This window comes from Taudactylus pleione, unplaced genomic scaffold (assembly GCF_031769625.1).
Source record: "Taudactylus pleione unplaced genomic scaffold, aTauple2 ptg000198l, whole genome shotgun sequence".
In the NCBI taxonomy this organism is placed as follows: Eukaryota; Metazoa; Chordata; class Amphibia; order Anura; family Myobatrachidae; genus Taudactylus; species Taudactylus pleione.
In genome coordinates, this window is record NW_028284600.1 from 14,432,336 (window position 1) to 14,576,514 (window position 144,179).

Sequence of the window (144,179 nt, forward strand, 5' to 3'; positions counted from 1 at the left end):
AGCCCCGCCCCCTTATTTAAATATGTGCCAAATTGCAGTGAAGGAATGGGACTTAATGCTGCGATCCATCCGGCCCCGCTCCCAACACCTCCCACCTGCTTCACCTCCCCGGGCTTCTTCTCCCGGGTAGGAGAAGTCAAATGTCGGCAAGTATGTTTCAGTGTAGTGCTGCTGTGGCCCGCACCCAGACTTTATTACTGTACAGACTTTATCTGGACTGGAACCGGTAGTAGCAGGATATCGGACAGGAACCGTTGGTAGCAGGATATTGGACTGAAACTGGTGGTAGCAGGATATCGGACTGAGGGCCTGATTCAGAGCCGGACGCTATTTGCGCTCGCTCGTTCAGAAAAAGGGGCCGGCTATTTAAATTGAGCGCTCGTTCTTTGCGGTCTGTTGACGCCTCTATGTCTGAGTGAGCGAACGAAACATGCGCTCGCTATTTTGTAAAAACGCCCCCTGGCTGCTCGCATCCTACGTCATCTCCGCTATTTATTTGATTCATCGAGTACATCGAAAGGCATCTGAACTGCTTGCAGTGCTTGTGGTTGGATTTTCCTACCGCAATCATGCGAACAGTTCAGGCTAAGAAACAACCAAGTGGCGTGGTCGATGACGCTGCTTTGTTAAGTATGCACACCCTTAAAACGCCCGTTTTGACCGATTTAGCACGCCTGCGTTCGGATCACCACTCCCCGTTTTCAAGCACCTTCCCCTGTTACCACCCACAAACGCCTCATCCTGTCACTCAAATTAGCAGGCACTCGCTATTTTGCGAGCGCTCGATTTCCGACCGCAATGACTGGTTGGCGCATGCGCATTACGACTCATACGCATGCGCGGATGTGCGAACATCGCTCGGAGCGAACGAGCGGCCGCTTACGAGCGGCTCTGAATCAGGCCCTGCAACTGGTGTTAGCAGGATATCGGACTGGACCGTTGGGAGCAGGATATTGGACTGGAACCGGTGGTAGCAGGATATTGGACTGGAACTGGTGGTAGCAGGATATCGGACTGGAACTGGTGGTAGCAGGATGTTGGACTGGAATCGGTTGTAGCAGGATGTCGGGCTGGAACCATTGGTAGCAGAATGACGGACTGGAACTAGGGGTTGCAGGATGTCGGTTGGAACCAGTGGTAGCAGGATGTCAGCCTTGAACCGGTGGTAGCAGGATGTCGGACTGGAAATGGTAATAGCAGGATGGTGGACTGGAACCGTTGGTAGCAGGATGTCGGACTGGAATCAGTGGTAGCAGGAAATCAAACTGGAACCGGTGGTAGCGGGATGTCGGGTTGGAATCGGTGGTAGCAGGAAAACAGACTGGAACCGTTGGTAGCAGGATGTCGGTCAGACTTGAACCGGTGGTAGCAGGATGTCAGTCGGACTGGAACCGGTGGTAGCAGGATATCTGGAATGAAACCGGTGGTAGCAGGATATCTGGAATGAAACCGGTGGTAGCAGGGTATCTGGACTGGAACTGGTAGTAGCAGGATATCTGGACTGGAACTGGTAGTAGCAAGATATCAGACTGGAACTGTTGGTAGCAGGATATCATACTGAAACCGGTGGAAGCTGGATATCGGACTGAAACCGGTGGTAGCAGGATATCGGACTGGAACCTGTGGTAGCAGGATGACGGGCTGGAACTGGTGGTAGCAGGATGACGGACTGGAACCGGTGGTAGCAGGGTGTCAGGCAGGAACCGGTGATAGCAGGATGACGGGCTAAAACTGATGGTAGCAGGATGTCAGACTGGAACCGGTGGTAGCAGGATATCTGGACTGGAACTGGTGGTAGCAGAATATCTGGACTGGAACCGCTGGTAGCAGAATATCGGACTGGATCTGCTGGTAGCAGGATATCGGACTGGAACTGGTGGTAGCAGGAGATCTGGACTGGAACCGTTGGTAGCAGGAGATCGGACTGGAACCGGTGGAAGCAGGATATATCGGACTGGAACCGGTGGTAGCAGGATAACTGGACTGGAACCGCTGGTAGCAGAATATCGGACTGGATCTGCTGGTAGCAGGATATCGGACTGGAACTGGTGGTAGCAGGAGATCTGGACTGGAACCGTTGGTAGCAGGAGATCAGACTGGAACCGGTGGAAGCAGGATATATCGGACTGGAACCGGTGGTAGCAGGATATCGAATTGGAACCTGTGGTAGCAGGTTGACGGGCTGGAACCGGTGGTAGCAGGATGACGGACTGGAACCGGTGGTAGCAGGATGACGGACTGGAACCGGTGGTAGCAGGATGACGGGCTAGAACTGATGGTAGCAGGATGTCAGACTGGAACCGGTGGTAGCAGGATATCTGGACTGTAACCGGTGGTAGCAGGATATCTGGACTGGAACCGCTGGTAGCAGAATATCGGACTGGAACCGCTGGTAGCAGGATATCGAACTGGAGTCGGTGGTAGCAGGATATCAGACTGAAACCGGTGGTAGCAGGATATCTGGACTGGAACCGTTGGTAGCAGGATATCTGGACTGGAACCGTTGGTAGCAGGATATCTGACTGGTACCGGTGGTAGCAGGATATCTGGACTGGAATCGTTGGTAGCACGATATCTGGACTGGAACCGGTGGTAGCAGGATATCTGGACTGGAACCGGTGGTAGCAGGATATCAGACTGGGACCGGTGGAAGCAGCATATCCGACTGGAAAGGTGGTAGCAGGATATCAGACTGGAACCATTGGTAGAAGGATATCAGACTGAAACCAGTGGTGGCAGGATATTGGATTGAGGCCCTGATTCAGAGCCGGACGCTCTGACAGAGCGCTCGCTCTGAATCAGGGCATCCCTCCTACCTTTTGGAGCGGCCTCCTGGCCGCTCGCATAGCTGTGGGTGACCACCCATAGCTATAGCGAGCGGCCAAAATGATGGTCGCGATGGTCAAGACCATTGGGCTTGCGACAAGACCCTTGCGGTAGGGTCTCGCTGCCGCAAGCCCTGGAGTGCTTTTGGCTCTATCAGAGCCAAAAGAACTCCCACTGACATCACTAGTGATGTCAGTGGGGCCGGCCCCAGACGGTAGGCGTTCCCATGGGAACGCCTCTGTCTGGGCAGCCACGCCCCTGGCACGCCCACCAAAGGGGGCTTGTTGTCAATCACCATCGACAGCACGCCCCCTTTGGTGCGAGACCCATAACGACGGCTTGGCCGTCGTTATTCGGGTCTCGCGCATGCGCACGACGGAGCCGGCTCCCTCGTGCGCATGCGCACTTGGGCAACATCCACCCGCTTGCAAGCGGGTCTGAATCAGGCCCGGAAACCGGTGGTAGCAGAATATCGGACTGGAACCGCTGGTAGCAGGATATCGAACTAGAACCGGTGGTAGCAGGATTTTAGGCTGAAACTGGTGGTAGCAGCATATTCGACTGGACAGGTAGTAGCAAGATATCACACTGGAAACTGGTGTTAGCAGGATATCAGACTGGACCGTTGGGAGCAGGATATCGGACTGAAACCGGTGGTAGCAGGATGTCGGACTGGAACCGGTGGTAGCAGGATATCGGACTGGAACTGGTGGTAGCAGGATATCAGACTGGAACTGGTGGTAGCAGGATGTTGGACTGGAATCGGTTGTAGCAGGATGTCGGGCTGGAACCATTGGTAGCAGAATGACGGACTGGAACTAGGGGTTGCAGGATGTCGGTTGGAACCGGTGGTAGCAGGATGTCAGCCTGGAACCGGTGGTAGCAGGATGTCGGACTGGAAATGGTAATAGCAGGATGGTGGACTGGAACCGTTGGTAGCAGGATGTCGGACTGGAATCAGTGGTAGCAGGAAATCAAACTGGAACCGGTGGTAGCGGGATGTCGGGTTGGAATCGGTGGTAGCAGGAAAACAGACTGGAACCGTTGGTAGCAGGATGTCGGTCAGACTTGAACCGGTGGTAGCAGGATGTCAGTCGGACTGGAACCGGTGGTAGCAGGATATCTGGAATGAAACCGGTGGTAGCAGGATATCTGGACTGGAACTGGTAGTAGCAAGATATCAGACTGGAACCGTTGGTAGCAGGATATCGTACTGAAACCGGTGGAAGCTGGATATCGGACTGAAACCGGTTGTAGCAGGATATCGGACTGGAACCTGTGGTAGCAGGATGACGGGCTGGAACTGGTGGTAGCAGGATATTGGACTGGACCGTTGGGAGCAGGATATCGGACTGGAACCGGTGGTAGCAGGATATCGGACTGGAACCGGTGGTAGCAGGATATCGGACTGGAACTGGTGGTAGCAGGATATCGGACTGGAACTGGTGGTAGCAGGATGTTGGACTGGAATCGGTTGTAGCAGGATGTCGGGCTGGAACCATTGGTAGCAGAATGACGGACTGGAACTAGGGGTTGCAGGATGTCGGTTGGAACCGGTGGTAGCAGGATGTCAGCCTGGAACCGGTGGTAGCAGGATGTCGGACTGGAAATGGTAATAGCAGGATGGTGGACTGGAACCGTTGGTAGCAGGATGTCGGACTGGAATCAGTGGTAGCAGGAAATCAAACTGGAACCGGTGGTAGCGGGATGCCGGGTTGGAATCGGTGGCAGCAGGAAAACAGACTGGAACCGTTGGTAGCAGGATGTCGGTCAGACTTGAACCGGTGGTAGCAGGATGTCAGTCGGACTGGAACCGGTGGTAGCAGGATATCTGGACTGGAACTGGTAGTAGCACTATATCTGGACTGGAACTGGTAGTAGCAAGATATCAGACTGGAACCGTTGGTAGCAGGATATCGTACTGAAACCGGTGGAAGCTGGATATCGGACTGAAACCGGTGGTAGCAGGATATCGGACTGGAACCTGTGGTAGCAGGATGACGGGCTGGAACTGGTGGTAGCAGGATGACGGACTGGAACCGGTGGTAGCAGGGTGTCAGGCAGGAACCGGTGGTAGCAGGATGACGGGCTAGAACTGATGGTAGCAGGATGTCAGACTGGAACCGGTGGTAGCAGGATATCTGGCCTGGAACTGGTGGTAGCAGGATATCTGGACTGGATCTGCTGGTAGCAGGATATCGGACTGGAACTGGTGGTAGCAGGAGATCTGGACTGGAACCGTTGGTAGCAGGAGATCGGACTGGAACCGCTGGTAGCAGAGTATCGGACTGGAACCGGTGGTAGCAGGATATCTGGACTGGAATCGTTGGTAGCACCCGGCACACCCACCAAAGGGGGCGTGCTGTCACTCACCATCGACAGCATGCCCTCTTTGGTGCGAGACCCGGAGTGACGGAGTGCCCGTCGCTAGCCGGGTCTCGCGCATGCGCACAAGGGCACCATCGACCCGCTTGCGAGCGCTCAGCACTCGCGAACGTTCAGCTCTCGCGAGCGGGTCTGAATCAGGCCCTGAAACCGGTGGTGGCAGGATATTAGACTGAAACCGATGGTAGCAGGATATCGGACTGGAACTGCTGGTAGCAGCATATCGGACTGGAACCGGTGGTAGCAGGATTTTAGACTGGAACCGGTGGTAGCAGAATTTTGGTCTGGAACCAGTGGTAGTAGGATGACACACGGGAACCGTTGGTAGCAGGATGCTGGACTGTAACCGGTAGTAGCAGGATGCCATACTGGAAGCGATGGTAGCAGGATGTCGGACTGGAACCGGTGGTAGCAGGATATCTGGACTGGAACAGGTGGTAGCAGGATATCGGACTGGAACCAATGGTAGCAGGATATCAGACTGGAACCGATGGTAGCAGGATATCGGATTGGAATGGGTTGTAGCAGGATATCGGATTGGAAAGGGTTGTAGCAGGATGTCGGACTGTAACCATTAGTAGCAGGATATCAGACTGGAATTGGTGGTAGCAGGATGTCGGGCTGGAAGTGGTGGTAGCAGGATTAAGGGCTGGAACCGGTGGTAGCAGCATATCCGACTGGACAGTTGGTAACAGGATATCAGACTTGAACCGTTGGTAGCAGGAAATCGGACTGAAACCCATGGTTGGTAGTAGGATATCGGACTGGAATCAGTGGAAGCAGTATGACAGGCTGGATCCGGTGGTAGCAGGATGTCGGTCGGACTGGAACCAGTGGTAGCAGGATATCTGGAATGGAACTGGTGGTAGCAGGTTATCTGGACTGGATATGTGGCAGCAGGATATCGGACTGGAACCAGTTTTAGCAGGATATCGGACTGGAACCGGTGGTAGCAGGATATCGGACTGGAACCGGTGGTAGCAGGATGACGGACTGAAACTGGTGATAGCAGGATGTCGGGCAGGAACCGGTGGTAGCAGGATGTCAGAATGGAGCCGGTGGTAGCAGGATATCGGACTGAGGGCCTGATTCAGACCCGCTCGCGAGCGCTGAGCGCTCGCAATCGGGTCGATGGTGCCCTAATGCGCATGCGCACGACGGAGGGAGTGCGCATGCGCGAGACCCGAATAACGACGGCCAAGCCGTCGTTATACGTCACGCACCAAAGGGGGCGTGCTGTCGATGGAGACTGACAGCACGCCCCCATTGGTGGGCGTGCCGGGGGCGTGGCTGCTAGACGGAGGCGTTCCCATGGGAACGCCTACCGTCTGGGTCCGGCCCCACAGGAAATCGGACTGGAACCGGTGGTAGCAGGAGATCAGACTGGAACCGGTGGTAGCAGGAGATCGGACTGGAACCGGTGGTAGCAGGAGATCGGACTGGAACCATTGGTAGCAGGAGATCGGACTGGAACCGGTGGAAGCAGGATATCGGACTGGAACCAAATAAACAAATACAAAAGTTAGCGCAAGCTAACTTATAATAAAAATAAATATTAAAATCAATCCTAAATGGTGTTACAAAAAATAAAATAAATCAATGTAGTGGTAGATGGAATAAGTAATAATGAATTTAGGCTCTCATTCAGAGCCGGACGCTCTGAGCAGAGCGCTCGCTCTGAATGAGGGCCGTCCTCCATAAAAATGGAGCGTCCTCCTGGACGCTCGTATAGCTGTGGGTCACCACCCACAGCCTATACGAGCGTGCAGGTTGATGGTCGCGATGGTCAAGACCATCGCGACCATCGCCACTGCGAACCGAAGCCTGCGGTTGAGTTTCTCAACCGCAAGGCCCGGAGTGATTTTGGCTCTATCAGAGCCAAAATCACTCCCACTGACATCACTAGTGATGTCAGTGGGCCGGCTTCTGACGGTAGGCGTTCTCTTGGGAACGCCCCCGTCTGGGAGGCACGCCCCCGGCACGCCCACCAAAGGGGGCGTGCTGTCAATCAACATCGATAGCACGCCCCCTTTGATCAGACACAACGAGCGCTCATCGCGCCTCGCGCATGCGCACGACGGAGCTCCCTCCGTCGTGCGCATGCTCAGTGTACACCATCGACCCACTTGCGAGCGGACAGCCGCTCGCGACTGGGTCTGAATCAGGCCCCTAATGTCTAATGTTACATATATATTCACACAATAAAAAAACTTCATAAATATGAATGACAATATAGATGGTTCAAAATAGTCCCAACAAATAGAATATGAATGATTAAGAGTTCAATAAAACCAAATGGTATATGGTGTACATATGCCTTGGAACACTGGGCCTGATTCAGAGCCGCTCGCAAAAAGCGTGCGCTCGCTCTAAATCAGGGCGTTACCACCCACAGCTTATGCGAGCGGCCATGATGATGGTCAAGACCATCGCGACCATCGGGCTTGCGACGAGACCCTTGCGGTAGGGTCTCATTGCCGCAAGGCCCAGTGTACTTCCTGCACTATTAGAGCAGGAAGTCCACCTACTGACATCACTAGTGATGTCAGTAGGGCTCGCTCCGGATCTCCCGCACGTGCGCACTGGGCCACCATTGACCTGCTTGCGAGCGCATAGCGAGCGGGTCTGAATCAGGCCCACTGTTCTAAAATGGCACACTGGAGTATTATTGGGTTGCAACCTAACCTGCAGGTAGGTGAGTGCCGTGATTGATGTCTAATCGGTTGCTCATACGCAGAACGGGTCTGGCACCTGCGTAGATTCCCAAACATCGGGAATCTGTGTTCAGCAATGCATTAGCGTGCACTGCTGAATCAGCCCCATACTGTGGTGTTACAGCTCATTATTTTTCCACCGCTGGGTGGTATACAAACGTAGGCGCAATGCTGGTGGGCAGGGCCGTAACTAGGATGGTGCGACTTGTGCCGTGACACAGGGCACCGCAGGACAGGGGGTGCTGTATGGGGAATTTTCTATTCTTATTAATTTTCACTTGTAGATTCCTCTTATTTTATCCCCAGCATCTTCTGACCTCCACTATCTCTTCCCTGGCCCTTCCCAATGTGGCCATGCCCCTTTTTAGGGTGCGTTATGTCCCTATTTGAAATATAGGGGGGGCACAAATGCTTTCTGGCATAGGGCACCAAAAAGTCTAGTTACGGCTCTGCTGGTGGGACTCTGGACCTCATTCAGAGGCGCTCGCAAAATGCGAGCGCTCGCTCTGAATGAGGGCGGCCGCTTTCATTTTCTGAGCCGGTCTCCTGGCCGCTCGCTAGGCTGTGGGTGGTAAACGAGGGACCAGGCTGATGGTCGCGATTTTCAAGACCATCGCGACCATCGGGGCTTGCGACGAGACCCTTGAGATAGGGTCTCGGCTGCCGCAAGCCCCAGTGAGCTAATAGAGCTGGAAGCTCCCCCACTGACATCACTGGTGATGTCAGTGGGGCCGCCCACAAACAGCAAGCGTTCGCTTGGGAACGCCTCCGTTTGCGAAACCACCCCCCCGCCACGCTACAAATGGGGCGAGCTGTCTATCAACATCGACAGCCGCCCCTTTTGTAGTGAGCCCCGGAGCAAGAGAATTTCTCTCTCGCTCCTGGGCTTGGGTACGCACAGTGCAGCCGCTGCGCGTGCGCACAGCCAAACATCGACCTGCTTGCGAACGTGTCTGAATGAGGTCCTCTATTCCTACATCTACATGCTGAAATCATTCAGTCAGCTTATCACCAATTTATTATCATCCCCATACCAGGTGAGACTATACGCCTGATTCATTAAGGATCGCTATTGTGATTGCAGCTCCTTAATTGCACACAGGACTGCTGTGAAAATATGCTAATGATTGTTATCGCAATGCCGTAGCACTGCCAGCACAGACACGCCCACTGCCTCCCACTACCGCTATCTCACATCTGTAATACCTTGCAGTCCTGCGTATACATCAGTAATATTGAGTACCATCAGCCCCTCACGCAGAATTTCAGCAGCCCTGACCTTATTTAGAAATGACTAACCTAGTTGCATGCAGTGAGCTGCGAATGCCGTCGCAATGGCTAATTTATGCTCGCCCATGTAACGGCGTTCAAACAGATAGGTACGCCTGCATTTCTCCAACCACTCCCGTCACCACCCCCAAACGCTGACTACCTGTCACTCACTCTGCATAATCACAGTGCGATCGCGGTAACCTTCACGCACGTGCACTGCAATGCATGTGCAGTACACAACAATCGGCCAAGGCGTGCGTTGTTGCAGTTGCAATCCTTAAAGACTCAAGCCCTCGTGCGTGTGCACAGACAACAATATCATCACTGGATCTGACCTTTTAACTCTCTGGTTTATTAACCCTTATCTTACAAGGTGACTGTATCCAATCTTAAGGTGCGTACACACGTAGCGATTTTTTGAACGATATCGTTCAGTCGTACAAAAAAATTGTTCAGTTTCTGGCCCAAAACGATGACTGATAACTACCAATGCGCGCTTCCGTTTGCAGTTAGTAGTTGCCGTTCATCGCCCGAACCTCCCGTCCAACCTGACGATAATGTCAGGTTGAACATTTTTGGGGATGAGGGAGGGAGCCCGGCATTGAACTAAATTGTTCTTGATTTCGTTCAGTGTTTGTGCTCAGCGTTGTTAACAACACTGAGGGCCTGATTCAGAGCAAAAAGCGAGCGCTCACTCTGAATCAGGGCGGCCACTTTGCTTTAACTAACCCGGCCTCCTGGCCGCTCGCTAAGCTGTGGGTGACCACAGCCGTTTTTCACCTAAAAAGTGGAGAAAACTTTTCTCCAGCCTAGGGCAGGTGAGAAATTTAGCAAAATCCCTATTTTTGGGGAAAAATGTGGGGATTTCTTACAGAACCCTTTGGACAGCCCCCCTAATGATACTTTAGTGAAAAAAAAATTGTAAGTTGCGTACTTTGGCGAAAAACGGGTGCTGAAATTTCTGTCAATTTTTTTTTTCCCGTGCAAAATGCGTTTAACGTATTGGGTCTAGTAATTCGCAGGGCCATAAGGATGCGCCAAATGTTTTAAACATCGCACGTAGCTGGCGCGGGTGGTTTTTTAAAACCGTTAAAGAAACGCCTGCACCAGCCACTTGCAATGTTTAAAACACTTGGCGCATCTTTATGTCCCTCCAAAATACCAGCCCCAATACATTAAATGCATTTTTCACGAAAAAAAAATATATATTTTTCGCCAAAGTACGCAATTTACGAAAAAAAATTTTGCTAAAGAATCATTAGGGAGGCTGTCCAAAGGGTCCTGTAAAACATCCCCACATTTTTACACAAAAATAGGGATTTTGCACATTTTCCCCCTTTTTTTAAATGGGGAAAAGTTTTCTCCATTTTTACATGAAAAATCGTCGATAAATTATTGCGGGTGCGATAATATCGCCGCTAATTGAATACGGCCCTTAATTTGCCCACAATTCATTTATGTAAATCTGTCTGTGTATCTATCTAAATATGTAATCAGTATGAATGACCGCAGAGCCTATGGCCGGCGGTTCAAATCCCAACGCAGGCAGACCGACAGCAGTGAAAATCCCGACTGGGGATATAGGTAAGTATAACTAACCCTACCCCCCCCTTAGGGGTGACCAACCCTAACCCCCCCTAAGTGCCTAAACCTAACTCCCTGTCCCCGCAGCCTAAACCTAAGTCTCCCGGGGGGGGGAGGCTAACCCTAGCCTCCCCCCAGGGGGTGTCGAACCCTAAACCCCCTTTTCCCTAGCCTAACCCTAACCACCCCAGGGGGGCCTAACCTTAAGTCAGGTGCATAAATATTGGGACATTGACAGAATTTTCATATTTTGGCCTCTATTCACCACCACAATGGCTTTGAAATGAAACAAACAAGATTTAATTTGAGGGTAATTACATCCAAATCAGGTGAACGGTGTAGGAATTTCTATATGTGCCTCCCACTTTTTAAGGGGCCAAAAGTAATGGGACAAACTAAACAATCCTAAATCTAACTTTCACTTTTTAATACTTTGTTGCAAATCCTTCGCAGGCAATTACAACCTGAAGTGTGGAACACATAGACATCACCAGACGCTGGGTTTCATCCCTGGTGATGCTCTGCCAGGCCTCTACTGCAAATGTGTTCAGTTCCTGCTTGTTCTTGGGGCATTTTCCCTTCAGTTTTGTCTTCATCAAGTGAAATGCATGCTCAATCGGATTCAGGTCAGGGGATTGACTTGGCCATTGCATAACATTCCACTTTTTAGCCTTAAAAAACTCTTTGGTTGCTTTTGCAGTATGCTTCCGGTCATTGCCCATCTGCACTGTGAAGCACCGTCCAATGAGTTCTGAAGCATTTGACTGAATATGAGCATATAATATTGCCCGAAACACTTCAGAATTCATTCTGCTGCTTTTGTCAGCAGTCACATCATCAATAAATACAAGGGAACCAGTTCCATTGGCAGCCATACCTGCGCACGCCATGACACTACCACCACCATGCTTCACTGATGAGGTGGTATGTTTTCGATCATGAGCAGTTCCTTTCCTTCTCCATACTCTTCTCTTCCCATCACTCTGGTACAAGTTGATCTTTGTCTCATCTGTCCATAGGGTGTTGTTCCAGAACTGTAATGGCTTTTTTAGATGTTGTTTGGCAAACTGTAATCTGGTCTTCCTGTTTTTGTGGCTCACCAATGGTTTACATCTTGTGGTGAACCCTCTATATTCACTCTTGTGAAGTCTTCTCTTGATTGTTGACTTTGACACATATACCCCTACCTCCTGGAGAGTGTTCTTGATTTGGCCAACTGTTGTGAAGGGGTTTTTCTTCACCAGGGAAATAATTCTTCTGTCATCCACCACAGTTGTTTTCCGTGGTCTTACGGGTCTTTTGGTGTTGCTGAGCTCTCCGGTGCGTTCTTTCTTTTTAAGAATGTTCCAAACAGTTGATTTGGCCACACCTAATGTTTTTGCTATCTCTCTGATGGGTTTGTTTTGATTTTTCAGCCTAATGATGGCTTGCTTCACTGATAGCGACAGCTCTTTGGATCTCATATTGAGAGTTGACAGCAACTGATTCCAAATGCAAATGTCACACCTAGAATCAACTCCAGACCTTTTACCTGCTTAATTGATAATGAAATAACGAGGGAATAGCACACACCTGTCCATGAAATAGCTTTTGAGTTGATAGTCCCATTACTTTTGGCCCCTTATAAAAGTGGGAGGCACATATAGAAACCGTTGTAATTCCTACACCGTTCACCTGATTTAGATGTAATTACCCTCAAATTAAATCTGAAAGTCTGCAGTTAAAGCACATCTTGTTTGGTTCATTTCAAAGCCATTGTGGTGGTGACTAGAGGCCAAAATATGAAAATTCTGTCAATGTCCCAATATTTATGCACCTGACTGTATGTATATATATATATATATATATATATATATATATATATAATCTGTTTATGTGTCTATCTAAACTAACTATGGCCCTCATTCAGAGCCACTCGCTAGCGGCAGTACGCTCGTTCCGAGCGATGTTCGCACATCTGCGCATGCGTACGGATCGTTATACGCATGCGCGAACCAGTCAGTGCGGCTGAAATTCATGTGCTCGCAATATAGCGAATGCCTGCTATTTTGAATGACAGAATGAGGCGTATGTGGGTGGTAACAGGGGAAGGTGCTTGAAAATGGGGAGTGGAGATCCGAACGCAGGCGTGCTTAAAGGTCAAAACGGGCGTTTTATGGGTGTGCATAATTAATACAGCAGCGTCATTGACCACGTCTCTGGGTTATTTTATAGCCAGAACTGCTCGCAAGATTGTGGTAGCAAAAACCAACCACAAGAATAGCGAGCAGTTCATACGCTGGTCGATGTACTCGATTAATCTAATAAATAGCGGACATGACGTATGGTGCGAGCGGCCAGGGGGCGTTTTTAACAAATAAACGAGCGTATGTTTTGCTCGCTCGTTCAGACTTAGAGGTGTGAACAGACTGCAATTTGCGAAGGGATCATTTGAATAGCCACCCCTTGTTTTTGAACGAACGACCGCAAATAGCGAACGGCTCTGAATCAGGCCCTATATATTTTTCTATATATCTACCTATTTCTATTAATCTATCTTATTATTATCAAAAACATTTGTTACAGTAAGCATACCTGAGTCTATGCAAATTCATATTAGCAGATACAGCTGATAACTGACAGATCCCCATACCACGTAGTGGCCGATGTACATTACCAAAGCTGAGTGATATCACATTGCCTGTTTATGGTGTTGGCCAGTCACATAATCAGCCTACTGAAATGATGAAACTTAATCTGACTGAATTTCACCACAGTTATATATTTCTCTATATCTACAGTATCTCTATCTTTCTCTGTATCTGGGGTCTATTCATCATTGAATTTTTTACATAAAAAATACAGAAACTATGATTTCCATATTTTTTATGTAACTCACCTATTCAGCAATGGGATAATGGAGAAGATAACGCAATTATCTTCTCCACTGATTCCCATCTCGCTGAATACCGCACTGTAGGGATCACCCATTGATCTCTACAGTTCTTTAACACTTTTTGCTATTCAGCAAAGCAAAAAGTGTCAAATCACTCGATAAATATTTCCTTTATATAACGCCATTTCAGAATGGCGTTATACGAAGAAAATACTTACATATCCCGAAAACTGCAGGGACAGAGGGAAATTTTCCCATAAGTCCCTGCAGCATCTGGTAAACCCGCCCAGTCTCCGTCCCTGATTCCCGGTGATCTGCAGCAGGTAAGTCACTCTAGAGGCTTTTAAACCCCCCGAAATTGATTGATGTGTATACAGGCTTTATACTAGCCTGTATACATGTATATTTATGTGTGATATTTAACATTTATATATATATGTTAAATATAAAAGAGCGTAAATATACATGTATATACAGGCTAGTATAAAGCCTGTATACACATATCAATTTCGGGAGGCTGGAGCTGTACTTACCTCTCCGCGGTCACCGGGAAGCAGGGACGGAGACTGTTCCTGAGTGCATTACTGAGCATGCGCAGGGAACAAACAGAAGGGATTGTTTCGGAATCCCGTAAACAATCCCTTCTGTGACATCGCAGGGACAGCGTGTTACCGCAACCGCTGTCCATACACAAAATAATGCTGAATAGCAGCCATATTTTATCATAATTGATAAAATATTGTGACGATGTTTCTCGATAATATTCTGGGCAACATCGTCACTGTTGCTGAATAGACCCCTATCTGTCTATCTATATTATTCTTACAAATATTTATGTTAAAATAAGACTACCTTACACTGTGAGATGTTTTATTAGCAGATAAGAGCTGATAACTGGCATATAAATCTCAACCTGCCTGTATTGTACCACTGATATCTATCTATCTATCTCCATCTAACAGTATCATCATAGAACTTCTAGGTTAAAAAAACCTTACCTTGCCCCAGGGGTTCCCCAACTTTTACGAATCATTGTACCCTGGAGTATCAGCATTTTTTCCAAGGCCAAATGATGGCTTGCTTCACTGATAGTGACAGTTGAGAAATTCATCAAAAATGAAATGTAGTAATTGCGCTTATATGTCACCCTTAGGTTCAGTTATGTGGTGGGTGACGGTGATATGCTTCTTTCTGTCCACATATTGTTTGATTGGCAGCCATTAGCACTGGTTTTGCCTATCACACGGACTAAAAATTATTTTATTTGGTACTGGACCACCAACCCGAGGCACCCCTGTAAGTGCCCTGTGGCACCCCAGGGTGCCACATAGGGGTGTACCTCCCAGAGACAATGGAGGCCTCTCCTTCCGGGCGCCAGGCCCTGAAGGGGCTCCTCCATCTATAGCATGTAAAGCAGTACTTGTGTGGTTCACAGAAAAAAAACAAGTGTGACTGCTGATCTACCAATGCAGCTCTGCAGCAGCTAATGTGCAGCATTGTTCAGCTCTGTCCCGGGAGCCCCTCTAAGACCTGCACTAGGGTCCTGGAAGGCACGGACACTCATATACAATTACACCTCATGTGTAAATGATCATACATCTCTAGACCCCATAGAATCATATTAATACACTCTTTTTGTGTGTAATTGCTTGGATATATATATATATACACATACATATTTTATTTATGGGGGGGAGGGGGTGCCAGACTCGACTGGGATGAACTTACGCCTCTAGTGCCACGGCATACAGTTTGGGAACCAAAGCCTTACACTGTGAGATATGATATCAGCAGATATAACAGACAGATCTATATCAAGCAGTGACTCATAATTGCCTAATCTCCCAGAAGTTGCGGGAGGCTCACAAATTTTCGGGGCTTCTCCCTGAGAGGAGTTCATTAAAGTAGATACAGATGTATTAACATTGATTTTATTATATATTGATTAATATTTAAAGAACATAACATCTATCTATCTTTGAGTATATATCTGTCAATCTGGATTCCTCTGATGAAACTGATAGTGCCTGCAGTGGAGAAATGCATTAAGGCAGCTTTTCTCCCAAGCCTACATCCTGGGGGCAAGTTCTGGATTATTTCCAAAGCTGATGCTGCACGAGGAAACACTTTTCCAGCTTCCATTAAAGCGATGGTCACTGCACAGATCAGCCGGCAGTAAGCCATATTGCTCAAACACATGCACTATGGCTACAAATGGATTGGCAACTTGATACTTTGTAGCCACCTTCACAAACTGGTAAACTGACCACGAGTGAGAGAGACTGAGGGCCTGATTCAGACCCGCTCGCGAGCGCTCGCAAGCGGGTCAATGTTGGCCCAGTGCACATGCGCACGACGGGGCCGGCTCCGTCGTGCACATGCGTGAGACCCGTATAGCGACGGGCAAACCATCGCTCCGGGTCTCGTACCAAAGGAACCGTCGCTCCGGGTCTCGTACCAAAGGGGGCATGCTGTCGATGTTGGCTGCCCAGACGGAGGCGTTCCCATGGGAACAAGTGATGTCAGTGGGAGTGCTTTCGGGTGTTTGAGCCGAAAGCACTCTAGGGCTTGCGGCAACGAGACCCTACCACAAGGGTCTCGTCGCAAGCCCGATAGTCTTGACCATCGCGACCATCTTCTTGGCCGCTCGCTATAGCTGAGGGTGGTCACCCACAGCTATACGAGCAGCCAGGAGGCCGCTCTGAAAATCAAGAAGGACGGCCCTGATTCAGAGCGAGCGCTCTGTCAGAGCGTCCGGCTCTGAATCAGGGCCTGAGTACAAGTTACCGGCCACCCCGTATCCTTACATTGGCCCTCATTCAGAGCCGCTCGTTAGCGGCAGTACGCTCGTTCCGAGCGATGTTTGCACATCTGCGCATGCGTACGGTTTTTAGTACGCATGCGCGAACCAGTCAGTGCGGCCGAAAATCGTTTGTACGCTATATAGCGAGTGCCTGCTATTTTGAGTGACAGAATGAGGCGTATGTGGGTGGTAACAGGGGAAGGTGCTTGAAAATGGGGAGTGGAGATCCGAACGCAGGCGTGCTTAAAGGTCAAAACGGGCGTATTATGGGTGTGCATAATTAATACAGCAGCGTCATTGACCACGTCACTGGGTTATTTTATAGCCAGAACTGCTCGCAAATTTGTGGTAGCAAACACCAACCACAAGAATAGCGAGCAGTTCATACGCTGGTCGATGTACTCGATTAATCTAATAAATAGCGGACATGACGTATGGTGCGAGCGGCCAGGGGGCGTTTTTAACAAATAAACGAGCGTATGTTTTGCTCGCTCGTTCAGACTTAGAGGTGTGAACAGACTGCAATTTGCGAAGGGATCATTTGAATAGCCACCCCTTGTTTTTGAACGAACGACCGCAAATAGCGAACGGCTCTGAATGAGGGCCATTGTGCCTTACCTATCAGCCTATGGCCGCTATACACCGGGCTGTAGGACGGCCAGGAAAGAGGGACTAACAAATCTGGTCAGTGTGTTGTTTTTTTTTTTTACAAATGGGACAATTCTACTACGTATTGTGATGGTTTTTACAATTCACATGGATATAACCGATTGAAGTATTGATCAGTATACAGTTTTCTGTAGAGAACTGACAGTATTTTTAGAGGTTCATTTAAGTCAAATGCAATATTGAGACATTGTTATTTTTAAGCTGTGATTGTCAATGTATGTTTGTTTAAATACGAATGCATCCAATGCTACTTGATTGTATAAAGGTGCACATCCACTACCCAACTTGGATGCGCACCTGAAAGACAGTATGACTACAACATTGTAATCGTACAGTCTTTCCTGATCCCCTGAGTGACTACAATGAATGATATGTCATTCAGTGTAGGCACCCTCCATCATCTCTGAACACGCCCAATCTGTCGTTATCGACAGATTGACCGGCATGTACTGGCGATGATTGATGTTGGAAACGACCAGGGGGAGCGCGCATCGCTGGTAGTTTCCAACATTATTGTGTGCAATGAGCGATTGCACAATTACGGTATCGTAATCGTGCCATCGCTCATTAATATCGCGTAGTGGATGTGCCCCATTAGAATATATACTGGTATGTGTTATCAAGAGACTATTCTTTTTATGTGTCGATTTATATATTTTAAAATATTATGCATTAATGCTGAAATATCAACTGCGGTTCATATTACACTGTATGTTCACTAACGCATTCACACTCTTTGTCACTGTGAAAGCAGCACCTATGAACGTTACATCTGAGAGGCGTGTCATAAAACTGTTTTACATCAACATGTAAATGAGCCCCAAAGCAGTTAGTAAGATCTATTTGTTGATGAAAACACACTGATACTTTTCAGAAAATGTATGATCGGGGGGGTTTGGCGGTAAATGAAGCACCCGTCTTATCGGCGCTGCTATCTACAAGATAGCAGCGCCGATAGCCTGGACAATGTATGAATGGTCAGTTCGCCTGACCATTCCGCCCGCTGCCTGTCGCTATCGATAGCTACAGCCTGGTGATGCCCTATCCTCACAGCAGGGACAGTACTGTCCCTGCTGCGGGGGCTGCCGGCTCCAGGGCACCTGCGGGATCTCACGATACTTGCGAGATCCCTCGCATGCTCAGTGGAGACGGCCAGGACAGAGACACAGCGCATTATCACTAGGCTGATGCGCTTTATGCTCTAGCGGAGATCGCCGGTGGGGGGAGTTAACACTCCCCCGCTCCAGCCGATGAGATGTTCTCGTTAGTGCTTCCTGCTTCGCCTCGGTAAAAAAAACTAAAAAATGAAATTAAATTTGGGGTGCCTAAACTAAGTTGTTTTTGGGATAATTTGAGGCCATTTTTTTTTTTACCCCAATAAATGACATGCAATTTTTGGACTAATTAAGCTCATTGGAAACTTCCAAATGCCTAATTAGTCATTAGGGGGGGTGGGTCCAACACAGTGTCTCAACAGTTTAACCTTAAAATAAAGATTTTCCTTTCCATCTCTCACCCTCAGGGTGGTGCGAGTGGAAAGTTGCGAATTCAGAAGCTGATTCAGAGCCGCTTGCTAGATGCGAACACTCGCACGATGTGTATGCAAATTGCGTAGGCAGTGCTACCGCACAGAAATGCATTAGCACGCCCAGTATATCTTAGAGAGCGATCACATAGTGTATGCAGAAGCCCACCAGCCTGTCTTAAGACACCCACTTGTGCACGTCATGTCCAGGAAGTGTATGCAACCATTGGTACATCGAATGCTATCGCAGCACTTGAGGTTGACCATACCCTGCCGCAAGCACTGCGAGCACTTCTGTGTAAAAACAAGCCAGGTGACGTGTACTATGATGCTGTCTTTTATTATGCACACCTCTAATACCCTGTTGAGATGCTCAGGCACGCCTGCGTTTGCACCTCCACTCCCCCGTTTTTAATGGCCAGCCCGTTTCCACCTACAAACGGCTTCCCCTGTCACTCACTCTGCTGTCTATGCGCAGTGAGGGAATGCATTGTGAACTTTCGCTAAGGTATGTGCACTGCGGTGCATGCGCACAATGCATACCACCATCAGCAGCAGCGAGCGTTTGCATCTTATACCCCTTTTCCACCTAAATTCCGGGTCTGACCCGGAGTTGGAACAAAGTTCCTATCCGGATCAGACCCGGAATTTTGCCGGCGTCGACTCGGGATATTCCCGAGTCAGCGCCGCTCACACCGCAGTCGGGTCTGCATAGACCCGGCTTTTGCGGAGTGAAAGTGGTCGCTTGGAGATGACGTCATCTCCAAGCGCCACTGCAGCCGGACCAATCGGCCAGCTAGCAGCGCACTCCAGGTCATTGTGACCCGGAGTGTGCTGTTCTCACAGCAGGGTTTCACGGGCTACGCCCGTTTTAAACCATGCTAGTTACCTGGGTTGGACTGCCGGGTCGCTCGACCCGGCGATCCAACTCTCTCCCCTTTTACACCAGGGAGCTGCCCGAGTTAACTCTTCAAAAACCCGGGTTTTAGCTCCGGTGTAAAAGGGGTATTAGCGAGCGGGTCTGAATGAGCTCCTCAGTCTGACTGATTCAGTGCGAGTTGCTAATTGGATCACAAAATGATTTCGCTATGCGAATTCGAAGTGAAAATAGCAATTCCTACCTAATAGAATTGACCTTTTAGACTCTTCAGGGAGAGTTGTCAAATATACACACACCTATATATTCTTACTACATACAAGTCTTGCTCTGTACAAGGCTACAGATGAGATTGCCCTGCAGGAAGGTCAGTAGGTCCGGGTTACATTTCGGGTACTGTGAGTGACTAAACACCATGCCCGAGTTACAGGACCGGCCCGTCTCCCTTCCCCGTGCTATAAGAGGCACAGGCCTCTCATCTCCGCAGATCCGTCTTTTAGTAACGGCAGCTCATTACCGGAGCAGGTATGGGGAACAGACGCGGCCTTGTCTAGGCCTCACTCATGGGGCTTTCCTTCTGTGCGTTCCCTTTTATCCCCCCGGGCCAGGGTAACTGTCAGGACACACCGGGGATTGGCAGTCTAGCTAAACATTCGGCGCCTGAGGGGAGCCGTCCTCCTCCCGTCCCGTGGTATCTGGAGGAGGCGGGCTGCCGGCTCCATAGGTCATGCACGGGAGGAGGGCCATGCCTTACCCAGGCGGCCATCATGGGCCGCCCCCTCCTCCTCTCCATCTTGCGGTGCCGGGCCGTGCTGCAGGGTTCCCACCGCCGTCTCGCTAACTGTCCAGGGGGGCACCGACCAGTCCTAGCAGGGTAAGAGGGTGGGAGACCACGGGCGGCCCCCGGCACACCCTCCGCCCGCCCCATCTCAGCCATTGTAGCGGTATGTGCCCCATGCATCGCCCCCGGCACTCTACGTGACTCAGCAGCAGCCTGGCTGATAATAATAATGCCCTCTCCATTATAGTGATATTGCATACTCAGCGCCATGCCCTGCAGTGCCACCCTGATCTGTCTCACAGTCACTTACATACATGGGTCATAGCTTGCACGAAGTTATAAACTCAAGTAATAGCACAACAAGTCACATAGCCTGCCTGGTAATAATAACCCTCTGCAATACAGTGATATGAGATACACAGAACCATGCCCCGCACTGCCGCTCTGATCTGTCTGTTACATACACGGGCCATAGTACTTTGTACCAAGTTATACCCACATGTAGCAGCACCACAAGTCACATAGCAGCTTGCCTGATAATAATACCCCTGCCGTACACTTACAGTATACATAGTGATATTATATATACCCAGTACCATGCCCTGCCCTCCAGATCTGTCTGTGTGCTACATACCTAGTCCATAGTGTGCACCAAGTTTTTACCCTCATGTAGCAGCACTATGTCACACAGTAGCCTGCCCAGTAATAATGCCCTCTGCAATACAGTGATATGAGATACATAGATCCATGCCCTGCACTGCCACTCTGACCTGTTTGTTACATACACGGGCCATAGTTTGTACCAAGTTATACCCACATGTAGCAGCACCACAAGTCACACAGCAGCCTGCCTGATGATAATACCCCTGCCGTACACTTACAGTATACATAGTGATATTATATATACCCAGTACCATGCCCTGCCATCCTGATCTGTGTGTGCTACATACATAGTCCATAGTGTGCGCCAAGTTTTTACCCTCATGTAGCAGCACTATGTCACACAGCAGCCTGCCTGATGATAAGAATAATAATGCCCCTTCCATATGCTCACAGTATACATAGTGATATTGTATATACACAGCACCATGCCCTGCCATCGCCCATAGTGTGCACCAAGTTATACCCTCATGTAGCAGCACAATAAGTCACACAGCAGCCTGCCTGATAATAATAATAATAATAATGATGCTCTTCCATTACACTCACAGTGTACAGTGATATTATATACTCAGCGACATGCTCTGGCCTAAAGTGCCAAACTGATCTGTATTATTATTACTCCATGTGATGGCCCAAAGTGTGCACCAAGTTATAGTGACATGTAGCACCACAAGTCACACAGCAGCTGACATAGGAGATATAAGCAAGTTGTGTGTCATTGATCACTTCAGCGTTACACACTCAGCAAGCCTTTACTGGATCATCTATAGCAGGCCTGGCCAACCTGTGGCTCTCCAGCTGTTGTGAAACTACAAGTCCCAGCATGCTTAGCTGATCAGTGGGAGGGTATGCTGGGACTTGTAGTTTCACAACAGCTGGAGAGTCACAGGTTGGCCAGGCCTGCTCTATAGTAATGTACTTTATTCTTCAGGGTCCATAGGGTCCACAGGAACTACCTTGGGGTATGTAGTTGGAGTGATCCAATGAACCAAACAGCTACAGCTTTGGAGCTCCCAGCATGCACTGGTTCTCCTCCCTATATAGCCCGCCCTCAGCCACAGGCATTCAGTTTTTTTGTTTGGTGCGCGGCAAGACCAATCGCACCTGTTATACAGTGTCAGTCCCATGCTTTTTTTATTTTATGATTTACCTTCGTTTTTGAACTTGAGTTTAGCAGTACCAGGCGCCGATAATGACACATGTACTACGTCTCCTACCTCCGCCGACGTTGAAACACCAGTACCGCTATATGCCCTGAGGTTTTCGGCAGGCCTCAGCGTGGCTTAGCAGCTGTTTTTGCTGAGGTCCAGACTGCAGTCGGATCACTGAGATGTCAGGTAGGCTATTCCACACGAGGAATCGTAGGCGGCAGTCCTGGCCTCCGGTGTAGAGACGCATCGGAGGCGGCTGCGGGTGAAGGCCTCGTGTAACGTGTCCTCACTAGGGCGGCCGGGGCTATATCGTCTGTCGTCGGGGATGGGTGGTAAGACGCACTAGAGCACACTAGTCAACGTCTTGCTACTGTGAGTCAGCATACCCGGCCGTCAAAATCGCAGCCTAGGGGAGATAGGCAGTCTCCCGGCCGCTCCTCCCCCCCCAGATGCAAACTTCCGGGTACGGATTCCTGCGTCTGGTTTACTATATCTGAGTACCTCGTGTATTGAGACGCTCGCAGTTTGTGTGTGTACTGCAGAAGCTGTTGGTCTCAGAGGTTTTGGTCTGTCTCTCTGTCTACCTCGTCCTTGGGTCTGGTATATAGCACTCTACATCATACCATTACCCCTCAGGGGCTGGCTAGTTGATTCACAGTCCCATTTGCAATAGCAATTGTGCGTATTTCTGCATTGTATGTGACTGTAATGCTAGCTGCTGTATATATACTGCCTGTTTTTTCAAACTTGTCAGTTTTTTACCTATTACTGTGTTTCTCCCCATCCCTCTGAAGAGGTGTGTAGGGTTTTTTTTATTGATAAAGGTCACATTGCATTTATACTGTACACCTTATACCATTTACACATTTGTCATGTCTAAAGGTAAAGGTGAGTAGAAAAAGGAGGGGGATTGAACCCCCTATTGTTCCGCAGCACACTGAATAGTACTTGCAACAATATATGAAGACTATATGGTATGGTCATAGAAATTCAGCGATATTAGTTGCATGCATTTGCAAATACATGGAAAGCTGCTAGGCCTCGTCACGGCTTCTCTGTCACTAGCAGTCCCTAACACTAAGGGGTTCACATCCGGGGCGCAGTGCACCCCGAAAAACGTCCAGCCCAGGACCCCCCCAGGGCATCACACGAAAAATGGAAAAAGAGTGACAGTGCAGTGTAAAGTAAAGATGTGTAAGACTAATTATTGAGTGTTGGAAAAAGGGGTTAAAATATATGTGAAATATTACATGAAAAAAAATACAAACATAATATATGATGTAAAAAGCAACTATGTGTATTAAGTGGTGATGCCATGAGGGGTGGATGTTTTTTGGAGTGCACTGCGCCCCGGATGTGAACCTCCTAATGTTAGGGACTGCTAGTGACAGAGAAGGTGTGAAGAGGCCTAGCAACTTTCCATGTATTTGCAAATGCATGCAACTAATATCTCTGAATTTCTATGACCGTATAGTCTTCATATATTGTTGCAAGTACTATTCAGTGTGCTGAGGAACAATAGGGGGTTAAATCCCCCTCCTTTTTATACTTAGTATGACCCCCTCCCTTTCATGCACCTGATTAGTGCTGCTAGATTGATTGAGCAGCTGCCATTTTTTTTTTTTTAAAGGTAAAGGTGAGAAGCCTGAACTGCCAGTGCTGAGAACATGTAAGTCCTGTTTTGCAGGCCTGTCTGAGCAGGATGTTATACAGGATGGATTGTGTAGTAACTGTTGTAAACAGCCACCTGGACTATCTGGTACACCTGCACCAGCACTATAGCCACCCTGGGTGGCCATTTTGCCTCAGGTTTTGTCATACTTAGTAGACAAGGCTGCAGAAGCACGGGCTCCTGCTGCGGCGGGTTTACCTCATGCTATGGGGTGTTCACGGCATGTGTATCCTTCTATGTGTATGCTCCCATGAATTCCTGTTGGGTTAATTCTACTGCTCACTCTAGTCAGAGTATGCCGCCGTCTATAGCCTCGACAGGCAGATAGACCTGTAGTGGTAAAGCAGGGGCATAAGAGAGGTTGGAGGCCAACTTCTACAGTTCGCATCAGACGACTACGGATGCCTGGGTTCGAGAGCTGGTCTCATGGCTACGCCATCACATTCCTGAGGCATCCCCCTCAGAGGTTTGTTGGTACAACCTTGCCTTTAGACCCGGTCAGAGCTTCGGCCTACCGGGAGTCTATTGGAGCCCTCCTGAAGTCAGGAGTCATAGTCCCCGTCCCTGTGAATCAACAGGGAAGGGGTTATTATTCAAATTTATTTTTGATTCAAAAACTAAATGGGTCGCATCGCCCTATCCTGATTCTGAAATCTCAACAGATTCATCAGGGTGCCCAAATTCCATATGGAAACCGTACGGTCAATTATGCTGGCGATGGAGCCTTGAGATTTCACGGTCTCCCTGGATATACAAGATGCATATCTGCATGTTCCAATTGCACAATCCCATAAAGGCTTTCGGAGATTGGCGATAGATTAGCAACTTTACCAATTTCAAGCCCTACCCTTCGGTCTATCCACAGCCCCTCGGCTATTTACCAAGATAATGGCAGTCATGACTGCTCGTCTGAGACAGGGAGTCAAGGATACTGCCATATTTGGACAACCTCCTGATATTAGCACAATCTCAGGAGATGTTACAATGTCATCTGCAGATGACTATTGTCTGTTTACAAGAGCACGGCTGGGTAATCAATTGGAAAAAGTCATCTCTATCACCAACTCAGCAGATGGTGCACCTGGGGGCGTTGCTGGACTCCCTGGGACAGAGGATTCTTCTACCAGAAGACAAGATTGTGGCACTACAGTCTCATGTGCGCAGTCTTCCCTGCATGCAAACCGTGTTGGCACACTTGGCAATGCAGGTGCTGGGCTCCATGGTATCCACATTCAACATGGTGGCCTATGCCCAGTTCCACTCCAGGTCCCTGCAACAATGGATCCTGGCTCATTGGGATGGTCAGTATCATCGGATAAAGTCTAAGATAATTCGCATCTCACCAGAGGTTCGGCTCTCCCTCGCTGGCTGGAGAAGACTCATTTAAACAAAGGTCGTCCGTTATGTGTACTGGATTGGGTACTTCTCACCACGGGTGCAAGTCTGCGAGAATGGGAAGCGGTGACAGGTCATCACACCTTTCAGGGAACGTGGACGGTTCAGGAAAGTCACCTACCAATAAATATCTTGGAGCTTCGTCCAGTGCACAGTGCGCTCATACTGGCGCAGGACCTCCTACAGGGCAGGCCTGTCCAGGTTCAGTCCGACAACGCAACAGCAGTGGCCTACATCAATAATCAAGGAGGCACACTAAGTCTGGCTGCCATGAAGGAAGTGGCAGAAATTCTGCTGTGGGCAGAATGCCATCTTCCAGCAATCTTTGCAATATTCATCCCAGGAGTTCTCAACTGGGAAGCGGATGTCCTAAGTAGTCAGGTCATACACGCCGGAGAATGGGCTCTTCATCTGGACGTCTTTCAACTCCTGGTGGACAGGTGGAGACTACCAGATGTAGACCTCATGGCATCACATCACAACCACAAGGTCCCCAGGTATGGGTCCAGAACGAGGGAGCCGCCTTTGTGGACGTTCTGGCTGTGAGGTGGGACTTCAGGGTAGCATACCTGTTTCGTCCAATCTCCCTCCTCCCAAGAGTCGTCAGAAAGTTCTAGCAAGAAGGCGGCAGGATAATGCTAATAGCCCCTGCCTGGCCCAGGAGGCATTGGTTCTCCGATCTGACATGTCTATCCATAGACAGTCCACTTTCACTGCCTCTATGGTAGGATCTACTAGTGCAGGGTCCCTGCCTAGATCAGGATTTACCTCTGCTGGCTTTGACGGCATGGCTCTTGAGTCTTACGTCTTAAAGACCAAGGGGTTTTCTGCCTCTGTGATCCAGACGATGCTGAAGGCAAGGAAGCCTGCTTCCACCCGCATCTATCACAAGATCTGGCATTCATATTTTCTTTGGTGTTCTCACAGAAAATATGATCCAAAGGTTTTCAAGGTCTCAAGAGTACATGCTTTTCTTCAGGCTGGATTAGACTTAGGTCTTCGCCTGACAACCTTGTGAGTCCAGGTTTCTGCATTGTCAGTTTGGTTCCAGTGCAGAATTGCCCCTCTGACGGATTTTCGAACATTCTTACAAGGGGTTCTTCGGCTGCAACCTCCATTTCTCCCTCCGGTGGCACTGTGGGATTTATTGTGGGTTCTCAAGGCACTACAATCTCCTCCCTTTGAACCCTTGGATATGGTGGACTTGCGATGACTGACAGTGAAAACACTTTTTCTACTCGCTATGTCTTCAGCTCGCAGAGTTTCTGACTTGGCAGCACTGTCATGTAATTCTCCATATTTGATTTTTCATCAAAATAGAGCTGTCCTCCGTACTAAAGCGGGTACATTTCCAAAGGTGGTTTCCCGTTTTCATATAAATGAGGAAATTGTACTCCGGGCCTCTCAGTCTTCAGACCTTACTACAGGTGAAGCTTCTCTGGATGTGGTTCGAGACCTTGGTATTTACGTGGATCGTACCAACTCCATCAGGAAATCAGATTCGCTCTTTGTGTTATATGGATTTTACAAACGAGGCTGGCCAGCAAGCAAACAAACTTTGGCATGCTGGCTGCGCATGACTATTTCTCAAGTCTATATACAGGCTGGTCTCCCTGTTCCTAACAAGGTGACGGCATATTCCACTCGGTCTGTGGGACCATCATGGGCGGTTAGACATGGCGCCTTGGCTGAACAGCTGTGCAAGGCAGCCATTTGGTCTTCCGTCCATACTTTTATCAAATTCTATGCATTTGATGGGCGGCGGATTCTCCTCTCTGCGCAGGAGCGTCCCCACCCTTAAGGGAACTGCTTTAGGATGTCCCCAAGGTAGTTCCTGTGGACCCTGAAGAAGAAAATAAGAGTTCTGGTATAACATACCTTTTGTTAACTCTTTTTCTTCGAGGTCCACAGGGCACCCACCCTGACGCACCTGGCCTCAGTTGGGATCTGTTCTTTAGCCTTTTTGTATCACTGATTCCCTCCTCATATGTTGAGTGTTTCTTGTGTACATTGTACTTACTTCTCCACTTTCCGTCTCTTGCCGTTATGGTGCATACACACGGTCAGATTTTTCTTCAGATCTGAACGATAACGATTTTAAAAATCATTCAGCCGTTCATATCTGAAGGAAAATCTGACATGTCTGAACGATGCGCGTTCCCGATGGTCAGATAACAATATCTGACACCTGATGTGTTTGCAGTCAGTTTTGGACGATTTCAGTCATTTTAATGCAGTCAAAAATTGTTCATAGTTCAAATCGTTGGTAAAATCGTTCATCAAATCGTTCATCTGACAAATCTGACTGTGTGTATGCACCATTAGACTTGTTTACAAACTTAATGCCTGTGGCTGAGGACGGGGTATATAGGGAGGACCAGTGCATGCTGGGAGCCGCAAAGCTAGAAGCTGTTTGGTGCATTGGATCGCTCCCAACTACATACCCCAAGGTAGTTCCTGTGGACCCTATGGACCTTGAAGAAAAAGAGTTAACAAAGGTATGTTATACCATAACTCTTATTCCTAAAGCACCAAAACATTTGATATGGTTCTGCAACAATCACATGGTGGCCCTTCATGGGTTCTAAGATCTTCAGTTCCAGCCTCAAGAAGCTGTCTAATAACTTTGTTTTATTGTTGCTACCATATATAGTAAACTATAATTTTATTACTCTTTTTACATGTTGCAAGGATTCAAAGCACTTTATCAGCAGCCTAGTGGTTAGCACCCATTTGTAAAAAAATAAAATAAAATTCTATTTAATTTTTTCATTATCCTAATACCTTATATAATGTACTCCCAAAACTATTGGAATACTGCAAAACTATTGTAACGTGGTCTTATACCTCTGGAAGGTTACATGTAAATGTAACAGAGATATATATATATATTAGGGATGTGCAGGCTCGGATAGGTTCGAGTTTGCACGTGGAGTTCGGATTTTTCCCTCCAAAAAAACGGAACTCAGAACGAGGCAAAACGTCATCTTACATGGACGAACATCATCATTCCTGGTCTTTTGTCCAGGAATGATGATGTTCGTCCATGTAAGATGACGTTTTGCCTCGTTCTGAGTTCCGTTTTTTTGGAGGGAAAAATCCGAACTCCACGTGCAAACTCGAACCTATCCGAGCCTGCACATCCCTAATATAAATATATATATATATATATATATATATATATATATATATATATATATATATATATATATATATTTACTGTGTGTGTGTATATATATTTTCTATAAACAGGAGATTCTACAGGGAATCTTCCCTCTACTAAGCAAACTTTGAATATTTTAAAAGGGACATCTAGAGCTATACAGGTTGAGTCTCCCATATCCAAATATTCCGAAATACGGAATATTGTTATTATGACTGAGATAGTGAAACCTTTGCTTTTTGGTGGTTCAATGTACACAACCTTTATTTTTAATAATCTTGTGCCTTAAACAAAGTATAAAATGACCTATAGGCTGTATAAGATGTATGTGGAACATAAAAGAATTTCATGTATGTACACAAACTTTGTTTGAGCCATAAAAATACCTTCAGGCTGTGTGTATAAGGTGTATATGAATCATAAATGCATTCAGTGTTTAGATTTGGGCCCTATTCCTAAGACATTTCAATATGATATGCAAGTATTCCAAAATATGGAATATTCCGATATCCAAAATATCCTTGGTCCCAAGCATTTTGGGTATGGGAGACTCAACCTGTATATGTTGTATGATTTGTGATCTTGCCTGATTTAATTTAGGTCACTAATAATTATTTGTTATACCTTTTTATGTATTTGATTTATATGCCAGTTATTATACACTTTTCCAGCTACTTGATTAGCATGCACCTTGCTTGCTTCATAAAGTTTTGACTCTTGTATTGTGATTTCTGTTTATCCAGATATCACATGGTAGATCTGTGTTGTCTCTGAATACTTGGTGATTTAACCCATTTGATACTGAAGCTTTTCTGACCCTAGTGTTGAGTATATTTTGTCTCTTTCTGAGCTGGTCACATTCCAACATTATAATCAGTAATGTGCCTATGCACACAATTTATACATCGTTGTTGTTTTTAATTTTTTTGTATTATTGTGGTTTTTTTCGGTAATTTTAGGATGACAGGATTTTCAGAAAATAGCACTGATTTGCTTATTCCTCCTGACACGGCAAATCTTTCCAAAATGTTTTTACTTTTCTCTTAATGAAATTACAGGAAAGTGAACTGAAAACATATGCATGTATTTTGTCATTATTTATTTCCTGTAATAATCACAGCCGAGACATACTTTATGGCTCTTGGTTCAGCATTAGTGCAGGATTCTACACCTAAATTTCCATGGTAAAATCTGCACTTGAAAATTCATACCAGCTTGTAACGTTGACAATCTACTGCATTTATTTATGGGGGAAATCTGGACATTCAAACCCCCCATAGGTGAAATCACTGCAATTGTGCATGTGTTTAGTTACAGAATAATCATTGCCTTTTGTAATAGGCTTTATTAACAACAGAATCAGTTGTTTTACAGTTTCCCTCAATCATTGGTATCATGTGTGTGTGTGTGTGTGTGTGTGTGTATATATATATATATATATATATATATATACATACATACACACACACACACACACACACCAAAACAACCCGTTTGATTAAATATTTTTACAGCGAATTGGTACATGTGTTCGTACCCACTGCATTAAGGTGAAACCACACCCGTCAGCCTGCATGTACCCTGCGTGTTTACTGCACTCTTGGTATTAGGTGATGCTCTGGTGTGGCTTCTGGCAGAGGTGAGCTATGAGCTTGGCCATCTTTCAGCATTCTGTGGAGTTACTATTTGCTCAAGGGAATTGTTGTCTTTTAAAATGACTTGTAATCTTTGTATCCAGACTCCTGAACATGCGCATATCGGTTCCATGGTTTTGGCAGCTCCTGCAATTGAGAATCCGCTTGTTCCAAAACTTTTTCCAGTATTCTAATGTGCATCTTGTTCGATATCACTGTATCATATAGTCAGCTATTAAGCTACATAGATGTGTGTGTGTGTGTGTGTGTGATGTCACTTAATATACTTTTTTTTAATTTTATGTACACTTAAATATCTGTCTCTTACCAGATTACAGACTACAACCTGCAGCAAGATGAATTCCCTTGTGATCAAACGAATTGTAAATGACATTGTTAAGTCTCCCGAAGACAAGCGAGAATATCGGGGTGTTGAGTTTGTAAATGGGATAAAAGCCGTCCTCATCAGTGACCCCACAACTGACAAGTCTTCATCTGCTCTAGATGTCTACATTGGTATGATGTTTGTCAGCCAGCCTTTTTTGCATTGCAAATGATCTGTGTGCTAGTCCAGTCTGCTTATTTCCCTAAGGTTCTTTTTGTATTTATATACTTATTTTTAACAGGTTGATATGGTAACCATCCTAAGCTATACATGCGGAGTGAATATCTGACTTGGGGCGTAATTCAGAGTCACAATTCAGGCCTGTTGCATGCTCGGATATAAATGCGGATCTCCACGTGTATTCAGAGTTGGCCACGCCTATGCAGCGCTCCTTAAAATGCGCTTATCAAATGAGCTGTCATCACTATTGGTACACATTTTCACCAGCCCCAGCATTGATGCAAGGGATCTGCCTGAAATCAGACAGAAATCTGGGTTAGGGATGACCAGTCGGAGGTCCGTATCGATAAAAAGGTGGGGGTGGATATCGATATTTGATACTGCATAGGTGCAGTAGCAGTCTGCACTAGGTCAGATGCTTAGACTGCTGCACTGAGGTTCTCTGAGAAGATGAGAGCGCCTATCAGGAGATACAAAGGCACAGAGGACTTCCTGGTGTCCTCTCCCAGCCCCTCAGAGAATCCCAACATGCTGCTTCCAATGAGCTTAGGTGAGAGCAGGGATGGGGAAAGCAGGTGGCTGGGACTCTAGGGGAATGTTATACCTTTACCCCAGAATTGATTCACGTGATCAATCCTATCAACTAAAATATTGCATTGGGGTGAGCTGAAATCTAGGTGCATCTTCCCAGAATATCACATATCGATGCCCATCTCCTCTCTACGTATACGCAACTCCTAAATAGCCCTCGGAACCCTTATCCTACGTGCTGCGCATACCTCATTGCTGCCCAGTTACACACACAAGGCCCTAAGTGGAGATGCAGATGACTCCGAATCACCAGTATTTATTCAAAGTTGCATCTAGTTGCCCAGGACGCATTTTTGCTTTGCATGTTTGTAGCTGGCAAGTTCAAAACCAGTGTTAGATTGATTAGAAAACTTTTTATTTGTTTGCTAAAATGTTTGCACATTGTGTTCCATTAAATAGACCTTTTTATCAGTGCACAAATGACACTTAGCGGAACCACATTGGTTGACAAAATTGGTAGTTTTAGACAAATTGGTGCTAATATCTTTGTGTGTGGGCGCCTCTGATTGGCACTGATCACATGTGGATTGGGAGTGATGGCAAATTAGTTTGTATGGACTCAAGCAGTTGGTACGTAAAAGCCTTGTGCTGAGTACAAAACACCAGATTTGTCTGATTTTAGCGCCTGTGTGGCCAGATTTGACCTAGGTCTAGTTTCTTTGATGGTTTGAGCAGCTGGATGCATCTCTGTATGGGAAGCGGAAGAGATGCGGTTAGCAGTATGTTATACCCCCCATCTATGTTATACCCGCCATGCAAAGCCTGCTAAGCACAGTGCCATCTAATGTTGATGAGATTCGCATATGTTCTGTCTGATCGCACTTAATGAAAAATACATATTTTCATTGTTTCCTCTGTGGATGTAAATGTGCGCAGGACATATGGGTGATGCCCGGTGGCACATTGCTATAAACTAAATCCCCCCCCCCCAATAGAATTTTAAGGTTTCACAAGATGACATAACATTTGATACATTGTGCCAGGAGTAGTCAACATGCTCCCCTCCAGCTGCTGTGAAACTACACTTCCCAGCATGCTCTGCCACAATTTTAGCATTTCCTAATAGCACATCTGTGGCAGGGCATGCTGGTTACAATACAAATACAAAACTGCAAGTATCTTAATGCAACACATCAGATTTTGGATACTGGAAACATATTTTATTTCATTTGCCATCAATTTGTGTTTTAGCCATTTTACTCTGTTATGAATTGTATATATCTGAAGGACACACACAATGGGGACCACTCAAAAGTGAATTAAACAGAAAAAGATGTTGTAGCGCTCAACCTGTGTGAAATCTAGTATGATACTAGAGTGGTATTCTCAATTTCTCCCTTCATGTAGTATGAGTCCAAATATATAGAACTATAAATGCCTGGTAGTAAAGAAGGTATGCTGGTAACCCACTTCACCTATACTAAATCACATACAAGAATAGAGACAGTATACTGTATGTTATATGGTAGTATGGAAATATGCCAATACAGATAATATAAAAACAGTGGTAATTTATTGAGTCATGCGCTAAACCAAAGCGAGCCAGAAAACATGCACATGCAGGATGGTAACAATGTCACTCAATTCAGGATGTAAAACAAACTGATGGGTGATTAGAATCCGGACTACAATTGTCAATAAACCGGTATATGGTTGGATAAGTACTGTCCAAAAAATGGAGATGGGGGGGAAATAAATAAGTTCGTATGCGGCGTCCCGCTAAGACTGTATCTTTGTGGAGATGGAAAGTTAGAACATAGGTGCCCGGGGTGGTCTTCTTGGGTCAGGTAGTACAGTGTGTACTGTAGGGGAGAGGCTGCCTCGCTACAGCGCGTCAGTCACTCACCGGCACAAGCGCCGGATGGCGCCTGACTGAACAGGCTGCCTCCGGCGGATCGTACCGTGGTGTGCGCTGTGGTCTGAGGAGGAGACAGCACGGCCCCACCGCTCGTTGGAGTAGTGTGCCGCGAGTCTACTACTGTGGATGGGGGACTTACCTCTCTACCCTAGAGGGCACCGCTCCTGTCCTGCTGGCTCTCGTTCGGCTATCGGTGATGCTTGCTTCCTGGGTTGGTCACGTGACTAGAGGGTTTCCAAGTATTGTTGTCCTGATAAACAATGTGGATACTTGACAGTAGTTCCTGTTTCTTGCAATGTGCACGCTGGTCTGAGGTCTTTGGTAGTGGCAAATGCAAATAAAAAAGGAGCTTGTTATGCAGTGATCTCCAATGCGTTTCAGCCTTTAAGGCCTTTTTCAAGGAGGTAATGATTGCAATGATGAGGTCTGAATAAGTAGTCTTAGGGCGGCCTTCACATATGCAAATCCAACTGTGATGATTGGTGAGGCGTGTAGACACTCTGAATTGGAAATAGAACACATAGGGCGGAATTCAATTGATTATTCCCCCCTTCGCACCCGACGGAGCTATTCTATTGTTGCTCCTGTCGGGTGCGATCAGCTGCTAGCGCTCAATTTCAGCTCGCAGCCCCAGAGGGGTGCGGGCTGAAATCGGCGAAAAGTGTCCTGTTTGGGCGCCCAAACGGCACTTTTCGCGATCGCGCCCAGCACTTTGGTCGGGGTTAGCCGTTTTAGCGGGTAAACCCGATCACTTTGGCTGCGATCAGCGTGAAACGCTGGCACAATTGAATAGCGGCCCGCGATCTCCTGTCACTTTAGACAGGAGATGCGGGCCGCGAAATCATTTGAATTCCGCCCATAGAGAGAGACACACTCTTACAGTTTAAGGACAAGGGGAAAATTCAATCAGACAATAAGATCCTTTTCATAACGAGTTTCTCCAAACAAATATAAAGATATACAAAGAATTGTAAAGAAACATTGGCCATTACTATTAGAGGATGAAGCATTAGCAGACCACCTACTTCCCTATCCAAACATCGTATACAGAAAAGCACCGGATGTAAGATCCAAATTGGTACGTAACCATATCGCCCCTACTACCAAACGACAAACTACTATAAGTAATGAAAAACCAAAGAATGGATTCTTTTACTGTGGCGGCTGCCCAGGATGTGTGAATAGTAATAAACAAAGTACGAAATCTACAAACACCTTTAACTCACAATACACAGACACCTCATATGAAATAAGAGATAGACTTACATGTAACAGCAAGAGAGTGATTTACTTACTCGAATGCGGCTGTAAGAAACAATACATAGGCCGCACCATAAGACCATTAAAAATCCGCATTAGTGAACATATACGGAATATAAAGAAAGGCCTAGACGATCACAACCTGTCAAAGGATTTTAAGGAATTTCACAACAGCAACCATAAATCATTAACATTTATAGGGACACAAGAAACAAAACCTAACTGGAGAGGAGGTAATTTTATAAACAAAATAAACAAACAGGAACTCAAGTGGATGCATGAATTGCACCAAGGGGTTTAAACAAAGATAATGAGGTTATGTCAATCATATGTAAATAGTTATGGTAATATCAACTCGTCTATCTTTTTACGCCAGCTTAAAGTTCACTATGCATAAACATATCCAGAATGGTCTATACCGTAATTTACTATGTGGTGAAAAGAAATAAATACATATGGAGTCATATAGGGCCTTTAGTATATCCATTCATTGGTTGTCTCTCTCCGTTACATAGGGGACAACTTCATAGATAGGCACTTAAGTGGTAATAGTTGTATTCTTAAAAGGAAACATAGAAGTAAGCATTCACACACATTGCCACCCTGTCAGAGTGAATGATTGACAGCGGTTTGCACCAATTCAGAGTGTCTACACGCCTCACCAATCATCACAGTTGGATTTGCATATGTGAAGGCCGCCCTAAGACTACTTATTCAGACCTCATCATTGCAATCATTACCTCCTTGAAAAAGGCCTTAAAGGCTGAAACGCATTGGAGATCACTGCATAACAAGCTCCTTTTTTATTTGCATTTGCCACTACCAAAGACCTCAGACCAGCGTGCACATTGCAAGAAACCGGAACTACTGTCAAGTATCCACATTGTTTATCAGGACAACAATACTTGGAAACCCTCTAGTCACGTGACCAACCCAGGAAGCAAGCATCACCGATAGCCGAACGAGAGCCGGCAGGACAGGAGCGGTGCCCTCTAGGGTAGAGAGGTAAGTCCCCCATCCACAGTAGGAGACTCGCGGCACACTACTCCAACGAGCGGTGGGGCCGTGCTGTCTCCTCCTCAGACCACAGCGCACACCCCGGTACGATCCGCCGGAGGCAGCCTGTTCAGTCAGGCGCCATCCGGCGCTTGTGCCGGTGAGTGACTGACGCGCTGTAGCGAGGCAGCCTCTCCCCTACAGTACACACTGTACTACCTGACCCAAGAAGACCACCCCGGGCACCTATGTTCTAACTTTCCATCTCCACAAAGATACAGTCTTAGCGGGAAGCCGCATACGAACTTATTTATTTCCCCCCCATCTCCATTTTTTGGACAGTACTTATCCAACCATATACCGGTTTATTGACAATTGTAGTCCGGATTCTAATCACCCATCAGTTTGTTTTACATCCTGAATTGAGTGACATTGTTACCATCCTGCATGTGCATCTGTTCTGGCTCGCTTTGGTTTAGCGCATGACTTAATAAATTACCACTGTTTTTATATTATCTGTATTGGCATATTTCCATACTACCATATAACATACAGTATACTGTCTCTATCTCTATTCTTGTATGTGATTTAGTATAGGTGAAGTGGGTTACCAGCATACCTTCTTTACTACCAGGCATTTATAGTTCTATATATATGGACTCATACTACATGAAGGGAGAAATTGAGAATACCACTCTATTATCATACTAGGTTGAGCGCCACAACATCTTTTTCTGTTTATGTATACTTTGTAGGTAAGGGTACCTATAAGTTGTTTACCATCGTTAGGCAAGCTCAGTGCGCAGGTCTACTCTGCTATATTACCAAAAGTGAATTAAGAAGAAAAACTTAACGCATTGACAAAACAGTCTGCAGTAATCTTATAATAGCTACTGTAGCTTACACTTGACCTGACGCTATTTTTATCCTGAATATTCACCTTCCGATTTGCTAGAAATTTGTGACATTGCCAAGGCATGAGAGGCAAGTGCCTGTTGTATTATTTCCTGTTACTTTTGTACACTTTCAAAATAATGCAGTTCATAAACTTGTGTGCCTCCATTGTGTGTATGTGATGTGTACACTAAAGACATAACCCCCCTTTTGTCTTTCTCACGAAAGCCGTAAGCAAAAGTGTGCTGCTTGCCAATAGCTGTGTATTCAGACAACGTTCTGTGTCTCCTGACAGGATCCCTCTCTGACCCAGACAACCTTCCTGGGCTAGCCCACTTCTGTGAGCACATGTTGTTCTTGGGCACAAAGAAATACCCCCATGAGAACGAATACAGACAGTTCCTAAGCGAGCACGCAGGGAGCTCCAATGCCTTCACCAGCGGAGAACACACCAACTACTACTTCGATGTGTCTCATGAACACCTGGAGGGAGCACTGGACAGGTAAAGGAGACGTGGAAGCCCTCGCATTGCCAATCCTTTGCTTTGTAAGCAAGCTGGAGATAACATATACTTTTGAATACAAAGGTTTCAGAACGCTATGGGGCCTATTTATCAAATAATAATTGCAGCATATTTTCTGAAAACTCCCATTTCCTGGGCATACCCACAAATATTAAGTATCACCTGTGTGTATGATGGAGGGACCACAGTAGATATCGGAGATGCATTTAATAATAGATGTTATGAGCTGTATATCTTCATCCGTAGATTTATATGGGATGCGGTCAGAATACCATCCATCGGGATGCCAGCGCTTAGAATGCCGGCGCCGGAATCCTGACACCTGTCAGAATCCTGGCGCCAGCATCCCGCCTGCCGGCATCCCAAAAGTAAGTATTGGGGTTAGGGTTAGGCACTAGGGGGAGGGATAGGGTTAGACGGCGGGGGGGGTTAGGTTTAGGCACTATGGGGGGAGGTTAGGTATCTGTTGCGGAGAGGGACAGGAGGAGGGTTAGGATACTGACCGACAGGTGTCTCTATCCTAACCCTGTTGCGATGCCGGCGTCGGGATTCTGACTGCTGGGATCCCGAGCGCCGGCATCCTATACCCAACCCTTTATACAGTATGTTCTGTTACTAGCTCATGTTTTAATGTAAGTTTAGTGTATAATAGTTGTTTCTGCTGCTGCTTCATTTAATAGCCATATTGGTTATTTCCATCAGAATGTCGCTGAGCGCACTTTGCAGGTAATTGTGGGAGACAAAAACCAGTGAGGTTATCCTACTTGCCTGTTATACTAATGCATGTGGCTCCAATGAAACCTGCAACTATGTTTGCCCATACATATGCTACAGTATATGGTCTGAATGTCGACATGATGGACTTAGCGTCGATAAGAAAAAAGTCAAAGAATATTTTTGTTTTATTGATAGGGTTAGAGTTAGGATAAAATGTGTTTTTTTTTTTTTATTAATAAAAACTGTTGACATTTTAACCAAGTCGACATTGCTTGTCCATGTTGACATTCTGAATGTCGACTTTACATGCTACACTATTTCCCCAGTATTTTTTTTGCTATCAGCTTAACACCATAAAGGATATCTATTTGTAAATGGGGTAACTTGTTCCATTAATTTAACAATGCAGCTGGGGCCAAATTATAGAAAGAAAGGTAGAAATCTGTGATGTGTGACACAATTTTTTCTTATTCTCGGTTTCCCCTGTTCTTATTTTGTGTCCATCACTAATAAACAGTGTTCTGTTTTATTTTCCGGTGTTTCAGGTTTGCCCAGTTTTTTCTTGGCCCTCTGTTTGATGAGAGCTGTAAGGACAGGGAGGTGAATGCGGTGGATTCTGAGCATGAGAAGAACTTGATGAACGATGCCTGGCGACTCTTCCAGCTGGAGAAAGCCACAGGAAACCCCAAGCATCCCTTCCATAAATTTGGAACAGGTGGGTAATCTCTCCTTCTTAGGAGCAGTGCTGAGTATGTTAGGTCCCCTGAAGCGCTTCCATTAGTCTTTACCGTGCACTCAGTCTAATTATCGGCAGACTTGAGGACATCCTGGCATTTCTGCAGAACTTGTACATCTTCATTCAATACATATTTACAAAGAATTAAAAATGTATCTGACTTTTTAAAAGTGTAATACATAGCTGCCAAGCAGGCTTACTAATGGTTAGATATGTCTTTCATGGAAGTGTCGAGTAAGGTGTAGTTCAATTTGAATTTGGCTTTAGGATCCTATTTTTGTCTGTATTGAAGAATAACCGCTAAAATATAAGTTCTACCTTCCCACAGCCACTGTAACCATAAGGTTCTATGCCAGGGACCACCACGGGAGAATTCGCCCATATCAGAAATACCACACTACTTTATCACCTCAAAAATGACATGTTGTTATTGGCCAAATGAAGCTCATTTAAATGTTATTTCTACTTCAGGGTCCATAGGGGGTCCACAGGGTTGACCTTGGGGTATAGCTGGATCTGGATCCATGGGCACCACGCAGTTAAAGCTTTAGCTGCTCCCAGGATGCACTTGGGTCCGTCCTCCTCAATACCCCGCCCCCGGCCACAGCACCTCAGTTTGAGTTGGTGCCCGGCCGGAGTCGGGTCACCTGCGCAGGGGGGCTGCAGGAGCAGCCCCCAAAAAGCTTTCTATTTTTATTAAAAAAAAAAAAAAAAGAGCCTGTTAGATTTTTATTTTACAACAGAGGCTCTAGTGTGGCAGCGACGGGCTGTCTATGCAGACGCCCACGCTGCCGCTCTCCTTCCCCGCTGGCGCCGCGACGCCAGTACTGCACTGGGGATCGCGGCGGGAGGCCAGAGTCCGTACTAGCCGGACTCTGGGTTCCTCCCTGGACTGCTGCCGGAGTCGCCGGGGACAAGGTAAGCCGCGAGTCGCCGATTAGCGGCGGCACGCGGGTTTTGCCTGCACATGCAGTCCTTTGCCCCCGGTCCTAGGGGACAGACCGGGGGCCGCTAGCGGTGGCGGCGGGCTCCCCCTCTGAGGAGGAATAACCCGTGGGACCACTAGACCACCAGGGATATATGGCAAGCGGGAAGCCTGCAGCCCTGGGGTTAATATGCTAGCCAGGGGAGGAAGCCTTCCCTGTCAGCGGCTCCTCCCCTCAGCTCAGCGCGCCTTTCAACACGGAGTCTGGCGTCGCTGAGCTGCAGATTCCTTGGCCACTCCTCCTCTGAGGTCTCCAGCGGCCATTTTCTCACAGTGGCAGCGCAGATCTTCAGGGAGCACGCGGACCGGTCCCCCTGTGTACCTCTCCCCTGATTAAGGACAGCGTACACAGCACTATAGCCCTCCCAGACACTGAATCTGGGCAGGTTGATTGTAGTGTAAAGGTGCAGTGAGTATATCTTCCTGCATGGTATGTGACTTTTGCTAGTGCTGCCTGTCTGTGCTTATTTTCTACTTACTGTCAGCTTATACCTATCCCTTTACTTCTCCTACAAGCCCTACAGGTGTGTGGGGGAGGGGCGTTTCTACTGACCTCACTTATATAGATCACGTATTTGTGAGGTCCGTCACATACAGTTGTGTGCTACTCAGTGCCATATTGTGGGCTGTTGTTCAGCACACCGGTGAGTGCGTTTTACTTCTACCCTGGTGCCAGATATATAATATATTCTGTCATGTCAGACGAGGAGGTTGAGCGCTCAGTGGCTCCGGTGTTGGCCTCCTGCGGACGCTGTTCTGCAGGAGTAGATAGGGAGGATTTGTCACAGGATGGCCTGTGTAGTCGATGCCAGGTGGCTCCTGGCCCATCCAGACCTTCTCTGGCGCAGGAACCACCGTGGGCGATGTTTTCTCAAGTGCTGGTGTCTATTGCGGACCGTCTGTCGGTCCCGACTGCTCTCCCTACTAGGGCGTTGCCCCAGCCGACCATCCCCCATTCCCCGGGTGTCCCGCAGTTATTACGGAGTCCTCCTGGGTCTCAGTCGGTGGGTCCCTATGCGGGGTTGCCTATGTATATACAGGCTTCCCCTGTGCCGCAGCAGCCTGTGGTACCTTTTCAGGCCCCTATGGTGACTCCTCCACCCTGGGTGGATGTGCTCTCCAACTCTGTGCAAAATTTGGCGGCCGCTTCCTCCGGCTTTTCAGTCAATGTTGCAGACTGACATGCCTTCTAGGATTTCTAAACGCCCACTCATGACACGGGCTGCTCAGGTATCGGACTCAGAGGGTTCCTCAGATGATGGGGAGGTCCCTGATGACACTGACTCGGACGCCTCGGTCCAGGAAATGGATACCAAGTCGTCCATTAATGTGCGAGCACTAGTTAGGGCGGTGCGAGCTATTCTTCTTATAGAGGATGAGGCACCGCTTCCTAAGTCGAAGTTTCCTAGTTTTAAAAAAAACTAAGGTGGCTTCTGCGGTGTTTCCCCTGTCGGATCAGTTGACGGCTCATATGGCGGTAGCTTGGCAGGCGCCCAGTAAGAGATTCCTTCCTCAGAAGCGGTTGGCTTCTAATTACCCCTTCCCTGAGGCACATTGTAAAAAATGGGAAACTCCACCGGCGGTGGATTCCCAGGTCACCCGTTTAACTCGGGGCGCCACCTTACCATTACCGTCGATATCCTCGCTGAAGGATCCCACGGACAGGAAAGTTGAGACTTGCTTAAAGTCTATTTACTCCCTCTCCGGGGCGGTGGCCCGACCGTCCATGGCCATCTCCTGGGTGGCCAAGGCCATTGAGGGGTGGGCCAATGCATTGGAAGATACCTTCCCGGACGACGCTCCGGATGTCCAGCGGGCGTTGTTGGGACAAATGAGGGACGCTGCTTCTTACATTGGAGAAGCTTCTTTAGATGCTAGTCTGCTGACCTCGTGGGTATCGGCTGCAGCGGTGTCTGCCCGCCGATCCTTATGGTTGCGGTCCTGGAGAGCGGACTCTGATTCAAAGAAAGGTCTGGAGGCCTTACCTTTCAATGGGGAATTACTATTTGGTCCGGTCTTGGACAAAATAGTGGACACCCTGGCTAAATCCAAGTCGGCCTTCCTCCCTTCGGCGGCACTGCCTGCTAAGGTTCGGAGTTCGGCTTTTCGTTCCTTTCGGGTTCAGGGTAAGGCGAAAGGTCAGTCCTTCCCGAGACAGTCTGCGAGTAAGACTGCCTCTAAACCCAAGAAGCAAGCCTGGAGTGCTCGGCGCCCTTCTTCCAAGCAGGAAGATAAACCTGCGGCCTGATGGGACGGGCCTCCCTCTGGGGGACCTCAGAGTGGGAGGCCGACTTCTTCTATTTGCCCAGTGCTGGCACAATACCACCACGGATGCCTGGGTTCGAGAAGTGGTCTCCCAGGGGTACGCCCTGTCTTTTCGGCACAGACCACCACACCAGTTTTTCTGCACAAGTCCTTCTCAGGACAAGACCAAGGCGTTACAGGTTCAGGAGGCTATAGAGTCCTTGCTGAAAGCAGGGGTCATTGTTCCCGTTCCTCTATCACAACGAGGGACGGGGTATTATTCGTCTCTGTTTCTGGTGCAGAAACCCAATGGTTCTCATCGCCCTATCCTCAACTTGAAGTCTCTGAACAAATTCCTCAGAGTTCCCAAGTTCAGGATGGAAACGTTACGTTCCATCATTCTGGCGATGGAACCGGGGGATTACATGGTGTCCCTGGACATCCAGGACGCCTACCTCCATGTTCCGATAGCATCTTCACACCAGCGGTATCTGAGGTTCGCTATCCTTCAACACCACTATCAGTTCCGGGCGCTACCCTTTGGTCTCTCCACGGCACCGAGGGTGTTCACGAAGATTATGGCGGTCATGGCCGCACATCTTCGGAACCAGAATGTACGGCTGCTGCCGTACCTGGACGACCTCCTGTTGCTGGCGAGCTCCCCGGAGGTACTGCTTCAACATCTCCACCTGACGATCGCTTGCCTGCAAGCACACGGGTGGTTGATAAATTGGAAAAAGTCCTCTCTGATTCCATCACAGCGGATGGTTCATTTGGGAGCCCTGCTGGATTCGCGTCAGCAAAGGATCTTCCTGACTCCGGAGAAGGTCGCCTCCCTACAGCTGCGGATACGCAGTTGCCTGAGCCGTTGCCGCCTGTCGGTCCATTCGGCTATGAGAGTTCTGGGGTCCATGGTGTCGACATTCGACATGGTGGAATTTGCCCAGTTCCATTCCCGGCCCCTGCAGGGGCTGATTCTATCAGAATGGAACGGGTTACCTCACCGGATCCGCTCTCAGGTGCTGGTGTTGTCTCCGGACGTTCGGCTATCTTTGGCTTGGTGGCTTCAGACAGCTCATCTGGTCGAGGGGCGCCCATTTTGGATCCCGGACTGGGTGCTGCTCACGACGGATGCCAGTCTCCGAGGTTGGGGGGCAGTGACCGGCTCTTTGTCGCTTCAGGGTCGTTGGTCAGCGGAAGAAGCACTTCTCCCCATCAACATCCTGGAACTGCGGGCAGTATACAAGGCCCTGCTGTCGTCCGGCCCCGCTCTTCACGGAAGGGCGGTACAGGTGCAGTCCGACAACGCCACCACGGTGGCGTATATCAATCACCAAGGCGGAACTCGCAGTCAGGCAGCGATGTCGGAGGTGTCTCGTATCCTGTCTTGGGCGGAGGGTCACATTCCAGCGATCTCGGCGGTCTTCATCCCCGGAGTCCTCAATTGGGAGGCGGACTTCCTCAGCCGTCACGACGTGCATCCCGGGGAATGGTCGCTTCACCCAGAGGTGTTTCAGCTACTCGTGGACAGGTGGGGACTGCCGGAGCTGGACTTGATAGCCTCCCGTCACAATCACAAGTTGCCCGTTTACGGGTCAAGGACAAGAGACGCAGGTGCAAGTCTGGTGGACGCGCTGTCGGTGACATGGACGTTTCACCTGGCGTATCTGTTTCCTCCGATATCCCTGCTTCCTCGGGTTCTGCGGAAATTCAAGCAGGACGGCGGCATGCTCGTGCTGGTAGCTCCGGCGTGGCCCAGACGTCCTTGGTACTCCGATCTCAGGAGCCTCTCCATCGACGCTCCGTACCTTCTTTCTCAACGTCGGGACCTGTTGTCTCAGGGGCCCTGCCTTTACCCGGATCTGGGTCGGCTGTCTTTGACGGCGTGGCTCTTGAGACAGCCGTCTTGAGGTCTCGGGGCTTCTCCAGTTCGGTTATTGGTACCATGCTCAGGGCACGCAAGCCTGCTTCAGCACGGATTTATCACAGAGTGTGGCACACTTACTTTCAGTGGTGTGAGTCCAGACTTTATGATCCTCAGGTGTTCCGAGTTTCTAGGATCTTGGAATTTCTTCAGTCAGGATTGGATCTCTGCTTACGCCTTGCATCTCTGAAGGTTCATGTGTCCGCCTTGTCCGTGTGGTTTCAACGGCGGATTGCAATACTACCAGACGTTCACACCTTTTTCCAAGGTGTTCTCAGGATCCAGCCTCCCTTTGTGCCTCCTGTGGCTCCTTGGGACTTGGCGGTGGTGCTACGGGTCCTGCAGGGTCCTCCGTTTGAGCCTCTTGAGGCGGTGGAGCTCAAGTGGCTGACATTTAAGACGGTTTTTCTCCTGGCAATTGCTTCGGCCAGGAGGGTGTCTGAATTGGGGGCGCTTTCCTGTCGCCCTCCTTTCCTGATTTTTCACCAGGACAGAGCGGTGCTCCGCACTCGTCCTGAGTTTTTGCCCAAAGTGGTCTCGAAGTTCCATATTAATCAGGAACTTGTTGTGCCAGCTTTTCAGTCCCCTGATCTTTCAGCTGGTGAGACTTCCTTAGATGTGGTCCGGGCGCTTAGAATTTATGTAGACCGGACGGCTTCGGTTAGGAAGTTTGATTCCTTGTTTATCCTCTTTGGTTTTCACAAGAGGGGTTGGCCTGCCAACAAACAAACGTTAGCCCGTTGGCTTCGTTCCGTTATTTGTGAGGCTTATGCACAGGAGGGCTTACCTGTGCCAGCCTCTGTTAAGGCTCATTCCACTCGTTCTGTGGGTCCCTCTTGGGCTGCTAGACGTGGCGCTTCTGCTGTTCAGCTGTGTAAGGCGGCCACTTGGTCTTCAATTCAAACGTTTTTGAGGTTCTATGCGTTTGACACCTTTGCCTCTCAGGATGCATCCTTTGGGCGCCGGGTACTCCTTTCAGCACAGGAGCGTCCCCGCCCTTAGTTGTACTGCTTTGGGACATCCCCAAGGTCAACCCTGTGGACCCCCTATGGACCCTGAAGTAGAAAACAAGAGATATGGTAAGAACTTACCTTTGTTATCTCTGTTTCTACGAAGTCCATAGGGTCCACAGGGCGCCCGCCCTGACGCACCTGGCTTCAAATGGGCTGTGTGGCTGGTCACCGGTTTTCCGTCTCCCATTTCTGTGAGTATGGTTTCTTGTGTGTTCCAGTCTTCCTTCTCTCTGTTTAGTCTCCTCCTCCGGCCTTGGCTGCTTACCAACTGAGGTGCTGTGGCCGGGGGCGGGGTATAGAGGAGGACGGACCCAAGTGCATCCTGGGAGCAGCTAAAGCTTTAACTGCGTGGTGCCCATGGATCCAGATCCAGCTATACCCCAAGGTCAACCCTGTGGACCCTATGGACTTCGTAGAAACAGAGATAACAAAGGTAAGTTCTTACCATATCTCTTGTTTTTTGCCAAATTAGTCACTAAGGGGGGTGTCCCAATGGTTCTACACCAAGTCCCAGGGGTTTTGCACAACTTATCACCTACTCAGAGGGTGAAAAGACATTTTCGATAATTTCTATACCACTTTTCGCCTATGTGAAAACCGCAGCTAATAGGATAGCACGATAAACATTTTTGGAGAAAAGTTTTTACCGGTGAAACTTTTCAGAGAAAAATGGGTTATCGCGGCTAGTTGGATACCCCTCTAACGCCCTGATGCAGACTAGGACGTGCATGAATTTGTTTGTCACACGCCCAGAAAGTGGGTGCTCTCTGTGCAGACTAGTGAGATATTGCCACTTACACCTGTCTGCACCTGGAGAGATGTGGCATCATAACATAGGCTGAGTACAGTGGAGGCGTTTACACAGACTCTTGCAGACCTGCAGAAATGCTACATTGAGGTGTAAACACGCTGATCATTATTTGACCTGATGTAATCCAGATACGTGGATGGATCTGAATGGGTGAAGAAATACAGAATAAATTTTTTTTAGAGTAATTTACACCCCCTGTTGACCACCATTCTGCATCAATTTGAAGGGGGATGGGGGATTCAATTAGCCATGTAAATTACCGCAGCTAATTGATCCCCAGAGAGTTATTTGGCCACCTGCCCGGAGGCAGGCAAAACAAAATCCCTGATAAGTGCCGTGTTTTCACGATTGCGAAAACACATGGACAGGTGACCTGGCCACACATTACTGCTAATTTCCAGAAATATTAATGTCATATTGGATAATTTGGGATGTTCAGAACTAGTTGATGAGGAAGAGGAGTATAGCTGCATTTGGGTAGTTCGGAGAATACCTCCGGTCATGTCAGCATCTTAGACATTATTTTGGAATTCCGCTGTACATGGTCCTTCTGGCACTTGTAGCTTAGACTTGCTGTGTGACGTGAGTTTAAGTCCAGGTTTATGGTGTTGCTCAAGCTCCTGCAGACAGGTGGACAGTTAAAATGAATAACTGTATGCATCCATGCTGGGGGAATCCAATCCTCATGGTCTCTGTATACGGAGAGAGGTATGCAAAGCAGACTGAGAGACAACTATATGGGTGAGGAATGGTCCTTCCTTTATGGGATGTGCCCAGAATATTCATCAGATACCTGCAAGTATAACTCTATATTTTGCATAAGAGATTTTTTCTTCTTTCCTTTCTTGGTAACAAAATTTGGTACTAAGAGATATATAGTGAGTTTTTCATTGGCACTTAATATGGGAATGTCTTCAACTCCACAAATTCTGGCTAGACAGAACCGAATGTATCTGAAATACGGGTATCTTTCTCCTTAGTCTACATTTATGCATGCTGAAGGTAAGTACAGTCCTAACCGCCTAGTAATTATTGCACGGTCCTGGTCGGGCTGAGTAATCCGTACCATGGTGCAGGACAGATGTAGAGTCTGCCCATTTAAATGAAAGATCTGCTAGCTTCCAATATGCTCTGGGGGCCTAGATTACCTAGGCCAGAGATTAATCACTCTCCGAAATCTTACCCTAAATTACTGCACCCCAATGTGGGTGTGGTAGGGACGTTACGCTGTAAGCTTCTGTGGTGCAGGTGTGAAGGATTCGCTCTCCGCTGACACAAGCACAGTGTGACATAGCGACGTTTTGTAAATAAACTACAAATACAAGTAAAAATGGAAGGAAAGTTGTGCACGTCTTTTATTCACCCATTTAATTTCCCCAATATCACACCTTCCCCCTCCTGCTGACCTAGATTTCTGCAGATAAAACACTTCAGTTTTATAGTAGGAAATCACTTAATGATTGTTTGTCTCTGCTTTTAGGCAATAAGCTTACTCTGGAAACCAGGCCAACACAAGGAGGAGTAGATGTTCGGCAAGAGTTGCTTAAATTCCACTCTACGTATTATTCGTCTAACCTCATGTGTATTTGTGTGCTCGGAAGAGGTACAAATATATATATTTACACTATACTGAATAATGTGTGTCTGAAAGTGGTCATTTGTATCAATAGAAATTTAACTTTCAAAGAAATAACATGCATCCAGATCAGACCAAGGTTGGGGCAGGCGCTATTCTCTGCAATGTTGGCAGGCTACCATGAGAACTTTATATAACGCAGCAATGTATTCCAAGTTTCTTGAGACCAGTTACATAAAGAGTAACTGTATTCAACCTCAACATTTCATTCTTGGTGGAGTTCAGCATGTACTAGTAATGGAGCGTTGAATACGAACACAGAAGCATTATTAGACTAGGAGCAGAAGAACGCAGCAAACGCTCCTGCGCCCGACCTCTCTATGCAGCAAACACTTGCCTGTTTATTACCACAATCTTATTGTTGCCCCTCCTTTAGGAGCTGCCATTTACGCAAATGGGAAGCTCACTGAGGGGGTCCAAGGAGGATATGCATTCTCTGGTGAATAGACTAAGCCCTTAGGGCGGTGTCACAAGTGCGCTTCAAATGCTGACGTTTCCACGCTGAGATGTGAGCGTTTTCTCTTCGCACCTGCAGCGTAATAGTAGCACATTTCTAGCTGTAAAATCACTTAACGTTCAATATGGCTGTCTGACCCCACACTTCGCAATATAGAGTTTAGCGGCACTAGGTCATTTGAAGCGGTAGAGGACCCGCTAGATTATGTGAAAGCTGCAGTGTCTGTTAGTAATGTACAGTATAAGACACGAAAGTCAGTGACCACTTTTCTTTTCTACACTATGCAGAGACCCTTGATGAACTGACGGAGCTGCTGGTGAAGCTGTTTGCAGAAGTAGAACATAAAAATGTCACACTGCCAGAATTTCCTGAAAATCCCTTCCAAAAGCCTTATCTCCAGGTGAGCGATCATTGTGCCGATAACCTCTGCAAAGACTGATGAGGATGCACACAGCTGCCCAAGCGCAAGTGACCCACTGTGACTCAATTAACCAGGTTAAAGTCAACTGAATGGACCTCTTATTTCATGCCCTGGGTTACAAGACTTAGCTGGCCACAGATATAGCGATGGGCTCACAATCAGCTGATGTGTACGATTTCCCTTGAAACTCTCCCCGGCAGCTCTGCACACTATCTCCATACGATCTGCACACGTTTTGGTGTACAGTCTTCTTACGATCTCTCCTGCATCCAGACTTTCACAGTGCATCGGGTCCTAGATTGTCAGATCTGCCCTACTGCACGGCAGACCTGACGATGCGATGTGCGACCAGCTGGGACGCGCATTGTGATCATGAGTGGAGACTCACTATTTACTCTCAATTTCGGCTATATTCGACACGATCTGTCATTCCAATGTGTCAGAATCGGCCAGATCGGGTAGAATATTGCTATATGTGTGGCCAGCATTAAGCTTCTGCGTGCATCACCAAATGACTACACTAAATTGGCCATGCATCTAGTGGGGTAAATTAAACCTTTATCTGAAGTTCAGTGGTCTGACTGATCCTCAACCTCAGAAATGTCTTTCAATGACTTTACATACGTCTGTAAGGTAATTGGAAGGACTGCAAAGAAATATAGACACCACTAAAGGTGTCTCCTGTCCTGCAGTTCCTGAAGGTAGAGAGGGGCAGGGGGTGAGCAGGAAGATCTCACAAGCTACAATCAAGACACCTATGTAGGCAGTAGTGCAAGTTGTCAGATGACCTTTGCGAGAGGAAAGTGATAATGGAGAAAATAAAAGCCAAAGAATGGGAATAGTACTGAATAGTGAGCTCTGTAAAGAAGAATATTTCTCTTTTTGCCCTATCTGGGGGACACTGCAGCCTGGGTTTAGAGGGGAAACTGAGGAGTAGGCACTAAATAGGTAATCTATTGGAGCTGAAACTCCCACACCTTCTAAGCTCTCCCAGCCTCTCTAGCAAGTCTCCGGAAACCCAGTTTTCTATTTAGTGTGTGAGTAGTGTTCATTGATTATATTAGGTTGCCTGAATCTCCTTCTGGGATCAGGCTTCCTCTGTCTTGCGTTCTGGGGGACACTGGCAGTTATGCTGGGTTGGCTCAGGAGTTCAGTCACTAAAAAGTAAATTGGCTCTGCCCCCTCTATCCCCTCCCACCTCCACCGTACCTCCAGTTTTTTTTTTTTCTTTTAGTGCCTATGGAGTTAGGCATGTTTTTAGGTTAGCTTTTTCTTTTCTTTTCTTTTTTTTTTTTTTTTTTATTTTATTCTTGAGGGCATATCAGTTCCTGTTTACAGGGCTCAGTGCGCTGACCCTGGGGAGAGGGTTAGTCAGAAGAGCACCCTTTCCCCATAGCAGAGTCCCCACTTCTCTGTCTGAGGGTTCGGGGCACTGATTGTTTTTCCGCGGTGATGTCAGACGCCACTTGCTAGGACAATCTCTAGAGTGCTGCGAAGTTGCACCCACTGGTCTGTTTTATTTTTGTTCTGCACTCTGCTGAGAGAACCTCATTTTGTCAAAACCTTATACGACAGTGAGGTCTATGCTTAGACACCAGGTTCAGATCTGGTGGAGGTAGTAGCATCCAGCGTCATACAGAGCTCATGATACTCTTTTTCCTCTTTGAGGATGTAGGCATTCATTTTGTGCTGGATTCTGTCCATCACTGTTTGTTTGTTTCTGACATATAATGCAATCTTCTAATATTCAGGACTGTCTCTAACTAATCATTTACTTTTTTTTTCTATGTAGGTATGAATTATCCACTACCTACATACATCCAGATGGCCAGAAGTACACTGTTACCTGATTACTGGGCTTTCTAGGCCTGACACAACAGTGGTCACTCAGAGGAGAACATACCCAGGCAGTCTGTGGGGTCTCCCTTATTAGTGGATAATGGCTTTAGATTCAGAAGGGGTGGGCCAGTATGATGGGACCCTGTTCAGGTCACATTTTGGAACTCAGCCCAAGTGGTGCAGCCACCACACTTCAGGTGATCAGCTGGTTTGGCCGCATTTTTGAGATATATATGCTGCACACTAGCCATGGGGCCCCCCTACTTTTGCGTTTCTTTGGCCAGTCTTGCTTCTCCTACAGTGTTGGTCTCATGGCAGGCAGGGATAGCGTGTAGTCATTCCCAGGCATAGAGTTTGAGTTGCAAAGGGGTGTCTACCCTCACTTTTTCAGTGTCCCTGGATAAGACTCATAGCACCTGTCTGGGTTTTGAACTTAACAAAGTTGCGGTTCCATCCAGGATGAGCAGTGGCTGGTCCTCGTTGTGTCTGTTGGGTACAGGGCTCTTGCATCTAGCCCTGCGCTAATAACCAATGGTTACGGTTTCTGGTCTTTTGGGCACTGCCTCAGTACCTAGCCGACCAGTTAAGCCATATCTTTATCCACTGGCATGCAGCCTGAGGTGGTAATTTTCCAACCTTACAGGGCCATTATTCCTATACTTTTAATGGTTAGTTTCTTTCTCCATGTCTTGAAAATCCTACCTGGTTTGTCCCTATCCGCACCTTAGGTTGGAGAGCTTTTCCTCCCCTTTTTGGAGGGTGCCTCAAGAATTCTGTCTTGTACTACCTGAAGTGGTCTTGAGTCCTCTGAGGGAGATCAGGGTATCTCTTTGAACTTGCTGTTATTGTCTGTCTGTCTTTACCATGGGCCCTGATTGTTAGCCAGAATTGCCTATGCAGGGCTATCCTTCCTATTCGGTACCTGATTCTCGGGAAGGTGTAGGTTTGATTGTACACTTCTTGGGAGATGCTGGTCAGTCTTGATGGACATCTGATTATGGTAGGTGGTTTGAATGTGCTCCAGTGGTTGCACTCCTGGGTGCAGGTTATATTTGAAATGGTTGGGGACGTTCTTCCATTTGCGATGTCCAGGATGCTGACACTTCTGTTTAGCTTCTGGAGCACTTGTGCACTCCTCAGATTTGTGAGTTATTCCATTTTCCTTTCTGTAGCTTCCCTTCAGGGATTCTAGATTGCAAATTTGCAGTATAGTGTTCATGGCATCAAGGTCCGTTTCCTTTTGAACGTGCTTCTTAGTTGGGCCATGTTGACGCCATCCTTCATGTGGCTCCGGGGTTTGCTTCCGGTTGGTGGGCTTCTGATGTTTGAAAGAGGAATGGAGCTGAAAGTGTATAACCTCAAAGGATGGTTTTCCTTGGGGCTTTTTATTACCTCCCTGGGCTTGTTAGCTTTGCTTCATGTGTGCTTTTCTGAGGCTGTTCTGTTGTGGACTGAGATTGTCGCTTAGCTTGGTGGGCCGTTAGTGTTAGACCCATGCTGCTCTGCAATTTCAGTTTCTAGTTCAGTGTGGGAATCTCTGCTACATTTCTGTTGTCCCTTTCTTCTTTTTGCGAGTTGGGCTGACTCGGGGTCTCTGACTTTATTTTTGGCAAGGTTAAGTTTCTCCCTTGTCTGTCCTGTTTCAGGAGTGTTTGGCCTGGATTCTGGAATTGCAGGCGTTTATGGAGGGGGGTGCTGCATGTACAGCCTCCTTCTGTTCTGCCAGTACCGTCTTGGGACCTCAATTTAGTCTTGGTGGCGCTTCCTCAGGCTCCTCTAGAACTCGGGACTCTGTGGCTTACTTGGCAGCTGGCTTATCTATTGGGCATTGCTTCTGCTAAAAGGGGCTATGAGCTGCCAGCTTCTTCTGCTAGTTCTCCTCTTCTGCTTTGTTTTTACTCTGATGGGCGGTCCTCCACAGTAGGCCGTCTTTCCAAACCAAAGTGGTTTTCCAGTTTCACCAGACCTGGGAGATCGTGTTACTGGCATTTTGTTCTTCGGATCCTTGAGGCTCTCGGGCGGGGCAGGCTGCCTCTGCGTAGTCTGTGGCTCCCTTCTGCTTTTCAAGTAAGGCTTTTGTCTCTCTTGGTCAACCATTGCCTCACCCCATCTGGGGGCATTCTACTTGGGCCATGAGTGCTTTTTGGGCAACGAGACGGGTTGCCTCGGTTGGGAAGCTATGCAGTGAGATTCCTTGGTCCTTTGTGCACATCTTCATGCACTTTTCTTGTCTCCACGCGTTTGTATCCCCGATTGTACACACACACACACACACACACACACACACACACACACACACACACACTACCTTTCACCTCCTCTTGAGGCTTGCTTTGTGAAGTTCCACAGTCTGCAGTGTCCCCAGATAGGATGAAAGTAAAAATAAGCAAATTTTCACTCACTGTAAAGTCAATTTCTCTGGGTACATCTTGGGGACACTGCGTCCCTCCCTTGTTGCATATTTTGTTGTTGCACAGCGAGTTCTTCTTTCTACTTTGTTAGATAACGGAGTTGCTTGAAAAAGTGGAAGGGCTTAGAGGGGGTGTGTTTCAGCTCCAATTGGTTTAGTGCCTACTCCTCAGCCTCCTCACTAAACCTACAGTCTGCACTGTCCCCCAGATTGACTCTAAGGAATTAAATTTTACGGTGATTTAAAAAAAAGAAATATATATTTTTTTACGTTCATCTGTAAATGCGGAAAGTAGAGAAACGCAAAGAGAAACTTTTAAAAATGATTAGTTCAGTATCTTCTTATTATTAAATATATAGCGACCACTCTACAACCATTTGTGAGTGATGGCTCACATATGTTTGCAGTTTGTCACCTGAGTGTATGGCTGGGTCTTTTCAATAGAGGTCACTAATTTATTTGACCGATTTTAAGAGTTGAATGAAATTAGGACTAAATGTAAAATGACTTGTGGGTTTTTTTCTTTGTAGAAAATGTACAAGATTGTACCTGTTAAGGACATCCGGAATCTCTACGTCACCTTTCCAATTCCAGACCTGCAGAAATACTATAAGTCTAACCCAGGCCATTACCTCGGACATCTCATTGGTCATGAAGGCCCTGGAAGTCTCCTTTCTGAACTTAAAGCTAAAGGTAACACTGACGTATCACCTCCAATTGTCAGTGCTTTTACTTTGTTACTTAAAGAGGAACAGTCACCTAAACACAGTTGAAGCATCAGTTTTTGTGGGCTGAACAAGTATGCAGTCTCTCTTCAATATCACTGAGGAACTGATTAATTATTCATGATGCCTTACTTATATGGATGACGTATTGGTTCCTAGTGAATTGATGGTCTACGTTCTCAGCCAGTCTGCTTCCACTATGTAGTTGATGGTCAACATCAAAGGGAAACTACACCACGTTTTAAATCCTTGTCTCCTAGTTAAAAATGGCTATCTGTGTGTGTGTGTGTGTGTGTGTGTGTGTGTGTGTGTGTGTTTTCCTCCCTGCGGATGAGCCCTTATCGAAGTGTTCCCGCTAGACTGCATGCAGTGTGGGGTACTAATGGGGTGGGCAGCAGGGTCCTGCAGTCAGGCTCCCCTCCTGCGATTTGATATAAAAGTTATTAGAAAAATACAAAGAAGATTTTTATAACTAATAAACATCTTCTTTGCTTATTGTAATAATTTGTATAGTTAACACGCACCAGCTTTGTGGAGCTTCCTGGGACTGCAGGGAGATGAGGCAGCAACAGATCAGCCTCGCTAATGTGTATAGTCAGACACTGCTTGAAGTGCTAGGGGTGGGGCTACACCACGGGCAGTTAGCTGCACAGAAAGAGATCTAATAGAGGCGTGCCTTGAGTATTGATGGACACCTTGATGTATCATGTGACCAGGATGTGCACTGCAGTGTTTAGAGATCAAAGTTCAGTCAGCAGAAGCAACAGAAGACACAGTAATTCAGGTAGGAGAATCAATGGACATTGAAGCTCAGTGTAGTGGGTTGAGAATTACAGTAAGTAGGGGGTGAGACAGGCTCCCAGCATTCAGACACATCTCCATGTGTACCTCCCCAGCCATTGACCTCACCGCATGTCACTGGTGGACAAGGAGTCTGCTGCCAAAAAGGAGGCGTGACCAGTCACGGAGGGGGCGTGTCAGTGTGCACGGCATCCATTCACCCAACGGTGATCGGTCACCGCAACTTTTCCCACCGGCGGGACACTGCGGCCTGCAGGTGGGGAAGGCACAGGGCAGGCTGTTTTAGCAGGGCTCCACTAAAAGGGCAGGGCGCATTTTGTCCCTGTATAAACGGGCAGGGCGCGGGAATGCTACTTATCCTTGTCATTAATAGTTTATATTTTCAGCTAGAAATTGTGTAGTTGGAGATGAGAAGGGGAGGGTAGTTCACCAACTGATGTGCATGATTTGTGCACTGTCAGTCTACTGCGCATGCACAGGTCTCCCTGCATGTTCCATGTTCCCGGTGACCTCTCCACTGCGCATGAGCAAATCCCTGTGAAAATGTTTGCTGCGCAACTTTCCAGGGGATTTCGGCAGCGGAGACGCGGGACTCCGGAAAGGTGAGTATATATGGGTGTGAGGTGTGGGCTCCCCTAAAACCCAGGATCCCATGAGCAGCAAACACCCTGCACCCATTTTAGATACGGCTTCTGGATGAAAGGTTGACAGTAAAAAGATCGACATGCAATATGTCGACAAGGACATAAGGTCGACATGGGAATGGTTGACACAAAAATGGTCAACAGGTGGGTTTTGTTAGGCACTATGAGGGTTTGGTTAGGGTTAAGCACTTACCCCGACGGTTAGGTATCAAGGGGAGGGTTAGGGTGAAGATTAGGGTTAGAAAACAAAAAAAGTGTCAACCTTACCTACAGCGGTGGCCAAAATTGCGGACACTTTTTTGAAATTTGAATGTTTATCAACTTCAAATGCTTATAAAAACTGTTTCACTTCACGCAGTGCAATGATTCATATATCAAATGAAAGGAAATATAATGCTGATTTCAACACAATATTTTGCTTTGCTGCTGTCTTGAAAAATAAAGGAAATACTGATAGAACAGTAACATCATAAGTACACAGGGATTTTCACCCTAAGTGTTGTTTTCACAGTATAACTTCCCTTGTACTGCAAATATTTCACCTGTGTTTATTGTGTTGAATTCAGCATTAAATTTCCTTTTATTTGCTATATGAATCATTGCACTGCTTGAAGTGAAACAGTTTTTATAAGCATTCGAAGTTGATTAACATTCAAATTTCAAAATGTGTCCGCAATTTTGGCCACCAGTGTATGTCGACCTTTTGTAAGTCAGCCTTTTGTCCCTGTTGACCTATTGACTGTCGACCATTTGGTTGTGATCTATACAATGTCGGTCTTTTTATTGTCGAGCTAATGAACCACACCCCATAGATACGCCACTGAATGGAGTACACACTAAAGCTGTTTTAACGTTTCTACATAACGTGACTTTAGTGTAGATTTTCACATCTCCGGTCCCTGTCCCACCTGTGATGTATTAGCTACAGCTGAGCTCAGCACATTCAACCAGCAGTCCGACATTGTCATCGATATTCTTACAATTCTGTATTTTCACAGGTTGGGTAAATACTCTGGTTGGAGGCCAAAAAGAGGGCGCAAAGGGATTCATGTTCTTCATTATTAATGTGGATCTGACTGAAGACGGCCTATGTAAGTTGTTCAATACATTGTACATGTTATTTACAAGACTGTGATCTGATGTGTCTGTATGACATGAAGCTGACACATTTTCATAGGAATACTGGTTCTTAGGGACTATGAGGATCTTTCTCAGGTGATTTGAGAGTATACCCTGGATGCCACAGTGCTGAGGTGTAACCATTCCCTCTGAAGGCAGCCATTTTGTAGACCTCACTGATTTTCATATTTTAGCATATATCATATGTTCCAGAAATTTTATTTAAATGTACTTATAAAGTCAGGTATGTGTTTTATGCCTTTATTAATGTAAATTACGCAATGAGTTACTGTATAGAACATATGCACTACCTACAGTAAACTATATGGGTGTTAGAAGTCATTGCGGAGATCTGTGGCCATATAGAAGTACAAGATTGTAGACAGCATGCTTTTATATGGATCCAAAATAATTCCCCTCTCCAAGAGACCCTCTATCCTCCCTCCAACAGATATCTTGGGGCCCGGTACACATGTTTTTGGGGCAGCTATGCCCTCGCCCAGTCCTTGTCCAAGCCTGTCACACACACCCCTCTTCCCCAGCCCCTGTGACTGTCACAAACCCCTCTTCCTTAGCCCCTGTGTCTGGCCAACACTTACCTGCTGCACTTGTCTGTATTTCTACTTCAGGGTCCATAGGGTATCCACAGGATACCTTGGGGTATAGGTGATGACGTCACGCATCGGGCACCATAGAGTTAAAGCTTTCAGCCTCCCAGGATGCACTAGGGTCCCCCTCCTATACCCCGCCCCCAAGCCAAGGCATCTCAGTTTAGTATGGTGCCCGGCCGGAGTCGAATGCACCTGTTAGAGGGGGGCCATGAAGAGCCCCTGAAGTTTTCGTCTTTGCAGCTGTGGCTGCACATCTGGAAGTACAGCATGGACAGTCAGTCCTGACGTCCATGCTGTCTTCCCTACACCCCCGCCGGTACCAGAACGCCGGTACCGATCCGGGGATGCTGGTAAGCATCTGGGGTCACAGCTAGCGGTGACCCCAGATGTTTGGGACCATGGCCGTAAACAAGGGGCGACTACAAGGTAAGCAGCAGGGTCCCGCGGTGGGACCCTGCTGAACATGGTCCTAAGTCCCCAGGCAGGGGGCTCCCTGGGGACTGGCTGCAGCGTGGAGCCAGGTACTAACCTGCGCTTCCACTACCCCCCTGGGACAGCGGACCAAGGCAGAGCGGTAGCGCTGCGGCGTCCCAGGGGTTAAATGCATGCCAGGGGAGCGCGCCTTCCCTGTCTCACAGCCGGCGCCTCCCCCGCTGCACACAGCCCCCTCTGCTCTAGCTGACTGGTCCTGTGTCAGCGCTCCTCCCCCAGGCCGGCCTCCTCTCTGCTCCTCGGTGGCCATCTTTGGAAGAAGCATGGTGAGTGCTGCTGGACGCTGATGAACAGTGGCATCGCGGTCTGGGTCCCCCTGCATACCTCTCCTCCGTTGGATTAAGGTCTGTGTATGCAGCGCTGTGTCCTACCAGGCTCTGAGTCTGCGTAGTTGAGGATCAGCGCTGATAGTGCAGGAATTGATTTCTTTGCATTGTATGTGACCTATGCTAGCGTCTGCTGCCTGTACTTTCTTTTTCTTCTGTCAGCATTTCACTGTCCCTGATCTTTCTGCTAAAGTCCTTGCGGTGCGGTGCTTGCAGGGTGGTCTCACACTATACTAACGAGTATCAGTGAGAGGGGTCACATACTTACCATTATGTCTGAAAGTGACTTTCCTCTCCAGCTTTTATGTACTACATGCAAGGTACCTATAGCGCAGGGGGACGGTAGCGCGGAGGGGCTATGTCGGAAGTGTTATTCATTGACGCGGCCGATTACGGTCACAGCTCCGGTACAGGAGCCGCCCTGGGCTTGTTTCGACAAAGCGCTTACAACCCTCGTGGGCCAGTTAGCTCCGCAGCCTGCCTTCACTCAGATGGGATTGTCCCTGCAGTCAGTGGTGTCGTCACCCATGCAGGGTTTCCCGAGACAATTGATGGTACCCCACAGTCTCCCTATTTCCCCTCCTCAGGTCTCTCATGAGCCTGCGTGGGTTAATTAGTTAACATGCTCTGTACAGCATTTGTCAGAAGTGTTGCAAGGGGAGTCTGTGATGCGGCCCACAAGCGGCCGGTGGCGTCTCTGTCTGCTCCTTATGAGGATGACGACGGGACGTCCGATGATGGGGAGATTCTGGATTCTGGAATCTCCACCACAGGTGGATTCCCATGTAACACGCCTGGTCCGAAGTGCCACGTTGCCCATGCCCTCCATGTCCTCCTTAAAGGATGCCACGGACCGTAAGGTGGAAATCTGCCTAAAGTCCGTTTATTCCCTTGCGGGAAGGGGGGGCAGCTAGGCCGGCTATGGCCATTTGTTGGGTTGCCAGAGCTATGGAGCGCTGGGCAGATACGTTAGAGGCGTCCTTCGATTCCGACTGTTCGGCTGAACAGACCGAGTTGATAGGCAATCTCAGGGATTCGGCCACTTATATTAATGAAGCGGCTTTGGATATCAGTACCCTGACCTCACGGATTTCTTCGGCTGCTGTGGCGGCTCGTCGCACATTATGGTTGCGATCTTGGAAGGCGGACGCTGATTCCAAAAAGGGCCTGGAAGCCTTGCCCTTTAACGGAGAAGTCCTATTTTGTCCAGACAAAATTGGACAAAATTGTGGCCACACTGGCGGCAGCCAAATCAACATGTCTCCCGTCTGCTGCAGTTCCGTCCTGCTCAGGTACGTCGTCCTTTCGGCCTTACAGGGCCCAGGGTAGGCCTAAAGCACAATCTTTTCCCCGACAGGCTGGCCCCAAAAAATCGGCCAAGCCCCGGAAGCAGGCCTGGAGTACCAGGCGTCCGGCTCCTAAGCCAGATGACAAGCCTGCGGCTTGACGGTCCGGGCCTCCCTTTGGGGGATCCCAAAGTGGGATGCCGCCTGATGCAGTTCGCCCAGTGTTGGTCGGTCACCACGACGGACACTTGGGTTCTCGAGGTGGTTTCTCACGGGTACGCCCTCTCCTTCCGGCACAGACCCCCATCTCGATTCTTCACCACGGGTCTCCCATCAGACCGGAACAAAGCCTTGGAACCTTCGGAAAGTTTTGCACACTATGCTCCAGGCTGGAGTTATAGTGCCTGTTCCATTCTCCCAGAAGGGCCAGGGTTTCTATTCCAATCTCTTTTTGGTGCAGAAACCCAATGGGTCGTATCGTCCGATACTCAACCTCAAAGCTCTCAACAAGTCTTTGCGGGGACCGAAGTTTCGGATGGAGACCCTGCGGTCCATCATTCTGGCGCTGGAACCTGGGGACTATATGGTGTCGTTGGACATACAGGACGCTTACCTACATGTCCCTATTCTTTTGCGCCATCAATAGTTCCTCAGGTTTGCAATCCGCAACGACCACTTTCAGTTCCGGGCATTGCCTTTTGGCCTGGCGATAGCACCGCGTGTTTTCACCAAGGTGATGGCGGTCATGGCGGCTTTCCTGCGGCTGCAGGGAGTCCGCATGTTACCATACTTGGACGACCTTCTCTTGGTGGCAGGATCTCCAGAGCTCCTTCTGCGCCACTTGGACCTGACCATTGCAGTACTGCAACGGGACGGCTGGTTGATAAACTGGCAGAAGTCCACACTGATCCCGTCTCAGCGGATTCTGCACCTTGGCCTCCGGACAGCAGAGGATCTTTGTGACGGGGGAAAAGATCTCTGCCTTGCAGTCGAGGGTGCAAAGTTGTCTGCAGAGCCACCGGGTGTCTGCACTCGGCGATGAGGTTACTGGGCTCCATGGTGTCGGTATTCGACATGGTGGAATATGCCCAGTTTCACTCCAGACCTCTACAGCACCGGATCCTTTCCAAATGGAATGGACTGCCTCAGTCTCTAAAATCCCAGACGATAGTGCTCACTCCGGAGGTTCACCTGTCCGTAGCCTGGTGGTTGCAGACGACCCATCTCAACAAGGGTCGTCCGTTCTGGGTGGCGAATTGGGTCCTGTTGACAACGGACGCCAGTCTTCGGGGCTGGGGAGCAGTTTCGGGTCCACACTTGTTCCAGGGCAGGTGGACTCAGGCAGAGGCAGAGCTTCCCATAAACATTTTGGAGCTCCGCGCGGTATTCAATGCTCTCCAGCAGGCACATCTGGTTCTCCGAGGTCACCCAGTGCAGGTCCAGTCGGACAACGCTACCACCGTGGCCTACATAAATCTGCAGGGAGGAACCCTAAGTCGGGCGGCTCTCATAGAGGTGTCCCGAATCCTGGTATGGGCGGAGCGCAATCTCCCGGCCATATCAGCGGTATTCATCCCGGGAGTGCTGAATTGGGGGACAGGTGGGGTCTTCCAGAGATCGACCTCATGGCGTCCCGGCACAACAACAAGTTGCCGGTGTACGGGTCTCGCACAAGAGACGAAAAGGCGTCTCTGGTGGATGCTCTGTCCGTCCAGTGGACGTTCCGATTCGCTTATCTTTTTCTCCGGTTTCCCTTCTTCCGAGAGTAATCCGGAATTTCAAACAGGAAGGAGGAACACTCCTGTTGATAGCTCCCGCATGGCCCAGACGGCACTGGTTCTCAGACCTTCAGGGTCTGTCCGTGGACAGTCCTCTGCGGTTGCCGCTGCGACCGGACCTTCTGTCTCAGGGTCCCTGTCTTCATCCGGACCTGACTCGGCTGTCTTTGACGGCGTGGCTGTTGAGACGGCCATGTTAAGGTCCAGAGGTTTCTCCAGCTCTGTAGTGCGAACCATGCTCAGAGCTCGGAAACCGTCTTCCGCGAGAATATACCATCGCGTGTGGCATACGTTCTTCCAGTGGTGTAGACCGAGAGGTTATGCACCTAGGGAATTTCGTCTGTCTAGAGTGCTAGCCTTCCTACAAGCGGGACTGGACTATGGGCTTCGCCTTGCTTCTTTGAAGGTGCAGGTTTCTGCCCTGTCTGTCTGGTTCCATCGTAGGATTGCTACAATCCCTGATGTGCACACCTTTATGCAGGGCGTTTTGCGCATTCAGCCACCCTTTGTTCCACCTGTGGCACCTTGGGATTTGGCTGTGGTCCTGAGGGCTCTCCAGGGCCCGCTGTTTGAACCACTGGGATAAGTGGACCTTAAATGGCTAACAGCTAAGACTGTTTTCCTTCTGGCCATCGCTTCGGCCAGACGTGTTTCTGATTTAGGGGCTCTTTCTTGTAGACCCCCTTTCTTGATATTTCATGGGAACAGGGCAGTGCTGCGCACTCGTCCTGAATTTTTGCCCAAAGTTGTTTCACATTAACGAAGCAGGTACAGAGCAGGTAGCTGTCTGCAGAGGCAAGGGGGACACATGAACTGGGCTCTCAAAATTCCTGATGGTTCGGGGCCCCTCAGAATCTCGGGGCCCGGTACAAGTGTCCCCTTTGTCCCCCCTGTCGCCGGACCTGCCCTCTCCCTCTATCCTGTAACTTTCCTCAAGAATTTGTAAAGTAACTTTACAGTGCATCCGGAAAGTATTCACAACGCTTCACTTTTTCCACATTTTGTTATGAAAAATGAATTTATTCCATTTTGGAATAAGGCTGTAACATATCAACATGTGTAAAAGTGAAGCGTTGTGAATACTTTCCGGATTCACTGTATTTTCAGCTAAATGTTCTTGTATGATATAGAGATAATTTTTTGATACATTGTTGATTTTAATAACCTTGTCAATCTGAGGTATAACTGTTAAGTATATTTTATGTAATATTGCATTAATAAAAGGTTACCAGTGGGGGCGATTCAATTGTTTAGCCAACGGCTATTTTTTTTATGACGCGCGACGGAGCAATTCAATTGTTGCTTTGTCTGAGCACGATAGCTGCCGGCGCCAACATTTCTGCTTGCACCATCAGGAGGGGGTGAGAAACCTGTGGTTAGGCCTTTAGACAGGTTTAGCTGTTTTACAACACAAAACCTGGTCTAATAAGGTGTGAAGAGGGAGATTATTAATGAGCGGCCAGAACAATTGAATTGCAAAACTGGGCACTCATCATTGGAATCGCCCCCACTGACTTCCATGCCCTATGGAAGAGCAGGCAACCTGTGGCCTTGTCTTGTTATGACCAAAGAACTCCATAGTGAAATATTCACCACTTTATATAAAGGAATACATATATATATATATATATATATATATATATATATATATATATATAATTCATTGTAGCATGATAATGTTTCCTCCTCCTCCCATGTGTGTAATCTGTGCGCCTGTCTCTTGTAGTGCACGTGGATGACATCATTTTCCACATGTTTCAGTACATCCAAAAACTCAGAAGTCAGGGACCTCAGGAATGGGTCTTCCAGGAGTGCAAGGTACTGACCTCCTATGTAATCTGTCAGCTAATGTGTCCTGTGTAGCGGATCCTTTTCCAAAAAGGTGCGATGATCAATATCAACTGGTATTCGTTTTGTAGTTACAGATGTGTCCTTACACTCCTTTGCTGCAGTCGTGCTAAACAGACCCTCTCGGAGTGCAAAGTCCAGTGAGAATCTAGTAGCTCCAGGTGTCTTTTTGGCATCTCTTTTTGCCGAAAATGCATCTAAGTTGCAATGAAACTAGGACACACCAGCAGACTGTGCTCGTTCATTTGATATGTGACACTTTTATATCTGTATGCGACTGAGTCTCTAAAATTACATATGAAGTGCAGCTTTTTTCATTACAAATTCCGTTGTGCTTCATGTACAGACTCAGGTGCACACAGATATACAAGTGTCACATATCAGATTAATCAGCACAGTCTGCTGGTGCGTCCTATGCGCATTTTCGCCAAAAAAGATGCCTGACGCTGAGTAGCAAGGGACCTGACTGCTCACTCACGACAAGCAAGTCGCGCTGCGTGGCGTACTAAGGCTTAGATGTATGAGGACACATCCGTATGCCACATTTTCCATGCCTTGTTTGTCAATATGGCCATCTACTTACTGTTATATGGACTCTCTGGGGTAAATTTGCTAAATGTCGGTTTTGACTTTTTGGGCAATGTTTTTTCCATCTGTTTTAAAAACCGAACATTTACTAAAGGCAAAACCCACAAAACTACAAACAAACAGCCGACTTTAGAACATCGGACCAACAACATTTTTTTTTTTTTTTTTTTTTTTTGTCTTTTGTTTTTGTGGGCGTTTTGTTTACATACCCAAGAATAGAATCCACAGATTTACGAATGGTTGGTTTTAAAAATGACCAAAAAATGACCGCAAATCGACAGGAAACCCGGCCAAACAATAAACCTGCTTGCGGCAGGCAAGTTTGGGAGAAGCACTGCACAGATCAGTATGATCTGCTTCGTTACTGTATAATGTAAATAAAGGGTTAATTTTTTTTTTTTTTTAATCTGTCATAGGAGTAAATGGGGGAAGCACTGATCGGCTGAGAGATCATATTGATCTGTGCAGTGCTTCTGTTTGGATGGGTTTGCTGTAATTTTTTTACTTCTTTTTGCAGTTGTCTTTGAACTGAAAGATCAAAATCGACAACATTTAGACTGCGCACATCAATGTCTGCTTTCAATTGAAGCTGAAACCCGACAGATGATAAATAGTCAGATTTTTGACGGCGATAACAGTCACCCACTTTCTCTCCTCCTTATAAGGGGTTTTTTTTTTTTTTTTTTTTGGGTATTACAATTTGCCATATTGGAAATGATCAAATATAAACAAATATGTACTATTGTGTAATAACAAAATAAATGCACGTCTGTGCTGTACCATTGACAGATATGTATTATTGTTTCACGGAGACCTTAAAAACTGTCCACTACCTTTCATTTAAACCTAGTCTCCGGGTTTTTACAGTACGTAGTAAGTGTTATTTGATTTCTTAAGGTCTACATTCTAATAATAAAAGTAATAGAAATAAAAATCTGAAAATTTCAAAGACAAAAAATAGTTTTTCTAACATTCCCTAAGCTAGAAAAAAATACCTCACACATGGAAACCGATTAAGGACCTCTTTAAAGAGCACACTCATTTGATAGGTTCTTGCTTCTCATCTTCTTTGTTGGTTGGACCTGTTTACTGATGGGTGGCCTAATCTTGATCAGAGATTTCAGGTTTCCTGCAGTTAACAGTCCCTGTATCCACTTCCTATCTAAGATATGATGAAATGGGAATCCCCATCTAAAGTGGATTCTCCCATAGCACGTAAGAATACAATTAAAACAGTTTACATTGTGCAAGGGGCCTCCCTTGTTTTCCGCTCAGATTCCGCTGTAGTCAGTAAGGCGGTAGAGAGTTGGTCAGAACAATTGGATGAGCTTCTGGAACCTCACAGACTGAAACTGCATTTGCTAATTCTAGTAAAGTATATGAATGAGGTGTTCACATATATGGGGGATGCACTGGGGCTAGAATTTGAGTCTCTGCAGTCCTTGCACGACAGCCCTCAGGCTTTGTAAATCAGAGGATGGCGCTCAGTCCAAGAGTTCACTGCAGTCCTTTCCATATTCTGGAGAGGCCCTGTTTGGTCTCATATAAGAGGAGATTGTTTCCCTAGACCAAAAGATTTTAAGTTTTGACTCCATGGCAAGACAAAGTGTCAAACCCCCAGGAATCAATTTTCAGCTCCATGTTGAGGGCTACAGAGAGGTAAGATGGCTTGGGCAGCTAGGTGTCCAGTTCCAAGCCCTCTGACAAAGAGCATGACAGGTGAGTTGCCCACCTGGGAACTCCAGTGGTGGATGCCTGTCTGCTTCTCTTCTGGGACCAGTGGGTCTATTTCCATTACGCTGAGGTAAGCGGCATCATATGTCGAGGATGTATCTTAGTTCTCCATGGGATCCTGATCAGATGATTTTTCATCCAGGTGATTTTTCTCTACTAAGGAAGGACATCCAGTCCCTTCTTTTAGCCGGATTAGTTATTCCAATTCTGGAACAGCAGAAAGGATTGTGTTTTATTTTCCTTGTAACTTCTATTTCTTTCTGTTTCAGAAATTTGACATTTCCATTTTACCTAGTATACACCTAAGACTGTTTATGACTGCATCCTGAACCTGCAATCCCCTAAACACCATGGAACAGGACAAGTTCATGGTGTCCATGTAAATCAAGGATGCATACTTGTATTTTCCAATCTGGGAAAGGAACACCAGATTTCTAGTTCAGTCCCAATACATTTAGTTTTGCGCTCTGCCTTTGAGACTGGTCACAGTGACAATGGTAATCACAAATGTCATGGCAGCGATGGCTGTCCTTCTCACATCCAGGAAGCTGATTGTCATCACTGACCTGGATGATTTGCTGACCAAGCTGAACTCCTTGGTCTTGTTGCAGACTCATGTTCTAGAGCAGTGGTTCTCAAACCCTGTTCTCAGGACCCCACACAGTTCATATTTTCCAGGTCTCACAGAAGGTACACAGGTGTGTTCATTATTCACTGACACATTTTAAAAGATCTACAGGTGGAGCTAATTATTTCACTTGTGATTCTGTGAGGAGACCTGGAAAACATGCACTGTTTGGGGTCCTGAGGACCGAGTTTGAGAACCTGTGTTCTAGAGTGAGTCCATATATTGGAGTCTCAATTTTAAGGTATAGAACTGGATGATCTGCATGGTAATTTTGTTCACATATATCAGCAAAGGGTTTTATTACCAGAGGACAAAGATACGTTCATTACAGAGACTGAAGTCCCTATTGACTTGCAGACAGAAATATCTTCTTATTTGCATGAATTTCCTGGGGAAAGATGGTGCAATTTGGACAGTTCCATTCAAGGGTGTTCCAGATCAAATTAATATAGAAATTAAACAAGTCTTGCCAAAACTTGACCAGTCAGTTCTTTAGATTGCCCCAAGGGCGACTGAGAGGTGAGAATCTCAAGAGGCAATCTGGCACTGGAGAATGGTCATAATGAAAACCAGTTTTAGGGGCTGGATGGCCATCGTTCTTCACTCCCGGTTAGTGTTTTTAGGGCCTGATTCAGAGCCGGACGCTATTTGCGCTCGCTCGTTCAGAAAAAGGGGCCGGCTATTTAAATTGAGCGCTCGCTCTTTGCGGTCTGTTGACGCCTCTATGTCTGAGCGAGCGAACGAAACATGCGCTCGCTATTTTGAAAAGACGCCCCCTGGCCGCTCGCATCATAAGTCATCTCCACTATTTATTAGATTAATCGAGTACATCGAAAGGCGTCTGAACTGCTCGCAGTGCTTGTGGTTGGATTTTCCTACCGCAATCATGCGAGCAGTTCAGGCTAAGAGACAACCAAGTGACGTGGCTTTGTTAATTATGCACACCCTTAAAATGCCCGTTTTGACCATTTGGCACGCCTGCGTTCGGTTCTCCACTCCCCGTTTTCAAGCACCTTCCCCTGTTACCACCCACAAACGCCTCATCTTGTCAATCAATTTAGCAGGCACTCGCTATTTTGCAAACTCACGTTTTCCGACCGCACTGACTGGTTGGCGCATGCGCATTACGACCCATACGCATGCGCAGATGTGCAAACATCGCTCGGAGCGAACGAGCGGCCGCTTACGAGCGGCACTGAATCAGGCCCTTAGACTGGAAGAGTCGAGCTCCAATAAACGTGCTGGAGCTCATAGCGGTTTTCAACACTGTCAGCAGACACCACTTCTTTAAAGGGCCATGAAAATCCAGTCTAAAAAAGTTTTGATTGTGGTTTACATAAATCACCAGTAGGTGCCAATAAGTGTACCTCAGCCTTGAGGAGATCAGCATGATAATGCATTGGGCGAAGAAAAACATTCCAACTGTCAGAGCGGTTTTCATCCCAGGGATGAAAAAATAAGAAGCAAATTTCTTCAACACACAGACTCTTCAAACCAGGGAATGGTCCTTTCATGGAACAGTCTTTTCGCAGGTGGCAGACTGGTGGGTGCAACAAGATGTTAACTCAGTTAAATCATAGGATGGTGCCCTTCTGCTCCTGGATGAGTTATCCCCAAGCGATTATCTTAGACTGCATATTGGTTCCATGGAGCTTTCATCTGATTTACCTGTTCCCTCCGTTAGCGATGCTTCACTGTTGCTCAGAAAGCTAAAAAGAGACTGTTTTGGTGATTACAGTTGCATGGCATCTGCCTCCGAGACCCGATCTCTTAAGTCAGTGCCCCTCTCATCACTAGAGTTTACCTCGGCTGGCTTTAATTCTTTGGCTGATGACGCAATGTCTCTTGGTGCTACAGATTAATTTTTAGACTGTGACTCAGACCAAGCACAAGACTCTTAGACTGATATGCCTAGAAATTTCCAAGGGGTTTGGAAGATCTATATCTCCTGATGTGAAGTGTAGGGGTTTCATATCTCTTCTTTATGGTTTGCTTTGGGTACTGCAGGAGCAGGTATAAAACTTTGCTCCTATAAAGTTTCAGGTCTCAGCCTTCTTCATTTTCCTGTCATGTCCCTTTTACCTGTAGTTCAGACGTACTCTGAGGAAATGTGTGTGCACCCTCAAAACATTCGCCTCCCTCCCCTTTTCCTATAGCTGACACAGCCTTAAAGCACCCTCCTTTCGAGCCATTGTGTTCAGTGGAGTTAAGTTCCTTACCTGGAAAACAGTCTCAATGTATCCACAGCTAAAAGCGTTTCAGAGCTGGAGGACTCAATCTTTGTAGGTCTCAGTTTTTCCTTTTCCATGTGGACAGGGTTGTCCTTACAACAAGACCTTTACTGTTCAGTCCAAGTTGGTCTCCAGGTTCCATCAGAACCGGATATTGTGATCCCATTGTTAGTAAGTCTCCAGAGGAAGAGTGCTTTCTTCTCTGGATATTGTTAGTGCTTTGTGGACTGTGTCTATGGGACCCAGGATTTGCTAATGCTGATGAATTGGTGGTCTTCATACAGGGATGATCTGCGTCTAAACTGTCCATTTACGGGTGGGTTATTTCTGTAATATACTAGGCTTACTTTGGGGTAGGATATCAATGATTCGGTAGGTGCCTCCGGGACAGCATAGCAACTGCTGAGCAGTTGTGCTGGAGCAGCCTTCGGTGCACACCTTCACAACATTTTACAGATTTCAATACTTTTACATCCAAGGATGGACACCTTTTGGCAGTTTCGCTCCAACCTCTGTGCATAGCCTACCTTAGGGACAGCTTTGGGACATCATCAGTGTTCCAGTATACTCCAACTGGGAGAAGAGAACCTGGATGACCTTTATACTCCTTTTTTTTTTTTTTTCTTGTACATTTGCCGCCTCTTTTGCAAGCAAAGGATTGTTGTATTCATTAAGAGAACGTTTGTTTGTTTTTTTTCTCCTTTCTCTACTCATGGTTCTGTCCTTGAGTTCTGGACTTTTAGTGAAATCTACTGAAGATCCCCGGGCAGCCAATATAGGTATAGAGATGGAGGATCTTCAGTTTTTGACAGTAAATTTAAAGTGCCCAAGCTCCTGCCACATATACGCAATTGTTTCATTATTTACCAGTGGACTTATAGAAAAGAATTTAACTTAAGTAGAACAGTCCCATTATTTCTCCTTCATCCACTAGGGGACACTGGAGTTCAAGACAGTGGGGTATAGACGGTGGTAGAGCAGAGCCTGGCACTTTAAATAATTCAGAAGTGTGACTGGCTCCTCCCCCTCTATGCCCCATCAGCCCCAGTTTTTAGAATGTGCCCTAGAGAGCCGGTCGCACATCAGGCTGTCTCCAGCCTTTTTCATTTTTTTTAATTTTACTTTTATAACAAGCATTGATTACAGGCAGGCTGCTTACTGTGGCAGCCGCCGGGAGGGCACCACACGGCTACTGCAGTCTTTGTCCGGTGACCCTGAGGAGGGGGCAATAACAAATTGAGTCATCGGACTCTGCGAGGCCCGCCACTGCTGACACTGGCATGTGTCCGGGTTCCTTGCCGCCCCCTCAGCCCAGCATCCCGGCCGCAGCAGTCCGTAAGTATATCCCACCACTCCTGACTAGCTGGAGTGGTGGGTCAAAAACGCTGGGCTCAGGAGCAGCGGCTATTACAGCCTCCTTCCCCCTGTCAGTAAACTGGCAGTGTCGGAGCTGCTTACGTGACCCGCCGCTGCACTCTGCAGTCAGGGGCCGGGTCTCTATTAGCCACTAATTCCCCCTCCTATTTAATGAGGGGAGGACCGTCTGGCAGTGAGTCACTATAGGTGCGTCTGCGTGGAATAAGTAGCCGCGCCGGGGCTTGTACCGTAGAAGCTCCGGCGACGGCATTAACGGGGGCACTTAGACACCGCTTCAGCGCAGCTGTCTGTAATCTAGCAGCCGCTAAGCGGCTGTCAGTTATCACAGCGGCGGTGCTTAAACAGAGGCATGCTCTCCCTCCTCTTATAACGGAGGAGACGCTGCACCGCTGATCATAAAGCGCTGACAGGCCGTTGGGCGCGCAGTAGTCCTCCCAAAATGAAAATGGGAGGTGTAGTGCCAAATGCCCGCCATTAGCGGCAACTGTAACAAAGTTAGCACTATTCCCGGCGGTGCGGAGGCGTGGCTTAGGTCCGGCGGCCATTACTACTCCCGGGGAGCAGGTGCCGCAATTGCTTCTAAGCCTCTCGCTTAGTTGGCGCGCAGTACAGTGCAGGTTTACGCTCTTGGCAGTGTAGAGAGAGGTCTGGGCCCCTGTAGAGGCTGTAACCTTAAACACCAATTCCGCTGCTACAGCTAGTACAAGGTAGCCTAATGTAATATGACATGCCTACATGGGGAAGTATGTGTTTATACATGTATGTATATGCGGGGCCTTCCTGCATGTGTGTGCATTTGTGTATGTGTGTGTGTATGTTTATGTAAAATGTGTGTGTGTGTGTATATATATATATATATATATATATATATATATATATATATATATGTCTTATTGCCAGTATTGTCTACTGAATTGATGGCGCAGCGGAATACGCTGTGCTGTGTAGAATCTGTTAAAAAAAAAAAAAAAAAAATGAATATATGTATAACTCCCCTGTGCATAGCAGTAGCATATATGGGCAGCGGCAGAATCTAGATAGAACCTAGTTTGGTCTCTATAATAGTATACTGCTGGAATAGATTATGCTGATGCATACTGAGCGAATTACAAACCTACGCACGCAGTGTAGCAGTCTTCCTGCTTACTGAGTTACGCAGCGGCAAGGTCCATATAGAACTTGAATGGTGGTCAGATTCCACAATGAATTGTTAGAAGAGAGAGCACTGCAAAACAGTCGGCCCCATAACTATCCTGATTCCTAACTGCTGCCCTACGTCATTGTGATGTTACTGTGTAGAGGATAGTTATAACCATTTTACGATTGTCTATCTCAACATGGCTGCAGGAGTCTGTTTGATTAAGTTTTAATCAGTACTCATATTAAAGAGCAGCACCTCTACATATCATGGGACCCGCCGCCACTATTATACAGTGAGTGTTCGGGCCCCTGACACTAGCTCAGGGCGGAACATGCCGCAGCCTAATACAGAGGCTGTGTCCGTGTCACTTGCCCTCCGCATGATCTGCCGATTAATCTATGTCTGTGTCAAATAGACCTGTATACATCAGTGTACTGCACTGAGGTAGTCTCTTTGATTCCCACTTCGAAAAAGTGGGTTCAACTGGAGCTCAAATGGCTCACCCGATAAGGCGAGTACACCAGCGACAGAAGTGTCCCAGGATCAAAACCGGTCTGGGACATCACGCTGTTGAAATATCCAGGCCCCTACGCCGTAGCAGAATGACGGCCACACGCGGCACATGAGCAGTCTCCCTGCGTGGAGGTAAGCCACATGTATGTATATATTTGTATTTTATACATAAGCCCTACTTTAGAACATATACATATGTCTGGAGTGAAGTTTGTCCTGGGCTCAACCAAGGTCTTGGCTCAGTTCATTCCATGGCTCTACCTGTTGCTCATGTTAAATATTATTGTCACCTATTGATCTTGATGTAGGTACGCGTATAGTATCGCTTCTTATCCTTACCGTAAAGGCAGAGGAGGATCTGTTATCAGTTTTGTCTGTTACCTGGCATATTTTAAAAGAAGGATCCTGCGATTGGAGACTGCTCTCCTGATGCTGTAGTTTGGTACAATAACTATATCCATATACCGTATATATAATATGGTGGCTCTGTAGACTAGAGTCATGTTTTGCAGTTTACATTGTGTATATATATATATATATATATATATATATATTTTCTATTAATAATAATATAGCATGATAATCTCCTAGTGCAGGAGTCTGACAAGTAAGTTTCCTATATTGGTACTAACTCTTCCCTTCAAAGAGATTGCCTTCTCATGCAACTATGTTCTCTAGGTGTACGTGTGTATATACACTGATATATTCACATTCCTTGTATGAATATTTACTAATAATTGGGAAAACCTGTTTTTTAACCCTAGCTGGGGTTATTGCTACAGATATATCCTTCTTTACTTGGGGTAATTAAGGCACTCTATGTCTAGGTACAGGTGCCTTTCTCAGTATAGGTTCTAGTACTCAAGATTATTGTTTTGTCAATATCTCAATTAAATGAGGCTATAAAGTGGCCACTAGATACACTTCCTATCAGTACATGGGGAATCCAGGTTCTATACCACCCTCAGGACCTAATTGTTTAAATGACAACAGACTGCAGTTACTGCTCCTGTGCCTGAAGGCCTAGGGCCACCCGCCGATTAGATGGGTGAGTATCAAGTAAAACCTTGGACCTGCGGTTCAATTTCGAATCCTTCACGTTGTGATCACTATAACTTTCAAGGGTCACCGGTGGGGATCCATCATCAAATATGTAATATTTCTGTGTGTATCTTTACCGGTACAAGGTCTTATTTAAATCCGCCTTTTAACTAATATGCACTTCACCATTATAAGTATGAATGTACAGATACACTAGCAGACCGTATTTGGGGTATATGTATAATCTCTATATGCATACACATCCCTAATGTAACAAGCTCAGGTTTAGAGTCCTGTTGTACAACCTTCTTGTCTCCACTAACAATTTGCTAGTTTTCTACAGTATTTCCTAAGACAACATCGCCAGACTGAAGTCCGTGCTGTAGAGCATTGCTTTTTAGCCCACTGAACTACTCTCTATACCTGACGTGACGGGTTGCTGTGAGAGGGAAAAGGTCAGTGACATTCTACATAGCGTCTAGAGGGATTCTGGTTACTCACAGGTAAGCGGTACCTCACTAATTCCTTGGAAGAGGCTACTATTTCATGCAACCTGGCATTACAAGTCTCCCTTCCGTACCCTAGCTGCAGTCCTAGCAGCCATCCGCTCTCGTAATCAGTTGGCTCTACTACACTTTAGAGCTTTCCTGGCGTGTGGGTGCATAGTTCCAACATTGAGAGTGCTCGCTTCAGCAGCACATATTCTAAAAATTGGAACGATACAGAGAAGATTTGCATGGCCCCTGCGCAAGGATGACACGCATTTTCGTGAAGCATTCCATACTTGTCACTTTATTCTACTAGAATTTGTTGGAGTTATAAAGGACTGTAGCACTTCTATGGGCTAAGGCACTTCTTTACATTAAAGTGTGCGGTCATTATGTTTTGCGTTGGGAGCCTGATTCCTGTTCAGTATCTTTGGATATTTTCATCACACTGACAGGTACCTGATGGTTACCTTTATGGTTGTCCTAGTTCTCTAGCCTTGCTGTATGGGATGCTTCCATATATTGGTAGCTCTCCCTGGGTGGCTGTTGCATCCGTGCTTTTTAACTGCCAGGGTATCCGGGTTGTTTTTCATACTAATGTTCGGGCCAGCAGTTTGTACTGACGACGCACTTCCATCATGAGGGACGTTGTCTGTTGTTTGGGGTCGTTGCTGTTTTCTTTTCAGGCCGGCACAGGGCGTGTGCCGTATAGTCCCCGCCTGAGGCGCCCCATACACTAGTTTGAGACCCGCCCCAAGCGGTAGAGACGTCTTTATAGGCAGGCAACTGATGAGCTGCCAGACACTCTGCCAGTGGTCTGGTATGGGGATTTATAACTGCAGGGTTTCCGTTGCTGTTTGATCCCTCTGTTTCAGAGTGGTGGTACTGCTGTCTGATCCTCTGAAAGAATTGAGACCACAATTCCTTTCAAAGCCGCCTCTGCCTCATACCCTGTGGGGTCTCTATTTGTTGGAGACTTCCTTCCGCTGGTTGACAACCTTATAGTAGTTGGGTCTCGAGAATGGTCCAGGGCGACTGTTCGGTCTTGACTTTTTCCTCCCTGTATACTCTTGTTAGGAGTCTGTGGACAGGATCAGCTCTGTATCTGTAGATTGGTATTATTATACGTATATCTATATGTATTCTGTCCAGCACTGCTGGAGGTCTTCTGTCGACGACTTATACAGTTTGCTATGTTCGACTATGGTTCGGACTTGGTCTGTTTTCAGCTGGGCTTACGCTGTTTTTGATGTTTTCATCTGCGGGTGTTCTTTCGCTAGCCGTTGTTCCATTCGAATTACGCTGTAGGTTGTGGAATTTCTGTGGCTGTTTAGCAAGGACTTTTGATTGTCTCCTCTGCTCTGCGATACTTGATCCTCAGCTCTTGCCTTTCCATTGTGCCTACGGTTCTTGGCGATCCTGGTTTTCGGTTTTGCCAAAGGGTCTGCAAGTTCTCCGCGTTTCCCACCCGGGAGGTTGGCTTTGGGACGTCCCCACTGTCTTGAACTCCAGTGTCCCCTAGTGGATGAAGGAGAAAACAGGATTTTGATACTTACCGATAAATCCCTTTCTCCGATTCCACAGGGGACACTGGACGCCCACCCAGCGCTGTGTACCTGCCGTGTTTAGTTCCTTATATGGTTGTGTGACTGCATGTGTTCCGTGCAGTGGGTTCCTCGGTTCTCCTTCAGTCTGTATTGTTCCGTTCTGTGTTCATCTCCTTCTCCTCATTTACCTATTGTCTTCCGTCTCCTCTCGGGCTCAGTTCTTAAACTGGGGCTGATGGGGCATAGAGGGGGAGGAGCCAGTCACACTTCTGAATTATTTAAAGTGCCAGGCTCTGCTCTACCACCGTCTATACCCCACTGTCTTGAACTCCAGTGTCCCCTGTGGAATCGGAGAAAGGTATTTATCGGTAAGTACCAAAATCCTGTTTTCTCTACTGTACTCTGGTTTTGCATTGATTTTTGTTCCTAAGTAATAGAAGTGGGTATGGGGTTATAGGCTCCATTACATACTATTAGTAGCGTTTTGAAAATCCTAGTATGCATTGATTTGACACCATTGGGTAAGTGGTCTTACGGTCTTCTATTTTCCTTATTGCGTGTACAGATATTTGTTTATTTTGGGTTGAAACATCTTTAAAGTTTAGTTTGGGTGGAGTTGACAACAATGAGTAAAATGCAAAGCTCCACTTATACTCCTTTCACACTGCCAGCAAATAACCCGGGTTATTGTACGTGAACGCACAGCAACCCGGGTTACTGTGCAGTGTGAAAGGGCCCAGTTGAAATAACCCCTGTCGAGCGGCCCGGCATTTCAACTCTGGTAACAAGCAAGGTTGAACGCGAGTTCAACCTGGCATGACCCGGGTCCCGTTCATCTCCAAGCATCGGCTCAGCAGTGATGGCGGTGGCATCATCGAACCGGCATTATTGCCTGGTCAGGCTATCAGTCTGAACGGGGTCTCAGCCGGGTCGCACCCGAGATGGACTCATGTACAAATCCCGGGTGCGACCTGGCATTTGCGATGTGAAAAGGAAGGGGTATTACTTACCTTCTGCGCTACAGTAAGCTGATCTTTTTGGTCACCATGTAGGTCCAATAGTTCAGGGCTTTTTGCAAACACTGAAGCATCAAAGCTGCTCTGACTCATGGTAAAAAGAGAAGTTTAAAACTCAACGGAATATGCTGGCCCTATAGAAGTATCGGTTATTAAATAAATAATGGCAGGCAGAGAAGAATGGAACTTTTCCTTGAAGCCTTCATACATATATCCAGTTTTAGGTAGTTCTGCACCAGAGGGGAGTCTAACTTGCTTCAGCAAGATAAATCCTTTTTTTTTTTTTTTTTCTTTTTTCTTTTTATTACCAGTTATTTATATAGCGCACACATATTCCGCAGCGCTTACCAGAGAATATTTGGCCATTCACATCAGTCCCTGCCCCAGTGGAGCTTACACTCTATATTCCCTATCACATGCACATACACATACACACTAGGGTTAAGTTTTTCGTTAGGAGCCAATTAACCTACCAGTATATTTTTGGAGTGTGGGAGGAAACCAGAGCACCCGGAGGAAACCCACACAAGCACAGGGAGAATATACAAACTCCACACAGTTAGGGCCGTAGTGGGTAATGAACCCACAACCTCAGTGCTGTGAGGCAGTAATGCTAACCATTACACCACCTGTGCTGCCCAACTCTTTGGTGGGTATCCAACTAGATGCAATATTTTCACTATTCTCCCAATATTTCTTTAGTTTTTGTGGCCATCGCGATAAAACTACTACTTTCAGTTGTGATGTTTTTGAGGTAACCAATTGCAAGTGGGTTTCCGGAAAAATCTCCCGAATACAGACCAATCATGCAAATAAAGAGCGGGAACTTATCGCTTTGCTGCTGTTACCTCATACTATGTAAGAGTTACTGGCACCATTTTGACCAGCAGCTTGGAGAGACTGGTGGAGCAGCGTTTGGATTGCCTGCTACAGCAGGAGAAGAGGAGACCAGACACAGCAGAGAGAGGAGCAGTAGAGAAAAAAACATTTTCCTAAAGGTCGTAAAAACCTTAGAAATGAAAAAAAAACAAAACAATGCATGTTGAGAATCACTGTTGCGTACAGAAACCATAAATTTGTTGACAGTCAAGATTCCTGAAACTAGACTGTACTTTTCTGAGTAAGCGAAAATAAATCACCCAAAAAAGCCAGCCCATACCCCCCAAAAATTCTCCCTTGCTTGTAATTGTATGGCTTTTACGCGAAAAGGCAGTGTTTTACTATGGAGAGGAGTTTTTCTCCCGAAAAGGAAAATTGGAGATAGTCTGGATAGGGAGAAGTTATCTCGGCAAAAATTACTGCGAGTTAACTGAAGAAAACTGGTTATCGTATCTAAATGGATACCCTCCCGGGTTTATAGAAGTGGAGTTGTTGCCCTTAGCAACCAATCAGATTCTAGCTATTATCTTCTAGAAGGTGCTAGATACTTGATAAGCAGAATCTGATTGTTTGCAACATCTCCACTTCTATAAACCCGCACTTCAGTATGTGTTCCTCTTACTTTGCATAGAATTCTTCCATTAATTCCATATCTTGTCTCTATGTGGAAAAAAAGAGGACTCCAGTGTTCTGTCACACTCATGTGCGAAGGGATTGCTGAATGTTTGCATTAATGCTTTCCTCATTCTTCTTTTAGGACCTGAATGCAGTTTCCTTTCGATTTAAAGACAAAGAGCACCCACGTGGATACACCTCAAAGGTTTCTGGATTGTTACATGTAAGTGTTCCAAAATGTTCACCTAAACAAACTTTTTATATAGCATTGTATGATTTTTTTTTGCCCTCTTTTTCTGTATTCCTTGATGTACAAATACAGTATTGTCATTATCTGTGCCACCCACAGCCTTTGCTACATTACAGCTTCCAGGCACCTCAGTCACCCAACATGTGATCAGATAGGTTTGTCACCCTGTGGCCCTGCTGAGCCTATAACCTAGCTTCTGGGGTATATAGTCATTTTGGGAATGTATGCTTATTTACACGGCATGAGTCTGTATAAATAATATCGTACCATTTTTAAAGAAATATTTCAGCTTTTCCAATTCACGTTTAGTCACCCTAGATGTCATTAATCAATGATTGCCTGATTTATTACATTCAATTGTAGACACACATAGGAACTAAGGGGTCAATTCAATTAGCTTGGAGGGGGGCGACTTGCCACTGCAGTGGGGTAGAAACGCCAGTAACTGCAGCCCGATCTCGCCCCAGACCCTATGGGGCTGCAGACAAAAAGTGTCTATTCTCTTTTGCGTCCGTATCGTTTATCAGATAACTAGTGAATGAGTTTACGGAACGTTACGTCTGAGGAGTTTCTATGCTTTCAGCTTAGTTAGATTTGTTATACAAGGATCTATAGGCCAGATTATCTGTATTTTTTTTTTTTTTTCCAGCGTCACTGAATCATGAACAAGTGGATTTAAGGACAAACCATAATAATTACACATTGTGTGCAGCCATTTTAAGTCACAAAGTCAGAATCTTGAAAATTCAGCCTACACACCAGGATCCAGTCTCACAAAGGCAGTCTGTTACTGGTTCTTAGTGAATGGGTTACCTGGATCCTGATGAATTTTCATTAAGCCAGTGTTTACCAAACTCATTCCTCAGGGAGCACTAACAGTGCATGTTTTCCAGGTCTCCTCACAGATTCACAAGTGAAATAATTAGCTCCACCTGTGTATCTTTTAAAATGTGTCAGGCAGTAACGAATACACCTGTGCACCAACTAGGAAAAATAGTAAACATGCACTGTTAGTGGTCCCCGTGGAATGAGTTTGGGAAACACTGCCCTAATTTATCAAAATGGCTGCATCTGTTGTGTGTGTTTGTTTGTGCACCTCAGTGCCATTTGTATTCTGACACATTTTGGGTTTTTTATGGTTTCCCGAATCAGATATATACTCCTGAAAGTGTGTGTGTATGTATATATGTGTATATATGTGTATATATATATATATATATATCAGTCAGGTAAATAAATAAACCACCACAATGGCTTTGAAATTAAACAAACAAGATGTGCTTTAACTGCAGACTTTCAGATTTAATTTGAGGGTAATTACATCCAAATCAGGTGAACGGTGTAGGAATTACAACAGTTTCTATATGTGCCTCCCACTTTTTAAGGGGCCAAAAGTAATGGGACAAACTAAACAATCCTAAATCTAACTTTCACTTTTTAATACTTTGTTGCAAATCCTTTGCAGGCAATTACAACCTGAAGTCTGGAACGCATAGACCTCACCAGACGCTGGGTTTCATCCCTGGTGATGCTCTGCCAGGCCTCTACTGCAAGTGTCTTCAGTTCCTGCTTGTTCTTGGGGCATTTTCCCTTCAGTTTTGTCTTCATCAAGTGAAATGCATACTCAATCGGATTCAGGTCAGGGGATTGACTTGGCCATTGCATAACATTCCTCTTTTTAGCCTTAAAAAACGCTTTGGTTGCTTTTGCAGTATGCTTCGGGTCATTGTCCATCTGCACTGTGAAGCGCCGTCCAATGAGTTCTGAAGCATTTGACTGAATAGGAGCATATAATATTGCCCGAAACACTTCAGAATTCATTCTGCTGCTTTTGTCAGCAGTCACATCATCAATAAATACAAGGGAACCGGTTCCATTGGCAGCCATACATGCCCACGCCATGACACTACCACCACCATGCTTCACTGATGAGGTGGTATGTTTTGGATCATAAGCAGTTCCTTTCCTTCTCCATATTCTTCTCTTCACATCACTCTGGTACAAGTTGATCTTTGTCTCATCTGTCCATAGGATGTTGTTCCAGAACTGTAATGGCTTTTTTAAATGTTGTTTGGCAAACTCTAATCTGGTCTTCCTGTTTTTGTGGCTCACCAATGGTTTACATCTTGTGGTGAACCCTCTATATTCACTCTTGTGAAGTCTTCTCTTGATTGTTGACTTTGACACATATACACCTGCCTCCTGGAGAGTGTTCTTTATTTGGCCAACTGTTGTGAAGGGGTTTTTCTTCACCAGGGAAATAATTCTTCTGTCATCCACCACAGTTGTTTTCCGGGTCTTTTGGTGTTGCTGAGCTCTCCGGTGCGTTCTTTCTTTTTAAGAATGTTCCAAACAGTTGATTTGGCCACACCTAATGTTTTTGCTAACTCTCTGATGGGTTTGTTTTGATTTTTCAGCCTAATGATGGCTTGCTTCACTGATAGTGACATCTCTTTGGATCTCATATTGAGAGTCGACAGCAACTGATTCCAAATGCATATGTCACACCTAGAATCAACTCCAGACCTTTTACCTGCTTAATTGATAATGAAATAACAAGGGAATAGCCCACACCTGTTCATGAAATAGCTTTTGAGTTGATTCCCATTACTTTTGGCCCCTTAAAAAGTGGGAGGCACATATACAAACCATTGTAATTCCTACACCGTTCACCTGATTTGGATGTAATTACCCTCAAATGAAATCTGAAAGTCTGCAGTTAAAGCACATCTTGTTTGTTTCATTTCAAAGCCATTGTGGTGGTGAATAGAGGCCAAAATGTGAAAATTCTGTCAATGTCCCAATATTTATGCACCTGACTGTATGTGTATATATATGCCCTCACAACCTTCAAGAAATAGTTGTTACACACATTTACTTACAATTTTGCAAGATTCCATACATCTATTTCTCTGTGTGTTATCATGATGCATTTATTAACTCTTTTACAGCTCTTTATATGCTGTTTAAGGACTTTAGGACCTGATTCAGTGTTGTACATAAGGCAGTAACAGCTGCAAAATGATGCCAATGCAACAGGAGGCGTCTTGTGTAAATAGATGCCTCATACTGGCTTCTGTGATCAGCTGCTGCACCCAAGGACGCAGCATAGAATCACAATCTGGCAGAAATCGGCCATCTGAGTAAACCTTAGCTTACTCAAAATGGCCACCGCATCTCCTCTGCTAGGGCCAGGAAATCTGTGTAAGAAGACGCAGACACTGGCCTCTGCATGCCCAGCAGGACGTCTCAACCCTGTCCTCGCCCCCAAGCCTGTCAATCTGGTTGCGGCTTCTCAGACACTGCTACTGGAGCCGCAGCTGCATTGCAGCACATGCTCATTGCGGCTACAGTGCATGCCCAGTTAATCCACCATCTGAGTAGTAGGAAGTATGTAGGTTTGCCTACATTCCTGAATTATACCCCTAGGGGTATGTTTACTAAAGTGAGAGTTTTTAGAAGTGGAGATGTTGCCTATAGCAACCAATCAGAGTCTACTTAACATTTAACTAGCACTTTCTAGAAGATAATAGCTAGAATCTGGTTGCTATGGGCAAAATCTCCATTTTTAAAAACACTCACTTTAGTAAATATACCCCCAGTGTCTAAACAGAACCCACCTGCTTTGTCATACAGTTCTTTATATACTGAACGTGTAAACTCTCTCTTCAAATACAGTAAGTACGTGGTGAAAAATATGTGGACACTTATTCTATTCAGTGTATTTGGCCATTTCAGCCACACTCATTGCTAACACGGATACAGCCATGTAGTCACCATAATCAAACATTAGCAATAGAATGGTTTTTACTGTAGAGCTCAGTGATTTTTCGATTTGGCCCTGACATAGGATGCCACCTTTCCAAGTCAGCTTGCCAAATTTCTGCCCAGCTAGCGCTGCCCTAGTCACCTGGAAGTGTTGTTATTGCGAAGTGGAGACCTCTAGGAGCAATTGCCGTTCAGCCGCGAAGCGATAGGCCACAAGTTCCTAGAATGGGTCTGCATAAAAATAATCTGTCTTCGGTTGCAACACTCAGGGGGGTATCCAATTAGCCAAAGTAAATTACCTCGCTCAGGGCTATCCAATTAGCCCCTGAAATCAGCCCGACGTCGGCACTCATCAATCCCCATTTTTCACGGATCGCGGGGATCAATTAGCGCCCGAACAGTATTTGTGGCTAATTGGATACCGCTCTCAATAGCACATTTCAGACGGTCTCTGGAGTTGCCGTTGGGGACTTCATGGTTTGGGTTTTAATGCCTGTGCAGCCGCACACAATCCTGAGATCAACATGCACATTGCCAAATGGCGGCTGGTTTGGAGTGGAGTGGAAACTTGTTCCCTTAACTGTCGAATCGCGCTTCATTATCGAAATTCTAATGAACGAATCTGGATTTGGTGAATGCCAGGAGAACACGTCCTGCCTGTATGCGCACTGCAAGCTGTATATTTGGAAGAGGAGGATTAATGGCCGGGGGCTGTTTATCACGGTTTGGCCTGGGTCACTTAGTGAAGGGCAGTCTCAATGCTACAGAATACGATGATGTTCTAGAGAATTGTGTGCTGCCAATTTTGTGGCAAGGCCCTTTCCTGTTTCGGCATGACAAAGTGTTCATCTACAAAGCGAGGTCCATCTAAAAATGGTTTGCAGAGTTTGGTGTGGAAGAAATGACCTGTACAGAGCACTGACCTCAACCCGTTAAAATCATCTTTGAAATGAACCGTCATGTCAACTGCGAACCAGTTCTCTTCGCCCAACATCAGTGCCTGAGCATGGCTGTGAATCCTCGAAGCCATGTTATCATACCCTTCCCAGAGAAGTGGAGATGGTTATAGCTCTTATAGGTAAGGTAGGTAGCGACTATAGTTATGGAATGAGCTGCTTAACAAGCACAATATGGGTGTTAAGTCCAGGTTACAACATGCTTTTGGTGATTGAGTATATACATAAATAATTTTGAACATTTAAGTTTTTGTTTTAAAGGCAAAAATGTGATGTTTTTCAGTATTACCCACTGGAAGAAGTCCTGTCAGCTGAGTACTTACTAGAAGAATTCAGGCCAGACTTGATAGAGATGGTGCTGGATAAACTCAGACCAGAGAATGTCAGGTGAGTGCCCATTTGAGATTTCAGCTGCTGTTCTCAAATCATCTTGGCTTATATTTATTTTTATATTGGTTACCAAAGCATAAATGACTATCTGTGAATGCTATTCAACATTTTTTGTGTGATGACAATGTCCGCGGAATCCCATGCACATAATGAGGCAGCCATTTTGTGAGCTGAACTGACCTGAGAATTCAGCAGGTGACAGCAGAGTCTCATCATCCTATCCCCAAAATGGCTGCTTTTGCTATGGGCTTCTGGGAGTGCCTCAGTGATGTCTCTAACTCCTAGTCAATTTGTTGGCTCGATCACATAAATATTGTATGCACAATTGTTAATCTTACTGCTAGCCTATACCTTTTCATCTTGGCAGTAAGCCTAATATTCAGTTGTTGGAACACACTCTTCTAGATAATGGATCTAATAGACCCATTCCAGTATCCATGTTGCCGCTCCTGGTTTCTCTTCAAAGTATTAGGCCAACATCAACGGCCACAACTAAGAGAGGTGTAAAACATCAGCACTTGTAATGGTACATAGGGCCTGATTCAGAGACTGACGCTCTGACCAGAGCGCTCGCTCAGAATCAGGGCCCTCCTACATGAAAATGGAGCGGCCTTATGGACGCTCGCATAGCTGTGGGTTACCACCCACAGCTTATGCGAGCGTCCATGATGATGGTCGCGATGGTCAACACCATCACGACCATCGGGCTTGCGACGGAGACCCTGCGGTAGGGTCTCGCTGCCGCAAGCCCTGGAGTGATTTTGGCTCTATCAGAGCCAAAATCTCTCCCACTGACATCACTAGTGATGTCAGTGGGGCCGGCTTCAGACGGTAGGCGTTCCCATGGGAAGGCCTCCGTCTGGCAGCCACGCCCACCAAATGGGGCGTGCTGTCAATCAACATCGACAGCACGCCCCCTTTGGTGCGAGACCCGGAGCGACGGAGAGCCCGTCGCTATCTGGGTCTTGCGCATGCGCGCGACGGAGCTCCCTCCGTCATGCGCAATGGGGCAACATCTACCCGCTTGCAAGCGTCCTGCGCTCGCGAGCGGGTCTGAATGACCCCCATAGTGCACTAATAATGAGCCTCTTTAGAATCAGCCTTGATTAAATATACACAGGCTAAGGACAAATGGAAAAAGACCACCGTTTGGAACATACTGTATGCCGATAATAAATGCAAAGCATGAATCCGAAGTTTTAGGCTGTTTGTCTCACTTGATAATAACTCCTGCAGTCGTCTCGGCTTAATGCTGATGTAATGTGTGCGTGTTCTGTGCTGCACCAGCTGGTACATAAGAGCTGTGAAGCGGAGATGTACGATTCTCTGCAATTCGCGCCTTTGTCACTAATCTTTTTTTTTTTTTTTTATATACAAATAAGAAATGGCTTACAGCTGTGATGTGTGTATATAGGGATCTGTGCAATCCACTGTTGGAAGGGAACATTTGATAAGCTTGTAACTTGTTTCTTTATTGAACATTCAGCTCTTTGCCATCTGTTCCTTCCCCATAGTGTTCTAGTGTTTTGCTGCTCTCCAAAAACTGTGCATGTATGGGGATATACTCATTATGCCGATATGGATGTTTTACGCCAACAGTGGACATGTCGACACATGCACAATGTCAACGAGGTGATTATGTCAACATAGGGCCTGATTCAGACCCAGTTGCTAGATGCGTACGCTCGCTCCCAGCGTATGCAAAATCAGCTAAGTGACGTCAAGGCAGGCGATCACACGGCAAGGCATAAGCACGCCCACTGTGTCTTGGCGTTCGATCACTTTGTGTATGCAGACGCCCACCAGCCTGTCTTTGTCTGCCCACTAGCGAACGTAATCTCCAGGAAGTGTATACAACCATCTGTACATCTGGTTCCATTGGAACTGACCGCCGCGCTTGAGGTTGACTGTACCCTACCGCGAGCATTTCAGTATATAATTCAACCAGGTGACGTGTACTATGATGCTGCCTGGTAATTATGCACGCCTCTGAAACTGTGTTAAGATGCTCAGGCACGCCCGCGTTCGCACCTCCACTTCCCCGTTTCAAGTGGCCTGCCCCCGTTACCACCCACAAACGGCCTCTCCTGTCACTCATTCAGCTGGGCTATCTCTGCTGGGCGAGCGAGTGCTTCCCGATCACTCGGACTAGTTTGCGCACTGTGATGCATACACATGCGCACTTTGTAAAACATCGTTTGCTCTGAGCGATCGCTTGCTAGCGAACGGGTCTGAATCAGTCTTTGTGTTGGTTACATTGTGGTGTACAGGGCTGCGCTTCTGTGTGTCCTCATAGTTTGATTGGCAGCCACCTATCACATGGACCACAAATTGCTGGCTGGATAAATGTTTAGTCTATCACATAACTCGTTTCCACTGAGGAATGGGGCACAAAGTTTATTGCTACTAGACTGATAAAATGTAACAATTCTTTAATAGGAACCGTTTCCAAGGGGCTTTATAATAGGATGAGAAATAAGATGTCACTGATTAGACTGCCAGTGTATACAGTGCTGCACACAGCAAGCTACAAATGTGTCCGCATTAACCTATCCTCAAATCGTGCCAATACAACACTTTGGCGCGTCTTGGTCTTAGTGTATTTTTATATAGATTTTTTTATTGATCTACTACTTTATACCAATACTTTTGTGCCAGGAAAATGCTAATCCTAAATATAGATGTCCTCCTTAGGCCCGTATTCAATTTGGAGCGAAAAGTCCGTTTTGGCGAAACTTTTTCGCCGATGACGTCGGTTTTTCGCTTCATTTATCCCCGTATTCAATCTCACCGACTTTTCGCCGGAAAAGTATCGGCAATGGATGCCAGGTGGAAAACCCCAAATACCTTTTTAGCAGAGCTATTCGAGGGTACCCATAGTGAACCCCTATGTCAGAGCATCTTTACGGGGGTGTTAGGCTGATTTCCCCAAAACTGCCAGAACTATTCGCCGGGTCCTGTTTTCGCACATTTGCAACTGAATACGAGTATACGCAGGGACGCGTGCGATACTTTTTCACCAGCAGAACCTCCGATGACAATGAAAAGTCTGGACTCGGACTATTCGCTCCAAATTGAATACGGGCGTACATCGCAATGCAACAAAACCACTTCACGAGACCTACGCTGATCAGTTTGATATATGAGTCTTGTATATTTGTGTGCGGCTGAGTCTGAATCTGTACAATGGAACTTGGCATGAAAATAAACCGCGGCGCTGCATCGTATAGAGATTCAGACTCATTCGCACAACAATATACAAGTGTCGCATATCTAATTAATCAGTGCCGTCCATGAAGCTGTCTTGTCTCATCACGTCTAAAAAGCACGATCAAGCGAAAAAGACGCTCAGCGCAACAAGAAGGGCTGTTTGGCGTGACTGCGGCAATAGTGTGCGAGGACACATCTGTACATAGTACACTAAACCTGGTTCTCACTCTGATGTTAGAAGATCGACACATGCACAGGATCTGTACTGTGCATGCGTCGGTCTTCTACAGGGAGTGGGCGTGTCTCCCGTTTTTTGCGATTGCCGAGTCCAGGGTCTACATCTACCGACGCAGACTTCCTGGCCTCGAGCAACGGAGCTGCGAAGGGCAATCTGAGTCACCTCAGGGTGACTCAGATGGCCGATGGTCTCGCAGAAGATACGATGCTGCGTCTGCTCAGTACTCTGGTCTGCGATGCTGTCAGGAGCCGTTTATTTACACCAGATACCTCCTGCTGCATTAGCCTATTAGTTGTATGGTAACGCACAGCCACTTCCCTGCGACTGTGCAATATCAAACAACTCTGAGTCCGGCCCTTAATTCACTATTAGTGAGAGAGCGCGTAGTAAGCAGACTTGTGCACTTTGCGCAAGTTCGGCGGAGCTCCTGAATTCGCTAATCTTCGATAGTGTGGTCATTCCATATGGAACTCTGCTCAGGTCTGTACACGTTCAGCAAAATATGCCCATAATCCTGCGCAACGATGCGCCTCCATTATGTTGTGCTTATCAGTTAGTGGTCAATTATAATGGACTCAATCATCGTAAAATAACGTACGTGCAGGAAGTTTATTTCAGTTTACGTGACCCCAAATTTTATTTTATTCATTCCCCGTGGCAATTTTTTTATGTAATTTGCTACTAGTCTGTAGCCTTTTCAAAGTTGGTAATTTACCATTCGAAGGGAAAAAAAAAATCTGTTTTATGTGTTTTTTGTTTGTTTGTTTTTCACCCCCTTCAAACAGTAGGCTTGTGTGGGGATTAAATGGGAAAGTTGTACTCCTTCCAGCATTGCACTACTTTCTGCTTATTTGTGTTTAGTAAGCAGTGAAGACCGGCTGAAAAGACAGCACTAAGAGCCCATATGCTGTGTTATTTCCATCCTGTACCATAAAATCGAGTTTTATGTGCAAGCAGTAGCTTGTTTACCATTGCAGAAAAGCAGCCCTAGAGACAGAAGGCACACTATTATCTGGATTGGGCTCTCCTTGCCATCTGTATTGGCACAGGCTGCATGCTGATGAGACACGCTGCAGATTGTGCTGAGAAATGTCTCTTCCATCTCCTCCGACATCCGTAACCTTGTTGCCCTTTGTGGTTAGATGGACTGACATCCAGCATCTGAGATTTGTGCTGATCAGACATCAGTGGTTGCAGCGCTTTCCTGAAGGCGCACATTCTGGGCTATTGCAGATTGAGGTAACACATGCCTGGATGATAAATAAACTTGGTGTAACAGTCATTCTGTTTTGCTACAAATGACACATTAATGTGATCGCTCTCAGGCTGGCAGTACTGGAGATGCCAGGATTTGTGTAATACTACAGCCTTGTACACCTGTCACTAGACTGGAGACAACAGGAATGTTAAATATACAGTAGTTAGTCCAAATGATTGTGCACACAAGTGTAACATGCAGGTTTATCTTGTCTAGCTTGGACAGGACTAAGGAAGATAAGGATGCAATCATTCCAAACATATAGTGAGATTTATTTTTTTGTTTTGGTCTTGAGAACCTCTCTAGTTAACAGAGGATTGATCTTGCCATGCACAGTCCTGGGGACGCCCTACTGTCACCTCTAACAGCCAGTTGGCATCATTTAATCAGAAATGACAGGGCTAAAAAAGTAATCCAATAAAACAATCACCTTTAATGGATGCATCAAAAATAGGTTGATCAATTTAAAGCTTAAAACACTCTCTACTGCTGGCACCTCAGTTATCCCAAGTGGAAGATCTGAAAACTGAGGGTGTGTCTTTGCCCAAGGGGGCATCATAATAAAATGTTTTACAATATGTTTCAGTGCTTGGCTGACGGATCCGTCTGCTCCCTCTTTTGGCGTCGTGCACAGAGGAAGAGTGACTTGTGGAATAAGGAATTTCCTATTCCAGTGGCAGCAATAGTTGGAATTACATTAGTCATCGGCACACAGCCCTCTTAGCCGGCACTTAGGTGGATGCGTTTGAGAGTATAAAAATCCATTTGGATGCTAAGTATTTGACAAAGTTAATATAGGAGCTTCTTTGCGGTTAATTCTGCAGATAGATGGTAAGTAACCCTGTCAGTAATAGCATTCTTGTAAAGGACGCTGGCCTTTGCAGTTCTTTGATCTGGTTTTAAAAATGGTAAAGTGACAAATATGTTAATTTTGCTACAGGAGTTTAGTTATAGCAGTGCCGACCAGCTAGAGGCCTGTGGGGTTTATGTGGCTTCCACCTTTATTATCAACCACAGTGGAATCTTGTATTAAATTTTAGCTTTGACCTCTAGTATTTGCTAAACGATGTCCTATGTTCAACTTCCAATAGACCTTTGTGTAATGTGTTTTGTGTACAGTTGAGCATATACGCACTACATGGCCAAAATATCTGTGCGCCCCTTTTAATTTGTGTGTTTGGCCATTCGGCCTCACCTATTTGTAACATAATGTCAAATAGAGACTTGTAATCACCATAGTCAGACATTAGCAGTAGAATGGGTCAAACTAAAGAGCTGAGTGACTTTCAATGTGGATCTGTCCTAAGGTGCTACCTTTCCAACAAGTTATGGTGCATACACACGGTCAGATTTGTTGTCAGATATGAATGATAACAATTTTAAAAATCGTTCATATCTGAAAGAAAATCTGACATGTGAGCCTGGAACGATGCGCGTTCCCGCATGTCACATAATGATATCTGACATCGTCTGTGTTTGCAGTCAGATTTTGAAGATTTCATTTATTTTAATACTGTCTGGAATTGTTCAAATCGTTGGTAAAATCATTCAATCGTTCATCTGACAGTGTGTATGCACCATTAGTTCATCAAATTCCTCCCCTGCTAGAGTTGCCTTGGTCAACCGCACAAGTTCACAGAATGGGACCACTAAGTGCTAAAGGCTGGTAAAAAAAGTCTGCCCTCAGTTGCAGGACTCGTAACCTAGTTCCCAACTGCCTCTGGAAGCAATGTTGGCACAAGAACGGTTTGTCAGAAGCTTCATAGATTGGGTCTCCATAGCTGAGCAGCCACACACAAGCCTCAGATCAACGTGCGCAATTCCTCGGCTAGAGTTGGTGTAAAACGCTCCACCTTTGGTCTCTGGAGCAGTGGAAACACTTTCTCAGGCATGCTGAATCATGCTTTACCATCTGGCAGGGGAACCTGGGTTTGGCGAATGTCAGGAGAAGGCTTCCTGTCAGAATGCGTTCCATCAGCATTGGGTGAAGGAGCAATAAAGGCCTTTAGCGGTATTACCAGTTCGGTCTGAGCCGATGTGAATTATAATCTTCATGCTGTAGCATAGGGTGTGGTCAACATGTCACCATAGCATTTTCAACGGATTTAAACCTTAACATTATAATGGACTGTCGACATTCTGTCCCTATCAATATTTTTTGACTATTGACATTCTAACTGCATACAATAGATCTCTGTTCCATTATAGAGACTTGTGTGCTTCCAACTTTGTGGCCACAGCTTGAGAAAGGGCTTTTCCAGTTTTAGCATGACTTCAATCAGAAAAATATTTGGTGACTTTGATGTGGAAGAACTTTCCTGGCTTGGAGAGAGCTTTGACATACACATCATTGAGATGAAATTGAAACGTTGACTGCAAGTCAGGCCTACTCGCCCAACATCAGATTCCCGGCCGCACTAACGCTCTTGTGGCTGGGCTGTGAATCACTGCAGCCATGTTCCAAATTCTAGTGGGAACTCTTCTCAGAAGAGTGGAGACTGTTCTAGAGGAAAAAAGAAGGGGGTCATCTCCACAATTATTGCCACCGGTTTTGGAATGTAGTGTTCAACAAGCACATATGGGTGTGATGTTCAGGTGGCCATGCAGTGTAGTATTTGTGTGTATGTATATCTGAATGTCATTCTAGTTTAATTTTTTATTCCCCCCTCCAGGCATTGCGGATGCGTGCATTGCACTTTGGGTGAAAAATGACAAAGTAGAGGCTAGCAATTTTTTATTTTAGTTTTTATTACTTTCCGTGAGTTCTGACATTTTGTGTTAATGACTATTTTGCTATAAAAATGCCTGTGTGAATTGTGGAGTTTGTTAAAATTAATGACGTGACCTTTTCTAGATCGTAATACTGCGTTAGGAGTCTCATTAGCGGCAGCAGGCTTTATGGCTTGCTCATATTCCAGTTTTACTGTGTAACTGTTTTAAGGAAGGGAAAAAAACACATGGGGCTGGGGGGATGTGAATGAGCGATAAATAAAGGAGATTATATTTAATAACCTTGTGTATTACATTTTCTTTTTCATCAGTGTAAATAGAGTTGAACATTTTATTTCATACGAAAAATCCTGTAACTTTTGTTTTATATGTTGATAGTTCTGTTACCTGTGACAATATGGGCTAATTTGTGCTTCCTGTCCCCTTCTCCCATTATAATTGGTTTGGGTTTTGCTTACTGTCTGTGCCCTACTCTTACTGAGCACTATGGGTGGGTTGGAGAACGTACTCCAAGCCACCACCAAGGTTCCTTCACCAGCACCTGGAAATTGCTTCTGGCTGGTGAGTGTAACTACCACAGCCCCTATTCGCAGGATGTTTTAGATGGATTGTCTACACTGCTTTGGATTGGGACTGTTGCTTGGTAACAGGTAGGGCATGGACGGAAGAGGAATGGCTTATAGAGTAAGTCTTTGCCTCTAGGTAAAAGAAATACAGCAGGTCGTTTTAGTAACAGTGATGTTTATTCGCTGAGTAATAGCTCTAAAAAGAGCTGTTATACACACTTGAAGCTGGTAGATGTTATGCAATTATACATTGGACCATTTTGTCCTTTGTCTACAGTCTCCCATGCACATGCTGGCAGGGGTAATCCAGCTCCACGTCTTTTTTTACAAGTCCCTACTGGTTCTATAATGTATCGTTACATTTGGCTTCCTGTTTTTAATTTACGTTGCTCTCCATGCACTGCTTGACCAATGTAGGAATTAAGCTCCTGTTACACCCTGGTTCTGCTACTGTGGCCTGAGAACTTTAATCAAATGAACCTCAGGGGTTCATGCTCCAATGCTGTAGAGCCACATGAAAGGGTTTAGAGAGCTGGGAGCCAGATCAAGAAGGAGGACACTATCTCCTCTGTGCTCCAGCTACTGCTAATATGAATGGTATACAGTTTCCAGACACCAGCATAAGTTCCAGTCTAACTTTCTTGGACATCCAGTTGTGGGCATTTGTAAACTTTTGCTTGTTAATTCACTGCCCCAGTGCACTGATAATTTCTGGGGGGGAGTTCACAGATTAGACACAACCTCGTCATGTTCCTCCTATAAATGTAGTGCAACTTGTTGATTTTTAATACAGTGCATGCCATTACACCTTATGTACACTGTATTTATTAGCCACAATTTCCCAAACCAATTAATTTTACAAAGTATTTGTTGCCTGGCATGCAGACCAAGGAGAGGTCACTGGGATTCCAATATTGTTTTCCTCTGTCAACAATGACATCATTCACTGCCATGCACTTTGTTTCTCTAGTGAAATAAAATGAAAAGAAAAAAAAAAAAAATTTTATTTTATGTATTAAAAAATATATAATTTTTTGTCTGAAAAACATTTATATATTATATATTCTTATTATCATTTATTTATATGGCGCCACAAATGTTCCGCAGCGCCTTACAAAGTACATAAACAAGTTGTAGACAAGCGACTTACAGAACAATACTACAATACAGGACCAGGACATGGATAATATACATTGCTACATTAGCGACCATAACGCCAGATAAGCAACAGAGCATAAGCCACCAAGTGTTAGGTGCCCTAGTGGTGAGTAAGAAGTAGATGAAACTAAAGTAGGGAGAAGCACAAGAGGGTAGAGGGCCCTGCTCGTAAGAGCTTACATTCTAAATACACATTTTTTTTATTTTAAATACTTTTATGGTCTGAATTGTATTTCTGGGAAGGAAGCAGTATGGTTTGCACCTAGAGAATCCCTATCTGGCATTTTGAGGATTTGGTCAGTAAGTCTAGTGGTCACTCCCACGGTGTGCCTCAGTGTTTTAGTGATGAGATTATTCCCTCACGCTACACTCATAAGTATTGGTGCAATCCAGGAGAAGTCTACTTTATGTAAAACGTACAATGACTAATACTTTTTGGATCTTCATTTAGTTGTTGGTGTATTGATGTGTAACGGCTGTGTCCTGCAGGGTAGCTATTGTCTCCAAGTCCTTTGAGGGAGAAACTGACAAGACAGAAGAGTGGTATGGAACGCCGTACAAGGAAGAGGACATCCCAGCTGATGTTATTACGGTCAGTAGATTACACTACTTAGTAATGTCAGCCAGCATCACGGCTCTATTATATATTGATCTATCTATATAATATTGTAGAAGGTCTGACCTGTCTCCTCAATGCGTGTGCAGTGGAAGCCTGAGCATTCGCCCCAACTGCTTCAGGACCGGTTGCTGGGGTAAATTTGGGAGCTGGAGAGGGCGAGGGGGACGGGGACTGAGCCACGTGGGGTTTTACTATATATTGTACAGATGTGGATGTAAAGCTCTTGTGTTGAGCCACCAGGTCACATGGACCACATTAGTGTGGATGGAAGATGTACATACACATGGATTGGCATTTGGCCATCTCCCAGCAGGATTGCCCAAATAGTAATTCTGTGTTTATGATCTGATCATTTTTATGTATCATACTTGTCCATATGCGGTGATATTGGCCAATGGGTCAGAGAGATTGCTGCAGTTGTCGCTAACATTAGTCTCGTTCTGGTGCTGCTTGTGTTCTGGTGTATCGTCTGATTGTCTGCAGTTATGAGAGGCTGTAAAACAAAGGGTGGGGGAGAGAAGATAAACTGTTCCCTACTAGCCACTGGCTTTACTGATGGAAGGATTCTGCATGCACAGGTCTGTTGTGTGCTATTGTTTATGCCGGTATTGTATTTAGAGATCATGGACCTTGTGTCTTTGTAGCCAGGAGGTGCAAGTGCTCAGAGGCTGAATTAGTGACACTGAGGCTCGCAGGTGAAGTCTGATTTGGTGCTATGACAGCGTGCAGTCTACCGCAGTGTTTTTAAACAGAGTGCAGTCTACTGCAACATTTCTACTACAGCGCGCAGTCTACCTCAGCGTTTGGATGATAGCATGCAGACGTTTCTATGACCAAAAAAAGACTTAGGGCAAAATTTACTAAGCGGCGGGTTCTAAACCCCGGTGGTTTGATGGTGGGTTCTATTCTGTCCTAAACCCCGGGGGTTTGATGGCGGTTTTGAAGCGGTTTCTAAATGACAGCCCTGTTCTATTCTAAAATGTTTTGATGGCGGTTTTGCTGCAGTTTGGCCTTGGTAAATCTGCAGATAGCAAAACCGCCGCCAAACCGTCGAGGTTTAGAACCCGCCGCTTAGTAAATTTTGCCCTTAGCCCTCAATTTTTTTATCACAATAATAATACTCAAATTAGGAAGTTCGGTATTCTAATCCACAGCTGCTATCAAGGATAGGCGTATGCTTCAGCCCTATACAGTAAACAAGAATATGCAAAAATAAAGACAGCGCTAATAGATAAGGATAATTTATTTCAATATATAACAAAACAGAATAAAACCAATATGAATCAAAAAAATTGTTTCTAAATTAGATCATAGAATATGAATAACCGCCCGGTATACCCAGAAAGTTGCAAACACAACCTCTAAAAGATTAATTAAAAGACCAAATCAATCCAGATCTACATTCTCCTATTCTGATCAATGGGTAGGTGAGTATTTTGGGCCCTTAACTCCCATGAATCACTTATACCTCCTGCACTTTAGAGATTAAATCAGTTGAAAACTCCAGCGGTGGCATATCATTTTTCAGTTTAGGTTAGTGATGAAACAAGCAGTTATTTAAAGGAAGCAAAGCAGCAGTGATCTCCAATGAGAGTGGAAAAGCTCATATTATAATATTGCATAGACTTAATTAGTTTATGCCCATAGTGTTAGTATATATAAATATCAAGCTTTTATTAGAATATTGCAGAGACTTTGTTAGTTATTGTTAGTACTATAAGCAGAGCTCCAATCGGCATGCATGTATAGCTGGCAATGGAACTTTCAAATGCTGCTCGTAATCATCCATGAGCCAATATACATCTCAGAACATTTCATATGCAAGTAGATTCAAGTCCTCTGCTATATAAACAATCCTGTACGCACAGTCCTCCTGGGAGATATGTAAATGGTATATACCAGCTGTTTTAAGAATAACACAGTTCTTTATGCGTTTCTCCGCCTTCTTTACGTTCAGCGGCTTCCTCAGAAGTTTCTGTAACAGCGTGCACCCTACCGCAGCATTTCTGTAACAGCGTGCACCCTACCGCAGCATTTCTGTAACAGCGTGCACCCTACCGCAGCGTTTCTGTAACAGCGTGCACCCTACCGCAGCGTTTCTGTAACAGCGTGCACCCCACCGCAGCATTTCTGTAACAGCGTGCACCCTACCGCAGCATTTCTGTAACAGCGTGCACCCCACCGCAGCATTTCTGTAACAGCGTGCACCCTACCGCAGCATTTCTGTAACAGCGTGCACCCTACCGCAGCATTTCTGTAACAGCGTGCACCCTACCGCAGCATTTCTGTAACAGCGTGCACCCTACCGCAGCATTTCTGTAACAGCGTGCACCCTACCGCAGCATTTCTGTAACAGCGTGCACCCTACCGCAGCATTTCTGTAACAGCGTGCACCCTACCGCAGCATTTCTGTAACAGCGTGCACCCTACCGCAGCATTTCTGTAACAGCGTGCACCCTACCGCAGCACTTCTGTAACAGCGTGCACCCTACCGCAGCACTTCTGTAACAGCGTGCACCCTACCGCAGCACTTCTGTAACAGCGTGCACCCTACCGCAGCATTTCTGTAACAGCGTGCACCCTACCGCAGCATTTCTGTAACAGCGTGCACCCTACCGCAGCATTTCTGTAACAGCGTGCATCCTACCGCAGCATTCTTTTGACAGCGTGCAGACTACTGCAACATTTCTATGGCAGCGCGCAGACTACCGCAGCATTTCTATGACAGCTTACTGCAGCTTTTCTTTGTATATCATTTAAATATGCCACAAAAAAGCATCATCTTTTCTTAGAACTTATAGCAGAACTTACAGCAAAAATGATGAAGACATGATTGATAGAGATGTTTGCTAAGCCTCCTAGCTGAATCTAGGACATGGATATGTTAACTATTGGGTACCATATGCATGTGCCCTATCCAGGGCTGTGGAGTCTACTGACTTCAGCTTCAAAATAAAATGTATAATCCTATATAATGATTCTCCAAAGAATGTCTTGCGATCGACATGCGCAGTAGTAGCGGGGACGTGTGCCTGCAGTGCGTGCCTCATCTTCCCTGCCAGTAGCTCAAACATGTATCATTAAATAAGGAAAGGGAAAATCGGGGAAAGATCTCTTTATATCGGTGCACACGGATAATGTTTATGTTAAAATATAACTTTTATTAGAATGCTAGATAAAAATGTAATCCAAACTTCAAGACTCATCTGAAACTAATGAGAAGCAAGCGATCTAAAACCAAAGAAATAGAATGTGCATAACAGTAAATATGTAAAACAAAATATCCAGACCATGCGCTCACATCCAGCTGATCTGCAGATGTTAATAAAAATCCCGTATGAGTCCAGCAATAAGACCAGGTGTAATGGTCAGTTCATCAGATTCTATATAGACACCAGATCCTTTTTCCTTCATAAATTGGACCGCAGCTCCCCTTGTAAAAAGATCAAGCCCAGATTCGTAATTCTGTTAAATATAAATGGAAAGGGGGCGCTTCATAGTGCAATAACGTTTTAATTAATAAAATGGTTACATATAAAACACAGCACTGTTACAGTGCCGCTTGTACCTTATATAAAACGGTGTGGGCTGGTTACCACATGGTGTTTTTAAATACTCCCAACGGCAATCACCACAACGTTGTCCCTAGAAGTTATCTGGCTCACACACCCCGCTGCTCAACGCTTCTCGAGAGGTTTCCGCAGGTCGAACCACGTCGCTGCTAACCACAGTTGTGCTACACTCGTGTAGCGGATATGCACCTATAGAGTCGCAGGTGTAGTGTAAACGACTTCACAAATCTAGCAGTGTGTCTAGTTTAGTGTTCGTTGCAGCTTCCTCTTAAAACCTGCAACCATTTTGATGCAGCAAAGTAATTTAACTTTGTGTCCCTCATTCTACCCACTTAGTTTAAGTTTTTGTTTTATTATTTCCCTCCCAGCCTTCCTTTTATAATTTTATATTCTTAAAATATTTTAGAAATGGCAAAATGCAGATCTAAATGGAAAATTCCATCTCCCAATGAAGAATGAATTTATTCCTACAAATTTTGAGATTGTTCCTTTGGAAAAGGATGCAACATCCTATCCTGCTCTAATTAAGGTAAGAAAATGGATATATATATATATATATATATACTGTCATATACAGGTTGAGTCTCCCATATCCAAAATGCTTGGCACCAGGGGTATTTTGGATATCGGAATATTCTGTATTTTGGAATATTTGCATATCATATTGAAATGTCTTAGGAATAGGGCCCAAATCTAATCACAGATTGCATTTATGTTTTATATACACCTTATACACAAAGCCGGAAGGTAATTTTATACAATACTTTCAATAATTTTGTGGCTCAAGCAAAGTTTGTGCACATACATGAAATTTATTTATGTTTCATATACACCTTATACACACAGCCTATAGGTCATTTTATGCTTTATTTTTAATAATTTTGTGCCTTAAACAAAGTTTGTGAACATTTGAACCATCAAAAATCAAATGTTTCACTATCTCGGTCAAGCTAAAAATATTCCGTATTTCGGAATATTCGGTATTTCAGAATATTTGGGTATGGGAGACTCAACCTGTAAAGAGAATTTCTGTCAGTAAAGCCCTTGTAAGCATTTATTTCATACTTTCTGTTATGGACTTCAATGCAGTGTTTATATTCTTGTTTTATAGGACACGGCAATGAGCAAATTATGGTTCAAGCAAGATGATAAATTCTTCCTCCCCAAAGCCTGTCTCAACTTTGAGTTCTTCAGGTTAGTGCACAGCCATTGCAAGCGTTTTCCTTTTTATATGTACACATTATTGTCAGCTATTATCTGAGCACGCTTAGTAATCTCTCGCTGATATTTATGTGAAACCAGCTATAAACAATGGGATTGTGGTGCTGACACTGGGCACTTTTATCTCCATTATTTTTATTTATTCATTTGTTACTGCCTGAACTGCACTGTAAAACTGTCCCTTTGCTAGCCATAACTGTAGATAATGTTGTATTGTATTTATGGCTAATGGTAAATTCCTCCATGTCTCAAATGCTGGTCGTTAGACTGTTATTGTTGCAATTGCTCAGTTTGTGTCATCTTTCATAATAGAACTCATAATAGAACGTGCTACGGTGAATGTGTATTAACGGGGGAAAAATAGCTTGAAGCTTCAAAAATATAATTCTCTTGACAAAAAGCTTAGACTCTCTTTATAATCTACTTATTATATATATTTTTCAATGTTTTTGTGGTTTTTCATAAGGAAAATGTGTGAGATAATTGTTACCCTTTTTCAGTTTGTGTCTCAGTAACTTTGCCAAGCCTGTCGGTAGCGCTAGTGGTATTATGGCCTTTTTAAAATGTACAATGAAAATGTATGTCTTGCGTGGCACCAAAGATAAATACGTAGCCACACCAAAGCCCATATGTAATTGCCTGCAAGTGGTAGTAACTGGCTCGATTCCAACTATGTAGCTCGTAGGTTCAAAGTGACCGTAATTTAACTTGGTTGGTTTTTCCTTATAAATTATTGCTGGTTTAAATCTATAGGCTAAATCGCCGGAATACTACTCGTAGGCTATTACATATGGTCCCATATGGACAGATGTGTCTTCATACACTATTCCTGCAGTCGCACAAAACAGCCCTTCTCTGTGCGCCAGGTCCTGTTTCACTTCACTTGCGCTGAGCGTCTTTTTCATTCGAAAATGCGTCTTAGTCGAATCGGTTGCGACAAACCACTTCACGAGACTGCACGGATTAATGTGATATGTGACACTTATACATTATACATTTGTGTGCGACCGAGTCTGAATCTGTATAAGAAGGGCTACAATGCAGCGGCCGCGGCTTTTTTTTTTTTTTCAGGCCACGTTCCATTGTGATTCATATACAGACTATTGTGTATTCGTACAAAGTAATGACAACCCCCCCTCTACTTGCTGCAGGTGTGTGTGTATGTATATGTGCGTGTATATATGTGTGTGTGTGTGTGTGTGTGTGTGTGTGTGTGTGTGTGTATATATATATATATATATATATATATATATATATATATATATATACACACACATTATAGTATTATTATTTTTTTCTATAATATTTCTCTAGGTGGTAATGCAGCTGTAGGTGCAGAGATGTCAGCTGTTTATCATGTAAATGGTCTGGAGTTAATGTATCAACTGTGATCTCTCTCCACTGTTTAATTGCACCTCTGTCCTGTTCCCTTTCCTCCTGCCCATCCAGACTGTACAGTTATGGCAGCCTTCATATATTAAAGCCTACAAAAAATCAGGCTGTTGGCCTGGGAAGGCGGAATTAAGAGCAGCCAGGAGAGTGGATACTGCTCCCAATTGTAAGATTGCTGTGACTGCCCCAGCCAAACTCCTTCACTGGCACATGAATCCACCACCTGGTCCTGCCTGGGTGTTGTGAAACTGCTGCAGCACCTCTTTGGTTCCACACCGGAGAGCCGGGATTGGATGAGTGTTAGCTGCTGTCTGTAGGTCACGACGGCTGAATCAGTGCTATACATTTATACAAAGGTAGAGCCTACTTATAGGAAGTACAAAATGGGCAACATCTAGACTCTTGTCCAGAGCAGATGGGCTGCTGTAAGCATGTACTACTACAAGGCTCGTCTTCTATAAAGCAAATGATTAAATGTCAGCATAAAAATAACAGATTGTGAGAATTAAATGAAATCTACAGAGAAAGAGCAGTTTATAGGGCAAGAGGTCTGCATTGGAAAATACTGTAGCTTGCTCTGATCTCTAAGGGGTCAATGCAATGTGTTACTGATGCCACGGCATCAAAACACTGGCAAAGTCACCGCATCTCGCACCCCTCGCGGCCTGCTTCCAGACCGAATTCGTCCACATTTGCTTGCAGTTTTGAGCGAATTCAGGCTGCCGTAAAGTGCGTCTGTACTGCGATGACTCACACCCGCAATGGATTGCTACCCTGATATTACAGGAGTTAGCATACTGTACTCTAGTTTGTCTTTTAAGGGAATTAGGAGAAACCAAATATGGTCGCCTTGCATAGGTTTGAATTGTAAAATGGGGACACCCACATCTTGGCTTTATGTTATTGATCTAACATGCAGGTGTTTGCAGCCTTGTGTGTGTTAAATGGGAATGAGCCATGATGTGAGGCAACGTGTGCCTTAGCGTGTTTTAGATCCGTATTCCATGTATCTCTGTACAGGTTCAGTGGAATAAGATGTATATACCAGTCTCATTATGAACCTTCACGATCTATAAAAAAGAACCTATAATAATTTCAGAACACCAATATATTTTGGATGTACGATGTAATGTTATAGAGGAGGAGTGTAAAGGCTTTTGATATGTAACTTTTGTAGTGTCTATGGATCTATCAATTCAGTAGTTAGGCTTAAAGCCCTGGAGTAATTATTTTTAATGACACATATGGCCTTGAGACCCCTACCCACCTACCACCAATATTACCCCAAAGTCTTATGCACGTTCTTCCACCATTTTCTTATCCAGCAAATTAGTCATCATACACCAGGCCTATATTGCTTGGAGGGAGACGGCTTAAATCCCATACCATATAGTACAGGGCAATACCCTGAAAATCACACATTGCAGAAGACACCCCATCGGCAAAACCCCTACGCCCACCCCTGCAACATACATGCATTCTTCCAGTGCCTCCAAATGCTCTTTTCAGTATTTGTGAGGGCATTCAGGTGCGAGTGCTCATTGGGTCTTTTGTGACTAAAGGCTCCGGCAGAACATGCAGCTGTTGGTGGGAGATTCAGGCCTATGAGCATCGGAGCTTGCAGGTCCTGATGACAGCAGGTATGTTGAAGTGACAGTGGTGGTGATGGCATGTGTGGGTGTCACCTCCGTTGTCCTAGAGCAGCTAGATTCCATACATCGTAGTGGTCTTCTGGTCATTTTCTAGGAATCCAATAGACTTCTAGGCAGGGTTGCATAAAATTGGATTTAAAAAAAAAAAATCAAAAACGAATTTATTTTATTTAAATAAGATTTTTTGTAAAGAAAATTTTTTAAATAAACGTTTAAAAATTTAAAACGTTTACTTAAAAATAATTTTTAATAATAAAATCCTATTTAAATCCAAAAAAATCTGATTTCAATCAAATAAATCTGTTTTTTATTTTTTTTTTATAAAAATCCAATTTTATGCAACCCTGCTTCTAGCCCTTTTAAACCTTCTAATACTGATTGGCTATTGTTTTGGTTTAGCCCTGTTTAAAGCATGCTGGGACGTGTAGTGCGACAGCACTTGGCAAGCCACGGGTTGCCTATTCAGTTCCTCTCACTTGGCAAAAATCATGTGTAGTTCAGTAATAACCTAACTATAACTCTTAATCAGAGATTAAACTGTCTAAAAAGTTCTTATTGCATATAACCAGAGTATACATCTGTTGTGATCAGACTGTTCTGCTTGTACAACAGGTCACATTTTACTTGACCTAGCAAAGTGTTCTGTGTGTTGTCCCTTGTATTCATGCCTGCATTTATTTTGTCTACCTTGTTTTACGTTCTCCCCAATGTGGAGCTCTGCGGCACATTACAAAGGAACGGCAATAATAGTCCCATACTATCTGGGGGTCTCCCTCCGCAGTAAAAAGAAAGGGAAAACTGTTGGAACGAGAAAGCAATTCAGCTAGACTTTAATTTCAATATTCTCTTTCAGCCCATTTGCTTATGTGGATCCTTTGCATTGTAACATGGCCTATTTGTACCTTGAACTGCTTAAAGATTCTCTCAACGAGTATGCATATGCAGCAGAACTAGCCGACCTGAACTATGACCTCCAAAATACCATCTATGGGATGTATGTAAGTACTTCGATGCAAGGCAGATACAAGACCATATCCTACCTCCTCCCTCCGGACTCTGCTTCCTGTTTGGCGGGGGGGGGGGCAGAAGAACTCTTTATTTTTCCCCATCTCTATACTGGTTCATTATTACGGTATTTGCCAGGCCTTTCAGGGCTCAGTTGAATTTGGATTACATCTTTTATATTTATGGGGAACTGGGAAATTTTAAACCGTGGAAAACAAAATTCTGTCCTCCTCCAATCAGACGATCCCATCACAAGACCATGTGATTGTGACGCTGCATATTCATACTCTTTTTGTCATGGTCCTCCATCCACGTTCATGTCACTGCTCTGTGGTATAGCGTTCAGTTTTATCTTTCTTTTTACTTTTCCTTTTTTTTGTTTGTTTGTTTTTTTTTTTTTGTCCTTGTTAGTCGCTACCTTTATGCTGACCCCCTCCATTGCAACATGACATACCTATTACTAAGGTTACTGAAGGATGATTTAAAAGAGTATACATATGCAGCCCGCCTCGCAGGTGTCAGCTATGGCATTGCATCAGCAATGAATGCAATTCTTGTAAGTAAACCTGTAAAGGAAGCAGTGACTTCCCATTATGGCATGAACAGGCGTATATAACCGAGTGGGGTGCTTCTCTGGCTTTTCTCTGCACATGTACCCATCTGGGCAAAAAAGGGGTCTTAGTCTTCTTTCCTTGTTGTTACACTTCCGCATTTATGATGCTTTGGACACAAATGTACTGTAACCGAAAGCAACCAATAAGATTCTCCTTCATTTGACTAGTTTCCCGACTCCAGTGATCAGGGACCTCTAGCAGTGCATGTTTTCCAGATCTCCTATTTGGTGCACAGGTGTATTCATTACTGGCTGACACATGAAAAGATACACAGAGGATGCTAATTATTTCACTTTTGATACTAAGGAGATCTGAAAAACATGCACTGTCAGAGTTCCCTGAGGACTGGAGTCGGGAAACGCTAAACTTATGGTGCATACACACGGTCAGATTTTTCTTCAGATCTGAACGATAACGATTTAAAAAATCGTTCATATCTAAAGGAAAATCTGACATATCTGTCAGATGAACAATTTGAACGATGCGCGTTCCCTATGGTCAGATAACGATATCTGACATCTGATGTGTTTGCAGTCAGACTTGGACGATTCCATTCATTTTAATGCAGTCAAAAATCGTTCAATCATTCAAATCTTTGGTAAAATCGTTCAAATCGTTCATCTGACAGGTCTGACCGTGTGTATGCTCCTTTTAGTGTATTTCAGAGCAAAAAAAGTTTTAATTGCATTGGTTGCCTTGGGTTCAGATTATTCATGCTTACAGCACCAGTTTATTAACCAAAGCTCCTAGGTGTCCTGCTGTTCTCCTTCTGCTCATACTAACCACATCCTGCACTGTCTATGTACTAATTTACATGGCTACCACTGGGGGAGATTGAGCAATATGCAGCCTCACTGCTGCTGTTTTTCCCAAGTCACCTTGTCCACATGAGACTGGATAGTGTAGGTCAGAGGTATTTAATATGCAGCCATCCTTTTTTTATTTTTTTATTTTGCCCTTTAGCACTGTTTGACCTGCACGGTCATGTGCAATTTGAGTAGGTAAAGTATCCCTGCTGTGATGGTTTTAAATACCCCCCTTTTTTCCTACTAGAAATTGACAGCCGTAGAAATACACTGTAAAAAGACACCGGAGATAGAGTTGTTTGTAGATCTGATGCCTTGCCAGACAGAATTAAGAGAAATGAGACTGCTGCACTATTACACCTGTAAGCAATAAACGAACATAGTTTCCGGCAGAGATTACATTTAGTTTCCTCAGGTGTAGGAAGGAATTTCATTGTAATACAGCTACGGAATGCTCAGTCCCTGCTCATCTGTCCTCGGATTTAGGCGGCAGGCAGTGAGATAATACAGAAGTACAGCGTCTTTGCAAGTTTTGGATGCAAAATATAATTTGCACCTTGGTAACATAACACCCAGATATACTCTGAGAGATTTACAGAGATTGTAGTTTCTGCTTTTATTGTAGCAGCATTGAATTGTGTTTCTTCAGTAGTTTGTTTCGTCAATTAGCACTTACTCCTAGGGACTGTGTGCACGTCATCCTAACACCAGTTAATGGACTAGTGTCGCTTTATCTGTTGCATGAGTGGTCTTCGGAATGTGGGACCTTCCTTGGTAATGCTATAGACATGCACTTATTACATCTTTGAAGTGTACAAGTTATCTACATGCGGACAACGCATGGACCAAACCAATATTTATTACAATGCAGCCTTTTCGGGTCACTAGGAATAAGTGACATCACTGAGGCATGGGGTACATGATAAACACCAGTGCCTTATGCCTCATTAATCATTGCATGTTCCCATAGGATCTGTAAGCTTGCTATTGGTCCAGGACACAAATTGTCTGCCTCAATTATGTTGGGGCCAGTTAAACTTCAGGTACCTAATTTATCTATCAAACCTTCTAAAGAGGACCAGTGGAGGTGTTGCCTAAAGTAACCAATCAGATTGTAGTTATCATTTCATAGAATGCACTAGATAAATGATATTTAGAATCTGATTGGTTGTTATGGGTAGCACTTCTCCTTGTCCTCTGTAGAAGGTTTGTAACAGAATGACTGAGAACAGCTGGTAACTACAGCAGTGTCAGGTGAAGGGACTATCTGTTACCTAGTAATAGAGTCCTCCATGGGTGACATTCTGACACGTGTGGATTGTTTTCCAGCTCTCTGTGAAAGGCTACAATGACAAACAGCATATCCTGCTCAAGAAGATCATTGAAAAAATGGCCACATTTGAAATAGATGAAAAACGATTTGAGATAAATAAGGAAGCGGTAAGTTTTTCCCAGCCATCTTATTTTTGGAAAGCTAGGGTTGGGTATGGGATGCCGGTGTCCGGGATCTCGGCGGTCAGAATCCCGACGCAGGCATCCAGAACTAGGTTACTATCCCGACAGCACGAGGTAAGTATACCTATCCTAACCCAACCCTCCCTCCCCGGTGCCTAAACCTAACCTCCCCCCTTAGTGTCTAACCCAAACCCTCCGCCTTAGTGCCTAACCCCTAACCCTCCCCCCAACCCCGCTACTTACCTTCAGGATTTTGGCAGTCTGGATGCCAGAGTCGGTATTCCGATAAGTGTCGGGATTCTGGAGTCTGCATTCTTATCGCTGGAATCCCCGCTGTCGGGGTATTGAACGTATCCCGGAAAGCTAGAATGTGGCTGCAGGAAGAACCTACAGGATCACTGGTGGTACCAGCAGTCTAGGCGCGCCTAGTGGATGATTGGGTCATTGGACTTGGTGAAAGATGTGCATTCCCAGCTTATACAATATGGGGTTGGGATTCTCAAAGGTGGTGCATTTGAGAAAGTGAAGACAGGTTAAATTACAAAGAAAAGCCCAACCTCAAAACTGAAACTGTTGTCCTTGTTGTTCACGGAAAGGTCAGCATGAAAAATGGCATCACAAAAATTAAACACAAACATTATTTTATTCATCTGTAATTCTCAGAGCCTTCCTGATTACATTAAAGGCTGAGATCCTCTTTTCTAGAGACCATTTCCGCCACTATATAAATAGAATTCACACGAGTTAATAGTTTTCAAAAATTCTTTGTGGTCCTCTTTGTAGTTTATCTCCAATGGCTCCACTTGGGAAACTACCCCGAAATATACTGATTGTAAATATATATAATATAGCTTTGCTAAGTCCCTTGAGAAATGATATGATGCATTTTCTTGGGCATTACCCCAGCACAGAAATAGGCTGCTTCCATTGGGTATAGATGCTGGCGCGCTGAGGGTGTTGGGTGTGAGGGAACCAGACACTGCACTTTCAGCTGTAGCATCAGAAATGTCAGACATCCAATTGCATACAGTTGATGAAAGTGCTAATGCCATTTTGCGGTTGGAATTTTCTTTTCTAGTATATGCGGTCCCTGAACAACTTCCGGGCAGAGCAGCCTCACAAGCACGCAATGTATTACCTGAGATTGCTGATGACAGAAGTGGCCTGGACGAAAGATGAACTACGAGATGCACTGGAAGGTACGTTATAGACAGACAACAACTGTTACAGGAGCTGGAGAAGACCATCTTGGGCCTTTTGTGGTCCTCTAGACATCACTAGCTATACATCTATAGGCAGCATTTTAGAGATTCTTTGGCTAGCTCATCCTAACTCAAATCTGTTTATTATATTAAACCATGCATCAACCGTCTCAGCCAAGTGTCTCGAATTGTTTTAGTAAAGTAAGTCACATTGTTTAGTCACAGGTTTTGTGCATTTAGTCACTGGTCATTTCTGTACCTCTCCTGTTTTCTGGTTGTAAATTTCTAACTATTACTTCATTTCCTTTAAAAGTTTCTGCATACACCATCCTCTACACAAGCAGACTCTCTTACAGCTTCATTCACTGGCTAATTCTTATATATACAACTTGGCCATATCTGCCTGTAGCTGTAATAGGCGCATTGCCACAATATTTAGGAGGTATACAGCCATGGCCAAAAGTTCTGAGAATGACACCAGTATTGGTTTGCACAAAGTTTTCTGCTTCAGTGTTTTAGACCTTTTTTGTCAGATGTTACTATGGTATACTGAAGTAACATTACAAGCTTTTCATAAGTGTCAAAGGCTTTTATTGACAATTACATTAAGTTTATGCAAAGAGTCAATATTTGCACTGTTGACCCTTCTTTCTTCTTCAGGGTCCACAGGAACTACCTTGGGGTATGTGGTTGGAGAGATCCAGGCACAAAACAGTCAAAGCTTTAGCTCCCAGAATGGACTGGTGGTCCTCCCCCATATATACCCCGCCCCCAGCAACTGGCATTCAGTTTTCTGTCTGGTACTCAACAGGAGTTCAGACGTACCTTTTTGAACAGGGGACTGCTCTGGCAGTCTCAAGCTCTTATTTCATGATTTGTTTTAGTTTACTATTTTACTAGGCTGGCAGTGCTGAGCGTCCTAATAAGACGCATGCACTGCGACGACTCCTACCTCCGCCGATGCCGCAACACCAGTAACGTCTCTGGTGATTTTGGCTGGTCACAGCGGAGCTTAGCTAGCAGCGACACTGGAGGCCCAGACTGCAATCGGACGCACGGAGATGTCAGGTAAACCGATTCCTCATTTACGGGCAATCACGAACGACAGTCCTTACTTCTGTGACTGGAAACGCACCGGAAGCCGCTACAGTGAAGGCCCGGCCGCTCCCCCCGCATCCTCACTAGACCACTGGGGCCTTATAGTCTGGTGCTGGGGATCGGCAGTAGACGCATTTACTGCCATGAGGCCAACGTATCCGGCAGGTCGATGCAGTTTAGGGGAGGTAGGCTCACCCGGCCGCTCCTCCCCCGACCCAGACTCAGACTCTACGAAAGTATTCCCACATCTGGGTTGCTCCTCCTACCAGCCTCGTGTATATGAGACAGTCCACCATCGGTGGTATGCTGAAGCTGGTTGTTCTCAGAAGGTTTGGATTTGTCTCCCTGTATATCTCTCCCCTGGGTCAGGTATATAGTGCTCTACATCCTACCAAGCCGTGGGGGTTGGTCAGTTGATACCTTCCGAAGGTGGTATCCTGTTTTCATATGAATGAAGAAATTGTAGTCCCGGCCTATCAGTCTTTAGACCTTTCTACAAGTGAAACTTCCCTGGATGTGGTTCGAGCACTTCATATCTAGGTGGATCATACAACTCCATCAGGAACTCAGATGTGCTTTTTGTGTTATATGGTTTTTACAAGCGAGGCTGGCCAGCTAACAAGCAGACTCTGGCTAGTTGGCTGCATATGACTATTTCTCAGTTTTATACACAGGCTGATCTCCCTGTCCCTAACACGGTGACAGCACATTCGATTCGGTCTGTGGGACCTTCGTGGGTGTTTAGACATGGTGCCTGTGTGGAACAGTTGTGCAAGGTGGCCACCTGGTCTTCTGTCCACACTTTAATTAAATTTTATGCATTTGTTACTTTTGCCTCCAAGGATGTTTCCTTTGGGCGGTGGATTCTCCTCTCTGCTGAGGAGCGTCCCCACACTTATGGGATCTGCTTTAGGACACCAGTTTCTGTGGACCCTGAAGAAGAAAAGAAGAGTTATGGTAGACTTGCCTTTGTTAACTCTTTTTCTTCGAGCTCCATAGGGCACCCACCCTGACGTACCTGGCCTCAGTTGGGATCTGTTCCTTCTCGTCACTGATTCCCTCATCTTTGTGTGAGTGTTTCTAGTGTAATTTGTACTTCCTTCTCCACTTCTGCCATTTAGGCTAGTTTACAAACTGAATACCTGTGGCTGGGGGTGGGGTATATATGGAGGAGGACCAGTGCATTCTGGGAGCTAAAGCTTTGACTGTTTGGTGCTTGGATCTCTCCAACCACATACCCCAAGGTAGTTCCTGTGGACCCTATGGACCTTGAAGAAAAAGAGTTAACAAAGGTTAGTCTACCAATTTCGATGTCTTGTTCCACGAGCCACTTGGAGCACCTTGCCATAAGGCAAAAGTGATAACTATCATGCTGGAAAAGGCATTGTTCGTCACCAAACTGTTCTTGGATTGTTGAGAGAAGTTGCTCTTGGATGATGTTTTGCTACCATTCTTTATTCATGGCGGTATTCTTAGGCAAAATAGTGAGCCCACTTCCTTGGCTGAGAAGCAACCCCACACATGAATGGTCTCTGGATGCTTTACTGTTGGGATGACACAGGACTGATTGTAGCACTCGCCTTTTCTTCTCCGGACAAGCATTTTTCCAGATGCCCCAAACAATCTGCAAGGGAATTCATCAGAGAAAATAACTTTACCCTAGTTCTCAGCAGTTCAATCCCTATACCTTTTTTGAAGAAAATCAGTCTTTCTCTGATGTTTTTCCTGCAGAGAAGTGGCTTCTTTGCTGTCCTTCTTGACACCAGGCCATCTGCCAAAAGTTTTCGTCCTGTGTCCTGCCAACAGTAAAGCATCCTGAGACCAATCATGTGTGGGGTTGCTTCTCAGCCAAGGGAGTGGGCTCTCTCACAATTTTGCCTAAGAACACAGCCATGAATAAAGAATGAATATCCTCCAAGAGCAACTTCTCCCAACCATCCAAGAACCGTTTGGTGACGAACAATGCCTTTGCCAGCATGATGGAGCACCTTGCCATAAGACAAAAGTGAACAAAACATCGAAATTTTGGATCCATGGCCAGGAAACTCCCCAGACCTTAATGCCATTGAGAACTTGTGGCCTATCCTAAAGGTGCGGGTGGACAAATAAAAACCCACAAATTCTGACAAACTCCAAGCATTGATTATGCAAGAATGGGCGGCCATCAGTCAGTATGTGACCCAGAAGTTGATTGACAGCATGACTCGGCGAATTGCAGAGGTCTTGAAAAAGAAGGGTCAACACTGCAAATATTGACTCTTTTGAATAAACTTAATGTAATTGTCAATAAAAGCCTGTGACATTTATGAAATGCTTGTAATTTTACTTCAGTATAACATAGTAACATCTGACAAAAAGGTCTAAATACACTGAAGCAGCAAACTTTGTGAAAACCAATACTTGTGTCATTCTCAAAACTTTTGTACATGGCTGTACTATTCAAGGCATGGGGAGAAGGATTCTGGGGGGAAAGAGATTATTCAGTGTCTGATACATGCTGGGATAATTGGTGCATCTGGGGTTTGATGTCTGTAAGATCTTGTCTGAAACAGTGGCTTGCTCTTGCAGTAAGGAGCCCATGGCCTCTTTTATTGCCTTAACAACATCTCCATAAATGATAAAGGAGTCAGGGTTACCTGGGGCAGAAGTTACAGGCAGTTGGCTGGGGGCCAGAGGGCCTTGATGGTGCTGCAGCCGCCATGTTGGAATCTATGCGGCTTCTTTCAGCCCGGCCCTTCTGTGATCTTCTCAGCTAATGTGGGGGGACATTTCTCCATTCAGGTATGCCCGCTTAGGTGAAGTCTTGGAAACAGGGATGCGCAAATGCCGGGTCGGTAGCAGAGCTGCAGCTAGGAGTGGCTCACTGCATAGACGCCGGAAGCGGAAGTCCTATTACTGTTTTTTTTTTTTGTTTGTTAGTTTTTTTTCTTATTATTACTTTTTTTATATAAAGAAAATACCACTGTATAAAATGAGAGGGAGCATGGACACAGGTATGCAATATCCACAGGTAGAGCTAATTATTTCACTTGTGATTCTGTGAGGAGACCTGGAAAACATGCACTGTTAGTGCTCCCTGAGGAATGAGTTTGGGAAACACTGCCACAGATAATGTCTGTCTCCCTGTAGCAATCACATTGAACTTAAAAATGTTATACCTAGGCAACGAGATCAATGGGAGAAAATCATCAGACCAATATCGGACTATAGCAGTTGGACTTCATGCAGTGGCTATAAAACTAGGGGGGGGATTTATCAAAGCTTGGAGAGATAAAGTGGAGGGAGATGCAAAGTACAAACTAATTAGCTCCTAATTGTAATTTTACAAGCAGTGTTTGAAAAATTACTCTTGGGAGCTGATTGGTTGGTACTTTATCTCCCTCACCTTATCTCTCCCCAAGATTTGAAACATCTCCCCCTAGGTCCCATGGAAGCTGGCATGTAATGGCAGTGCATGCAGTACAGCACTTATGATTCATGCTAGAAGTGTTCCCCAGTTTAACAATGTGACTAGGAACAACATTTTCCAATGAAGGTGCCACGTTCCACGAGAGAAGCAACAAATTAGGGGCTTGAGGTTGTTTAATATATAAACCGTTAAGAGTCAGTCAGTAGATGAAGTTGGACGTTGCGTGATATATATTTCTCCATTGCTGCACTGTGTATGTACAGTACAGATGTTGGAAGACTGAGAAGAGCCATTTTCTGAATATTGTATACCCACAAACTCTTCCATCATATGGGCTACAAACTGTACTGTGTCTACAGATGAATAGTTTCCTTGGTTCCTCATTCATCTATTGTGTTGGACACAGTCCCAATAGGGCTGCATTCAGAATGTTGCTATGTATTTGTTAGACGGAACCCTGGTGCTCCTATTTGTGGATCGGTATAGGATGTGCAGACAGGAGCACGTTCACAGTAGTTATTCTTTTTCCAAGAACATCACATTTCTATCTTTATGTATTTCGTCTGCATGGAAACCTTTGTTTATGCCAGGGGTGATATTTGCCGCTGGTTTAATAGAGCGTTTTCCAGTTCTATAATACTTCATTTGCCTTCCCCGCTACCCTATAAATCATGTTCCTTGCTCTGCAGAAAGCCCAGCTTTATCTCCTGATACCACCTGAACAAGCACAGCTATTTGCTCTGGAGCATGAACACATGTGCTGGAAGATTGCAGAGCACAAATGTAGAAACTGGGTCAGGCAGCGAGTGGATTATAGGCAGAGAGACTGCTCGTTTCATTTAATATTAAACGGAAACTTTTCTTTTTTTTTTGTTGGTTTACTCTTCCCGTACACTATAGCACTGGTCAGGTTAAGGGAAACTGTCCCAATTACCCTACAGCAGTGTTGTCTTTCATGTCTATATTGGGAGCTGTGATAGGGCAGGTCGGATCTAGCCATTGAAAATAAAGAGACTATAACCTTAACAGAATATAAACTACAAAGAGTCTCTCAGCATCTCCTTGTGATCATATTATAGCTTCCAGGAGAATTGCCTGTCCTTCAAGCACATATAGGCAGACAGATGGATTAATTAGTTCTCTGTTGGACTTAAGGCAATGGTAGAAGTAGACATGGTTTGTGCTAACCTTTAGCAACTATTTGGCTGTCCAAATGTAGCAGCCAGGCTAATGATAGCTAATATCCGGTAACAGCAAACAAGTTCTGTTTGCATAATGTTTTTAATAATTCTCTGTCTCTGGGAAAACATGCTTTAAATGGAAATCATATCTTGGATACCATTCTGGGCATTAGCTGGATGTATGTGTTTTCTAATGTGCCCCGCTGTAATGAAGTCACTCTGATTATTTAGATAAATAGAATCCTATTGCTGGAGGGAATTATTATTTCTGTGCTCGTTGGCTTGTATTGATCGTTTTAACATTTCACACTCTGTATTTCTGAGTGATCGTTTATTCTAAATTAGTAATGACGACAAATTAGGGTAGTTCTAAAGGCATCTCCCTGTCTCTCCCAGATGTGACTCTTCCCCGTCTGAAGGCCTTCATTCCTCAGCTGCTGTCACGGTTGCACGTTGAAGCCCTTCTCCATGGCAATATAACAAAACAGGTATTTATTCTATGTACATAGAGCGGTCACAGAGAGCTTATAGCCAGTGCTTGTTAGCTTTCCTCACTGCTGTGCTGTACTTGTTGCTACAGATCATTAAAGCATTGATACGGTCTCCTAATACATTATGGTAATTGTTGGATGATTATCCATCTATTAATTATTGTTGATGCCTGGTGACCTGATCACTTAGAATGGCTCCTTAAGGGTGGCTTGCTTTATTTTAAGCTATACCCTACCCCCAGTGGTAAGAGATGCCTACGTTTGCTGCTGTATTATGTGCTTGCCCAGTAATTGTACTTGGCGCCCCCTTTGGATGCCTTTCCATTAAATATTGCCCCTTTTATTTTAGGCTGCACTGGGCGTCATGCAGATGGTGGAGGATACACTTATTGAGCATGCTCACACCAAACCGCTTCTCCCAAGTCAGCTGGTCAGATACAGAGAAGTACAGCTGCCTGATAGTAAGATCCGCCGCTGCTCTACGCCACACTAAGGAGCCCGCTGTTTGTTCTATATGTAACTTACTGTTTGTTTTTTGTTTTTTGTGATTTACAGAGGGCTGGTTCGTGTACCAACAACGGAACGAGGTGCACAATAACTGCGGCATTGAGATCTATTATCAGACAGACATGCAGAATACATCGGAGAACATGCTTCTGGAGCTGTTCTGTCAGATCATCGCGGAGCCCTGCTTCAACACCCTGCGCACTAAGGAGCAGCTAGGTGAGCAGCGGCGCAGCTCCTGAGGCCGCTTTGAGTAGTCATGCAGTGCTGTAGCATGACACTACCCTGGGCCGTCCAGAAGGCTGGGTCTAGAAAGATGAGCCCCCGGGGGAACTGCAGAATACTGTTCAAGGAACCCTACAGGCCAAATACAGGTGCCACTGAGGCAGCAACGATGCCACCCTCTTGGCATTGCACCCTGGGTGGTGGTTTGGCGGTGGTTACCTAAACGAAGACCTTGCTAGTGCTTAATCGTGCTAGTGCTCCCTACACTAGCAGAACGTTCGCTTTAACATAGAGTTCTGGTGCAGAGCTTAGTCTGCTCGTGCACAGTGCTGGCTCCATGTAACGGAGGGGGAAGAGGAGGCTAATTTGCTACACCTAGGAAGAGCTCTGAGGGATTGTTCATCCTGTGTGATTATAGTAAAAGACTCACGATAGTAAGAGAGTGCTGAGAAATCATCCAAGCATAACGGGCCTGGCTCAGAGCTGTACGCTAATTCCGCCTTGTACGCAGCGGATGTGGTGATCTATGCACGTCATATTGAGACGCCCACCGTCACGAATCCCATCGGCTGCGTACAAAGACGCAGCATCGGATTCTGATCAGTCGATGATCTGACTTCTGAGTAAACCCTATGGTCACGCAGAAGGACCACGGGAACTGAAACGCAGGAGCCATTTTTACTGCGTGTGTGGTCGCCCCCGTGTGTGGTCGCCCCATTGCCGCCACCACAAATGTTCAGAGACTGTTCACTTTGCGAGCGGCGACTGTATGAAATTTGACGCATGCGCAGACCACGGATAATCGCTCATCTGCATAAACGTTGCGTCCATCTCTGAATCGGGCCCTGTGTGACATATGGAGGCGTTAAGGAGCTCCGAAGTTATTTGTAATTTTGCTCTTACCTATGGGGACATTTTAAAGTTCACAAAGGTCATAAGGAAGTCCCTAATATGTGACTGTAATATGCAGCCCATAATACACAGTATCAGTAATGTTATAATACCAATTGGATAATAATACTGTCTAGTTTTACTTTTTTGGTAATAATAGAACTCTCCGATTTTACAATATTTAAATGTTTAGTAGCGACATCACCTTGTTGTATTCACAATTTGGAACTGTGATAAACACCCATGTACTGTAACCTATTACATGCACTCGTTAGCTTGTAAGGACTGTTCCAGCAGTATTACACCACGTTGCCTTTATGCATCTATATGCTCATGGGTGTATTTTTCACATTTTAATAATATATAGTTGGGATCTATATCATGCCTTGAATCAGGCTTAGGCAACCTGTGGAACTACAAGTTCCATCATGCCCTGCCTGCCTATTGCTTAATTAGGAACAATTAGAATGTGGAAAGACATGCTGGAACTTGTAGTTCCACTAGAGCAGGGAAAGAATACTTAAATAGAGATTTCCCTAATAACTTCTCATATCATATGGTGATAACATCCCTTAACTGTATGTACTGTTATTTTGTACTGAATGCCCTGTAGACTATTTAGTGGTGTTATAACATGTATTATGCTATAAGTAAGCCGCACAGGTGAGGGTGGCTTTGGCTGTTGGAGAGATCTCACACAGAGAACTTGGTGCTTTGTCTTTTGAAGGTTACATTGTGTTCAGTGGCCCCCGCAGGGCGAACGGAATCCAAGGCCTGCGGTTTATCATTCAGTCTGAGAAGCCGCCTCATTACTTAGAGAGCCGTGTGGAAGCTTTCCTGAAGACTACAGAGAAGTCTCTGGAAGACATGTCGGACGAGGCCTTTCAGAAACACATCCAGGCACTGGCGCTCCGGCGGTTGGATAAGCCAAAAAAGCTGTCCGCAGAGGGTGCTAAATACTGGGGGGAAATCATCTCTCAGCAGTATCACTTTGACAGAGGTAAGGGCACTGCTGGGTAATGCAACTACTGGTGTGCAGAGTTATGTTGCCTGTCCCTTTAAAAATGAATGCAGATCTCACATATTGGTTTTAAAATGAGTATTCACTGAAGTGTACATTAGACCATGAAAGCAGCTGTCTCGTGTCAGGGCAGATCTTCCCCTATGAGATGATATCACTGTCTCACCTGTACCCCAAGCCCCTGCTGCCTTGATGCTATCCTGGACTCTGCTGTAACTTCACTTTGCACCACCGGTTCCCAGCACTGCCTGATAGTAAGATCTGCCGTCTTGTCGCCTCCTCCTTCAAAACGCCCCCTTACTCACTCAGAACCATGAAAATCCTTGTTCACACTCTATTCTCCCCTGGCTTGCCTACTGCAACCACCTGCTCTCCAGCTGTCATTCCCTCTGCAATCCACCCTAAATGTGCAGAGATATTTATCTTCCTCTGGCTGCTGCTGCACCACTAGCTCCTATTATCGCTACATTGCTCTCTCCCCCCCCCTGCCCACCCTGTGTCATGTCTGCACACCCTTCACCAGTCTGCTTTGCCTTATTTTTCTGTGTGATTGTGTTTTTTATCATGTGTAACTCGGACGGTCTGCTGCTTTTGGAGTTCTACAAATAAACAATGATGATCTATATATGTTATATCAATAACATTTCGGTTTTACTCCATGTTGGTTAAGAATCATTGTTTCACTGCACGAATGCTCACCCACACATGAAATACCCACAAAGGAACATGATGCTGGTTGTATACTGCCTGCAAGGTATCCCCAGGCCATGCCTTGTATCGTGTGCTCATAGGCAGCTGTATATTGCAATGCTAATAAAATGTTGCAGCTATCGCAGTCTCCTGGCGTTCATGGTACGCTATAGGGATCAGTGATTTACTTGCCCGCAGGTGTCTGCCAGTGGTATGTTTCCATTGCAAGCTGTTCCACAGAGGCGGGTGCAGGGCCGTACTTACAGTAAGTCTGTTTTGCTGATGTATCATGCAGTTGTCCACACTGCTCATGCTCCATAGGCGAATATACACCTCTAGGAATGATTCAGTCATACACATCTCTTTATTCACTCACGGCTGAGTGGGTGTATCTGAGTGGCAACAGGGCCTTTGCGTAAGATAAGTTTCATGGGCATGGAGATGTAATATTGGGCCACTCTGCATTGTGTATATGCAAAGATCTGTCTGCGTTCAGATGAATCTGTTACCCTAGGTACAGGGTGGCAGCAAGTGCGCACTGCTAATGACGGCTGTTTCCACAAGCATATGGGTAAGGGGCGACGTGGTGGGATAAGTGTGTAGAACTCTGCCTGCAGGCGAATATCCGCTTTTAGTTCCCTGCACCCAGTGTTAGTGCAGTTTCGTGTGACTTTATATCTGAGCACTCACATAACCCAACTTCTGCTACCTATAGATGTGTCCTCATACATCTAGCCTCCATACTCCACACAGCGCAACTTGCCTGGCGTGTGTGAGCCACCAGGTTCCGTGCTACTCTGCTAGTGTCTGGCGGTTTTTGTTTTTATGGCGAAAATGTGTTCAGTACCCTTTTCAGACATAGCAAGATTTTCGGGTTTTTGCCGGGACTTGGCCAAACTACCCACGTCTTGCTTATGTCTGAAAGGCACCAACCCAGGAACACATTCCAGGGTCGGCTCCCCTGCTTATTGACAAGGGGTTTTCCCGGGATGGAAGTGCCGGGTAGACAACCTGGGTTATGTGTGAATGGTGCGGCCCGGGATTTTACTTCCGGCTCGTTAGCACTGCCTGATACAAGCTGATGACATCAGCAGCAGCAGCCAGTGAGCGCGCAAGGCCACATGCGGAGAAGAACAGTGCCAGTGGGGACATGTTGCGCAGGAGAAAATATCAGTGGAGATATATATAATATGGCACTCATTCATCCTAGGTACATCTGGCCCCGTTGCCTTAGCCCAATGTATCATAAAGAAATCCAAGGAAAAGACAGGCGCTCAGGAGGAACGATTCATAATGCAAAAACAATCAAAGTGTGTATTATAGCTTTGTCACCTTTCAGGGCAACAGCCCTTTCGTCAGGACACACTTGCAAATGTGTCCTGACGAAAGGGCTTTTTAGTGTGACTGCAGCAAGATCTGTATATTGTAGACTGTATTAATAATACAAAGTGCCTATTCTCAGCTTAGTGAAAGTGGCAGTCCTTTGGCTTTGCACTGTTTCTTTCCCCTCACAAAGGACTGCAGCCCCAATAACCCCCAAAAAACTGCACAATTTAGTGCAAAATGTCATCCACACAGAGGCTGATTCTGAGTTGGGAGCAAAGACAAAAAAAAAGTAACTTTGCACATGGACAAACCATGTAGCAATGCCAAGGGTGCAAATAAATATATATATTTTATTTTATTTTTGCATGCAGGGTAAATACTGGCTGCTTTTGCATGTAGCCCACAAATGCTGGACGGCCTTATATATTTACACTGCAATTTAGATTTGACTTTGAACACACCCCTCTCACATTTCTATCTCTGCACATGTTACATCTCCCCCCGCCTGCAGTGCAGCATGGTTCTGCCCAGGTGCAAAGTTACTTGCTCTGTTTTTTTTCTTTGCTCCCAACTCAGAATCAGCCCCAATAATGGTTACCAACTGTTTGCTGAAGTTCTACAATTACAGTGTACATTTACCATCCTAGTTACAGTGTGGGTTTATTTGCTTTTTTTAAGAAATAAAACACAGACGTGACTGTCTTGTGCTCTGAAATAAGAATTATTTATTATTACCATTTTATTTTGTGCATGTACCCAATAGTGAGGCAGCACCAGCACTTGGAGTACTTTCCTAGATCACGCGTGTTACGTGTCAGCGCTGCGAATGAGCTCACTTACAGCTTACATTGCTTTTGTTTCCTTGCAGACAATGTGGAGGTGGCGTATCTGAAAACCCTGGTCAAGGATGACATAATAAAGTTTTACAAGGTAGTCTGAGTGTGTGCTCTCTGTACTGATATCTCTCTCCTGATGCATTATTTATTTCTAGCTACAGTCACAACAGAGTCTGAATGTAAATGCCAAGCTCTTTCCCCAGTATGGGATCTATTGAAGTGATAAATATACGTACCCTGTGCACTATTTATTTCCCCCCTGTACCAGTAATTGAGAATGCAGTCTGTCAGTTCTCAAAGGGCCTGGTGTCTGCTAGGTCTCTGCTTAGGTAGCCGGATATGGTGGAGACAGCTATGGTAAAGGCCACCCTGCTTCTAGGCATTACACAACAGAAGGGGGTTATCCTCCAGGTGGGTGGCTGTTCTAGTGCTGGGCACTGAAGGGGAGGCATGACCCCAGGCATCTTGGTGCTTCTTCTCTAATGGATTTCAGCTTCTCAGCTGAAATTCACTCTACACGGATATTGTGCCAACAGCTCCTGCCCGCCGTTGTGCCCTCAGTTGCAGGGGTGGGATTGCATATAGGATCTGAGATCTACACTTTCTGCTGCTGGGTTCTTTGTATTTCATTCGCTTCTTATTGTGTATACTCTATGCCTCCCCCTATATTCCATTATGAAGGTGAAAAGAAATATTTCCAGGTCTAGCCCTGGCAGAGCTTCATCTGTGACATCTTACACTTGAGCGCGTGTAGCTTGTGCGGTGAGCAATAAGTCACTGATCTGATCTGTTATAACCAGCCTGGGCAAAATCCTTAGCGCAATTCATTTCTGAGCGCGCCATGTATCCCCACGGTTGTAGGCATGGAGTCATCCCTCCACCTCTGTATCTTCTACTCATTACCCCATTCATCTCTGTGCGCACAGTCAGGGATCTGCAAGTCCCTTAGCGATAGAAGAGAAACTGGTCTAGGTGCAATGCTTTGCCAAATCTAGTTCTAGACAGTTTCTTCTTTAGCGACATGAAAGAAGTCTCTAGAATCTATATTAAGTCACAGAAACATGAGAGTCTGCCTTAGTCCAGTCCTGGGAAGAATCTGATTCTTTGTGCCCCACTCTATGTGGAGGTGAGAGAGCCGAAGAATCAGACATTGAGGATCCTTGTGTCTTAGTGAGCATTCTGCATTACTGCATAGAGTGGATGATCTAATGTGGGTGGTGTGGAAAGCACCTGGCAATACAATGTTTAAGATGAAGTACCGGTTAATATGCCTAAAGCACATGTTCTAATTTTTGCTACTTTCGGTGTGCAAGTAAAGGAAGAGATGAAGGGACTAGAAATCCATTGTCCGCTAGTGGAGGAGGACAGAAGAGAGCTAGACAGGCTTGGTCCATGTAAAACAGCTGGACCATCAGACAAACAGTCTGCATGACAAACATTCCGCCCACCCGGTGCTAGCTGCAAGTTCGTCTGCTACTCTACTGGGATAAGGGGTTAAATTCCACTACATTGATTTTCTCAGAGCTCCACAACTGGCCTTCCTATAATAGTGGAAAAGCACAAGGCCATAAGCCTGGCCATTTACACATTACTCAGCGCAGAGGTGATTATCCACTGCAAGTAGAACACAGGATGGAAGGGTCTGTATTCCAATCCAAGCAAATGAAACCACCAAAACAGGTTTGAATACTTAAGTTAATGGTAAGAAAAAAAAAAAAAAATGAAGTGTAACCGCAGCAAGTACACTGTAGCTGTTTGCTCCAAACAACTAAATAGGACACAATAAGCACTATACAGCAGCAGTTCTCAAACTGTCCTCAAGGCACCCTAACAGCCCAGGTTGTAAAGTTGTCCATGCTTAAGCACAGTTTATTTAAGTGCGATTATACCATCTGTGCACAAACATAGATATTTTTAAAACTAGTCCTGTTCGGGTGCCTTGGGGACCAAGTTCGAGAACCACTACTCTAGTGGGGGGTGGATTGAAAGAGCTACAGTATTTAGATAGACTGTCAATAGGTCGACAAATGATGGACAGGCAATGGGTAGACAGGGTCAAAAGGTCAACACACAAATGGTCGACTCATTATTTTTTTTAGTTATTTTAAATCTTACCTCCCCCCTAGTGCAGGGATGGGGAACCTCAGGCCCGGGGCCGTATAAGGCCCTCAGAATCATTTGGTCTGGCACTCTGAGTGTTTTTCTGCTAGCCTCATATGGCTAGCAGGGTGCCTAGAATGTCACCCTGCAGCCAGAATCTATGCAGCAGTGCCGGCTGAAGCATCCTTAGGACGCTTCAGACAGTCACATTGCTGCCCTTACAGCTGCCCGGAGCATCGTCAGGATGCACCGGGCATTGCTCTAATCACCAGCGATTGTGGCCCCACCGCTGTGACACGTGACATGGAGATGGTGTGACCTGCACCGGGCCCGCGAATAATGTTATATATATATATATATATATATATATATATATATATATATCAAAATGGCCCTCGGCAGAAAAAAGGTTCCCCTCCCCTAGTGCCTAACTCTAATCATCCCCATCCGCAGCCTCATCCAAGTATCTAATCATAAAAATCACGAAAAACCGTGTAGACATTTTCTGTGTTGACCATTTTATGTCAACCTTTTGGCTTTGTCGACCGTTCGACACGGTTGATATTAGTACTGTCGACCATTTGACCCTGTCGACCATTTGGTGTCAAACTATTGACTGTCTATCTAGTTCTGTTCTTTTGACTCCAAAAACTTCCTAGCAAGCAATTGCCTATTTTATGGTAAACAAAAAAAATATCTGTGCATGTCAGCTAGACTAATTGAATTTATAATTCATTATATTGATTTTTATGTTTAGACAATTGAAAACCTATTCCTAGACCGGCCAATTACAGCAAACACGTCCTGGCTTGAGCGATAAGTAAACATAGCAATGGATGCTCTATATTTAAACCTACATTCTTTTTCTTTTAAAAAGCCGGTTAGCAGTGTTCTGATGCTGACTCTCTTCCTGACAAGCTGATTTGCATTGGATTGTGTTAGAGAATTAATTTTATGACTAATCTTCGCTACCAGCAAAATGCATCCTTGTCTCACATAAGATCAAGGTTGCAGAAAGTAACAGAACTCAAAAATGTTACCTAACTTCTCCTGGGGTATAAAGATTCCATTGGCATGTCAGACCACTAATCACTAATTATTTTTCAGGAACTACTGGCAGTGGAAGCTCCGAGAAGGCATAAAGTGTCAGTGCACGTGCTCTCTAGGGAGATGGAGCTGTGTGAGTATCTTGTATCCTACATAGGGAGAAGTTCCAGAGCTGGGCACATTCCGTCCTGTACTTACTATGCTGGCCCAACCCAATATATGCAAATGTAATGAGACGATGTACCACAGCTCCGCCATGTTCATCTCTAAAGCTTTGACATATTTCATACATCCTTACAAATGGCTTCTTAGCACTAAACCTGCTGCCCTTCATACTGGTCTCTGTTTGGGAAAGATAGAGTAACTGGATATCCATTTCACCTACATTTGTGCTGCAGTTACTCCCAGTAATCGGTCTCACTCCTTACTAGTAGCAGTCAGCCAGTAGGCAGGCCTATAGAAGACCCTGAGATGATATTGTGTTCTATTATATGAGATATGGTGCACAGACAATGATCTGTCTTTTTAGATAATATTCTTGGACTGATTTGCATTGAAGTTCCTTTTAAATCCTGGAAGAGGGGGAGGGTATGTCTGTACATAGAGTGAAGGGATCGTCCTTATCTGACGTCTTTATCCCCTACAATAATGGCTTGTTAAGTCAGTGTTTCCAACATTAGAATACTGGTTAGATTTTATTCCTCTTTGCAAAAATAAATTGATGTTGTTGTTTGTTTTTCTGGTTTTCCATGTTGTTGTACCCAGCCCCTGCAGTTGGGGAATTTCCTAGTCAGAATGATGTTGATCTTGCTCCAGCTCCGGCACTTCCTCAGGTAAGATTTAGTATAGAAAAGCTGCTAATTACCATAAAGGTGGTGCTTAGAGATCCCTATGCTCCTGTTGTGTGATGTCACTACATCAGCTCGGTCTACTAAGTGCAGGTGATCTAAGGCCACCATAATTATACATGGTGGGTGAGTATGTATCATCAGGTAAAAAGGAAAACAAACTAGGAACATTACGAATAATTTTGCATAAATAATTTTACAATCGAGGCACAAAATCACGTAATTAGGTACATTTTTGTTTAATCATTTACTGCAATGGGACGATGGAGTTTGATAATAATGCACAATACTGTGTATATATTATTCCGTTCATAAAAATTGACCTGGATTTCTTGTCCACACAGCCTGATGTCATTACGGACATGACCGAGTTTAAGAGACGCCTACCTCTCTTCCCTCTCGCCAAGCCACATGTCAATTTCATGGCGGCAAAACTATGATCCGAGCAACAGGAAGATGCAGCGACCTCCTCGCGGAAAATGAAGTTCTCCTTTGGGCTTGGGAATGAGTGAAAATTACAGTAACAATAGAAGGATTTTGAGAATTGGCCTTCAGTAGGGTAAAATAAAATGAATCTAGCTAAAAGGGGATTGATAAGTATGTTTATCATTGTGGCGTGACAGAAACCAACACTCTGCTTTGCAGCAATGTGTCTTAAAAACAGAACGGTGTAAGAATTATTATTAACTTGTGTATGTACAAACCATTGGATTGCAGTGTATAGGAAAAAGTGAATCTTCGGTACACACTAGACGACCCGGCGATCTTGTGTTTCACCTTTGCCCCGGAACCATGCAAGATTGCCGGTACACACTAGAAGATTTAACGAATGACTGTACGATCACTAGTTCCGTCCTTCGTTAACTACACAGCCCCACAGGCGATATGGTGTGATTGGCTGGCAGCACGGCCAATCACACGATGTTGCATGTGAACCGCGGGAGTGCGCAATTGGGCATACACACGGCATGATTTATTGTTACATTTTACCTCAAAAACTATAAATTGTCCAATCTATGGTGTAGTGTACCCAGCCTTAGAGCGGTTTGACTGGACACATTTATAGATGAAACGGTGAATAGTTGGGAAATAGCACTTAGAGGGAGATGTATCAAAGTTTGTGTGGAGAGAGTACCAACCAATCAGCTACTAGCTGTCATTTTTCGAGCACAGTCTATAAAATGACAGGAGCTGATTGGTTGGTACTTTCTCTCTCTCCAAGCTTTGATACATCTCCCCCTTAGTTTCCACTATCGATTTAACATCTGAAACTGTGACAGCAAATTGTCAATACACCCTTACATTTTTCATTTATTGTTTTTTAGCATTATTATGTCACAGCAGGCTTACTTTGTAGACTTTCAAAGCAAAAAGGACATTTATGCTGTTATAAAGCTAGCGTGGTCTGTAGGTGCCTATGGATCAGCCAGTCGCATATCACATCTGGGACGTTATAGCCTCCATTATTTCTTAATCTCCTAACCCATATTTATTGTAATACACAATGGTTTGACATTTATTAAGAATGCTGCATAAGAAACTGTGCCTATAAAGGCCGTAATTTAAAGCAACCTATCGGAGGTTTTCTTTCACTTTCTAAACAAATAGAAAAATGGCTGCCAGGCTCTGGTTGCTACGGGTTACAGCTCCACTTCCTGTGCAACCATTTTTGTCCGTGGTGGATTGAGAAGCATAGAAGGTGCCATGTTGTTTTATAGCAGCCACTAATATTCTGTCCTTTTTCCAGTTCAGCTTAAAAATAAAAATGAAAGGAAATATTTGCTTGCTATGGGTAAACCTATATTTTAGAGTCATGTTGATTAAGGACTTCGAAAATTGGCTGCTTTATAATAATTCCTGTCTTAAAATGCCACAATTTTTAATAACTAAATAAATGTACCTAATAAACACCTCCTTTATATTGTGAAGGCAATAGCTTAATTTATTTTTGATTTGTAGGGGTAACTATTTCTAGGTTGTGCATATAAGGTGGCTTTGGTTATGCATAATATGTAGCGCACTTTGCCTGCACATCTATTCCCGAATCGCCCCAGGCTTTTAAGATCAGAATCCAACCAGTGAAATGCTGAGAATGTCTACCAAGCAGATGTTGTATTTATTATTTCTTATTTTGTGATCTTGTATCTTTTGCATCTGTTGTCTCAGGGTTCCTCTGACTATTTGCCCATTTAGACTTTATAAATAAAACTCTTTTATCTAAAAAAATAAATACATTTTGTTGTTTTTTGTTTTTTTTACCCAGTTTTCTTTCTTTTGTGACATCGACAGCCCTCCCACCACAGCGCATTGATATCTCTGATATAACCTCCCCTTTTAGTTCCAGAAATGTTGCCTTATAATGGATGCATTGCTAATACATTGAATGAAGGCAGCCATTTTGTGGGTTGTCTTGGAATTGATAGGCTGCATTCTTCGGATTAGTCCAGCCTACAAAATGGCTGTGTATACTTAACTGATACACTTATGCAATTAATTTCAAATGTTTATTTATATGGGACTATCACATATCCACAGTGGAAGCATCTATATATAACCAATATTCTGGTTATACTAAATATGTGTTTAGTTCATGATAACTTCTCACTCTGTTGCAAAAGCTTGAAAGTTCTTGGGCAAACTTTAACATGTGGGAGTCTCACATGTGCCATATTAAAAGCAATGAGGACTGTAGACAAAATGGCTTCCTCTCATCCACTCATGACTTTCTCATCCATACTACTCCTTTATTACATATACACTGACACTATATCTCTGTAACATCTCAATTACAAAGGTTTACATAGAAACATTTACTCCTACCGTTGAAAAACCATATACAGTATGTCAAACAGTCTTCCGGGTATGTCTGTGACCTCAGATACCTCTATATTATAATAGTATTACAACAGATGTTGGCAATACAGTGCCTTGCAAAAGAATTCACCCCCTTTGCATTTTTCATGTTTTGTTGCTTCAATACTTGGAATTAAAATGGATTGTGTGAAGGTGTGCATCATTTCATTCACAGAACATGCCAAAAACTGTGAATTTGTGTTTTTTTTATATTGTGAATCAAACATCATTTAGGGCAACATAACAGAAAACTTCAGCGTGCATAACTATTCACCCCCCTAAAGTCAGTACTTTCTCGAGCCACCTTTTGCAGCGATTACAGCTGCAAGTCGCTTTGGATAAGTCTCTATGAGCTTGCCACATCTTGCCCGGGGATTTTTGCCCATTCCTCAAGACAAAACTGCTCCAGCTCCTTCATGTTGGATAGTTTCCGCTTGTGAACAGCAATCCTCAAGTCTGACTACAGATTCTCAATTGGATTGAGATCTGGGCTTTGACTAGGCCATTCCAACACATTTAAATGTTTCTCCTTAAACCACTTGTGTTGCTTTAGCAGTATGCTTCGGATCATTGTCCTGCTGGAAGGTGAACCTCTGTCCCAGTCTCAAATCACAGGCAGACTGAACCAGGTTTTGCTCAAGAATATCCCTGTATTTAGCACCATCCATCTTTCCCTCGACTCGAATCAGTTTCCCAGTCCCTGCTGCTGAAAAACATCCCCACAGCATGATGCTGCCACCACCATGTTTCACTGTGGGGATGGTGTTCTTGGGGTGATGGGATGTGTTGGGTTTGCGCCAGACATCGCGTTATCCTTGGTGGCCGAAAAGTTCAATTTTAGTCATCTGACCAGAGCACCTTTCTCCATACATTTGGGGAGTCGCCCACATTCCTTTTGGCAAACACTAATTGTGTCTTCTTATTTTTATCACTAAGTAATGGCTTTTTTCTGGCCACTCTTCCATAAAGCCCAGCTCTATGGAGTGTACGGCTTATTGTGGTCACATGCACAGATACACCAGTCTCTGCTGTGGGACTCTGCAGCTCCTTCAGGGTTACCTTTTGGTCTCTGTGCTGCCTCTCTGATTAATGTCCTTCTTACCCGGTCTGTAAGATTTGGTGGGCCTCTCTTGGCAGTTTTATTGTGGTACCATGTTCTTTCCATTTGATAATGATGGATTTGAGGGTGCACCGGGGGGGGGATCATCAAAGATTTGGATATTTTTTATATAACCCAACCCAGAATTGTACTTCTCAACAACTTTGTCCCTGACATGTTTGGAGAGCTCCTTGGTCTTCATGGTGTGATGCCTCTTGCTTAGTGGTGTTGCAGCCTCTGGGGCCTTTCAGAAGAGGTGTGTTTATACTGACAGATTATGTGACACTTAGATTTCACACAGGTGGACTTAATTTCACTAATTATGTGACTTCTGAAAGTAATTGGTTGCACCAGAACTTTTGGGGGGCTTCATAGTAAAGGGAGTGATTACATATGCACATGCCAATTTTTATTTATAAAGATTCTTTTTTTTTATATATATATTTTTCTCATTTCACTTCACCAAATTAGACTATTTTGTGCAGATCCATCACATAAAATTCAGATTAAAATAAATTACAGGCTGTAATGTAACAAAAAAGGTAAAAAGCCAAGGAGGGTGAATACTTTTGCAAGGCAATGTATATGTACTGCTGCCTCAAACATTCTTTACGCCGAGATGTCCAGATTTCTCGGTTCTTGTGCAATGCACTTTTCCACATGGACTACAGTCTAGTTTTGCGACTGAAGCCTACGGAGATTAGTGATTTGATGCAGACTATGAAAGGAGCCCTATTGGATTTTGGTACGGCCTTAATACTTGTTTTAAAGAAAATCTGAAAGATCTATATATTTTGACACTTGTCCTTACACCACCTTTCATAGCTGGTTGCTAAATGAGACTGTAAAGGTCTATTTAAACTTAACATTGTAAACTAACTGGTGACTTTTCTTGTTCTGCAAGGTGCAGGGGAGCCGAGATAATTGTCTTAACAAAAAAAATGACAAATATTTCAATATTTGCCTTAATATGGCACATTAAGCCTCATTTAGCAGCCACAGCCCATGTAGTTGGGATCTTGCTGTCTATTCAGTGCTGTTTTATGGTGGTGTTGGCAAATGATCTTAAATAGCATCCATAATAATGGGAGTGCTCTCATTTTAATATGAAGATTTCAACTAGCCCTGCTTCTGTACGTATACGCAATTCGTATTATTCTCCCAAAATTGTAGACTTACATGATGCTATGACGTAGTCAAACTTGTTCCTTATAACAAATCTCTATTTAGAGGCCAGAGAGGGTGTAATCTACCCCCCCAGTCCCCCCCCATTCCCGGGCTAAGTATCATACTTGCCCGTCTTCTTACCTTCAGGATTGTGGGGTTGGGATGTTTGTATCCTGATCCTCCCCAGGATATAGGTGTCGGCATTATGTGTGACGTCAGTACTTCAACGCCCGGGATCACATCCGCCGGCATATTCAACGTATACCTTTTAGAACTGTTGTATTTGGGGTGGAGGGTATAGCAGATATTTAATTATATTACCAGATAACCACGATTTTCTATATATTTATAGGGTACCTGAAATGTGGCTTCCCAGCTTTTGTTAAAAATGCACGTTCCAGCTTAATCTTCAAACTGACAGGGCGTGCTGAAACTTGTAGTTCTTAAAATATCTGGAGAGCCTAGTGTTATCTACACTTGTGGACTATCCTATACAGCTGCTACGATACTGAGACCTCACTAGTACTGAGGAGACATCTGGATCAGTGAAGGTAGTCTAAAATACATTATCACTTGATTATACAAAAACATGGGATGCTAGGATTAGAAAACTGTTTCTTCTGAATGCAAATATATGGCCTTATGCTGAAAATGTACTTGTATAGTTGTAGGCTTTCATCATAAAGTCGAATCATTTGACTGTAGATTATATGCAATTTGTGTATGATATAGATAGAGATAGATATATTTATATATATATAAATATATCTCTTTACTTTATTACCATTTTCAATACTGAGATATCTCAGGCAAAGTAATGGATTTTGTGGAACAAATCCATGGCTGCAGTGTTCTAAAAGCAATACCAGACTACCTAGTGTACATACTGCACTGCTACCGGTTTTACCATCTACTTCTAGATCCTAATGTGTTTTGTTTTATCTGCATTGATGTGTGTTGCATTGTACAGCCATGTAAGTACATTTGAGTGACAGCTGTTTACAATAAATAAAATAGAACCTAATGCCAGCACTTCATGTGTGTTTTCTGGGAGAGAGAAATGGTTATGCATATTTTTTATACAAGTCCATCTGAAGGTACTCAAACAGTTGATGAGCAATAGAAACATGTTACATATGGTAACAAATAGAAACATGTTCTGTATGACACCTGGTGGTTTTGAAAACAAAAAACAAAAGCCAAGCGACTTCAAAGCCATTTCAGCAGGTATGTATCACATAAGTTTTTGAAAATGTAGAGAGGAATTTTTCAAGTGATGATTTCTTGAAACAGCAACTTTTTGCCGTGGTTTGGGTGCGATTTGCAAGCCGCTGGATTTCTTAAAGAATAACCACCAGAAAATTGCTGTAAAGCCATTTTCAAACCCAACTCACCGCAAATTGCCATCGCAATTGGGAAAATACAAACTAGCTGATGGATCAACCAGCATTTACACAAAGTGCAGGAAAAACCCTCTGCAAAAAGTGGGTCTGACAGGCGATGAAGCTTAAACCGCAGTTATCTTGCCTTACAGCCTGTGTGAATTCCTTTCCCGTTACTGAATGGGCCGTGCTACTTCGCTTTGGACCAGGTCCTCTAGGGAGGGTTAGGCCAACAATAACATGTTACAGAGGGGCACACTTTCTTTTTTTTTTGCCCTGGTACCCACCAGCCAAGTGGTAGCAGGAGTGGACCTAATGCTACTTGACATTGGTCTGTAGCACTCCTAGGTGCGGGACTCCCCACTAATAATGGTGGCTTTTTTTCCATACACTGTATGCAGTTTGAACTAAGCCGCATGTGAGTTTAGGGGTTTGTCACCGTACATCGCTGTTGAATTGAGTTTTAACTCTCCAAACCGCTGGATAATCAGATGTTTTGGAAGGCATAATCGTTGGGGTTCCAGTGACTAGATCTACAATAAAAAGGTTGGCAATGTCTATATAGACCCCAAATGGTAGATTTGGACAAAAGGACGACATGGATGATGAAGATAGACAGGTAAAAAAAAAAAAAAAAAGGTAGACCTTTTAATGGTCGACACATTTTATATATTTTTTTTTTAGAGTTAGGCACTTAGCGAGAGGTTAAGGTTAGGCTCTAGAAGGGACATTTAGGGTTGGGCACTTATCCCGATGGTTAAGGTTAGGAGCTAGGAGGGATGGTTAGGGTTAGGCACCAGGAGGGAGGGTTAGGCACAAAGGGTAAGTATTGGGGTTAGTAAACAAAAAAAAAATGTTGACCATTTCAATGTCAACCTTTTTGTACCTGTCTACCTTCATCAACATCGGCCTTTTGTCCCGGTCAACCTATTGACTGTCTAATATTTGAGGTCTATCTAGACATTGTCTACCTTTTTAGTGTAGATATTTTATATCAAGTTTTCAAATCCAGGAAGCCAGTGTTGTGTCCCGTTACCTATTCATTACAATATAACTTGGCAGGCGGCCGTTACTATTGGTCGTAAAACTGGGGTTGCTTCTTCTTTTACTATAACAATGTATATGGGGGGTATGAATTAAAATTAGTGAGCATGTCCTTTAAATTTCTGTATCATCTGTAAAATAACTCTGTAAATGGAATAAGACATTAGACGTTATTAAGTGGGTAATAGACTACAATGAAGTAGGTTTTATTCTGCAGGTGGAACTTTTGCTGCCTGGAAATGACTGGTCACTATGTAACCGCTCCCAGTGCATAGTAATCAAATCACATCTGCAGCCTCTGAAAGGGCACCGGAGCCATTTTATGGAAATAGCTTGAATAACCCATTCAATTATCATCCCCTAGCAATTGGAGTAACCTTATTTTAATCAGCAGGAACAGTCTGGCAACATTATGTATTACATTGTTACAATGGTAATTACAACAAAGATGTGCCTTCTGCAATTTCTTCAGCAGTGATTCATTATATGCACAATTCAGGTTTCTTTTCTTATTGTGGGAATTAAACATAGTGAATCTCACAGAGAGACAATTTAGCTGTTCTGCATCCATCTTATCCGTCAGGTCATTACGCTGAATGCAGCCAGTTCTTACATCTGTTGAGAGATGGACACATTTTATATATATAAATGGTCCCCTATTAAAGCATTCAAATTTTCTTTTAGTAGGAAAATCAGGATAACGCCAGTAGTCTGGTCCACGAATGTACATGGGGTCTGATTCAGAGCTGGACGCAATGGCGATTACGGACGCAGATGGAGCGATTGTTTGCCATTCTGTACAAGTCCCACTGTGCGTGTGCAGCCATCGCATTGAGACTATGGACTCACAGAGGAATCCATGGCAAAGTGAGTGACGGGCTGTCAGTCTTTAGGGGGGGTGATGAGGGGTGGTTAGAAAAATGCAGGCGTGTCTGACCGTTTGAACAGCGTTTCATGGGCATGCATAAATTAGCCACTGCGATCTTCTACGCGGCTCTGCGTGTCAGGAGAGCTCCTAAGTTTGCAACAGGTCAGACCTGCTGCAAAGGACAAGATATGGCTGATCGCTGTGCATCGATGTTACCAATATTTCTACTTCAGGGTCCACAGGGTGACCCCAGGATGCACTTTGGTCTCCCTCCACACCCCGCCCCCAGGCCAGAGGCACCTCAGTTTCGCTGGGTGCCCGGCCGGAGTCGGGTCACTGATAAGCGCAGCGGGGCTGTTCCATCCCTTGAAGATTTTCAAGCAAGAAGTTCTTCATTTCTTCAGAGCAGATGGCGTGGACAGTCCAGGGAACATCAGCGCTGCAGCTCCGTCACCCTGCCGGCGGTCAGGTGCCGGTACAGATCCGGGGATCTCGGCGGGCCTCCGGGGTCTTGGCTAGCAGGGACCCCGGAGGATCCCTGGACTGCGGCCGGGGGCTACGGAGATCAAGGTAAGCAACGGGTCGCCGCGGTGGTGACCCGTCTGAGACAGTCCTTTTTCCCTCATGGCTGGGGACTCCCTGGGGATGACAGCATGTGGAGCCAGGCACAGAGTCCTGCGCTTCCACTAGACCACCAGGGACAGCGGGCTGTAGTGATATTGGAAATGCTTCAGCGTCCCAGGGGTTAAATGCTGACCAGGGGAAGCTGCCTTTCCTATTAAACAGCCGGCTCCTCCCCGCTGCACAGCGCGCCTTTCCACTGCGGTCTGGCTGGGCTGTGGAAGCTCTCCCCAGGGTCCGCCCCTGGCGCCCATTTTCTCCTTGGCTGTGTCACAGATCACACAGGCGGTGTGGAGCCTGGGTCCACCTACATACCTCTCCTCCAAAAAGTGTGGTCAGTGTATGTAGCACTATATCCTGCTAGACGCAAAGTCTGTATAGTTGATTAGTAGTGCCATTAAGTGTAGGTGTTATTTATTCTGCATTGTATGTGACTTTATGCTAGTGCTGTCTGTCTGTCTGAGTATCACTTTCTTCTGTCAGCCATTTTACTTTCCCTGTGTCTTTTTATCTCACTGAGCCCTAATACAAGTATTGTCGAAGTGCAGCCTCACAGTTTGTTGTCCTGTGTGGTGGGTCACATACAGTATACAAGTATCCTCTCCACCATGTCTGGTAGTGAGAGTGATATGCCACGTTTGGCTCTCGCCCTGCTGTTAGGCAAAAAGTGTACAGCAGGATTAGGGGTGGGAGACATGGTCCTTGAGGGGTTATGTTTGAAGTGCTATGCTCCCCCCAGGTCCCTCTATGGTCTCAGCCACTTTGCAGGAGCCCCCTTGGGTGTGCTTTGCACAAGCACTAACAGCCATTGCGGGACGTTTAGCTGTCACTCCTGTGTTTTCCCCGCTGGGGTACTCACAGCGGCAGTTTATGCCCTCTCAGAACCTGCTTCAGCTGGCTGCACCCATGCAGGTGTTCTCTCCCCCATGGATTAATACGATTCCCAATGCGTTGCAGAATATGGCTGCGGTGCGGCAGGGGGAGGCACCCCAGAGTAGATCGGCTAAAAGATTTTTTGCCGTCGTCTCAAGCTACTCTGTCTTATGGCAATGGTATGTAATCTGATGATGGGGTGCTCCCGGATGATTCCGAGTCCGCTACACGTGAGGCGGAGCCTAGGTCAAAAAAATTATATTCCGGGTCTGATGCAAGCTGTCAGGGCAGCCTTGGTCATAGAGGAGGGTGAACCTCCAGCACCTAAGTCCAAAAATGCCTTTTTTTTAAGGATGTGAAGGTGACCGCGGCCATATTCCCGTTGTCTGACCAGCTGGTGGACCACCTGGAGGTGGCATGGAAAACGCCTGAAAGCTGCAGAAACGTCTGGCTTATGCTTACCCTATTTTACTAAATGGGAAACCTCACCAGCAATGGATTCTCATGTGAGGCGCTTGATTAAAAGCGCGACCCTCCCTATGGCTTCCATGTCGTCTCTGAAGGAAACCACAGATAGGAAGGTGGAGGTTTGCCTGAAATCCATTTATTCCCTTTCAGGTGCTGCATGCAGACTGGCCATGGCTGTCTGCTGGGTGGCTTGGGCTAACACCCTGGAAAACTCTTGGTCTTTGGATGCTACAAGGTAACAGTTGAATCTAGTGGGCAACCTCTGAGAATCAGCTACATATATTAATGAGGCTGCCTTGGATGTCAGCTTATTGTATGCCAGGATTTACACTACGGCCATTGCTGCTCGCTGCTCCCTGTGGCTTCGCTCTTGGAGGGCAGATGCGGACTCCAAGAAGGGCTTAGAGTGTTTACCTTATAACGGCAAAGTTTTTTGTTTGGCCCTGATTTGGATAAAATTGTGGATACATTGGCAGCAGTTAAGTCAGCTTGTCTGCCTTCTGCTCCTGCTCCCTCGGGGTCTCGGACCTCGTCCTTTCGGACCTATCGGGCCCCAGGTAAGGTAGAAACTTAGGGGGTCATTCAGACCCGCTCGCGAGCAAAGTTCGCTCGCTAGTGGGTCGATGTTGTCAGAATGCGCATGCGCACGACGGAGGGAGCTCCGTCGTGCGCATGCGCAAGACCCGGCGAGCGAAGACAAATACGTCACTTGGGGTCTCGCACCAAAGGGGGCGTGTTGTCAATGGTGACTGACAGCACGCCCCCTTTGGTGGGCGTGCCGGGGGCGTGGCTGCCAGACGGAGGCGTTCCCATGGGAACGCCTACCGTCTGAGTCCGGCCCCACTGACATCAGTAATGATGTCAGTGGGAGTGACTTTGGAAGCGAGACCCTACCATCGCGACCATCATCATGGACGCTCGCATAAGCTGTGGGTGGTAACCCACAGCTATGCGAGCGTCCATGAGGACGCTCCATTTGCAGGTAGGAGGGCCCTGATTCAGAGCGAGCGCTCTGGTTAGAGCATTCAGCTCTGAATCAGGCCCTTAGTCTTTTCCTAGGCCGTCAACCTCCAAGAAAATTTCGAAGCCTAAGAAACAAGCTTGGAGTGTGAGAAGTCTGGCTGCCAAGCCTGACGACAAGCCCTCAGCCTGACGGGGCGGGCCTCCCCTTGGGGGATCCAAGGGTGGGCGGCCGACTTCTTCAGTTCACCCAATACTGGTGTCAGACCACCACAGACACCTGGAGGCCTTTCCTTAGAAGGCCTCCCATCAGTTCTTCTGCACAGGCCTCCTGTCCAACAAAGACAAGGCCTTGGCAATTCAAGAGGCAGTACAACAACATTTCCAGTTTTGGGCTCTGCCGTTTAGCCTCTACTGCACCTCGGGTGTTTACCAAAATTATGACAGTAATGGCAGCCCATATGCGGCTGCAGGGGGTCTACCTGTTACCATACCTGGACGACCTCTTACTGTTGGCAGGGTCTCCAGAGGTACTTCACCACCACCTACAGCTGACTATATCTGTGCTTCAGTTGCACGGGTGGTTGATCAATTGGAAGAAGTCCTCCCTGATCCCATCTCAAAGGATGCTCCATCTGGGAGCTTTGTTGGATTCACAACAGCAGAGGATTTTTCTGACCACAGAAAATATCTCCACTTAGCAGACATGAGTGCGCAGATTCTTCCACAGTCGCCAAGTGTCAATCCACTCAGCCATGCAGTTACTGGGATCCATGGTATCGACATTCGACATGGTGGAATATGCCCAGTTTCATTCCCGGGCTCTGCAGAAATTGATCCTCTCTAGGTGGGACTGTTTCCCCCATTGGTTAAGGACACAAACGATGGTGCTCTCCCCGAGGGTGTGTCTGTCTTGGCTTGGTGGTGGACCGCCTCACCAGGGGGCGCCCCTTTTGGATTCCGGACTGGGTCCTCCTGACGACGGACACCAGTCTCCGGGGTTGGGGTGCAGTGACAGGTCCACACTCCTTCCAGGGACGGTGGACAGCAGAGGAATCTGCTCTGCCAATCAACATATTGGAACTTCGGGCAGTCTTCAGGACCCTGCAACAAGCCAGATTCATACTTCATGGAAAGCCTGTGCAAGTTCAGTCAGACAACGCCACAACCGTGGCTTACATCAACCATCAAGGAGGGACTCGAAGTCAGGCGGCAATGACAGAGGTGTCATGCATTCTGAAATGGGCGGAAGGCCATCTACCAGCCTTATCGGCAGTGTTCATTCCAGGAGTTCTCAATTGGGAAGCGGACTTCCTCAGCCGTCACAACGTGCTTCCTGGGGAATGGTCTCTTCACCAAGAAGTGTTTTAGCTCCTAGTGGACAGGTGGGGCATTCCGTACGTGGACCTCATGGCCTCTCGACAAAATCACAAACTGCCTCTGTACGGGTCCAGGACAAGAAACGCCAAGGCTCTCTCGGTAGACGCTCTGTCAGTCAAGTTGACCTTCCAGATTGTTTACCTGTTCCCTCCATTCTCCCTCCTCGAGTACTTCGGAAGTTCAAACAAGAAGGAGGCACTGTCCTGTTGGCTCCAGCATGGCCCAGATGTCACTGGTACTCAGATCTTCAGAGTCTCTCCATCGACACTCCTTTTGCTGTTGCCTCAACGTCCGGACCTGTTGTCTCAAGGTACTTGCCTTTACCCAGACCTGGGTCATCTGTCTTTGCTGGCGTGGCTCTTGAGACATACCTCCTAAGGTCCAAGGGTTTTTCCGGCTCTGTGCTTAACACCATGCTCAGAGCACAAAAACCTGCCTCTGCCAGGGTTTACCACAGGGTGTGGCATACCTACTTTGAATGGTGTTGTCCCAGAGGTTACGACCCCCAAGTGTTTTGGGTATCCAGGGTTCTGGCTTTCCTGCAGGTGGGTTTGGATCTTGGTCTCCGCCTTGCCTCACTGAAGGGGCATGTCCCTGCCCTTTCAGTGTGGTTCCAGCGAAGGATCGCTCCTCTTCCTGATATCCGCACTTTCCTTCGCATTCAGCCTCCCTTTGTCCCCCCTGTGGCGCCTTGGGATTTGGCTGTTGTTCTTCGGGCCCTCCTTTTGAACCCCTGGACTCAGTGGATCTCAAATGGCTTACTGCGAAGACAGTTTTTCTTCTGGCTATTGCTTCTACCAGAAGAGTGTCAGACTTGGGGGCTCTCTTGTCGTTCCCCATATCTGGGCGGTGCTTTGGTCTCTATTTTCCACATTAATGAGGAAATTATTGTGCCGGCCTTTAATTCCCCAGACCTCTCGGCAGGTGAGGCCTCTTTGGATGTAGTACGTGCCCTTAGGATTTATGTGGACCGTACCAGTTCCCTTCAGCAGTCAGACTCCTTGTTTGTCCTCTATGCCTCTATCCGGCATCTAAGGTGCCCGGATGACACTGCATCACCTATACACTCTCTCCCCCAGGTCACCCTGTGGACCCTATGAATTTTGTAGAAAGAGAAATAACAATGGTAAGTTCTTACAATTTAGGTAAGTCCTAGAAATTATATACTGTAGTGCAACTTTGGGTTGATTTTTGGGGCAGAGGTCCCCTGGATTGCTTTGGTTGGTCTGTTTCAGGGTATCGCATTATAAAAAAAAAATTATTTTTTTTTGCAAATGTTATCACTTTTACTGTTTGTTTTATTATATTTGTATTTTCACTTCTCTATCCTATATATGCAGCTGTAGCTGCTCTTACCTATCTTACTTTACTCTTCACCTTTCTCATTAGAGCGATGCTCTGGGGTGGCTCGGCTGAGCTGGTTTGGGAGTGTCCTGCGCTCTGGATTTGAACCCCAGTATGTTAGGGACCTACCCTACAGAGGTTACCTAGATATGGTGGGTAGGCCCATAACCTTGACCATGATTATGCTAAAAACCTCTATTTATTGCAAAATTTTATTGCAAAATGTGTTTATATATAACACTGCACAACAATGAACATTTTTCCGATGTGAAAATAGTTACTTCTAATTGATTTCAGCATGCAAAGAATGAATATGACATTTAAAACTCTCTGAGTTCCGAGATGTAGCCCATTTATGACGATGTAGGGGCATTCCTAGTGAAGTGGGCAGAATGGAGAGAATCTTACCAGCAATCTGTTTTCCGCACAGAGGGGGCGGGGCCTAATGACCCAATCAAATGAATCAGTTATTTGTCCCCTCCCCTATTCAAATATATGCGATTCACGGGATTACCCACACAAGATAACTGTGGTGCACTGAGTGACAAGCGTAGTGAGCGATTCCACCAAGACATCTCAGCAATGGAACAAAGATATCAGGGTAGGTGATCACTACTGTTGGACAGTGACAAGAGATGCCCCAGAAGAGGAGTACAAGCGACAAGCAAAGAGAAAGCACCCCCATGAATAGGCCACTATATTAGATAGTACTTTCGTATGTTTGTTTTGTATGCTGTATGTTTGTTTCGTTTTGTGTTCTTATTTGTGATTGATTGAATTAAAACAACTGTTATTTATTTTCTATCAAGAAAATATCAGATTATTTTAAAATAGTTTTTCTACTGCAGGGTCCATAGGGTATCCACAGGATACCTTGGGGTATAGGTGATGATGTCAGTCTTCAGGCACCACAGAGTTAAAGTTTTCAGCCTCCCAGGATGCATCTGGGTCCCTCTCCTATACCCCGCCCCCGGGCCAAGGCATCTCAGTTTCGTCGGTGCCTGGCCGGAGTCGGAGGCACTGTGCAGAGGGGGGCTATGAAGAGCCCCTGAAGTTTGAAGCGGTCAATTATTTTTCTAAGTGGGAATCCCCTACGCAAGTGGATTCACATGTCACACGCCTAGTCAAAAGTGCCACGTTGCCTATGCCTTTGATGTCATCCTTGAAGGATGTCACTGACCGCAAGGTGGAGATCTGCCTCAAATCCGTTTATTCCCTTGCAGGGAAGCATCCAGACCGGCTATGGCCGTGTGTTGGGTAGCCAGAGCTATGGAGCGCTGGGTGGATAATTTGGAGGCGTCTTTGGCTGAACAGACTGAGTTGGTGGGCAATCTCCGAGACTCGGCCACTTACATTAATGAAGTGGCCTTAGATATTTGTATGCTCACCTCTAGGATCTCCTCTGCAGCCGTGGCTGCTCGTCGCACCTTATGGTTGCGTTCTTGGAAAGCGGACGCGGATTCCAAAAAAGGGATTAGAAGGTCTGGACAGGTACTATTTGGTCCAGATCTGGACAAAATAGTAGCTACGTTGGCAGCAGCAAAATCTGCATGTCTTCCGTCTGCTACGATTCCTTCTAGTGCTGGTGGGTCGTCCTTTCGGCCTCACAGGGCCTAAGGTAGGCCTAAAGTACAGTCCTTTCCACGGCAGGCTGGGACCAAGAAATTGTCCAAGCCCAAGAAACAGGTCTGGAGTACCAGACGTCCGGCTCCTAGGTCAGATAACAAACCTGCGGCCTGACGGTCCAGGTCTCCCTTTGGGGGACCCCAAAGTGGGGGGCACCTGCTTCAGTTCGCTCAGTGCTGGTCGAGGACTACGACAGACACTTGGGTTCAGGAGGTGGTCTCTCACGGGTATGCCCTCTCCTTTTGGCACAGGCCTCCATCCCGGTTCTTTACCACAGGCCTTCCGCTAGACCGGAGCAAAGCCTCGGAACTGCGGAAGGTTTTGCACACTATGCTCCAGGCCGGAGTTTCAGTGCATGTTCCAATTTCCCAGAGGGGCCTGGGTTTCTATTCCAGTCTATTTTTGGTGCAGAAACCCAATGGGTCTTACCGTTCAATACTAAACCTAAAGGCCCTCAACAAGTCCTTGAGGGTGCCTCTGTTTCGGATGGAGACCCTGCGGTCCATTATTCTGGCACTGGAACCTGGGGACTACATGGTGTCATTGGACATCCAGGACGCTTACCTGCATGTCCCTATTCTTTTGCGCCATCAGCAGTTCCTCAGATTGGCAATCTGCAACGAACATTTCCAGTTCCAGGCACTGCCTTTTGGCCTGGTGACTGCTCCACGGGTATTCACCAAGGTCATGGCGGCTCTCCTGCGGTCGCAGGGAGTCTGACTGTTGCCTGATCTGGACGACCTCCTGTTGATAGCGGGGTATCCAGAGCTTCTTTTACACCATCTGGATCTGACTATTGCGGTACTGCAACGTCACGGCTGGTTGACAAACTGGCAGTGGTCCACTCTCACCCCGTCTCAGAGGATCCTGCACCTCGGGGCCTTATTGGACTCCAGGCAGCAGTGGATCTTTGTGATGGAGGAAAAGATCCTTGCTTTGTAGTTGAGGGTGCGCAGTTGTCTGCAGTGTCGTCGAGTGTCGATACACTCCTGCAATGAGGTTATTGGGCTCAAGGGTGTCGGTATTCGACATGGAGGAGTACGCCCAATTTCACTCCAGACCTCTGCTGCCATTGATCCGGTCCAGATGGAATGGATTGCCTCAGTGTCTCAAGTCCCAGACGATGGGGCTCACTCCGGACGTTCGCCTGTCTCTAACCTGGTGGTTGCAGACGACCCACCTCAACAAGGGTCGCCCGTTCTGGGTGGCGAACTGGGTCCTGTTAACAACGGACGCCAGTCTCCGGGGCTGGGGAGCTGTCACGGGTCCACACTTGTTTCAGGGCAGGTGGACTCGGGCGGAAGCGGAGCTTCCAATAAACATTTTGGAGCTCCATGCGGTGTTAAGAGCTCTCCAGCTGGCACAGCCGGTTCTCCAGGGTCACCCTGTGCAGGTCCCGTCGGACAACACCACCACGGTGGCATATTTAATCCAGCAAGGAGGAACCCAAAGTCGGGCAGCACTCGCAGCAGTGTCCCGTATTCTGGTCTGGGCGGAGCGCAATCTCCCAGTATTATCAGCAGTGTTCATCCCGGGAGTCCTCAACTGGGAAGCGGATTTTCTCAGCAGGCAGGACGTGCATCCGGGAGAGTGGTCTTTACACCAGGACGTCTTTCAGAGTCGGGTGGACAAGTGGGGTCTTCCAGAGATAGACCTCATGGCGTCCCGGCACAACAACAAGTTCCCGGGGTACGGGTCTCGAACAAGAGACGAAGGGGTGTCTCTGGTGTATGCCCTGTCCGTTCAGTAGACGTTCCAGTTTGCCTAACTTTTCCTTCCGTTTTCCCTTCTTCCGCGGGTAATACGGAAATTCAAATCAAGAAGGAGGTACGCTACTGTTGATAGCTCCCGAGTGGCCCAGACGGCACTGGTTCTCCGACCTCCAGAGTGTGTCAGTAGACGTTCCTCTGAGGTTACCATTACGACCGAATCTGCTGTCAAAGGGTCCTTGTCTTCACCCGGACCTGACTCGGTGTGGCTGTTGAAACGGTCATGCTAAGGTCCAGAGGGTTTTTCTGGCTCCGTGGTGCAAACCATGCTAAGAACTCATAAACCTTCCTCAGCAAGAATCTACCATCGTGTGTGGCATACTTTCTTCCGGTGGTGTAGACCTAGAGGGTATTCCTCTAGGTAGTTTCACCTGTCTAGAGTGTTGGCTTTCCTACACGCTGGACTGGATCATGGGCTTCGCCTGGCTTCTCTGAAAGTGCAGGTGTCTGCCCTGTCAGTCTGGTTTCATCGTAGGATTGCTGTGCTCTCTGATGTGCACACCTTTATGCGAGGTGTTCTTCGCATTCAGCCACCTTTTGTTCCACCGGTAGCGCCTTGGAATTGGGCTGTGGTCCTGAGACCAGGGACCGCTGTTTGAACCACTGTGGACTTTAAATGGCTTACAGCTAAAACCATATTCCTTCTGGCCATTGCCTCGGCCAGAATGGTTTCGGATTTAGGGGTTCTCTCTTGTAGACCCCCCTTTTCTGATTTTTCATAGGAATAGGGCGGTGCTTCGCACTCGTCCGGGATTCCTTCCCAAAGTGGTATCCAGGTTTCACATCAATGAAGAAATTGTTGTGCTGGCTTTCAATTCACCTGGACTTTCAGTGGGTGAAGCCACTTTGGATGTTGTGCGGGCCTTAAAGATTTATGTGGACCGCACTTCTTCGTTTAGGAAGTCGGACGCTTTGTTTGTCCTCTGTGGCTTCCGTAAAAAGGGTTGGCCTGCTTCAAAGTAGACTTTGGCAGGCTAGATTCGTATGGCAATTTCAGAAGCTTATCTCCATGAAGGTCTTTCAGTTCCCTCCTCTGAGGGCTCATTCCACTAGGTCTGTGGGTCCTTCGTGGGCAGCTAGACGTGGTGCCTTTGCAGTTCAGATACTGCAAGGCTGATACGTGGTCTTCTGTCCATACCTTTGTGAGGTATTACGCTTTTGACACCTTTGCCTCTCAGGATGCTTCCTTCGGGCGGTGGATTCTCCTCTCAGCACAGGAGCGTCCCCACCCTTGAAGGATACTGCTTTGGGACATCCCCAAGGTATCCTGTGGATACCCTATGGACCCTGCAGTAGAAAATAAGAGATATGGTAAGAACTTACCCTTGTTATCTCTATTTCTACGAAGTCCATAGGGTTCCACAGGACTCCCGCCCTGTCGCACCTGTACTGCAGATGGGCTTTATTCTGGTCACCGGTTTTTCCGTCTCCCTATGGTGAGAATGTGATTCTCGTGAGTGTCCAGATCTTTCTTCTCTCTCTTTCTCCTCCGGCCTATGGCTTGTGACGTATATACCCGGGGGGCGGGGTATAGGAGAGGGACCCAGATGCATCCTGGGAGGCTGAAAACTTTAACTCTCTGGTGCCTGAAGACTGACGTCATCACCTATACCCCAAGGTATCCTGTGGAACCCTATGGACTTCGTAGAAATAGAGATAACAAGGGTAAGTTTCTTACCATATCTCTTATTTTCACTTTGACTATATTACTAATGTACATACAGTATAGTGCAAGTAGTGTAGCTCAAAAAAATAGAGCTAGTAAAAACATTCTGAAATCATTTTAGTACCTCAAATTAGTAATGTATGACTAATTTTAGAAAGGAAACAAATTAAAAGTATTAATTTGTCATACAGTGTAAACAGTAATGTTGGAGTTGAGCACCTGTGATTTGTTTCTGTGCCTGCAATAATAGTCTCAACAGGTACCACCTCCCATTATATATATTCGGGGTGTGCAGTCTACTACCCTTTTCGATAATATAATGAGCAGTTCTAAAAAAATAAATAAGAAAATAGTGCAGATTTAAACCCACAATTTGTGCAGTTCTATGAACACCTTCCTTACAACTACAGAGGTAATAATTCCCTGCAATCAAGACTCGGCACACAGGGCCTGATTCAGAGCCGGACGCTCTCAGGGCGTGTTTTTTTTTTTTTTTTTTTTCTGTCCAGCCTTTTGGACGCTCGCATAGCTGTGGGTTACCACCCACAGCTTATGCGAGCGTCCATGATGGTCGCGATGGTCAAGACCATCGGGCTTGCGACGAGACCCTGCGGTAGGGTCTCGGTGACCGCAAGCCCTGGAGTGATTTTGGCTCTATCGGAGCCAAAATCACTCCCACTGACATCACTAGTGATGTCAGTGGGGCCGGACCCAGACGGTAGGCGTTCCCATAGGAACGCCTCCGTCTGGCAGCCACGCCCACCAAAGGGGGCGTGCTGTCAATCAACATCGACAGCACGCCCCCTTTGGTGCGAGACCTGGAGCGACGGCTTCCCCATCGCTCCCTGAGTCTCGCGCATGCGCACGACTGAGCTGCCTCCGTCGTGTGCATGCACACTAGGGCACCATCGACCCGCTCGCGAGCGGGTCTGAATCAGGCCCACAGTTCGCTGAAGCCTGATGCTCAGCCTGTGTTTGGGATTGGTACAATAGAGACACTGCAGCAGGAATGACTGCCCCTGCTGCACTCTTGTTATTATAGCTGCTGGGTCAGTGTCTCCACACTGCCATTGACCCCTGTGCTGACTCATGGCATAATTAGAATTTGCAAACCCCTTCTCACCTGGTCCCCAGGCTCTGCCTGCTCATTAGGTAGGCAATTAAAATAAATTAAAACAAATAAATGGTTGGCAACAGTGACCAGCAGGATCCCAAGAACCCATAGGGCCTTAGGCGCCAGCCTAGACTGCCAATGGATATTCTACCCTGCTCACAATGACCATGGGATAACGCACCAGTGTAGCATGTAGTCTGTCACTAGACAGGTGTGTACAAATGGGATCAGTGTTGACCACATCATTGTTTTCCCCACTTGAGTTGAGTCCTCAGAATGTCTGAGCGCCCTATTTCCCCCAACCTGGCCAGGACAGAGCAAACATCAGCCAAGCAGATTCTGATCATTCTTCTCAACCAATACTAGTGTTTAATGAATGCAATATTAGCATTCATGGAGCTGATTCTGAGTCGCACGCAAAGTGACTGTAGTTGCGGGAAGCCGTGGAAATATGATTTACTATCAGGTGCTAATGTGAGAACCAGTAGGGCTAATGCAGGCGTTTGTGTGTCTAGAAGTGGAAACCTGTGCAGCTCTCTATATGCCGGGTGCCGTAGCAGTCACTATAAGTACGTATGTGCACTTCCACCAGCCCCATGCTTAGTGCAAGAAATCAGTCAGACACAGGCTTCCCTTCCCCAGATACCAGTGGTTCACAAACTTTTGAATCATGGCGCCCTAGAGTATCAGCATGGTTTTCATGGCACCCCTGGGTTAAAAAAAAAGTTTGTTTTTGAGAAATTCAGAAAAAAAAATGTAGTATAGTAGTAAAGTGAAGTAAATTGTGTGATTACCTGTCATCCTTAGGCTCAGTTATGTGATGGGGACAGGTTTGTGCTTCTGTTTGAACACACATTTACATTACATTGATCATAAATAATTTGATTTGGTGCTGGACAACCAACCTGAGGCACCCCTGCAAGTGTCCCAAGGCATACTCAAATGATCTGGAATGGAGCCCACATCTGAAATAAAAACATTCAGCTCAGGCAGGGTGGCCCAACATCTGCATATAAAGGCTTCTTGTGATCACTGATCCTGTATATGTCAGAGTTATTACATACACTAGGATGTAGGAGAGCGCTGGTGAAGCTGTACCTGCAGCAGGATATGTCCATCAGAACATCCGTGCACAGGCCTGGAGCCGGCAGTGTAGATCACCGACTGAATTGTGGGGCAGATGGCTCCATGTGTAAGGTATCTGACTGCCATTTGAGAGGTGATGAGTTTGAGTCCAGGGTAGGATAGTATTTTGAAATGTGTGTGTTAAATAAAATGAGTTGGCCAGATGGAGGGGGAGTTGGCCTGGGAAGTTGATCGGGGTGGGAAGAAGATGCCGGTGATATAAGAAGAGGAAGCTACAAGTGAAAATGATTATAAACAGACAATTGACAGGCCAGAGCAGTGCCCCCTGCCCTTTGGGGGGGGGGGGGGGGATTACTCACCAGTCAGGTGAACCAGGATAGGCCCAGTGCTACACTTTGTATTGGACTAGCCCTCCCTGGGAACATACACATGCTGACCGCAATCCGCAGCCAGTCTGAGCACTCTCTTCTCGTCTCTCACAACTTTTTCCTGCTGGTATTTCCTGCAGTTTATAATACCTCAGTTTTATAAATCTCACCTTTTGTCTTCTTTACATGGAAGACTTAGGGCTAGCACTGTGTAATGTGGTACTTTGTAAAACGTCATACTTTGTTTTTTCCAATGGGGATCTTGCAGAATGTTGACACGGACAGCTGACCTTCCCAAATGGTTAAAATGTCAACATGTTCATAACAGCAACATATAATCAGAATGTCGACATTTTTGTATATTTAGGGTTAGGCTAAAATAACGTAACAATCTAGAGTCGACATGTTAACCGCCGACATGATGAACATGTCGACAGTTGTGAATGTCTACCTAATGTCTGCGTCGAATTCATACCACACCCTTCCCGTGTTTGCTACAACTTTTAAAAGTGAAGGCTTTGTTTTTTCTTTAGTTGCTATATTGCATAGTTATGTGATTTTAAAAGCTTTGTTCTCTGCACATAAATCATGTAACAGATTTCTATCTATAGTCAGTGCAGTAAACACTCAGCATGAACTCTGTAAAGTGGTGGAGGAGTTGGTGGATTACTGATTAGTCAGAGTCGCAGCAACTGTTAACACTATTTTATGCATTTTTATCAAAGCTGGCCCTCCCAAATCCTCCAGGCCCTGTACATACTGTATGTAACATGAGAAAAAGCTCTCACGCCGGTCATTCAAATTCTAACACCTAGCAATGCAGCATGAACTAGACAAATGTGTGTGTATACATGCACACATATAATATATATATAGAGAGAGAGATATCTATATATACTGAGAGCTATATATATATATATATATATATATATATATATATATATATATATAAAGAGAGATGTATAAGAGATGTGTTCAGTTTTTCTCTTTTTGACACATTAGCGCTAGTTCAGATTGTCTATCTGCCTCTCACGTGTTTTGATAGCCAATAGGATAAATCCAAACTAATCCGAACTTGCGCTAATGTGGCGAAAAGAACTGAGTAAAACCGAACCTGGCATCTCTAGTATAGATACACACCAGACGACAGTGAAAATGAAATGTCCATGGATTATTGATATTCACTGGGGACAAACAACAAAAACTGTCATTATATAAATGACATTGACTGCTGGATAGTCTAGAATGAATACAGTAACTATGTTAGCGGCAAAAAGATCTAGTCTAGACCCAAGAGCTTACACTATAACCAACTAATCTTGACTTATATGAAGAATTCTTTATTCTCCCATCCTGTATGACATTTTGCTACCTTCGAAAGCAAAGCTATACACTATATTATTTAGACTCGCATACTCCATTATGTACTGCTCTATTTTCAAAATTTGTACATAATGTATCTAAGTGTTTGGTGAAGGACAAGACAGACCATTATGCGGTCTTGTAACTCTTGTAAAATGCAAATGTATCTTGCAGAATAAAAGACACATTTACTTGAGTTCTGAGTGGTCTTCCGCAGAGACTCAGCTAAAATATAGAAATTCAGAAATGAACTGCTGACTTCCACGGATATATGCCATGGAGTTTTTTTAAACAGAGAGGTAAAACGTGTCTGTATGTGTATTACCACAGACAAATGAGTATCTTCTGCGATTTTCACTGCTGTCATGGCAACCATGCTTTAAAGCAATACCAGAAAGCTCCATCCTGAGCCAGGGGCACAGGTCACAACCAGCATGGGATGCATCTCCCAAACAAAGAGCATATTGTTATTCCACAGACAAACCTTGCTCGCTGAACAGACCATCAAATATGTCCAATTCTAAATGATCCAACTTCAATTCATTTGAAAGGGAAGGCCATTTTAGCACAAATAACCACCACAATGCTATTTGTTGTTAGTTTTGCCTCTAGCACCAGCAGAAACAAGGGCACAGTGGCACTATAGCAACATGTCACCTATTTATGAGTACAGTGATGGAGAGGAAGTTAAGCGCCAGCCATATCCTCCTGCATTATTATCAGGCTATAGCCTCAGTTTTATAGCCAGGTCCCTATTTTCTCCCCTAGTGTAAAATATATGGAAGTATTTGTACCCTAATGTTCTCAGTTCCTGTCCAACGTCATTCCCTATAGAGGGGGAATATAAACCTGTGGAGAGCAGACAAATTTCTTCTTTTGGTGGCATTTATGGGCATGGAACCGCACTTCTACCCTCACTTCACATCACTTCCAGGTACAAATACTGAAGGGAATCTATGCCAGAGTTGCCTACCCTCCCGAATTTCGTGGGAGTCTCCCGAATAAAAGTTGGCGCTCCCGCTACCCCGTAAAGTAGGTTGAATCCCCCGCATTCCCTCTACCCTATCTAAAAATCCGGATTGTGCATACGCGAGTCCGGAGGTAAAGAGGGCGGGGCCTGAGTTTAAGACGCAGGGATGTAATCACCGGGTGCAGGGAGACAGGAGTGTGGCTGCTGCTGGCCCGGAGGTCTCTTGTGCACGCCTTCCCCTGCTCACACACTGCTGCTCCCAGCATTCCCTGGCCAGCCTGTGATGACAGAGGACGGAGGGGGGGAGGAGCTGACGCGGAAGGACACTGAAGACAGAGACAGAGGAGCTGCCTGAGCCTGAGACGGTGAGTGTTAGAGCTCACTGCAGCTCCTGCCAAATGTATAACTCATGTCAGTGCCATGGGGGAGGGAGGGAGATCTATTACTGTGTGTATGTGTAGTAATGTGATGTGTGTGTAGTAAAGTGATGTGTATGTGTGTGTAGTAATGTGTGTGTGTGGGGCGTGACTGACTGGTTGTCTGTGTGAGAGACTGTGTGTGTGTGACTGTGTATGAATCTATTCATGGGATGTGTGTGTGTGAAACTGTGTGTGTATGTGTGAATCTATTCATATAAATTAATGTGTGTGTCTGGGGGGAATCTATTAATGTCAATATGGCAGGGTAGAGATGTATTAATGTCAGTGGGGGAGCTAGGGCGTCAGCTTATAGGAATAGACACGCCCTTTGGGTGGAGCGGACCACGCCCCCACAACGGCACGTCGCATTCTGCAGCCATCTACAATCTCTCTCAAAGTAATTTTCAAAAGTAGGCAAGTATGATCTATACCTTTCCGTGTACTATATGGGAAACTACCCCAGCTCTCAACTCCAGCCCTTGTCTGCAGAAACTAGAGGCCCAACGGTCACTCTGTCACCTTGTTTTTCCTCAATGCCTAACCACTCTCCAAACTTTACCCCAAAGCAGAGTCCACATCCTATATTGATGAAGGCCAACATAAGTGTGTATGAACACTGTCTCCTTCCTATGCATGTAAGCCTGGAGTATTTACTATACTATGTATGATATAAGAATGTAAATAGCTGTTTGCATGTCCCAGCCCACACTTCT

The 144,179-nt window shown here is 45.6% G+C and overlaps 1 protein-coding gene and 1 non-coding gene across 6 annotated transcripts; both read left to right on the top strand.

Moving 5' to 3' along the window:
* The first annotated feature begins 19,862 nt into the window (after nt 1-19,862).
* On the top strand, nt 19,863-121,257 carry IDE (insulin degrading enzyme). 5 transcript variants are annotated; one of them, XM_088476916.1, is made up of 25 exons: nt 19,863-19,897; nt 30,321-30,505; nt 36,449-36,656; nt 37,940-38,109; nt 46,588-46,710; nt 47,488-47,600; nt 52,401-52,563; nt 55,039-55,131; nt 61,379-61,470; nt 75,441-75,521; nt 80,556-80,659; nt 90,312-90,414; nt 94,420-94,542; nt 95,125-95,207; nt 99,132-99,276; nt 102,033-102,143; nt 103,237-103,357; nt 109,445-109,536; nt 109,889-110,000; nt 110,095-110,262; nt 111,887-112,159; nt 115,065-115,126; nt 118,240-118,312; nt 118,945-119,012; nt 119,372-121,257. In XM_088476916.1, the coding sequence occupies exons 2-25, from the start codon at nt 30,346-30,348 to the stop codon at nt 119,465-119,467; spliced, it is 2,937 nt and encodes a 978-aa protein (XP_088333042.1). In that variant the 5' UTR covers nt 19,863-19,897; nt 30,321-30,345; the 3' UTR covers nt 119,468-121,257. The 5 variants fall into 5 exon arrangements, with proteins under 5 accessions (XP_088333042.1, XP_088333038.1, XP_088333039.1 ...); XM_088476912.1 differs by lacking the exon at nt 19,863-19,897 and adding an exon at nt 19,987-20,055; XM_088476913.1 differs by lacking the exons at nt 19,863-19,897; nt 99,132-99,276 and adding exons at nt 19,987-20,055; nt 99,695-99,839.
* On the top strand, nt 71,434-71,541 carry LOC148518887 (U6 spliceosomal RNA). The gene has a single exon (XR_015878971.1). It is a non-coding gene; the product is annotated as a U6 spliceosomal RNA (small nuclear RNA).
* Nucleotides 121,258-144,179: the final 22,922 nt, after the last annotated feature.

What these genes read in the sequence shown, in the direction of transcription:
- IDE (XM_088476914.1), top strand. Translation starts at nt 20,298, where the DNA reads ATGGGCCGCCCCCTCCTCCTCTCCATCTTGCGGTGCCGGGCCGTGCTG. An exon ending in CCTATCCTGCTCTAATTAAG is followed by an intron (nt 94,543 to 95,124) that starts GTAAGAAAATGG and finishes CTTGTTTTATAG; the next exon opens with GACACGGCAATGAGCAAATT. An exon ending in ATGGCAATATAACAAAACAG is followed by an intron (nt 109,537 to 109,888) that starts GTATTTATTCTA and finishes CTTTTATTTTAG; the next exon opens with GCTGCACTGGGCGTCATGCA.